The sequence below is a fragment of the Ranitomeya variabilis genome, chromosome 3 (genome assembly GCF_051348905.1).
Source record: "Ranitomeya variabilis isolate aRanVar5 chromosome 3, aRanVar5.hap1, whole genome shotgun sequence".
Lineage (NCBI taxonomy): Eukaryota > Metazoa > Chordata > Amphibia > Anura > Dendrobatidae > Ranitomeya > Ranitomeya variabilis.
The window spans coordinates 341874292-342003814 of NC_135234.1; the positions used below are offsets into that span (position 1 = coordinate 341874292).

Genomic DNA, 129523 nt, shown 5'->3' on the forward strand with positions numbered 1-129523 from the left:
ATACGGCAGCAGCAGCGGCTCAGTATTGGGGTATCAGAGGCAGTAATAGTGTCACATACGGCAGCAGCGGCTCAGTATTGGGGTATCAGGTGCAATAATAGGGTCACATACGGCAGCAGCGGCTCAGTATTGGGGTATCAGAGGCAGTAATAGGGTCACATACGGCAGCAGCGACTCAGTATTGGGGTATCAGAGGCAGTAATAGGGTCACATACGGCAGCAGCGGCTCAGTATTGGGGTATCGGGTGCAGTAATAGGGACACATACGGCAGCAGAGGCTCAGTATTGGGGTATCAGGTGCAGTAATAGGGTCACATACGGCAGCAGCAGCGGCTCAGTATTGGGGTATCAGAGGCAGTAATAGGGACACATACGGCAGCAGCGGCTCAGTATTGGGGTATCAGGTGCAGTAATAGGGGCACATACGGCAGCAGCGGCTCAGTATTGGGGTATCAGGTGCAGTAATAGGGACACATACAGCAGCAGCGGCTCAGTATTGGGGTATCAGGTGCAGTAATAGGGACACATACAGCAGCAGCGGCTCAGTATTGGGGTATCAGGTGCAGTAATAGGGACACATACAGCAGCAGCGGCTCAGTATTGGGGTATCAGGTGCAGTAATAGGGACACACAGTTGTCATGTCGGTCTGGGCCAGATGGAAAAGACGGGAAAAGTGAACAATTCCATCAGAGAGAACGTCAGCGGTAAGACATTATCTGTAACTGTGCTGTGATCTCTTGTATGCTCTGTAGGACTCGTCTCTACCACTGGATGGTCACAATATGGCAGTAATATCAGTGTTGGTCTTAGTTACAGGAGGCTCATCGGCTGAGGTTCTTATACCCACAATTACAGTGTGACACCGTAGTTGTAATCTGGGGTTCGGGGCCCACTCAGATGTCTCGCCCCCCTGAGCTGAGCCTCTAGCTACGCCTCTGGGTAATACATTACGCCTGAGTGTCCGTCTCCAGGTGACATGCCCGATAGTGATGCACGGCGGGGCGCAGGTTCGCTTTGTCGACGCCATTATAGTCGGTGGCCCGTCAGCACATACGCCTGTACCCCGTTTGGCGGCGTAGGGTTTTCGGTCGTCAGACCAGATGGGACCACAAACATGCTGAAAAGCGCAATGTGAAAGCAACCTAGGACCAGTTTACACTTCCATGCCCGCATTTGGGCTGATCCCAAAGCCACACACCAGTGACTGGGTCCGTGCACACACTGTGGCAGACGCCATCTGTGCGGCATTGGTGTCCTGTCTGAAATACGCAGTGTGAATTCAACCTAAAGAACAAGGAGACGTCCTGCTGTGGTATGGTGTGCAGACAGAACATGCGCAATGGGCCGATGAACGCGGCCAGCACCAGTCACGTGACCTGCAGTACTTCTATGTGCATGACAATACTAATCACAAGTGAGGAGGACTGCGCGTGACGTCACCGCCGCTCCACTCTCCGCGCTCCATTGCTTCAGCCTGCCAATATGGCTGCGCCCTTGTGAGCGCTGTCAGTGACCGCCGAGCCGAGATGTTTGCCTTTCGGACAGCCGTGATCCGGGGCATCAGGTCGGGGTCCTGCCTGGTGTCAGCCGGAAGGCTAGCTGCACGGTGTGAGACATGCCACGGAGGGACGGGGTCGCTGGCAGCAAGTATGTGGGTGCTCGGCAGTCCTCAGATCGCCTGCATGTGCCTGCTCGTCAGGCAGATACTAATGGATGGAGTATCACGGTGTCTCTCTTCTTTCAGGGGCTAGTCTTCTCCATGTACCCAGGGCTCATGCCACGGTGAGGACCGAAGGTATAGTAGTAGCTCCCTGTATATGGGGCTATTGGGGGACTGGGACATTCTAAGGGGCACTATTGGGGTATAGATATTGTAATATAATATTTTATGTCTGTAGCGCCAACATATTCCGCAGCGCTTTACAAATTATAGAGGGGACTTGTACAGACAATAGACATTACAGCGTAACAATAAACACGGATCAAAACGGAGTGAGGGCCCTGCTCGCAAGCTTCCCATCTCTGAGGGGTGGATGGTAAATATAATAAATCGGGTGTCCATGTAATGCTGCGTGAACCGGTCACCAACCAGTGTGTGTCCAGACACAGAGGGCTATTAAGAGCATTTAAGGTGTGTGCACAGATGCTAAGAGATAGTCCTGGGTAATGTATTCCAAATAACTGGCGCAATACACGAGAAGTCTTATATAAGCGATTAGGTGACTTTATTCTTTGGGTCGGTGCGATTACAGTGATACCAGATTTACATTGGGTTTTTCTGTTTGGCTTCTGTAACACACTAAAAGACACTTTTTATCACAAAAACTGCATCACCATATTTCGAGAGCTATAATTTTCCCATATTTTGGCCGACAGTCATGTTATTGCTTCTTTAATGGGACAAGCTGACGTTTTTATTGGTACCATTTTCTGGCACATTTGTATTCCGATTTTTGGGAGACAGAAGGAACAAAAACCAGCAATTCAGGAATTTATGTTTTATTTTTATACCATTCTGCATGTGGTAAAATTGTTAAGACTGCTTTATTCTTCGGGTCAGTCCAATTACAGTGATACCCAATTTGCATCTTTTTTTTATGTTTTGGGGGTTTAGACAATAAAAACTATTTTATAGAAAAAATAATTATTTTTGCATCCCTTTATTCTGAGGGCTATAACTTATATTTTTCTGCTGATGGAGCTGCATGGTGGCTTGTTTTTTGCAGGACAAGTTGATGTTTTCAGCGACACTATTTTTATTTGTGTTTTTGATTGCGTTTTATTGCACTTTTTGTTCAGCTGTATGATAAAAAACAAGGCTTTATTTATTTTTTACAGTGTTCCCTGAAGGGGTTAACTAGTGAGACAGTTTTATAGAGTTGGTCATTACGGACGCGGTGATACCAAATGTGTACCATATTTTTCGGTTTATAAGAAGCTCCAGATTATAAGACGCACCCCAAATTTAGAGGAGAAAAATGAAAAAATATTTTTAAATAAAATGGTGGTGCTTCTTATAATCTATGCGTCTTATTGCTTACCGGGGGTGGTGGCTGCGGTGAAGCGGGGTCCCAGGGTCACTGCTGGAGGAGGCAGGAGTGAGGTGATGCCGCAGGCTAGGATCAGGGTGCATGTCCGTTGCTGCTGCTGGATGCCCGGCGGTTGCTGGCTGATGCTGCATGGGTGTCCATATATCTTGGTCCCGAGATCACCATCTGCATATGTGCTGCCCCCGGCGGCAGCCATATTCCCAGAGTCCACCGCAAACGCACAGGGAACCATGGCATTACCAGGGTTCTGGTCTGTCGCAAAATGTCTGCAGTGGCAGACACCCACGCAGCACCGCTGGGCACTGGAGAGACCAGCAACCGCCGAACACCCCCCTCATCCCAGCCTGCGGCCTACACCCACGGTATCGGTAAGATATGTATTCTTTGTAAGATGCACCCCCCGTTTTTCCCCCTACTTTGGGGGAAAAAAGTGCGTCTTACAAAGCAAAAAATACGATACTTATTGTTTCTTTATTTACATAAATGTATTAATTGGAACAATGTGGGTTTTTTTCTACTTTATTTGGGGATTTTTTTTTTTTAAGAATATTTTTACACTTTTTAATGTTTGTTTTTTATTTTTTTTACATTGTCCCAGTATGGGCATTGCTATTTGGTCTCATAACAGAGGGCTATGTAGAGTATATGTTTTTATGCAGCAATTAAACCTGTAACATTTATGTTTTTATGGGTTCTACAAATGTTGTCTTTTGTCTCAGGAGGGCCGAGCCAACTGGATGACTTACCGCCAACAATGTTAAAGAAGGAGTATCTTGGAATAAAAAGCACAGAAGGGTAAATAAAAGTATCTCATAGCTTTTGTTCATACCGCGCAGTTTTTGATGCCATCTTTACTAGCTAAAACAGAGATGAATCTTAAAAATCAAAGGTAAAGCTTTTCCGTTTGCACCAACCTAATAAATAGGGTTGCGTATATTGGCTTTAATTGTTGGTTGCAGTATTTGGCACTTTTATAAATGTTACCGTATTTTTCAGACTATAAGACGCACCCGACCATAAGACACACCCCAAATTTTCAGAAGGAAAATAAGGGGAAAAAAAATGGGGGTCCTTCTTACAGTCCAAATTCAGCTTACTGGGGAGGGGTTTCGGCATAGGTGGAGGAGTGGAGGTGGAGGAGTGGTCACAGGGGTTGTTCGGTGGTCCAGGCTGGTGCGGTGGCCTCCGGGAAATCCCATCCCAGGCTGGCGCGGTGGTGCTGCTCTGGTGGGGCTCCGCTGGCATTTTGCGACAGGTGCGGTGGCGGTGTTCTGTGACGGGGGCGGCGGTGGTCTGTGGGGCAGCGGGCTCCGCTGGCATTTCGTGAATGCCTGAAGGCCCACGCAGATCCATTCCTGCGATGCGGTGGCCTTCGGGAAAATGGCCGCCGGAGGCGGCGCATGCTCAGATTCATAACTCGGCAACGAGATCTCGTCCCGAGATCTGAATCTGAGCATACGCCGCCACCGGTGGCTATTTTCTCAGAGGCCACCGCATCGCAGGAATGGATCTGCGTGGGCCTTCAGGCATTCACGAAATGCCGACGGAGCCCCACAGACTGCCGCCGGCCAACAGGCCACCGCCGCAACAGAGAGCCGCACCAGCCTGGGAAGGGATGCTGCAGCGTCGGACCGGGGCCACCACCACGGTATTTGAAAGTATATTACGACTATAAGACGCACCCCCATTTTCCCCCAGAATTTTTTTTGGGGAAAAAGTGCATCTAATAGTCCGAAAAGTACGGTATACTCTGTGATTCTGGAAACCATTCACCAGAAAACTGCGGCACTAGGCTGCAGAATGTGTAAGGCTATGTGCACACGTAGAATGGTCCTCTGCGGATTTTTCCGCAGCGGATTTGATAAATCTGTAGGGCAAAAACACTGCGTTTTTCCTGCGGATTTACCGCGGTTTTTGTGCAGATTCCACTGCGGTTTTACACCTGTGGTTTTCTGTTATGGAGCAGGTGTAAAACCGCTGCGGATTCCACACAAAGAATTATGGTAAAGAAAATGTTCAGCACAGCCTTGCCAGAGGGAGGTGCACAGGAATAGGTTCCCAAACCTTAATGTGAAGTATAAACTACTGGCACACTCCAAAACTGTGATGCAAAAGGGGTTTGTTTATTATACATACAGAACGTTTCGGTCTACAATTGACCTTCATCAGCGTGCTAGGAAATAGCAGGAGTGGTATGGATATAAACCCCAGTGAGTCTTAATTGGTATGCATCAAAATTGTTGTGGGTAGGAAGAAAGTATCTACATACATAAGTGTATATGTAGGCCCTTGCTACTTGCGGTGGACACCGCATAGTCCCTGTGCCTTCTCCTGCCTGTTTACCGGACCGTTTGCCATTTTATTTGGCCTACACATACACTTATGTAGATACTTTCTTCCTACCCACAACAATTTTGATGCATACCAATTAAGACTCACTGGGGTTTTATATCCATACCACTCCTGCTATTTCCTAGCACGCTGATGAAGGTCAATTGTAGACCTAAACGTTCTGTATGTATAATAAACAAACCCCTTTTGCATCCCAGTTTTGGAGTGTGCCAGTAGTTTATACTCCGCACAAATAATTGACATGCTGCAGAATGTAAACTGCTGCGTTTCCGCTCATTTTTTTTCCACAGCCTGGGCACAGCGTTTTCGGTTTCCCATAGGTTTACATTGTACTGTAAACTCATGGGAAACTGCTGCAGATCCGCAGCAAAATCCGCATCGTGTGCACATAGTCTAAAGACGAATTGCTGTTGCCTTCATTACAACCCCTGACAAAAATTATGGAATCACCGGCCTTGGAAGATGTTCAATAAGGCTACGTTCACACGATCCGTTTTTTGCTGCGGATCCGTAGCGGAATTGCAGCTACGGATCCGCAGCCGTTTTCCATGCAGGGTACAGTACAATGTTACCCTATGGAAAACAAAACCCGCTGTGCCGACGATCCTTTTTTTCGCTGGAAAATCCGCGCGGATTTGCCAACGGAAAAAAGAAGTACCATGTCAATTCTTTCAGCGGATTCCGCTGCGGGTTTCCAACAGCACCAATAGGAAACTGCAGTTGGAAACCCGCAGTGGAATCCGCAGAAGAAAAAGGACACAAATCCGCCGAGAGAAGCACCGCCGTTTTCCACTGCGGATTTCCCCGAAAAAGGACCGGAAAAATCCGCAGTGAAAAACGGATCGTGTGAACGTAGCCTTAGATGTTTAATTTTGTAGAAAAAAAGCAGATCACAGACATGGCACAAAACTAAAGTAATTTAAGGCCATGTTCACACGATCCTTTTTTTTGATCCTTTTTTTGATCCTTTTTTTTTCAGGTCCTGATTTGGAAAACGCGCAGTGCAAAACTGCACTGCTGATTTTCCTGCAGTTTCTTCTGCAGATTCCTCTGCAGGTTTTCAACAGCACTTTCCTATTGGTGCCTGTTGAAAACAGGAGCTGAATCCGCAGAAAGAAGTGACATGGTACTTCTTTTTTTCTGCAGGCAAATCCGCGCGGATTTGCCTGAGAAAAAAAGGATAGTGGGCACAGCGGTTTTTGTTTTCCATAGGGTAACATTGTACTATACCCTGCACAGCGGGTTTTCCAAATCAGGACCTGAAAAAAAAAGGATCAAAAAAAGGATCGTGTGAACATGGCCTCAATTGGCAACTTGAACTGCATCAGAAACTGCATCAGAAACTGCATCAGAAACTGCATCAGAAACTGCATCAGAAACTGCATCAGAAACTGCATCAGAAACTGCATCAGAAACTGCATCAGAAACTGCATCAGAAACTGCATCAGAAACTGCATCAGAAACTGCATCAGAAACTGCATCAGAAACTGCATCAGAAACTGCATCAGAAACTGCATAGTTTTTGTGCAGTTTTTGTGCAGTTTTTGTGCAGTTTTTGTGCAGTTTTTGTGCAGTTTTTGTGCAGTTTTTGTGCAGTTTTTGTGCAGTTTTTGTGCAGTTTTTGTGCAGTTTTTGTGCAGTTTTTGTGCAGTTTTTGTGCAGTTTTTGTGCAGTTTTTGTGCAGTTTTTGTGCAGTTTTTGTGCAGTTTTTGTGCAGTTTTTGTGCAGTTTTTGTGCAGTTTTTGTGCAGTTTTTGTGCAGTTTTTGTGCAGTTTTTGTGCAGTTTTTGTGCAGTTTTTGTGCAGTTTTTGTGCAGTTTTTGTGCAGTTTTTGTGCAGTTTTTGTGCAGTTTTTGTGCAGTTTTTGTGCAGTTTTTGTGCAGTTTTTGTGCAGTTTTTGTGCAGTTTTTGTGCAGTTTTTGTGCAGTTTTTGTGCAGTTACGATGCAGTTACGATGCAGTTACGATGCAGTTTTTGAAGCAGTTACGATGCAGTTTTTGAAGCAGTTACGATGCAGTTTTTGAAGCAGTTTTGGTGCAGTTTTTGGAAATCAATAAACGGAAAATGTGCATGATTTGAATGGAAACATGCATGAAAAACGGATTCGGAGGCCGGATTCATCATTTCACATCTCAGTTTCATACGTTTTTCGCCGGATCCGTCGCTGTGCGTTTTTTCGCCGGACGGAAAAACCATTCCTCTGTATGTGTTTTCTGTCCAGCGGAAACAGCTTTTTTGACAGATCCTGCAAAAAACGGATGAAACGTTTTGCCATCAGGCGCAATCCGGCGCTAATACAACTCTATGAGAAAAAAACGGATCCAGCAGAAAAAAACTGATTTTATTATTTTTTTTTTTTGGTTGAAAACTCCCCGGATTGTGCCTGACGGCAAAAACCTGATGTGTGAAATTAGCCAGATAGATATATGGATAGAAACATCTATATATCTATAGATAGATATATCCATGGCTAGGTCGATGTTGATTAATGAACATAAAGAAAAAAGCGGGAAAAAAAATGCCGTGGGCTCCCACGCAATTTTCTGCGCCAGAGGGGGAAAGACGACGGCCGGGGGCCAATATTTGTAGCCTGGGAAGGGGTTAATACCCATGGCCCCTCCCAGGCTATGAATATCAGCCCGCAGCTGTCTGCATAGCCTTTACTGGCCATTAAAATAGGGGGACCCCCCAAAAAAAATGACGTGGGGTCCCCCTATATTTTATAGCCAGAAAGGCTACGTAGACAGCTGTGGGCTGATATTCATAGCCTAGAGAGGGGCCACGGATATTGGCCCCCTCGGCTACAAATACCAGCCCGCAGCCGCCCCAGAAATGGCGCATCTGTAAGATGCGCCAATTCCGGCACTTAGCCCCTCTCTTCCCACTCCCGAGTAGTGGTGGGATGTGGGGTAATAAGGGGTTAATGTCACCTTGCTATTGTAAGGTGACGTTAAGCCGGGTTAAGAATGGAGAGGGGTCAATAAGACGCCTATCCGTTATTAATCCTAGAGTAGTGAAAGAGTTTTAAACAAAATAAAGACACACTTTTTTCTGGCTATCTTATTATTCTTAATTTAACCATACTTACCATACTTCAGCGCCTACAAAAAATGTAAAATAATAAACCGTATACTCCCTGTCCGACGCAGTCCAATTAATAACGAGTGTCCCACGACGATCTCCCCTATAGAACAGTGACATCGGGTGATGTCACTGCTCTATAGGACCTCCAGTAACACACCGACAGGAGACAATGGCTCCTGCAGTGCATCACTGAGAGGTTACTGTAGTTCACTGGTCTCACTTTATGGCAATTGCTGCGTGGGAACTTTCTCACACAGCAGTGCCAAAAGTGAGACTAGGGACTATTTTTTACAGTGGCGGAGGAATACAGTGCGGAAGGATACCTCCCTCCCTTCATTGTATTCCTGGAGCCCCTAGAGAGCGGTCGCATCAGCTGATGGGAGATCGTCGTGGGACACTCGTGGATTTCTGCAAGTCAGGGAGTATATTGTTTTTGTTATTTTAATATTTTTTACAGATGACACTGGCTTCGGGGATCAAAGTGACAAGTGATGGTGAGTATGTACTCTGTTATATGTACTGTATGTCTATATGTATGTTATGTATGTATGTAGTATGTTGTATATAGTATGCATGTAGAATGTTGTATGTAGTATGTTGTATGTAGTATGTGTGGATTTTTTTTTTTTTACATTCAACACATTAGCCGGATGATGGGACTACTACTGTCCCATCATTGGCTAATGTGTCAATCACTGTCATTGTAGCAGGCATAGCCCGATGGGACTTGTAGTCCCATCTGACGATACCTGCACACACACAAAGACCCCCGGCAGTCCGCACAGACCCCCGGCAGCCCCCACACACAGACACGCAGTCTCCGCCCACACTCCACTATAGTGCATCATGACATCATTTCAGCAGCCAATCACAGCCATGCCATTAGTTAACATGCCTAACAGGATGTGTCCACACTTTGTAGGATCCTCATTGGCTGAATAAAATCAAACTGGCTCATTGCATTATGGGAACTTCCAATTCTGGTATTCGATATTCTAAAATTATCGGAACTCAGTATCAGAACTCCGATACTGCGAATATTGGTCGATACCCGATATTTCAGTATGGGAATGCTCAACACTACTAGTGATGTGTTGGAGTGTTTTTTGTTTGTTTGTTTTTCGTGATTCCATAATTTTCGCCCCTGTGCTTGGTTAAAGTAACCATTACTGACTACCACATTTTTTGTTCTTGATTTCTTTTAGTGATTCTTAAAGCCAGAAAGTTGCCATTTGAAATTACTTTAGTTTTGTGCCATGTCTGTGATCTGCTTTTTTTTCTACAAAATTAAACAACTGAATGAACATCCTCCAAGGCCGGTGATTCCACAATTTTTGCCTGGGGTTGTGATATCAAGCCCGTGATTCCAGTGCACGGAGTCCTGAATGTTTTTCATGTGATTACGGAGTGTGCTAGTGGAAGATTCATATATTTCCATCCTCCTCCTGAAATGTGGTTAGTTGAGCATAAGGTACAAATGTATATTTTAGGTGTCATTGCCTCTTAAAGTGCTATCTGTCTTTCCTTCCAGGGTTAATGATGTTGTAAAACGAATATTGTCTCTGGATATGGCAAGTCGGGTCAGTATTTTTTTTTTCAATGACCTTTTTTTAGTTTAATATGCAATGAAAGACATGTTAATTCAATGTAGGAGCCTTATGCGCAACTGCAAAATCCAATCAATATATAAGATGGTGAAAATATATAAAATTATACCAAATGTGTAAGATAGTTTGTGCAATTTTCAGAACACATTCTCACATGATGTCAGTGGCTTATTTACTTTTTCAGAATTGTGTTCCCAAGTTTTGAAGTCATGGCTAAGTAAAAACTAAATATTAGCAAAAAGTTTTGCAAGACCCTGATTCAGAGTCCATGTTGGTACTGCATGAGAGTCAGACCGTTGTCCTGCCAGCTTCCTAGACTATCCAGGTTCCTGCCAGCTTCCTAGACTAGCCTTCAAATACTGGTATCCTGGGTGCATCGGGCATTCACAAGGCTCCCATGACATTATGCTGTTTTGCCGCAGTTTTGTTTGCGTTTTTTGCATGCATTTTTGTACAGCAATGAAGGCTTTTTTGAACTAAATAAATATATTAAAAAAAGAAAAAAAAGTTAGTGATTCCTTGGTTCAGCACCACCTTTTTCATTCTGATGCAGTAGCATCAGAGTAATGGGATTAGGGCTTGTTGTCAGCAGCTGTCATTGACACCAAGCCCTAGGCTAAGTAATGAAAAGGTGTGTTGGGGTTGGTGGATTGCACTAAATTAAATTAAACTATAAAGTGCAATCACAACCGGGGTCCACTGTGCAGAGATGAATAACTGCTGCTAATGTGAATGACGGATAGAAAAAACTAGCCAACGTTCCTACTAAAACACAATGAGTTAACTCAACACAGTGTGAATGGAACACAGAAAGCCAAACCCAGATAACACTCAGATACATGGGGAGAGGAGTACCAGCTCAGCTAACCACGAGGGGTACAGGGAAGGTAAGTACCAGCTCAGCTAAACAGCGAGGGGCACAGGGAAAATAGGAAGTGTACAATATTCCGCTTAAACCACTGCAAAAGAACACATGGCTTGAACTTGCTCTGTGGTGCAATACCCTGTTACCCCATAGGGAAGTATAGCATACACACGGGACGGGAACAGATAGCAAAAACTCACGGTCAGCAAGAACACGCAGCAAGCCTCCTCTCCAGAGGAGCCAGACTTGTAATGGCTTGATGCCAGCCCTGAACTCACACAGCTAATCTCCTCTCCGGAGGTGCCGAAATTCTAAAGGCACAGGACCAGCCCTGAACACATGCTCACACAGATCACTGATGTCCCGTTGGTAGCTGATACGGTGCTAAACACACAAAACGCACAGACAGAGCGATGGCGAATCCACCCACACATACACCAAACACAAGTGACGCTAGCACACCCACGTGCTTCGCTGAAAGCCCTTTTTATTCGGACTCCCATGACAGCACCACGAGAGAGGGGATCCGCCCCCTTTAGGAACAGGAAACCCACAGATACAAAAGGGCGGCACCTCTCCCACGCATCAGTTGGTTTCCTGTTCCTAACGGGACGGGATCCTACAGATTTTACAAAAGGATCCCAGGCCGGCCGGCCGACTCAGGTAGCGAGGGGGTCTCCTACCTCGGCCGGTGCGGAGTCCCTGGTAGATGTCGCAATGGTCCTGGCAGGGCTGCATATCGGCGACATTCCAGCAGGGAGCAGTCACCGGTGGTGTCCTGTCTCTAGACCAGCGCCGCGTGAGTATGTCCCCTGGGTCCCCTCCTTCTGGGGTGGCTGGGGTCTCAGGTATGCGGCGATGCTTGGCGCCATCCGGGAGTGATGCGGCTCTGTCCGGCGTCCTCGCCGCTCTGTGCGCTGATGGTGAAGCGCTGGGAGGCCGGGTGACGCCGGGGGAGGAGTCGGCAGTCACTTCCGGGTTTCCGGGGTCCTGCGCATGCGCAGTGAATACCAAGATGGCGGCGCCCACCGGTATAGCGTCGCCGGCGTTCTGAGCCCCGGGGGTTTACCACCTGCACCAGGGGGAGGCCGGAAGAAGTAATCAGGGGAGCGCTAGGCACAGCTGCTGACCGGAGGAGGGGTTATAAAAAGAACTCCGGATCGTGATCCCTTGCTTCTGGCCTCATATCTGGTGAAGATGGAGGACGAGCACGTGCAGCTTCTGGAAGAGGTATCCCAGAAGCCTAAAGGGAAGGATCGCGACAGAAGGAGTAGTGAATCTGGCCACAAGCACCTCCAGACAGGGGTCTGGAGCATCAGCCAGTAGAAATCCCCCTCGTATTCCGGTACTTTTTCTTTGGGCAGCGCTGGTAAGTGATCTTCGTGAAAGTTCACTCAGTGACATGATTCCCCTCATATGTTCCATTATAGGGGAAGAAATGTGCCGGGAAGGTGAAACACAGGGAATGTGGAATCTGCGGGGTTCCCCTACCTGATTCGTGCCCTAAAAAGTTATGTGGCCCCTGTATCCAGCAGACGGTGAGGTCTCAGGAAAGGGGAGAGGGGGAGAGCATTATATCTACAGGGATTAGATTGCTTTACTTACCCCCCTCAGGTGGCGGAGGAATCCCTTACTATGACCACCAGCTTAAAGGAGATGATCAGAATGGAGGTCAGACAATCCTTAAAGGGTCTTTCCCAAGGAGGAAGCTCTAAATCCAAAGCTCCGTTACTCTCCGATTCTTCAGTAGAAGAGGATAAGGGGGAAGTTTTCTCCGGTTCGGCTGCGTCGTCCTCTTCCTCGGATGAGGACACCGCCCGCTTCTGTCTACCCCTCGAACGAGTGGATAAGATGGTCAAGGCGGTCAGAGGAACGATGGGCATAACGGAACCGAGACCCCAACTTTCCAAGGAGGAAATTATGTTCAGTGGGTTGGAGCAGAAAAAACGTAGAGTCTTCCCGCTCAATGAAAAAATCCAGGGTCTTATCAATAAAGAGTGGAAAAAACCTGAGAGAAAGGGTTCCTTACCTCCAGCGCAGAAGCGCAGATATCCGTTTGATGATCCTGCAGTCACCAACTGGGAAAAAGCCCCTAAGTTGGATGCGGCAATAGCCAAGGTGGCAAAACGGGCCTCTCTCCCTTTTGAGGACATGGGGACCCTTAAGGACCCCCTTGATAGAAAAGCGGACACCTTTCTAAAAAGTACCTGGGAGATGGCGGCCGGTTCTTTAAGGCCTGCGGTGGCTTCAACCTGTACAGCCAGATCAATGATGGTCTGGTTGGAACAATTAGAGACTCAGTTAAAAGAAGGTGCATCAAGGGATTCTATTTTGACTGCCTTACCACTGATCCAAGAAGCAGCTGCTTTCTTATCAGATGCATCTATTGACTCTGTCAAAATGGCTGCTAGGGCAGCAGGTCTCTCGAATGCGGCCAGAAGGGCTCTTTGGCTGAAATGTTGGCCAGGCGATATACAATCAAAATCAAAACTCTGCATCATTCCATGTAAAGGGGAGTATCTATTCGGGCCCACCTTAGATGAACTCCTAGAGAAAGCGGGAGATGACAAAAAGAAGTTCCCCAACCTGCTGGGGTCCTACCGTCGTCCCTTTAATAAAAGAAGGTTCGGTCGTGGAGGGAAGCGTACCTTTTCACCTTCAAGGGATCGGTCTAGGTGGGACGACAGACGTAGACGAGGTACGGGATATATGTTCCGTCGTTCCTCAAAAGAAAGGAAGAAGGAGGACAAATGACTAGGAGCCCCTGTGGGGGGCAGACTTTTACTTTTTGGTTCAGAATGGTCAGAGATCACGAATAGTGTCTGGGTGCAAGATAATATTTCTCGAGGTCTTACTCTTGAGTTTTGCCATACCCCACGGGATAAATTTATGTTAATGCCCTTACGTTCTAATCCCCTAGAACAATCTGCTCTAGAAGAAGAGGTTTGGTCTCTCTGTTCTAAAAATGTTCTTATACAGGTTCCAGAGGCTGATAGAGGGAAAGGATTCTATTCTCCCTTGTTTCTTATTCAGAAACCTGATAACTCGTATAGAACCATTATAAATCTCAGACATCTTAATAGTTTTTTGGTTAAGCATACCTTTAAGATGGAGTCCATCAGCTCAACAATAAAGATACTGTTCAAAAACTGCTTTATGGTGGTAGTCGACTTAAAGGATGCCTATTACCACGTACCTATTCATGTGGATTTCCAGCAGTTCTTGAGGGTAGCAGTATTAATGGGAGGAGTTGTTTATCATTTTCAGTACAGAGCTCTTCCTTTCGGTATAACATCAGCCCCTAGAGTATTCACAAAAATAGTGGCGGAGGTGATGGCTCACTTGCGAGAATCTAATGTCCTTATTGTCCCATACCTTGACGATTTCCTCATAATAGGTAACTCGGTAGAACACTGTTTGTCCCAACTAGAACTAACTAGGATTAAGTTGGAACGCCTGGGCTGGATAATTAATTTTGAAAAATCTCGATTACAGCCTCAAAAAATTCAGAAGTTTCTGGGCTTATTACTAGATTCAACTACACAACAGTGTTATCTTCCGGAAAATAAACTATCTCAGATTCAGCATCAGGTACTAAAAGCAGTAAATACACCCTCTATGACCCTGCGGCAAGCTATGTCCCTGTTGGGGTCCCTCACATCGTGCATTCCAGCGGTAAGGTGGGCACACTTTCACACTAGATCCCTCCAGAAAGAGATTTTGGTTACGGATAGGATCTTGAGGGGTGTATTAGAGGAAAAAATAACGCTAGAACCAGCGACTCTCAAATCCCTAAGTTGGTGGCTGGATAGGGATAATTTGTCAGCAGGTGTTCCCTGGATGATAGACGTGTCCCGGGTTGTGACTACGGATGCCAGCTCCTCAGGTTGGGGGGCTCACATGAATGACATTGTAGTGCAAGGCCAATGGGAACCATACTCAACATCCTCTTCCAATCAGAGAGAATTATTAGCAATCGAATTGTCAGTTAAAAACCTCCTCATGTATCTGCAGGGCCACCACGTCAGGATCCTCTCAGACAACCGGGTGGCAGTCTTCTATATAAATCATCAAGGAGGGACACACTCCGAGGCTCTGATGCAGATCACAGATCGTCTCCTCCGGATGGCAGAAGAGAATTTACAATCCTTGACTGCTTTGCACATCACAGGAAAAGACAACATAAAAGCGGACTTTCTCAGCCGCAATGTTCTAAAGCAAGGAGAATGGTCTCTAAACGGAGACATCTTCAAACAGATTGTACGCTTGTGGGGTCAACCGGTAGTGGACCTATTTGCCACAAGAGAAAACAAAAAAGTAAAAAACTTTTGTTCCCTAAATCCCAGGGAAAATCCACTGACAGTGGACGCATTCCTCATAAAATGGGATTTTTCTCTGGCCTACGCCTTCCCGCCACTGAACCTACTACCTCTAGTGGTGAGGAAGGTCAGAGAAGATCGTGCGAGACTCATTCTGATTGCTCCCTTTTGGCCCAGGAGAACCTGGTTTTCATGGCTCAGGACGATGTCAGTGGGCGATCCCTGGGTACTTCCAGACATCCCAAATTTACTCTCCCAGGGGCCGATACTCCATCCACAAGTGAAGGGACTTCATTTGACGGCTTGGAGTTTGAGCGGTCATTGTTAGAAAATAAAGGCTTCTCTCCTAAATTAGTCGATACCCTTTTAAGAAGTAGAAAGCCAATAACAACAAGAATCTACTCCAGAACCTGGAGAAAGTTCTTAACTTCCTCAGAATTTAATATTAATGATGGTGTACCAATACGTCAAATATTGGAATTTTTGCAAAGAGGGTTAGAGTTAAAACTCTCCACAAGCACATTAAAAGTACAAGTTTCTGCACTTGGGGCCCTGTTCTCATGTAATATTGCGGGAAACTACAGGGTGTCGAGATTCATTAAGGCGGTCGGTAGAATTAGACCACTTTATAGAAACAAAATGGTACCATGGGATTTAAATCTTGTCCTTTCTTCTTTGACAAAGCCCCCTTTTGAGCCGTTGAATGAAGCCTCAGTCAGGATGTTGTCTCTCAAAACAGCTTTCCTAGTAGCTATAACATCAGCTCGCAGGATAGGAGACATCCAGGCACTCTCTAGACTTCCCCCATATATAGAATTTCTCCAGGATAGAGTTATCCTTAGACCGGACCCAGCCTACTTACCAAAAGTAGTATCCCAGTTTCACAGATCGCAGGAGATAGTTTTACCTTCGTTTATCCCTAATCCTTCTAACCCTAAAGAAAGGGAGCTCCATACCTTAGATGTCAGGAGATGCCTTCTTCAATATATCTCGGTCACTAATGATTGGAAGAAGGATAATGCACTATTCCTGTCCTTCCAAGGTCCAAGGAAAGGGGCTAGAGCATCAAAATACATACTTGCTAAATGGATTAGGGAGGCTATCTCTCTTGCTTACACGACAGGTGGGGGTCCAGCTCCGCAGAATCTGAGGGCACATTCCACCCGAGCCATGGCGTCATCCTGGGCAGAGAGGTCTGGAGTGTCGGTCGACCAGATATGTAAGGCGGCCACATGGTCATCCCCTTCCACCTTTTTCAAACACTATAGATTGGACTTGGGGTTCTCCTCAGATCTCACCTTCGGGTTAAGGGTGCTGCAGGCTGTGGTCCCTGTTGTGAATTTGCTTTTTGCTCCCTCTAGTGGTTACTAGTTTTTTGACTCTGGTTTTTCTGTCATTCCTTTTATCCGCACCTGGGTCGTTAGTTAGGGGTGTTGCTATATAAGCTCCCTGGACCTTCAGTTCAATGCCTGGCAACGTAGTTATCAGAGCTAGTCTGCTGTGCTCTTGTCTACTGATCCTGGTTCCAGTTATATCAGCTAAGTCTGCCTTTTGCTTTTTGCTATTTGTTTTGGTTTTGTATTTTTGTCCAGCTTGTTCCAAATCTACATCCTGACCTTTGCTGGAAGCTCTAGGGGGCTGGTGTTCTCCCCCCGGACCGTTAGACGGTTCGGGGGTTCTTGAATTTCCAGTGTGGATTTTGATAGGGTTTTTGTTGACCATATAAGTTACCTTTCTTTATTCTGCTATCAGTAAGCGGGCCTCTCTGTGCTAAACCTGGTTCATTTCTGTGTTTGTCATTTCCTCTTACCTCACCGTCATTATTTGTGGGGGGCTTCTATCCAGCTTTGGGGTCCCCTTCTCTGGAGGCAAGAAAGGTCTTTGTTTTCCTCTACTAGGGGTAGCTAGATTCTCCGGCTGGCGCGTGTCATCTAGAATCAACGTAGGAATGATCCCCGGCTACTTCTAGTGTTGGCGTTAGGAGTAGATATATGGTCAACCCAGTTACCACTGCCCTATGAGCTGGATTTTTGTATTCTGCAGACTTCCACGTTCCTCTGAGACCCTCGCCATTGGGGTCATAACAGGTCCCTCCCTAAAAAATGGCTTACATCTCTGTAAATCTCTCGTGGTGCTGTCATGGGAGTCCGAATAAAGCATTAAGCTACTTACGGGTAGCGGCATTTTTCGGAGGCCCATGACAGCACCCTTAGTTCCCTCCCTTTTTTCACATGGGGGTTGCACATCCTGGGTTTATCCTGTGTTATCTCATTTGTTACTTTATTAAAGTCATTTGTATTTAATTGTTTGCAATATTGTGTTTGCTTGTCATTAACTGCGGTAGTCCTCTCAGGCTCTGTAATCCAACTGATGCGTGGGAGAGGTGCCGCCCTTTTGTATCTGTGGGTTTCCTGTTCCTAAAGGGGGCGGATCCCCTCTCTCGTGGTGCTGTCATGGGCCTCCGAAAAATGCCGCTACCCGTAAGTAGCTTAATGCTTATGTGCCAGGCTCCACCACAAACACTCATGCCCAGTTGGACGGGGTGTCGCCCGTGGGCCAATCCAGAGCTGCCACATCACCAGAGCAGAAAGCATCCGAGCACCAATGATAAGGCGCCACATCACGGACATGCTCAGTGAGATGATTTCTATTTCTGGACTTAGGCTCCAGAGAGTGGGGCTGCCTCTGTATACCACTGGTTACCATAGACTTTAGCTGGAGAGCCAGCAGTAACCACACGTATTACAGGAGCCTGAGCAAGATGCCGGGACCAACGTTTGCGCTAAGCAGTAGACCCAGCGGCTGGACCTGAATGGGAGACCAGCGCAGCAAACAGTGCCTGCGATACATCCCACACGGCAGGGAAGTCCAGGCCTCTAACAAGGTGTCAGCCCGGCACCCTCATTACTAAGCTGGTAAGTAAACACACACACACACATTGTCACCAGCCTATGTAGGACAATGTGTGTGTGTGTGTGTGTGTTAATTTAAAGAAAAAAAAAATTGCATGGGCTCACTCATAAATTTCATAACCAGCAGAGGGAAAGCTGAGGGCTGAGGTTAATATTCTGGGAAGGAGCTAATAGCCATAAAGGTTCCCAGGCTATTAATATCAGCTCACAGCTGTTTGCCTAGCCTTTACTGGTTATTTTACAGGGGAACCCCAGAAACAAAATTGGCATAGTGTTCCCCTATAAAATCTAACCAGCAAAGGCTAGGCAGACAAACTTGTCAAGGCTCAACCTCTTCATGACATGGCTAATTTGTGTTTTTTGTTTTTGTTATTTCCTCCCTTTTTGCAAGAGCCATGACTGTTTTATTTTTCTGTCCACATAGCCATATCCCCGAGGGCTTGTACATTTGAATGACACTATATGGCAAAATTAGTGGTGTACTGGAAACGGGAAAAAAATTTCAAGTGCGGTAAAACTGCAAAAAAAAAAAAAAAAAAAAAAAAGCAACTCCAAAATAGTGTGTGTTTTTTTTTTTTTTTTTTTTTTGTGTTTAATTTACTATTTTACTATGGTAAAGTTGACATGGTGATATGATTCTCCAGGTCGGTACGCAGATATCAAACATTTTGATTCTTCGGCATATAGGGCTGTGTGAGGGCTCCCTGAGCTGATTCATTTTACTTTATTGCAATGTTGCAGCAGCCAAAAAAAACAGTTCTGGAGTTTGGATTTCTTCTTTTCTCTCTATGCCGTTTATTGATTGGATTAATTTATTTTATATTTAGCTCTGCCTTTTCTAACGCAACGATACCAAATATTTTTTTATTTTTTTATTTTTAATGGGTCAAAATGGGAGGCGATTTGAACTTTTATATATTCTTTTCGTAGTTTTTAAACTTTTTTTTTTTTTTTTTGTTCTTTACTATATTTGTCCCTTTAGGGGACTTGAAGCTGTGATCATCAGTACCTCTATGTGTAGCTAAAATCACGGTCTCCTATGAACTCTGCATATAACAGGAGAATTGTAATGACAGACATTGATTTTTCAGCAGATCCCCGGCTGTCATGGCACTCCATCGGTACCCCGTGATCATGTCACTGGCACGTTGATGGGTGTGTTGAATGATGCCCCCACCGATGCGTGGTAAATGCCGCTGTTAGAGATTGAGAGATCTGTTAGCGGCAGGTGTCTGCTGAATAAGGCAGCGACACAACATATGAGATATAAGTTTACGTAATGTCATGAAAAAGGTTAAGGGGTATTCCCATATTATGAAATTGGTATAGATAAACGTCTTTTCCTGTCTGCTGTCATTCTCTTGCAATGAGAGCTTTTATGTTACATTTCCAAGGAGATGGGTCACCAGCTCCTGAAGAATGTACTGATAGTTACAGTCCTGGCTGAGGAGTTAACTCGTGAGATACCAGTTGGATCTCTCCAGCCCATTATTTTCTATTCAGCAGTTAACTGCTCATCTTCCTAATGATCCATCAGCTCCTGATCTGTTATCAGTCCTGCAAAATCACAATCCCCAGGTCACCACAATGGGCAGTTTCTACAGCAGTTCTCTTATTAATTGCTCACTTGAACTGTTTGTTCAGAGGCTTTATTATCTCTGTATGCAAATATGAGAATAGAGTGGACTTCAGAAGAAGCACTGACATTCCCTTTGTGGGTCACCGCAGCAGAGGGACACAGCAATTGAAACAAAAGTGTCACTCAAGATGGAGTTTCCACCACCTCCATCCCCATTCACCACAGAACAACGTTGTACAGCAGTGTCCTGCTAAATACACAAGTGGAGAGTAACCTGTTAATTGCTGTACAACACATAACATTTGCATACAGTTTGCAGCACCAATAGATTTCCTATCTGTTTAGTAGTCTTTTACCTTAAGTGTATACCTTAATAAGTGTATGAACTCAAACTCACAAGAAGAAAATGGGTCCTATATGATGAAGGGTAATGCCCAATTGGCTTGGGGTTACATTGGCACACCGGCACCTGACTGTCTTCCAGCATGGGTAAGGAACTTCATCTGTAACACCGTCACCTTATACTTCTTTTCCCCTATATGGATTTTTGTCACCATGACAACCCTTGGGGTATGTACTATTTTACAGGCATTTAATGCTGCCTTATACTTATGCTAGGCAATTTAGTACTATATAATTTGTATCATTTATGATGTGGTGGATTAGTACCATGCTCTGGGTATATTTAGATACACTCATTGTGCCGGGGTTGCAGCGATTTCTAGACTAGGGTTTTTTGTCTTTTTTGTTAATTGTGTGTTATTATTATTTTTATGTAATCTTTGGTATTCTTAATAAAAATGTACAACTTTTTCAAAAATACTGTATGTATGGAACTCCATTTTTTTCTATGGTTAAATAAGTTACTTAATAAGTGTATATTGCAGCTCGTGCTATACTTTTATGTCGGATGCATTAGGTTACTAAATATAAAATGCCCATAGACTTTAACTTTTAATCAGAATGCGTCACATTGTAGTGGGAGAATAATAGTTTTGGAGGAATTGACATTTCTTGCGATTTACATTTGTAGTCTGATAAACTGAAAATTAAAATCCAGCAACTTGTGGAAAAAGTGAGGAGAAGTCCTGATGACAGTACGTCTACAGAAGTCTATGGTAAGTGTGACCGGTCTGATATGGGTGGTCAGCAGATACTTGTGTATCTTTTCATCGGCTACCACATTGGTCCGCTGCACTTCTATTGATTAGCCGGTCTTGCCTGGCGTCACGATGCGATGATGTCGCTCTAGGCCTAATCCAATGAGCTGTGTACGCCGTCAGGTAAGGTGTGACTCCCTCTCACGTCCATCAGCCTCCTGATGGAATGGGAATTGATTCGCACCAACTTCTGTGGTCAGATGTAAAATATGGTTGGAGTGCATAAGTTGTTGTGTATCTGCAAATATGCCGCAAACAGCCGCTTTTCAAATAGAAAAAATAACAATAAAATATTATTTTAAATATAAATGCTATGGTTTATGTAAAGAACCAGATCCTACTGCTTTCGTCGGATCCCCTACCCTCAGCTAAATGAGCTCATCCATGAAGCTTGTGAGACCTTTTGTCATTGATTGCTATTGTTCAGAAGTGTTTAAGCCATTGCATAGTGTGGGTCAAACATCTCTTCCTAAATGAAGTCTACGTAAGATTTCTAAGAAGCAGGAGCTCCATTGGACTGGCGATTGTGTATGTGCTTTGTGTCTTGTGCAATATTCTTACAGTAATGTTTGTCATTTCCCTTTGATGGTGTAAAATAACTGATTTCAACACATTTCCACTTCAGCAGAAGTCTAGACTTTCACAAGGAAGCCATATAAAAGTGTCAGGTGAACGATATCATCCAAATCGTGACCTCTCTAGGAAAAAAAAATGCATCAAATAAATTCTTTATTTCATCCTTAACTGTTTGTTTATATTTACAGTTGCAGCTTTAACGGCAAGAATCCAAAATTTTAAGGAGCATCTTCAAACTCATCCAAAGGCAAGTCATCTTAATGTCTACCCTTAAAAATCACCATGAAGCCTCCTTCACAGTTTTCTGCAGGGCTTTTTCAGCATCAGTAAAAAATTACCATATCCAAAGTATGCAGCATTTTGAAAACCTCATTTTTACCGTTTCAAAAGAAAAAAAAAACACCTTAAGATTAAAATCTTGTAAGTAGTGCATTTCATATTTCCCACTATAAAACAGCTGGTCGCACACACAAACACGCCATGAACAATATTGTGTTTACCGCCAAAGCTCCAAAATTCGTTGCAAAGCCATAACTATAAAACGTAATGCTTGACGTCACCACTAGAGGGAGCATGTGCGTTTATGCCACATATCATTCATCGAACTGTATGACAGTGGCTCTGACTTGTCAGCCAATTTTTTTTTTTTTTTTTTACTCTGAGACGCTGACATGATCTAAACATCATCTGGGGACTATGCCGATCTGGTGACTAGTCTAAGAGGCTGGTACCCGGCAGCTTCTCTGCTCCCCTTGAGCGACAGGTCTCTCCGCACACGTGTATAGGGAAAGATCTGTCACTAAAGTGGTGAGGGACAAAGAATAGCAGCTCTGGACCTGGTCACCCTAGCGGCCGGCTTTTAAATGAAAGTTTTCTCTCGACCACCACCGTGTCTCAGTAAAAAGAGATCAGAGTCAGACTCTGATTCATGCCGCCTGTGGTTTGGGCAGCATGAAACTGATAAGTGCCCTAACAGCTCCCATGCCCACTTTAGTGGTGTTTGTGAGTAATTAACATGCTATAATATCTTTTTAACTCTTTTAGAGAAAGTGACTCCTGCTTTTTTCCTTGTATCTGATTCCTAGTGTATTCTAATCTTCTGCTGCCCTATACTTTGTACTAGGATAAAGCGAACAAGAGGCGAATGTTAATGTCCATAGATCGGAGGAAGAAGTTACTGAAGTTTCTGCGTCGCACGCGCTATGAGTCATTTGAACATGTCTGCAGTCAGCTTGGCATTGAGTACACCTTCCCTCCAGAATACTACAGAAGGGCAACCAAGAGATGGATCGCAAAGAAAGCCTTCTGCTTGCAGGTCTGCATTTCCTTACATTTCTGATTGGCAGCTGCAATATACAAAGACTGCTACATATTAAGTATGTCATGTCGACAACACTGCAGCCAATCCGTGTGCTCAGCGGCCCTGCTTGAGTCGCTAGTACAGGCCACTCAGTTATTGGCTGCCGCATTGTCAGTGGGACATTAGAGCTAAAACAATATTGGACATTGGGAGCAGCAGCGGAGACTTAGCGCTGGACCCAAGGAGGGTGATTAAAGCAAGGTTTTTTTTCTTTAAACAAATTGCAGCCAAAGTACGGGTTTCCAAAACTAGAAGAGTTCTTATATTGTGTGTAATCATTGATACATACTGCTACATAGTAGCTGTAGACAAAAAAATGCTAGAATATTATTAATATTTTATCTGCCACCTTGCTTTTATTTCAGTATGTTTGATGCAGTGGAGTAATAAAAAATAAAATGGGTTACATTTTCATGCCTTTTACTATGTGAATAATGTCTTATAGTTACCCGTCATTGGCAATATCAATAATAGGTCTGTCTTACAAGCTGGTTCTTGGGATAGAAGGTAGCATCTGTCCCTGCACATTCATTGACTGCTGGAGAAGTAGAAGAATGTTTCTATTACTACTAGGAACGTTGATGTTGGAGAAAAGCTAAATCCTTATCTTGACCTTTTAATTCTCACAATTTGTGGGCTTTTCTTTACAGGTACATAAGGAAGCGAAGAAACTGAAGGAAAAGGAGCTCTCTGAGAAGAAGAAACGCGTTCCCAAGCCCCACCTCCCTCTGTACGTTTTCCCACAACCAACAAATTGAGTTTGGCATGTTATCCATATTAACACCAAGTCATGGCCGATAAGAAAGACATCTGCTAAATGTAAACGTTGAGCTTTACCTCCTGAACCGATTGTTGTATTGTTTGCAAAGTTCCAGAATAAATCTACATTTTGTTATTTACTGCTCCATTGTTTTTTGCATTACTTTTTACTGGACGTTATTATACTTTATTTTTTTTTGTCTTAAGAGTAAAGGTACCGTTACACTAAGCGACTTACCAACGATCACAACCAGCGATCGTGATCGTTGGTAAGTCGATGTGTGGTCGCTGGGGAGCTGTCACACAGACAGCTCTCTCCAGCGACCAACGATCAGGGGAAAGACTTCGGCATCGTTGAAACTGTCTTCAACGATGCCGAAGTCCCCCTGCAGCACCCGGGTAACCAGGGTAAACATCGGGTTACTAAGCGCGGCCCTGCGCTTAGTAACCCGATATTTACCCTGGTTACAAGTGAACACATCGCTGGATCGGCGTCACACACGCTGATCCAGCGATGACAGCGGGTAATCAGCGACCAAATAAAGGTCCTGATCATTCCCATCGACCAACGATCTCCCAGCAGGGGCCTGATCGTTGGTCGCTGTCACACTATAACGAGATCGTTAGCGGGATCGTTGCTACGTCACAAAAAGCGTGACGTTGCAACGATATCGTTAACGAAATCATTGTGTGAAGGTACCTTAAGTTTGTAGTCTATTGCTAAGGAGCAACAACGGTCAGTTTTAATTATCCATGTAAAAAAAAAATCACTAACTGTAACCGGACTTTTACTTGTTACAGTAGACCAGAAAACTCATTTGCCACCATCTTAATAGTACATACTAGGCTTATTTCATGCCTTTGTAATGTTGGGGTGTGTAAAAACCCAACTAATGTCACCATATGTATCTGCAAATTAGGAAATTCTTCTTATTTTGTGACACAAGGATGTGACCCCTAAAATGCGAAGCCATTATTGTACCCTGAAAACGGGTAAGACCGGGCTGGATCAGCACAAACCGGTGATAATTTGTGTTCAAGTAAGAATTAATATTATATATGGACACTCGGATTCATTCTCCATGGGCATCAGGCGTGTGTGATGGGGAGTAATTTCTGCACTACGGGTGTTTTCTCCCTGAGCGGCTTCAGCTACATAGAGACGACGGTTACTTCGTGGACCAATCGTGTCTATATACAAGCTATGTGTAACATGGCACAACTGCCACTAGCATGGTCATGTATGCAGAATCGCTGGTCTGATCTAGCACAGTGCCTTCCATTGGTCCGTGGGCCATTCATCGTGCTCACAGATGGAAACTCTGGAGGTTTTCTACCTGTGATCAGGACCCATTTCTAAATAAAGCCTTACACTTACAGTGTGAGTCAGAAAAGAAAGGCTAAACAGCCATAGAGTCCCATAAAATGTAAATATTTATTTAAACAACATTAAAAACCAACAGACAAGGTATATTAGTACAAAACAGGGAAATAGATGCACGCTACGGATGGCCATAGCAAACACGGGCCCAAGACACCAGCATCCAACCCAACACTTAGTGTGAGGCTATGTTCACACATTTGTCCCAAGAATTAATCTGCATAAAAAAGCTGCTTTTTTACAGTAACAGAAAAAGCTATGTTTCAAAAATCTCATGCATATGCTTCTTTATTTTTTCTTTAATTTTTTTTCCCTAACTGAATTGAAAAACTGCTGTTTAAATCTGCAGCATGTCACAGTTTTAGCGTTTTTCCGCTATATTGTGTCTTTATTACTTGGGTACATGGTCGCCATAGTGGTACCTCCACATCATCACTTTGTTCCCTTGTCTACAGCTATAACACATGTGCCCATAGTACTGTATATCTTTTTATTAGTAGTCAACTCTGACTACAACTATAGTGCACATGGCCATATGATGTCTTTATTAGTGATAAGGTGGCCATAGTGGTATCTCCACACTCCAGGCTTTTTGTCACCTATGACTAAAGCTATAATGCACATGGCCATATTAGGTCTTTATTAGTGAGTGACGTGGTCGCCATAGTGGTGTTTCCACATTTTTGGCATTACTTCACCACTTACTACAGCTTATAGCACACCTGCATTAGTTAGTATTCTGGTCGCCACATCATGGCTTTTTGTCAGTACTGACTACAGCTATAATGCACATGACTGTACTATGACTTTATTAGTTGGTAATATGATCACCATAGTGGTACCTCCACATCTGTGTTTTTTTTTTTGTCACTAGGGCTATAATTCACAAGGCCGTATTATATTTTTATTAGTAGGTAGCAGTGCTACCATAGTGGTATCTCCACATCCATGGCTTTCTATCACCTCTGAATACAGCTATAATACTTGTAAATAAAATGTATACTTTTTGGAGAATCTGTCCACAGTACTGTCTCTGCACATAGGACGTAACCTCTCTTCACTCTTATAGAAGTTAGAATCATAAGGGGTGTCCTGGAAGAATACCGAGGGTGTCATTTGTGACACCTCAGCCTATTAAAGCTTCAAAAAGTGGGCAGATGGTCATTGTAACCAGCAGAGGGAAAGCTGACGTCCGGGGGTAGATGTTTATAGCTTGGGAAGGGGGTAATACCCATGGAGCTTCCCAGGCTATTAATATCAGCTCACAGCTGTATAATTAGCCTTTATTGGCTATTAAAATGGGGGACTCTTAAGAAAAAAAAAAAAAAAGACAAAGGGTTCCCCTATAATTAATAGCCAGCAAAGGCTGCAGACAGCTGCGGGCTGATATTAATAGCCTAGGAAGGGGCCATGGATACTGCCCCCCCCCACCCCTCCCAGGCTTTAAACATCCGCTCTCAGCCGCCCTAGAAAAGGCGCATTTCTAAGATGTGCCAATTCTGGCACTTTGCCTCGCTCTTTCCACTTGCCCTGTAGCGGTGGCAAGTGGGGTAATAGTTGGGGTGGTTGATATCACTGTCAGATATCATCAAGCCCCGAAGTTAATAATGGAGGTGTCAATAAGACTCGCCCATTACTAACCCCATAGTCACGTTGTATAAAAACACAGACACAAAGAATAAAATCCTTTAATTGAAAAAATGACACAGACTCCTTTTCATATTCTTAATTAAATTATACTTATAAACTCGCCTAATTCCACCGAAGCGCTCGATCTCCTGTAGTAAAACTAAAATAAAAACCCAACAATATACAATACCTGTCCATTGTTGTGTCCCATGCTGTAATCCATGTATGGGGGAGAAATAGTTTTCAACCTGGACGGTGCCAAGATGCGACCGTCCAGGCTGAGAACCACTGGGGAATGAACAGTTGCGAGTGCAGCCTCAGTGACCGGTGGTGACGTCACTGAGGCTGCGTTCTTAGCCGGGCTGAACTGCGGTGACCTCGGTGAGATCCCCGCTAGCACCGTGAAAAAGTCGCACTTTTTTTTTATAGTAAAGCTTAAAACTTTAATACGTTTGATCCTTGTATGCTCTAAAGAATCAATATTTCAGAAAATGTTTGACCTTTTTTGATTGACAGTATAATATTTTGAGGACTCATCACCGTGTGTTGAGTGGTGGCAGCTAGTGATGCGCGAGTGTGCTCGTTACTTGAGATTTCCGAGCATGCTCTGGTGTTCTCTGAGTATCTTGGGCATGCTTGTAGATATTATGTTTGAGACCCCGTAGCTGCATGATTTGAGGTTGCTAGACAGCCTGAATACATGTGGGGATTCCCTAACAAACAGGCAGTCCGTGCATGTATTTATGCTGTCTAGCAGCCGCAAATCATGCAGCTGCGGTGACAAACAATCTAGGAGCACGCCCAAGATACTCAGAAAACACCCGAGCATTCTCGGAAAACTCAAGTAACGAGCACACTCGCTCATCACTAGTGCCACTGTGTTGTACCCACCTTATACTCACTTTGCAGCTTTTAGTAGAGGTTGAGTGAGCAGAGATAATTAGCCCTTACAGAAGCACCCCATGTCACATGCTGACAAATGTGTGTGTGACAATACTCGTTAGTGTATTATGTCTTCATTAGAACGACATGAATGTAGAGATACCACAATGGAGCCATATTGTCTACTGCCACCTCTGACTACAGCCATAATGCAATTGGCAATATTATGTTTTTATTAATGGTAATATAGTACATTTATTTTTTATTTATATAGTTCCATCACTATCGCTTTACAGTCATCACTGTCCCCATTAGAGCTCCCAATGGCAAACACAGGGAGAACATACAAACTTCTTACAGGTGTCCTTGGTGGGATTTGAGCCCTGAACCCCAGCGCTGCAAAGCAACAGTGCTTACCACTGAGGCACCTTGCTGCTTTTATGTCACCTATAAATACAGCTATAATGCACATGGTCGTATTATGTCTTTACTACTAGGTAACATGGTCGCCATAGTGGTATCTACACATCACAGCATTCTGTCATTTTATTATACAAACATTGGCATTATAGGGGTAGTCAGTCTTTATCAATAAGTAATATGGTCGCCATAGTGTTATCTTATGCCTTTGAAAACAAGGTCCTCTTCCCCTCTATTACTAGTTTGTCACTGTTGGCTTGTTCACTGTAATTAATATATGCATTATCTCACATGTAAAGCGCCATGGAATAAATGGCGCTATAATAATAAATAATATGTATGTAAACGCTCTTCACACGTACAGCACCATGGAATTACTGGTGCTTTTAAAGCTAATCAAAGGGGTAATCCCATATCCAAGATCCTATCCCAATATGTATCGGGTGTAATAATAATATTAGCAAATACCTCCAATCGGGGCTGGCTCCAGGTCTTCGTGGGCTCCGCGCGAAAGAGTCTCAGTGGGCCCCTTTAATACATACACATTCATGATGCACAGATACAGCAGAGAAATATAGGTATAGTACAATGCCAAAGATTTCACTTACATTACATGAGTGATATCTATTGTAAATTCTACAATACCATACAATAGGGGGGATTCAGGTGATAGATAGTCCACAGGTTTCAGTACCTGTAGTACTAGAGGTAATCGGGATATTGATAAATGTATCCCACCAGTAGAAACTGTCCTCAGCAGTGTACTGTTTAAAGTAAATTTTCTCTTATATAGTCTTCCATAGAGTATTATGGGCACCACATACTCATCCATAGAGTATTATGGGCACCACATACTCATCCATACAGTATTATGGGTCCCACATCGTCCTCCATACAGTATTATGGGCACCACATAGTGCTCCATACAGTATTACGGGCACCTCATAGTCCTCCATACAGTATTATGGGCAACCACATAGTCCTCCATACAGTATTATGGGCACGACATACTCATCCATAAAGTATTATGGGCACCACATACTCATCCATACAGTATTATGGGTCCCACATCGTCCTCCATACAGTATTATGGGCACCACATAGTGCTCCATACAGTATTACGGGCACCTCATAGTCCTCCATACAGTATTATGGGCAACCACATAGTCCTCCATACAGTATTATGGGCACCACATAGTCCTCCATACAGTATTATGAGCACCACATAGTCCTCCATACAGTATTATGAGCACCACATAGTCCTCCATACAGTATTATGAGCACCACATAGTCCTCCATACAGTATTATGGGCACCACATAGTCCTCCATACAGTATAATGTGCCTCATATAATGCTCCATACAATATATCTGTATAGCGGAATATGTTGGCACTATAGAAATAAAAATTGTTATATATATTTTATTTTAGTAGTGTTTTCTTGAATTGACGTGATGCTGCATTGAGTCAAATGTGAACAGAAATCTAGCGTGAAATATCACTCCAGTACATACTAAGGAGCAGGATAGTGCAGTAGGCAGCTTCACCCTGTTATTCATGTCATTGCCTAACTCCCAAGAACTAAGTAGGACCATTGGCTTCAATTAACCTGTCCCAAAAAATTAAGCTCAGTAATATAGAGATGCAGGAGTTTGTGGGGGGTGTAGAAACTCAATAGGATCATCAAAGCTTTTACACCAGAAAACTGATGTGAAATCTTTGAAAAGTCGCACTTTTTTCCACAAAAATTTTGACAGTTTTGCACCAATATGAATTGGCTCTGTCAAAATGGGCAGGGATGGGATGGGATGTGGCCATGCTCCCCATCAAATTAATCGAAAATGACGGTGCTTTGCATGCCGGAAATGTTATTTCAGTCCCTGACTGGAGTAGCATCTCTGGCACAGTACATGGAGGTGCATGCCACAGAGGAGATGCACCAAATTCATTAAGTAGTACGTGTTTATCTAATTTGGCACTGTATACTCTGTATACTAACCCCTTTCTCATGTACAGCACCATGGAATCAATGGTGCTATATAAATAAATAATAATAATAGTATACTCCAGCAAAACTGGTATAGTGCGAGCGTGTGCTAAGCCAGTCTTGATGAATCGGCCCCATTGTTTCTGCTATTTGTTACCTTTTCCCCTTGTGTTGCCAGTTTAGCACTCTAATAGGCTAAGGAAAAGTAAAAAAAAAAATAATTGCAAAGAAAGCCCCAGAAAAACTTGATTTCAAGGAATATGACCATCAAGAATTTTCGATGTAGAGGTAAAAGATGAATGCATCAAATTCTATGAAGCCCATTACAAGATGCTAATCCCATGAGAGAGCGGCACGCTACAGGCCCCACAGGACAAGCGCAACATCTGATTACAACTGTTTTCAGGTTGATGGATGTGTTGAAATGAAGTAAGAATTGGCCAAGAGCTGGCTTGTGGCACATTGAGCAAACACAAGTATTGCATCTGGACATTCGTTATCTCATCTTCTGTTGTAACCAAACTGACTTCTCCTTCTGGAGACTTGATATTCCTACCAGGAAATGCCACTTGGAGCTCCAAGCCTTGGAGAGAAGGTAAGTGCAACCTCCATCTTCTGCCCCATAAAGCTATTCTGGGAATAACAATTGCTGGTTTCCTGCAGATACCATGCCAGTGACCACCCAGCCGGGATATTACCCCCCAGAGTACATGTCTCCCACTGGAGAGTGGAGCACTAACCTCTGTGACTGCTGTGAGGACTGTGGCATCTGTAAGTATTCTGTATCAAAATTGTCTGTCTTCCTGCCAGGACATGTCTAGGGCCCATTTATCCAGCCAAGGCCAAAAAAGTGTTCTTTTGTCCAGTGTCAGAGTTGTAGGCGCCAATATAACTTTTTTTTCAAGGCTATAAAAATGCACAGCAGACACTTTCCTATGAGGAACACTTTTTTTTTTTTTTTACAAATTAATTGACAAAATGTGCAACTATTGGTTGTTGGCGATACACTGAGGAATCTTCACAATATATGCCTCCAGGATTGGAACGCTTAAATGGAATATGTCAGCACGTTTTGCTATACAATCTGAGATCAGCATGATATAGGGGCAGAGAGACTGATTCCAGTGATGTATCACTTACTGGATTGCTTGGTACAGTTTTGAATGCTTGTTTTTTCTGCTGTAGATGTAGAAATGGTCAGAATACTGTATAACTCTGCCCACTCCCCTGATTGTCAGCTTCCTGTGTACTCTGTGCATGGTCGGGAAGCTGCCAATCAGTAGTAGGGGGGAGTTACACAGATTAGCTGGACTAGTCCAGCAATGATAATCTCCTGCTGATAAAACACTGATTGTATTGAAACTACAGAAAGCTGCTGTGCAAGTGTCATATCATTGCAATCAGGACCTCTGTCCCTACAATGTGCTGCTCTTAGAATAAATAACAAAAACCTCCAGACATATTTCATTTAAAACTTTAGTATATTTGGCATTTACGTGTAGTGGGTACATGGATTGCAGTAGCACCCTGGCTGAGTTTCACGATACGCCACTGGTATAAAGCCTTGGCATTTAGCAATATTGGTGACATTGCTATATGATTTAGATGATTCAGTTCTATGGCACTGTTATTTTACTGTCCAAAATTTAAACACAGTTTTTCAACTGTATGGTACGTTCCCACCATGAACATTTGGTGAGACTTTGATGTTGCAGATTTTCTGCACCATTTCTGAACCCATTAAGTAAAATAGGTTACTTGTATTTTTTCAAAAATCTGCAGCATAAAAAACTCACCAAAAACTCAGTGTACAAAAAGTCCACTGCTTTTTACAGTTGCAATATTGTCCATAAGGTTTTCTTTTAAAATTTACAGCTTGTGAATTTATTGTCATGGGTTTACCATGACAGAGAGGAGCCAGAAGACCGCAGTGTCTGATTTATCATATTCCTCCTACACTGACTAGAAGCACTTCACCTGCATATTAAACTATGTACATTTCTTTTAGCAGTGCAGGGGTTAATTTGCACAGTTTAGAGCTCCTGGAGCTAAGGCTCAGCTGTGCACTGTTAGCCACTCCCATCTCCTATATAATCTGGACTGTGGCTAGCACTCATTGTCAGAGCGAGCGTATGCTGCATAGCAGGAGGTTGTTATTGGATATTAACATCAGTATCAACAGTCAGATAAATCCACCAAACACCTTCTCAGATAATCACCAACCTCCAGCCATGCAACATAATCTATCCTGACAATGAGTGCAAGCCAGGACCCAGATTATTTAGGATACTAGATGGAGGCCCGATGCAATCGCATCGGGAGGGTGGTGACATGCCGATGGGGGCATGCTGCAAAGCCTGCCGCCATCGACACACGTGGGCCTCCATCATAGTATACGGTATTTCCTCCTGTCCTCTCACCATCTCCGCCGTTCTCTGGTCCTTGCACCTCCGCACTCGGGAGCCCCGAGATCAGCAGTGCGGAGAGCAGCATCTCCGGGATCCATCTGCCATGCCTGCTCTCATCCATGTGAGCGGCGATCAGCACTCTGTCCTGTCAACATGGCCGCTGCCGCTAGGATTGTCGGCGGGAGGAGTTGAGGGGAGACGGGCTACGGAGAGGAGTGAGGTGAGACGGGGGAGCGACGGACAAAAGAGAGGGGAGACGGGGAGCGACGGACAGAAGAGAGGGGAGACAGGGAGCGACGGACAGAAGAGAGGGGAGACGGGGAGCGACGGACAGAAGAGAGGGGAGACTGGGAGCGACGGACAGAAGAGAGATGGGGAGCGACGGACAGAAGAGAGGAGACTGGGAGCAACGGAGAGGAACGAGGGGAGATGGGGGAGCGACGGACAGGGGAGCAACGGACAGAAGAGAGGGGAGACTGGGAGCGACGGACAGAAGAGAGGGGAGACGGGGAGCGACGGAGGGGAGACAGGGAGCGATGGAGAGGAGCGAGGGGAGATGGAGAGCGACGGAGGAGCGAGGGGAGACGGGGAGCGACGGACAGAAGAGAGGGGAGACGGGGAGCGACGAAGGGGAGACAGGGAGCGATGGAGAGGAGCGAGGGGAGATGGGGAGCGACGGAGAGGGGAGACGGGGAGCGACGGAGGAGCGAGGGGAGACGGGGAGCGACGGACAGGAGAGGGGAGACTGGGAGCAACGGACAGAAGAGAGGGGAGACGGGGAGCGATGGAGAGGAGCGAGGGGAGATGGGGAGCGACGGAGAAGGGAGACGGGGAGCGACGGACAGAAGAGAGGGGAGACTGGGAGCGACGGACAGAAGAGAGGGGAGACGGGGAGCGACGAAGGGGAGACAGGGAGCGATGGAGAGGAGCGAGGGGAGATGGGGAGCGACGGAGAGGGGAGACGGGGAGCGACGGAGGAGCGAGGGGAGACGGGGAGCGATGGACAGGAGAGGGGAGTGACGGACAAATTAGTACCACCAGCGGGTGCCATATTGGAATACCCATCACTTGGGTATTCCAATATGACGGTCGGCGTACTTCCTGTGCGGTGGATTGTGGGATTCGAGGACATCCAGACGGAAGTGGATGACAGACAATTTAAGGTAAGTATATATATATATAGATGGGAGTGGCTAACAGTGCACAGCTGAGAGCCACAGGAAAGCTTCCAGGAGCTCTCAACTAAACAGATTAACCCCTGCACTCCTAAAAGAAACCTGCACCATTTAATATGAAGGTGAAGTGCTTCTAATCACTGCAGGAGTAGGAGAAATTATACTTTGTGGTCTTCTGGCTCCTCTCTGTCACAGTAAACCAGTGACATTTATGCTGCAGAAGTTACTGCATTATTTTCAATATGAGATCGCAACAGTGTGATATTTAAAGAAGTTTGCAGCGGAAATACCCCAAAGAAACATTGCATTACATAGAGAACTGTGCACTACCGTTGTAGTTCATTTCTGAGATGTGACTGTCTTTGTGAAAGTGACAAAAACACAACTTTTTAGACCGCTATCTGTTCCTGCAATTACAGGTCTCTGTGGGCTATGCTTTCCAGCATGCTTTGGGTGCTATGTAGCTAACAAATATGGGGAAAACTGTCTATTGCCCTGTGTTCCAGGAGGAATGACTGCAATGCGCACACATATGCGACTGACTTATGGTATCAGAGTAAGTATTCAGACTGTTACTGTAGTGTGCGCGCACAATCTATACTACAAACACAAACAGTTGTGCTCATAAGTCTACACACCCCGGCAGAATTTTTGTTTTCTTGGCCTTTTTTCAGAGAATGAATGATAACACCAAAACTTTTTCTCCACTCATGGTTAGTGGTTGGGTGAAGCCAGTTACTGACAAACTACTGTGTTTTCTCTTTTTAAATCATAATGACAACCCAAAACATCTAAATGACCCTGCTGTGATTTTTTCCATATTGTCCTGTGGTCAATGCAGAAAATCGCTCATCTGCACTAGCACACAGGCTACAAATGCTAAACGACAACTGCATGGGCCAATAACTGGCTATAAGAAGCATTACTATTGCCTTTCAGGGTACGGTATGCAATGATAGCCTCTTGATGTGTTTCTGTGGATGGTGTGAGATGTGCAGAATGGCCCGGGAAGTTAAACGTTTGCAGAGTTGAGCTGCCAGGTAGGCGACAATCTCGGCTTTTTTATTGAATGTCTCTGTGCAAAGTGATCTTCTACCTAACAAATACGCCTCCAAAGGGTTCTAATCAGCAACCTCATAAGTGAGGGTGACTGTATGTATTTAGATAGAGCACGTGTTCCTTTATAAGAAATGCAGTTCACTTCGTTAAGAAAATAGAAGGTAAAACATGGATCCATTTCTTGACTTTTATGTTTTAGTATTGTGAAACTAGGTTTCCTAATTAGAAAATAGTGGTCATTAAATCACTGCAAATGTCACTCTCATCACTTGCCAGGACTACATACGGCCATATTGGAATATATCTTACCAATAAAATAATGGTTTCTGGGATATAAGGTTCCTACAATCTGCAGAAAGAAGCGACCTCGGCACTTGGTGGGCTTGGTGCTATGCTCCCTCTCCTGTACTTCTTGATACAGTACTGCACTCTTCCATGATGCTTGTAACTCCCGTGGCTGAGCCTTTGTTGATAAGCTTTGGATAACTTAATAATTTTACTTGTCAGATGAGCAAAAGTAGGAAATTAACAATAGTTCTATGGATAAAAGCTTTGTTGTACTTTATACAAAAGTAGATCCAACCCACAAAGAAAACAATTATGGATCTTTCAACGTATCAACTGAAAATGATCAAACTCACTCCATGCAAAGTGTATGGAAGCGAGTCTGCGCCCTTTGACCGGGAGTATGTATAACATAAAATGGAAAGACTCTTGGCTGGCTACAAAAAGCATTTACAAGCAATGATACTTTCAAAAGGGGGTGCTTCTAGGTACTAACCATGCAGGGTGCCCAAACTTTTATGTCAACCCATTTGCCTTTTTGTAATTTTTTAAAATGTAAAAGATAATATATACACTGCTCAAAAAAATAAAGGGAACACTAAAGTACCACATCCTAGATATCTCTGAATGAAATATTCCAGTTGTAAATCTTTATTCATTACATAGTGGAATGTCAGGAGAACAATAAAACCTAAAAATGAACAACGTAAATCACAACTAATATCCCACGGAGGTCTGGAGTTGGAATGATGCTCAAAATCAAAGTGGAAAATGAAGTTACAGGCTGATCCAACTTCAGTGGAAATGCCTCAAGGAAATGATGCTCAGTACTGTGTGTGGCCTCCACATGCCTGTATGATCTCCCTACAACACCTGGGCATGCTCCTGATGAGGCGGCGGATGGTCTACTGAGGGATCTCCTCCCAGACCTGGACTAAAGCATCCGCCAACTCCTGAACAGTCTGTGGTGCAACCTTGTGACGTTGGTGGATGGGGTGAGACATGATGTCCCAGATGTGTTCAATCGGATTCAGGTCTGGGGAACGGGCGGGCCAGTCCATAGCTTCACTACCTTCATCTTGCAGGAACTGCTGACACACTCCAGCCACATGAGGTCTGGCATTGTCCTGCATTAGGAAGCCTGGGCCAACCGCACCAGCATGTGGTCTCACAAGGGGTCTGAGGATCTCATCTCAATACCAAATGGCAGTCAGGCTACCTCTAGCGAGCAAATGGAGGGCTGTGCGGCCCTTCAAAGAAATGCCACCCTACACCATTACTGACTCACTGCCAAACCGGTCATGCTGAAGGATGTTGCAGGCAGATCGCTCTCCACGGCATCTCCAGACTCTGTTACATGTGCTCAGTGTGAACCTGCTTTCATCTGTGAAGAGCACAGGGCACCAGTGTTGTGAATTAGACTTTTTGGCTCCCTCTTGTGGTCACTAGTGGTATGACTCTGGGATTGTCTTTTTCCTGTTTGGCACTCACCTGGGTCGTTAGTCCAGGGGTGTCGCTATATTAACTTCCTGGATCTTTAGTCCAGTGCCTGGCATCGTTGTAATCAGATCCTTCTGTTGCTCCTGTCTGCTGGTCCTGGCTCTTGCAAAATTAAGCTAAGTCTTGCTTCTTTGTTTTTTGAGTTACTTGCTTTGCTACTATTTTTGTCCAGCTTGTACTAAATGTGATTTCTGACCTTGCTGGAAGCTCTAGGGGGCTGGTGTTCTCCCCCCGGCCGTTAGACGGTTCGGGGGTTCTTGAATATCCAGCGTGGATATTTTAATAGGGTTTTTGCTGACCATATAAGTCATCTTACTATATTCTGCTATTAGCTAGTGGGCCTCTCTTTGCTAAATACCTAGCTCATTCTTATGTTTGTCTTTTCCTCTTACCTCACCGTTATTATTTGTTGGGGGCTTGTATCCAACTTTTGGGGTCTTTTCTCTGGAGGCAAGAAAGGTCTTTCTTTTCCCTTCTAGGGTTAGTTAGTTCTCCGGCTGGCGCGAGACGTCTAGAACCAACGTAGGCACGTTCCCCGGCTACTTCTATTTGTGGTGCTAGGATTAGATATATGGTCAGCCCAGTTACCACTGCCCTATGAGCTGGTTTTTTGTGTTTGCAGACTTGGTATTTATTCCTGAGACCCTCTGCCATTGGGGTCATAACAGTATGCCAGGCCTACATTGAATGTTTAATGCATTGCAGAAGTGGGATATAAGAAAGGAAATTCTGAATTTTTTTTTTTTTCCTCTCTTCCTCCCCTTTACCTCTGAGTGGCTTGAGCTTGCTGCAGACATGAATGTCCAGACCTTGATTACAAGTGTGGACCAGCTTGCTGCTCGTGTGCAAAGCATACAAGATTTTGTTACCAGTAGTCCTATGTCTGAACCTAAAATACCTATTCCTGAACTGTTTTCTGGAGACCGATTTAAGTTTAGGAATTTCAGGGATAATTGTAAATTGTTTCTATCCCTGAGACCCCGTTCATCTGGAGACTCAGTTCAGCAAGTTAAAATTGTTATCTCTTTTTTACGGGGCGACCCTCAGGATTGGGCCTTCTCGCTAGCGCCAGGAGATCCGGCATTGGCAAATATTGATGCGTTTTTTCTGGCGCTCGGATTGCTTTACGAGGAACCCAATCTTGAGGTTCAGGCAGAAAAAGCCTTGCTGGCTATTTCTCAGGGCCAGGATGAAGCTGAAGTGTATTGCCAAAAATTTCGGAAATGGTCCGTGCTTACTCAGTGGAATGAGTGTGCTCTGGCCGCAAACTTCAGAAATGGCCTTTCTGAAGCCATTAAGAATGTGATGGTGGGTTTCTCCATTCCTACAAGTCTGAATGATTCCATGGCGCTGGCTATTCAAATTGACCGGCGTTTGCGGGAGCGCAAAACCGCTAATCCTCTGGTGGTGTTGTCTAAACAAACACCTGATTTGATGCAATGTGATAGAATTCAGACCAGAAATGAGCGGAAAAATCATAGACGTCAGAATGGGTTGTGTTTTTACTGTGGTGATTCTACACATGTTATATCAGCATGCTCTAAACGCCTAACAAGGGTTGTTAGTCCTGTCGCCATTGGTAATTTGCAACCTAAATTTATTTTGTCTGTGACTTTAATTTGCTCATTGTCCTCCTACCCTGTTATGGCGTTTGTGGATTCAGGTGCTGCCCTGAGTCTTATGGATCTGTCATTTGCCAAGCGCTGTGGTTTTGTTCTTGAGCCGTTGGTTAATCCTATCCCTCTGAGGGGTATTGATGCTACGCCATTGGTGGAAAATAAAGTTTTGGACACAGGTAACCATGTGCATGACTCCTGAACATCGGGAGGTGATTCGTTTTCTTGTTCTGCATAAAATGCATGATTTGGTCGTTTTGGGGTTGCCATGGTTACAGACTCATAATCCAGTCTTGGATTGGAAGGCAATGTCTGTGTCAAGTTGGGGCTGTCAGGGTATTCATGGTGATTCCCCGCCGGTGTCTATTGCTTCCTCTACTCCTTCGGAAGTTCCTGAGTATTTGTCTGATTATCAGGATGTGTTCAGCGAGTCCAGGTCCAGTGTTCTGCCTCCTCATAGGGACTGTGACTGTGCCATAGATTTGATTCCAGGTAGCAAATTTCCTAAGGGAAGACTATTTAATCTGTCTGTACCTGAGCATACCGCAATGCGTTCGTATATCAAGGAATCTCTGGAGAAGGGGCATATCCATCCTTCCTCTTCCCCTCTTGGTGCGGGATTCTTTTTTGTGGCCAAGAAGGACGGATCTTTGCGACCTTGTATTGACTATCGGCTTTTGAATAAAATCACTGTTAAATTTCAGTATCCTTTGCCTCTGTTGTCAGACTTGTTTGCCCGAATTAAAGGTGCCAAGTGGTTCACCAAGATAGATCTTCGTGGTGCGTACAACCTTGTGCGCATTAAGCGAGGAGATGAATGGAAAACCGCGTTTAATACGCCCGAAGGTCATTTTGAGTACTTGGTGATGCCTTTTGGGCTCTCTAATGCTCCTTCAGTGTTTCAGTCCTTTATGCATGATATTTTCCGGAAGTATCTGGATAAATTTATGATCGTTTATCTGGATGATATTCTGGTTTTTTCTGATGACTGGGACTCGCATGTAGAGCAGGTCAGGATGGTGTTTCAGGTTTTGCGTGAGAATGCTTTGTTTGTTAAGGGCTCAAAGTGTCTCTTTGGAGTACAGAAGGTTCCCTTTTTGGGGTTTATTTTTTCCCCTTCTGCAGTGGAGATGGACCCAGTCAAGGTCCGTGCTATTCATGATTGGACTCAACCCACGTCAGTTAAGAGTCTTCAGAAGTTCTTGGGTTTTGCTAACTTCTACCGTCGTTTTATTGCTAATTTTTCTAGCATTGCTAAACCTTTGACGGATATGACCAAGAAAGGTTCTGATGTTGCTAACTGGGCTCCTGCAGCCATGGAGGCTTTCCAGGAGTTGAAGCGCCGGTTTACTTCGGCGCCTGTTTTGTGCCAGCCTGGTGTCTCACTTCCCTTTCAGGTTGAAGTGGATGCTTCTGAGATTGGGGCAGGGGCCGTTTTGTCGCAGAGAGGCCCTGGTTGCTCTGTGATGAGACCTTGTGCCTTTTTCTCGAGGAAGTTTTCGCCTGCTGAGCGGAATTATGATGTTGGCAATCGGGAGTTGTTGGCCATGAAGTGGTCATTTGAGGAGTGGCGTCATTGGCTCGAGGGTGCTAAGCATCGTGTGGTGGTCTTGACTGATCACAAAAATTTGATGTATCTCGAGTCTGCTAAACGCCTGAATCCTAGACAGGCCCGCTGGTCATTGTTTTTCTCCCGTTTTGACTTTGTGGTCTCATATTTACCAGGTTCAAAGAATGTGAAGGCTGATGCTTTTTCAAGGAGCTTTGTGCCTGACTCTCCGGGAGTCGCAGAACCAGTTGGTATTCTTAAAGAGGGAGTTATCTTGTCAGCCATTTCTCCGGATTTGTGACGTGTGTTGCAGAGATTTCAGGCTGGTAGACCTGACTCTTGTCCACCTGACAGACTGTTTGTTCCTGATAAGTGGACCAGCAGAGTCATTTCTGAGGTTCATTCCTCGGTGTTGGCAGGGCATCCGGGAATTTTTGGCACCAGAGATCTGGTGGCTAGGTCCTTTTGGTGGCCTTCCTTGTCACGGGATGTGCGGTCGTTTGTGCAGTCCTGTGGGACTTGTGCTCGAGCTAAGCCTTGCTGTTCGCGTGCCAGCGGGTTGCTCTTGCCCTTGCCTGTCCCGAAGAGGCCTTGGACACACATTTCCATGGATTTCATTTCAGATCTCCCGGTGTCTCAGGGCATGGCTGTCATCTGGGTGGTATGTGATCGCTTTTCTAAGATGGTCCATTTGGTTCCTTTGCCTAAGCTGCCTTCCTCTTCCGATCTGGTTCCTGTGTTCTTTCAGAATGTGGTTCGTTTACACGGCATTCCTGAGAATATTGTGTCTGACAGAGGATCCCAGTTTGTTTCCAGGTTCTGGCGATCCTTTTGTGCTAGGATGGGCATTGAGTTGTCGTTTTCGTCTGCCTTTCATCCTCAGACTAATGGACCAACGGAGCGAACTAATCAGACTCTGGAGGCTTATTTGAGGTGTTTTGTTTCTGCGGATCAGGATGATTGGGTGACCTTCTTGCCGTTGGCTGAGTTTGCCCTTAATAATCGGGCTAGTTCCGCTACATTGGTTTCGCCATTTTTCTGCAACTCTGGTTTCCTTCCTCGTTTTTCCTCGGGACATGTGGAGCCTTCTGACTGTCCTGGGGTAGATTCTGTGGTGGATAGGTTGCAGCAGATCTGGAATCATGTGGTGGACAACTTAAAGTTGTCACAAGAGAAGGCTCAGCGTTTTGCCAACCGCCGCCGCGGTGTGGGTCCCCGACTTCGTGTTGGGGATTTGGTATGGCTGTCTTCTCGATTTGTTCCTATGATGGTCTCCTCTCCTAAATTTAAGCCTCGCTTCATCGGTCCTTACAAGATATTGGAAATCCTTAATCCTGTGTCCTTTCGCTTGGATCTTCCTGTGTCGTTTGCCATTCACAACGTGTTCCATAGGTCTTTGTTGCGGCGGTACGTTGTACCTGTGGTTCCTTCTGTTGAGCCTCCTGCTCCGGTGTTGGTTGAGGGCGAGTTGGAGTACGTGGTGGAGAAGATCTTGGATTCTCGTCTCTCCAGGCGGAGGCTTCAGTATCTGGTCAAGTGGAAGGGCTATGGTCAGGAAGATAATTCCTGGGTGGTTGCCTCTGATGTGCATGCGGCTGATTTAGTTCGTGCCTTTCACGCTGCTCATCCTGATCGCCCTGGTGGTCTTGGTGAGGGTTCGGTGACCCCTCCTTAAGGGGGGGGTACTGTTGTGAATTAGACTTTTTGGCTCCCTCTTGTGGTCACTAGTGGTATGACTCTGGGATTGTCTTTTTTCTGTTTGGCACTCACCTGGGTCGTTAGTCCAGGGGTGTCGCTATATTAACTTCCTGGATCCTTAGTCCAGTGCCTGGCATCGTTGTAATCAGATCCTTCTGTTGCTCCTGTCTGCTGGTCCTGGCTCTTGCAAAATTAAGCTAAGTCTTGCTTCTTTGTTTTTTGAGTTACTTGCTTTGCTACTATTTTTGTCCAGCTTGTACTAAATGTGATTTCTGACCTTGCTGGAAGCTCTAGGGGGCTGGTGTTCTCCCCCCGGCCGTTAGACGGTTCGGGGGTTCTTGAATATCCAGCGTGGATATTTTAATAGGGTTTTTGCTGACCATATAAGTCATCTTACTATATTCTGCTATTAGCTAGTGGGCCTCTCTTTGCTAAATACCTAGCTCATTCTTATGTTTGTCTTTTCCTCTTACCTCACCGTTATTATTTGTTGGGGGCTTGTATCCAACTTTTGGGGTCTTTTCTCTGGAGGCAAGAAAGGTCTTTCTTTTCCCTTCTAGGGTTAGTTAGTTCTCCGGCTGGCGCGAGACGTCTAGAACCAACGTAGGCACGTTCCCCGGCTACTTCTATTTGTGGTGCTAGGATTAGATATATGGTCAGACCAGTTACCACTGCCCTATGAGCTGTTTTTTTGTGTTTGCAGACTTGGTATTTATTCCTGAGACCCTCTGCCATTGGGGTCATAACAACCAGTGGCTTATTTGCCAATCCTGGTGTTCTGTGGCAAATGCCAAGCCTCCTGTATGGTGTTGGGCTGTGAGCGCAATCCCCAACTGTGGACGTCGAGCACTCAGACCATCCTCATGGAGTCGGTTTATAACCATTTGTGCAAGACACATGCACATTTGTGGCCTGCTGGAGGTCATTTTGCAGGGCTCTGGCAGTGCTCCTTCTGTTCCTCCTTGCACAAAGGCTGAGGTAGCGGTCCTGCTGCTGGGTTGTTGCCCTCCTACGGCCCCCTCCATGTCTCTTGGTGTACTGGCCTGTTTCCTGGTGGCGCCTCCAGCCTCAGGACACTACGCTAACAGACACAGCAAACCTTGCCACAGCTCGCATTGATGTGCCATCCTGGATGAGCTGCACTACCTGAGCCACTTGTGTGGGTTGTAGAATCCGTCTCATGCTACCACGAGTATGAAAGCACAACCAACATTTAAAAGTGACCTTAGCCAGAAAGCATTGGTACTGAGATGTGGTCTGTGTTCCCCACCTGCAGAACCACTCCTTTATTAAGTGTGTCTTGATAATAACCACCAATAATTTCCATCTGTTGTCTATTCCATTTGCACAACAGCATGTGAAATTGATTGTCAGTGTTGCTTCCTAAGTGGACAGTTTGATTTCACAGAAGTTTGAATTACTTGCAGTTATATTCTGTTGTTTAAGTGTTCCCTTTATTTTTTTGAGCAGTGTATATATTTTTGCCTAAAATACAAAGAAAATGTGTCATTTTTAACTTTAGGCCTTTTAGAAATCATTTCATCTTCAACTTACTTTTCACAATAACAGTCATTTTGACCAGGGGTGCCCAAACTTTTACATATTACTGTATACTGCGACTGCAACTATCACATTTATTCCGTGGACGGCCAAGGAAAATATTTTCAATTACACTCTCTTGGACCAAGATTGTGCTATATGAAATTAGATGTTAATGTAATTTTAATATGGATATTATTTTGTGTATTTTTTATTCAAAGATTCTTTTTGTGTTATTTTACTGCATACTAGATACGACAAGTATATTTGTAAACAAAAAAACAAACCCCCTCCATGAACTAAAGTTATTTACTTTTTATTAGATTGTGATATACAAATAAATACGTTTAGTAACCATAATTCAACTTTATTCATTAAGTGCCTGTAACAGCCAGGGGTGGATCCGAGATCCACCTGTGGCTGTTAACCAGTTAAATGCGGCCATCAATCACTGACAGCAGCATTTAACACGCACGTACAGAAAGTGCATCATTGATCCCGCTCATCGGCACCCGTCACGTGATTGCGGGGAGCAGATGGGTTGTCATTACAGCCATTGGTCTGCAGAAGACCCCCGTGCTTGTCATCACAATGCTCCTGTCTGTTCATAGGAGATCGTGATTTTTGCTATACATAGCAGGGCTGAAGTACCGCTTTGTATAGCACAGGCATTCATAAAATTGCAGCTTCACGTTTTCTATGGGGACGATTAAATACATTAAAACATAAAAAAAATTAAAAATAGAAAAAAAAAGTTAATCACTCTTTTGCCCCATTAAAAATAAAATAATTCAAAAATACAAATATTTGGTTTTGCTGTGATCAGAAATGTCTGATCTATCCAATATAAAATAATCTGGTAAATGGTATAATGAGAAAAACAAAATCAAAACCTAGAATAATTAAACGTTATGGGTCTCGGAAAATGGAGACAAAAAGGAAGATTTTCTTTACAAATTTCGGAGTGTTTCTGTTCACTATTTAAAAAAAAAAAAACTCTACATGTTTGGTATCTGCATACTCTTACTGACCTGGGGAATCATATTGCCAGGTCAGTTTTACAATATATTTAACATGGTAAATAAAAACAAAAAACAATTGTGGAATTGCACTTTTTTTTTGCTATTTTTTTCCTGTTCTCCAGTACACTATGTGGCAGAATGAATGGTGGTGTTCAAAAGTACAACTCATCCTGCAAAAAAGCAAGCCCTCATAGGGGTATATGGCTGGAGAAATAAAAAGGGGAGGAAAAAACGAAAATGGAAAATCACTGGTGGGTGAAGGGGTTAAACGATCCTAAAATGTCCTATACCGTTATGTACAGGCATAAACAATTATGGACGCTCCTCTGACTTACCTGGTTCCCACAGATTAGGAGACAGTAACGTGGCTAATCATGTGGTCGCCTTCCTGCGTTCACTCCACATATGCTGGTTTCCAAACCTGACGGCCAGGGAAGTAATCATTACCCACGTGACTGCTGCCACCGGACGCCCTGGTGGGGTTACCACCACCACTAATCCAGGGGTCTAGAAATGTAGAGCAGGGTATACATAATAGCTATTGTCTGCAGAATGTCACGCTGCCCTTCTTACTTTTCTGCATTTTTCATAGGTTGCTGCTATATAAGATGACATCAGAGAGAGGATCCTGCCAAGTCTCCACCAACATGTAAAATGTCATCACTGAGAGCTGTGCTGTTGTTAAGGACGTCATTTATTTGTATCATATACAAAGTGATCACTATATAACACTATGCCAATTACCATTACTGAGAACAATAGAAGACTGAAAAAACCACCGGATCCGAAGATCTACCGCAGTGATGTTATGTGCATCATTGTAATAAAGAAGGTGATGAATAACAGATTTCCAATACAATAATGAATAACAATGCGACGAGATACAGGGGGCGGAATAAAGGGCCGGAATGGGACATGAACAGACCGCGCAGGCGGCCTATGGGTGACGTGTGTCTAGTAGTGCTGAGCGGGCTCGGATAAAGCGCTTTGGGAGCCGAGTGCCGTCTGCGTGCTCTAATAATATGTCCGAGTCCCCGCGGCTGCAGGTCTCAGCTGTCCGACCGTCACGCCACATAGTGGTAGTATAGTGTTTGAGCACCCTCCGATAACACCTTATCTGAGCACGCTCACTCATCGCTAGAAGGCAAATGTGCAGTGCATGCTGAGGGCGGCAGTTCTGGAGCCCATGCTGAGCGCAGTGATGTTCCGGCACCTGTTATTACCCCGTCACTCGTACAGCGTGCTCCGGGTTATTCCCACTTTCTACATAGATGACCCTCCATAGTTCCCGTCACGGCGCCCTGTGTGGTAACATCCACTGGAGCACTTTCCCTGCCTGGTGCTGTTGTGTTTCCGTAGCTCATACATACCCGCACATGAGCGTATGGCGCAGCATCCTCTCCGGTATGGCGCCCGCTGTTATACCTCATGCATTACACAGGGCCCATACCGCCTCCGATATGAATGACTGGGGCGGATAAAGGCCGAGCGGAGGGGCTTTTAGGCCGCCATTGCCCCACACCCACCGACATGTACAGTGGATCACTAAAATCTCGCATGCAGCTTATGTTTCCCATGCACAGTTTAACCCTCACATCTCCAGCAGGTCAGCGCTTTCAGTGTTTTCAAATGAGTTAGGCCCCTTTCACACATCAGTTTTTGGCCGTCAGTCACAATCCGTTGGATCGACGGATCCGTCGCAGATTGTGAAAAATTGATGTGACTGATTTCATTTTTCCACAGATCCGACTAGCGGACCTGGCTAATTGGATCGGAGCATGCTCAGTTAAAAAAATAGAATCCGTCACCCATAGGCTTCCATTTTAACAAACGATGGCTCTGTTGCTGTCTGTTTTTTCGATGGACACAAAAAAAGTTACTTTGTCCGTTGTCTCCGGCTGCCGGACAATTTTCGACGGATGAAACGTGAGACGATCCATCGCTAATACAAGTCTATGAGAAAAAAAAAACAGATCTTGCGGCATCAGTTGCCGGATGTTTTTTTTTTCAAAATGCAACGGATTGCGACTGACAGCAAAAAACTGATGTGTGAAAGGGCCAAAGAGACACCTCACAGTACACAGCGGTTTTGCTGCAAATACTGAACGTGCGCACAGCCCAATGTCCGAGGGGTGATGGAATGTGCGCCCCCTCCCCAGCACAGCCCGTACAGGCCCAGTCCTGACCCGGGCGCCTGGCACGGGGACAGGCACACTATGCTGGCACGGGGACAGGCACACTATGCTGGTACGGGGACAGGCACACTATGCTGGCACGGGGACAGGCACACTATGCTGGCATGGGGACAGGCACACTATGCTGGCACGGGGACAGGCACACTATGCTGGCACGGGGACAGGCACACTATGCTGGCACGGGGACAGGCACACTATGCTGGCACGGGGACAGGCACACTATGCTGGCACGGGGACAGGCACACTATGCTGGCACGGGGACAGGCGCACTATGCTGGCACGGGGACAGGCACGCTATGCTGGCACGGGGACAGGCACGCTATGCTGGGATGGGGACAGGCACACTATGCTGGCACGGGGACAGGCACACTATGCTGGCACGGGGACAGGCACACTATGCTGGCACGGGGACAGGCGCACTATGCTGGGATGGGGACAGGCGCACTATGCTGGCACGGGGACAGGCGCACTATGCTGGCACGGGGACAGGCACACTATGCTGGTACGGGGACAGGCACGCTATGCTGGCACGGGGACAGGCGCGCTATGCTGGCACGGGGACAGGCGCGCTATGCTGGCACGGGGACAGGCACGTTATGCTGGTACGGGGACAGGCACGCTATGCTGGGATGGGGACAGGCGCACTATGCTGGCACGGGGACAGGCGCACTATGCTGGCACGGGGACAGGCGCACTATGCTGGTACGGGGACAGGCACGCTATGCTGGCACGGGGACAGGCGCGCTATGCTGGCACGGGGACAGGCGCACTATGCTGGCACGGGGACAGGCACACTATGCTGGCACGGGGACAGGCACGTTATGCTGGCACGGGGACAGGCGCACTATGCTGGCACGGGGACAGGCGCACTATGCTGGCACGGGGACAGGCACGCTATGCAGGCACGGGGACAGGCGCACTATGCTGGCACGGGGACAGGCGCACTATGCTGGCACGGGGACAGGCACGTTATGCTGGTACGGGGACAGGCACGCTATGTGCAGGCACGGGGACAGGCGCACTATGCTGGCACGGGGACAGGCGCACTATGCAGGCACGGGGACAGGCGCGCTATGCTGGTACGGGGACAGGCACACTATGCTGGCACGGGGACAGGCACACTATGCTGGCACGGGGACAGGCACACTATGCTGGTACGGGGACAGGCACGCTATGCTGGCACGGGGACAGGCGCGCTATGCTGGCACGGGGACAGGCGCACTATGCTGGCACGGGGACAGGCGCACTATGCTGGCACGGGGACAGGCACACTATGCAGGCACGGGGACAGGCGCACTATGCTGGTACGGGGACAGGCGCACTATGCTGGCACGGGGACAGGCACACTATGCTGGCACGGGGACAGGCACACTATGCTGGTACGGGGACAGGCACACTATGCTGGCACGGGGACAGGCACACTATGCTGGCACGGGGACAGGCACACTATGCTGGTACGGGGACAGGCACGCTATGCTGGCACGGGGACAGGCGCGCTATGCTGGCACGGGGACAGGCGCACTATGCTGGCACGGGGACAGGCGCACTATGCTGGCACGGGGACAGGCACACTATGCAGGCACGGGGACAGGCGCGCTATGCTGGTACGGGGACAGGCGCACTATGCTGGCACGGGGACAGGCGCACTATGCTGGCACGGGGACAGGCACACTATGCTGGTACGGGGACAGGCACGCTATGCTGGCACGGGGACAGGCGCGCTATGCTGGCACGGGGACAGGCGCACTATGCTGGCACGGGGACAGGCGCACTATGCTGGCACGGGGACAGGCACACTATGCAGGCACGGGGACAGGCGCACTATGCTGGCACGGGGACAGGCACACTATGCAGGCACGGGGACAGGCGCACTATGCTGGCACGGGGACAGGCGCACTATGCTGGCACGGGGACAGGCACGCTATGCTGGCACGGGGACAGGCGCCCTATGCTGGTACGGGGACAGGCACACTATGCAGGCACGGGGACAGGCGCACTATGCTGGCACGGGGACAGGCGCACTATGCTGGCACGGGGACAGGCACGCTATGCTGGCACGGGGACAGGCACACTATGCTGGTACGGGGACAGGCGCACTATGCAGGCACGGGGACAGGCGCACTATGCTGGCACGGGGACAGGCGCACTATGCAGGCACGGGGACAGGCGCGCTATGCTGGTACGGGGACAGGCACGCTATGCTGGCACGGGGACAGGCGCACTATGCTGGCACGGGGACAGGCACACTATGCTGGTACGGGGACAGGCGCACTATGCTGGTACGGGGACAGGCGCACTATGCAGGCACGGGGACAGGCGCACTATGCTGGCACGGGGACAGGCACACTATGCTGGTACGGGGACAGGCACACTATGCTGGCACGGGGACAGGCGCACTATGCTGGCACGGGGACAGGCGCACTATGCTGGCACGGGGACAGGCACACTATGCTGGTACGGGGACAGGCGCACTATGCTGGCACGGGGACAGGCGCACTATGCTGGCACGGGGACAGGCACACTATGCTGGTACGGGGACAGGCACACTATGCTGGCACGGGGACAGGCGCACTATGCTGGCACGGGGACAGGCACACTATGCAGGCACGGGGACAGGCACGCTATGCTGGCACGGGGACAGGCGCACTATGCTGGCACGGGGACAGGCACACTATGCTGGTACGGGGACAGGCGCACTATGCTGGCACGGGGACAGGCGCACTATGCTGGCACGGGGACAGGCACACTATGCTGGTACGGGGACAGGCACACTATGCTGGCACGGGGACAGGCGCACTATGCTGGCACGGGGACAGGCACACTATACAGGCACGGGGACAGGCACGCTATGCTGGCACGGGGACAGGCGCACTATGCTGGCACGGGGACAGGCGCACTATGCTGGCACGGGGACAGGCACACTATGCTGGTACGGGGACAGGCACACTATGCTGGCACGGGGACAGGCACACTATGCTGGTACGGGGACAGGCGCACTATGCTGGCACGGGGACAGGCGCACTATGCTGGCACGGGGACAGGCACACTATACAGGCACGGGGACAGGCACGCTATGCTGGCACGGGGACAGGCGCACTATGCAGGCACGGGGACAGGCACGCTATGCTGGCACGGGGACAGGCACACTATGCAGGCACGGGGACAGGCACACTATGCAGGCACGGGGACAGGCACACTATGCTGGCAAGGGGACAGGCACGCTATGCTGGCACAGGGACAGGCACGCTATGCTGGCACGGGGACAGGCACACTATGCTGGCACGGGGACAGGCACACTATGCTGGCACGGGGACAGGCACACTATGCTGGCACGGGGACAGGCACACTATGCTGCACACACACCGCCATTGCTATAGTTTACATCGGCGAAGGGAAGCAAACCCCTTTAAGAGTCGCAGATATAGCAAGGTGCCCTGTGATTGGCTGAGCCGGAAACCTAGCAACCGAGTGTCGGCGTCTGAGGCCTGAGCTGCTCCCGGGAGATCGGAGCGCGGAGGGGAGCGGGACTGTAGGGCCTGTTCTCCCCGTGTGTGAGCCCCGTGCCCGGGAGGCCAGCCCCGCCATGTCTCTCCGCACACTGCCGCTGCTCTTCATCAACCTCGGCGGGGAGATGCTGTACATCCTGGACCAGCGGCTCCGGGCCCAGAACATCCCTCCAGATAAGGCCAAGAAGGGTGAGTGCCGGCCGGGTGACTGATGTGGGGGCGTCGCCCCCATTGTGTGCCCTCACAGCCGCTATTCCGGACGGGGCCTGTAGGGGGCGCTATCCGGCTGCGGGGTAAGGTCGTGTTCACATTGCCACCATGGCGGACGGCTTTGGGCGCTGCTTTCTCTCTATTGTATTCCTTTTTCCCTGCTCCTCCGTGTGTGTTCCCTTCACCTGAAATAGAGTATTATTCATGTTTGTCATTATTTCTTCTTCCGTGCCCGATATATAGGATAGACAGACGGGTCTGGGTGGGGGTTGGAGTGTGTTATATGTAGTTATGTAGTACTTTACAGACTGTCCTGTCCAAAAGCTTATGAATAAATATATCATTTACAAACTATTATACGAGGGACAAGGAACTTAGATTAGTAGCGCTGAAATAAAGCGGCTGGCCTGGTGCTTCGGGTTACCGCCAGGCAGGTCTGTGGCGCTGAACATGGCCATAGTGTGGGCCCGAGGCAGCGGTACCAGTAGAATAAGCCGATTCTTTGTATACGGAGCGTGTCCCCTAATCTGTCATTAGGGCTTGGCAATGTTCGATTTTAAACATGTGCCCAAAGCGAGAAGTGAAGGGAGCCGGACAGAGATACTGTTCTGCCAGGGGGCATCAACAGGTCTGTGCACAACCCTGTCATGTAAGGGTTAATATAGATGATTGGAAGGTCAAAAACGTGTCATAAATGGTAATACACTGGGTACAACTGTCCCTGAAAAAGAGGTGTATGGGTGGTGGCAAACGCCACTGTAGTGGTCAGAGTCAGGCAGCTGCTGCCAAGGCAAGAAAATAATGGGATGCGTAAGAAGAGGCAGAGATGCTCATGAGGAGCTTTGCCTCTACAGTCACTAGTGCGGCCACACTTACATACTGTGTGCGAGTCTGCTCTCCAGAATATAAGAAGGACATAGCTGGAACTAGAAGGGGTGCAAGGTTATTATATAAGTGCCCTTCTAATTGGAAGCGTATCAGTGGTGGTCCAGCCACTGAGACCCGCACTGATCTCTAAAACTCCCCACCACCCCCCTTCTGGAGGGGTCCGCAGCTCCTGGCTGAGCTCTCACACAGAGTGTAGTATGGTGGTCTTAGGCTTTCTCCTGAGCCCGTACTACACGCTTTTATTGCCGCAGCCCCTGATGACGCCAGGTAAGCTGGTGAAACATGTTGGGGAGGCTTACGGCAATCTTTTATTAGCACTAGTCAGTGAATCTATGATGTGGTATGTAGGTAGCGGCTGCATCGGATCCATACGCCTGAATGAAATTGAACAAAGGATTCGAGCTATAAGCACTTTATAGGACACGAGTCTAATTAATAGTACACCAGTGTCCACTATGATAAACTGACCAGTGTGAGTTTTCAGATTTCCTTTAGTAAAATTATTAAAAGTTACATTTTATGGTCTTCAGTTAGGGACTATTTGCCATTTTGCAATTTGTGATTCATATTTGTTACCCTTCTCTGACTTTGGAGAGCAATTTGTGTGTTAATATTCAGAAGCACGCACACCTCTCACATATCAGACACAGGCAGCACACACACCGGTCACATATCAGACACAGGCAGCACACACACCGCTCACATATCGGGCAGCAGGCACACCACTCACATATCAGGCACAGGCAGCACGCACACCGGTCACATATCAGACACAGGCAGCACACGCACCACTCACATATCAGACACAGGCAGCACGCACACCACTCACATATCAGACAGGCAGCACACACACCACTCACATATCAGACACAGGCAGCACACACACCGCTCACATATCAGACACAGGCAGCACACACACCGCTCACATATCGGGCAGCAGGCACACCACTCACATATCAGGCACAGGCAGCACACACACCACTCACATATCAGACACAGGCAGCACACGCACCACTCACATATCAGACACAGGCAGCACGCACACCACTCACATATCAGACAGGCAGCACACACACCGCTCACATATCAGACACAGGCAGCACACACACCGCTCACATATCGGGCAGCAGGCACACCACTCACATATCAGGCACAGGCAGCACGCACACCGGTCACATATCAGACACAGGCAGCACACGCACCACTCACATATCAGACACAGGCAGCACGCACACCACTCACATATCAGACAGGCAGCACACACACCACTCACATATCAGACACAGGCAGCACACACACCGCTCACATATCAGACACAGGCAGCACACACACCGCTCACATATCAGACACAGGCAGCACACACACCACTCACATATCAGACACAGGCAGCACACACACCGCTCACATATCAGACACAGGCAGCACACACACCGCTCACATATCAGACACAGGCAGCACACACACCGCTCACATATCAGACACAGGCAGCACACACACCGCTCACATATCAGACAAAGGCAGCACACACACCGTTCACATATCAGGCACAGGCAGCACACGCACCACTCACATATCAGACAAAGGCAGCACACACACCGTTCACATATCAGGCACAGGCAGCACACGCACCGCTCACATATCAGACACAGGCAGCACGCACACCACTCACATATCAGACAAAGGCAGCACGCACACCACTCACATATCAGACAAAGGCAGCACACGCACCGCTCACATATCAGGCACAGGCAGCAGGCACACCGTTCACATATCAGACACAGGCAGTACGCACATCGTTCACATATCAGACACAGGCAGCACACACACCGTTCACATATCAGACACAGGCAGCACACACACCGTTCACATATCAGACACAGGCAGCACACACTCCGCTCACATATCAGACACAGGCAGCACACACACCGTTCACATATCAGACACAGGCAGCACACACACCGTTTACATATCAGACACAGGCAGCACACACTCCGCTCACATATCAGACACAGGCAGCACACACACCGCTCACATATCAGACAGGCAGCACACACACCGTTCCCATATCAGACACAGGCAACACGCACACCACTCACATATTAGACACAGGCAGCACACACACCGTTCACATATCAGACACAGGCAATACGCACACTGCACACATATCAGACATAGGCAACACGCACCCACTCACTAGGGACATGCAGCACACGCACACCACTCACATATCAGACACAGGCAGCACACGCACACCACTCATATATTAGACACAGGCAGCACACGCACACCACTCATATATTAGACACAGGCAGCACACGCACACCACTCATATATTAGACACAGGCAGCACACGCACACCACTCACATATCAGACACAGGCAGCACACGCACACCACTCACATATCAGACACAGGCAATACACACACCGTTCACATATCAGACACAGGCAATACTAACACCGCTCACATATCAGACACAGGCAACACGCACACCGCTCACATATCAGACACAGGCAGAGCACGCACACCGCTCACATATCAGACACAGGCAGCACACACACCGCTCACACACTAGGGACATGCAGCACACGCACACCACTCACATATCAGACACAGGCAACACGCACAACCCTCACATATCAGACGCAGGCAGCACGCACACCATTCACATATCAGCTACATGCAGCACACACACACACCACTCACATATAAGGGACATGCAGCACACACACACCACTCACATATCAGATGCAGGCAACACACACACTGCTCGCATATCAGGGACATGTAGCACACACTCACTGCTCACATATAAGGGACATGCAGCACACACACACCGCTCACATATAAGGGACATGCAGCACACACCCACCACTCACATATCGGACAGGCAGCACACACACACCGCTCACATATGCATAGGGGTATGTCATATAGCAGGTCTCCTTTCCCATCAGATGATGGCTTTATTATTCAGCCATCATCTGCCCCTAACAGCTGTGGGTGGGGCAAGGCTGCACCCTTATCTGTTAGCCTGTTAAGTGTCAGAGATTGCTATAACCACCCATTATCACACTTGCAACCTAATCAATGGGTTTTAATGACAGCAGGGGGTCTGCTGGTGTTCTCCATGCATATTATAAAGCGTGGTCCTAATAAAGCCAGCTCATGACTGGCATGTATTGAGGAACATGATTTTTGCTATACACTCCCTGACAGAAGTTATGTCGCTTATCCATGTTATGTAAACAAAAGCTTATAACCTGACGTTAAATTCATCCATTGGTTGTATAAATTATTCTTTTGAAAGCTGAAACTCTCCAAAATGTAGTTTAGGTTAAGAAAATAAATTGGCATCAATGCAGAAATATTGATCAGTTAATGGACGCAGAATGGTCAGATTTTGGCAAGACAAAAGTTTTGTCGCCTGGTCATATAATGCACCCAATCCTAGTTTACATCGTCACCTGTGCTCAGTAAATGATCGGTCAATTAGTGTGTGTGTATAAAAAGAAACCCAGCACCCCAGACCTTCACTTGAACTGCAACTTGAGCTCTGACAAGATGCCAAAAAACCACCCTGCGACTAAAGCCTGGATTATCAAGAGGTTGAAGACCAGATCCACTGCAGAGGTGACTGGCACCTTTAATGTGTCTCAGCGTCAAGTACAAAGAATTAAAAAAAGATTTGAAGAGACTGGAGATGTGTTTGACAAGCCCAGGTCCGGCAGACCACGCAAGACAACTGCTCAGGAGGAACGTTTGTTGGTTAGAAAATCCAAAGCAAGCCCCTCTTCCACTGCAGCAGAGCTCCAACAGGCCTGGTCACCACAAGTCCCTGTGTCAACTAGAACAGTTTGTAGGATTCTGTCTCGAAATGGCCTCCATGGTCGAATCAGTGCCCAGAAGCCAGCACTAAACAAAAGGCAAATAAAAAAACGTGTGGCATTTGCAAAGTCCCACAGCCTGCTAAACAGATGGACACTGGTGAAGTGGCAGAAGGTGGATTTCTCTGATGAATCTTCAGTAGAATTACACCACAGCCGCCGCAAATACTGCAGGAGACCTACTGGAGCCCATATGGATCCAAAATACACCCAGAAAACAGTTAAATTTGGTGTTGGAAAGATCATGGTCTCGGGTTACATTCAGCATGGGGTGTGCGAAACATTTGCAAGGTGGAAGGCAATATCCATAGCCTAAAATATCAAGAAGTATTAGCTGCCTCTTATATTCCAAATCATAAAAGGGGTCAAATTCTGCAGCAGGATGGTGCTCCATCTCATACATCCATCTCTACAACAAAGTTCCTCCAGGCAAAAAAGATCAAGGTGCTCAAGAACTGGCCAGTCCAGTCACCAGACATGAACATCATTGAGCATGTTTGGGGTATGTAACAAAACACTCCGGGATCGCCTTTGCTGGGGTCAAAGGTCACGTGGTTTGTGCATTAAACTCTGAGGCGACAGCAGGTTTCCAGGTAGACTGACCTCAGGTCAGGTTTATTAAAGTGAAAGCAAATACAGAAAACAAAGCATAAAAATAAATCCTTGCCTGTCCGGCACTTACTAAACAAACACGTTCCTATCTAACAACTGGGGGGGCTACTCCCACCCAGCAAACATAACACAGGTCATGAGCACAGCTCTTACTCACATTTGTCTCACACAGACAGGCATTCTGTGTGCCCCAGGCTGACACCTGAAACCTCCAGCTGGTCAGCCTTTATTCCTGCACTTATTAACCCCTCGGTATCCTGAAGATACTGAGCGGCCTAATTCACATAGGACAAATACCTGGGCGAGATATACCTGCCCCCGACTACCAGACCGACATGACTCTTACATATCCTCCCCCCCTGCTCAGACCACTCAGGTCGAGCAAGAATACTCTCGAAACCGTGTACTCGGGACAGGGCATCAGCGTTCCCCATCTGCACCCCGGGGCGGTGCTCCACCGTGAACGAGTAAGCCTGCAGAGCAAGGAACCACCGGGTTACCCGACTATTACGGTCCTTGTGGAGATGCATCCACTTGAGAGGGGCATGGTCCGTGACCAGCCTAAACTTCCTACCTGCCAGGTAATATTTGAGGGAGTCGAGAGCCCATTTGATGGCTAGGCACTCTTTTTCTATCACGGCATACCTCTGCTCATGTACATTCAGTTTCCGACTGAGGTAGAGGACCGGGTGTTCGACTCCGTCCCTTACCTGGGAAAGTACAGCTCCGATACCAGTATCAGAAGCATCCGTTTGCACCACAAACTCGCTGCTGAAATCAGGAGTCACTAGTACGGGCTGAGAGCACAAAGCCCGTTTCAGACTGTGGAAGGCCTCTTCGGCCGCTGAAGTCCACTTTACCATGACGGAATCCTTCCCTTTGGTAAGATCCGTCAAGGGGGTAGCCATGGCCGCAAAGTTGGGTATGAACCGGCGATAATAGCCGGCAATGCCCAGGAAAGCTTGAACTTGTTTCTTGTTCACTGGTTGCGGCCAGCCCTGAATTGCCTGTATTTTGTCGATCTGGGGTTTAACCACTCCTCTGCCAATCACGTAGCCCAAGTATCGGGCTTCTTCAAGGCCGATGTGACATTTCTTAGGATTCGCCGTTAAGCCTGCGTCTCTCAGGTCATCAATCACCGCCTGTACCTTCCGGAGGTGAGCTTCCCAGTCCACGCTGTAAATTATGATGTCGTCTAGGTAGGCAGAGGCGTACTGCCTGTGGGGCCTCAAGACTCGATCCATCAATCTCTGGAACGTTGCTGGGGCTCCGTGAAGTCCAAACGGCATGTAGATATACTGGAACAGCCCTTCCGGTGTAGCAAATGCCGTCTTCTCTCTGGCCGCCTCGGCCAGAGGGATCTGCCAGTACCCCTTTGTTAGATCCAGGGTCGTAATATATCAGGCTTTACCCAGCCGATCGATCAACTCATCGACCCGGGGCATAGGGTAGGCATCAAATTTAGAAACCGCATTCAGTTTCCGAAAGTGATTGCAAAACCGTATAGAGCCATCCGGCTTAGGTATCAACACGATTGGACTGGCCCAGGCGCTGTGCGACTCTTCAATGACTCCTAAGTCCAACATTGCCTTCACCTCCCGGGAGACGGCTTCACGGCGTGCTTCCGGAATCCGGTATGGCTTCACATGAACTGTAACACCAGGCTCTGTGACAATCTCATGTTTCACTAGCCTAGTCTGGCCAGGTTTTTCCGAGAAAAACTGTTGGTTCTGTAACAAAAACTGCTTAACCTCAGATTTTTGTCGTTCAGAGAGAGTCTCGGCAATCTGTACCTCCGGTATGGTAGGTGAGCAAACCGGACGGGGCAGATCCGCTGTTAGGGCAGCGCGGTCTTTCCAGGGTTTTATCAGATTCACATGATAAATCTGTTCTGGTTTTCTCTTACCAGGCTGGTGCACTTTATAGTTCACTTCTCCAACTCGTTCCATGACCTCAAAGGGGCCCTGCCATTTTGCCAGAAATTTACTATCCACCGTAGGGATTAGGATCAACACCCTATCCCCGGGTGCAAACGTACGGACCTTGGCGCCTCTATCATAACTTTGCCTCTGGGCTCCCTGGGCCTGTAACATATGTTCCCTAACAAGGGGCATGACAGCAGCAATCCGGTCCTGCATTTGCGTTACATGGTCTATCACCGTTTTAAAGGGAGTGACTTGACCTTCCCAGGTTTCTTTTGCGACGTCCAACAGTCCACGGGGACGACGGGCATATAATAGCTCGAAAGGCGAGAATCCTGTGGAAGACTGGGGAACTTCCCTAATGGCAAACAGCAAATAGGGTAACAAGTAATCCCAGTTCTTCCCATCTTTGTCTATCGCCTTCCGGAGCATCTGTTTTAAGGTTTTATTGAACCGCTCAACCAGGCCATCTGTTTGAGGGTGATAGACAGACGTACGCAACTGGTCTATTTGTAAGAGCCTGCAGAGCTCCTTCATCACCCTTGACATAAAGGGAGTCCCCTGGTCGGTGAGTATCTGTTTTGGAATTCCCACCCGACTAAACACTTGTACCAACTCTTTGGCGATCGTTTTGGTAGCAGTGTTACGCAAAGGGATGGCTTCGGGATAACGAGTGGCATAGTCCATGATGACGAGGATATGTTGATGCCCACGTGCGGACCGGGGAAGGGGCCCAACCAAATCCATCCCAATTCTCTCAAACGGGACCCCAATAATAGGGAGGGGTACCAAAGGGCTACGGAACCGAGGTTTAGGTGCCGAGATTTGGCACTCTGGACAGGACTCACAATAGTTACGCACATCATTGTGTATTCCGGGTCACACAAAACAATGCAATATCCTTTCTATGGTTTTTTGTACCCCCAGATGTCCCCCCATTATATGTCCGTGGGCCAGGTCCAGTACCTTCCGCCGATAAGGTTTGGGTACCACTAACTGTTGCACAGTGTCTTCCCCTTTTTTCTCTACCTGGTAGAGTAAATCATTCTCAAGAACCATGTACGGGTACGCTAGCCTAGTGTCAGGTTCCACGGGTACGCTATCTATCACTTTTACATTTTTCCTAGCCTGAGTCAGGGTAGGATCTTTCATTTGTTCGCTGTGGAAGTCATCCAACTGAACTCCCAAATCGGGTAGGCAGGGTGCTGGATGGCTGTCTGCCTCCGCCTCTCGCTGAGTTTCCTCAGTTTCCTCAGTTTCCCCCGCCATAACTGAGAAGGGGAACTGAAGGTTAGATTCAATAACCTCCCCAGCAACATCTTCCTGTGGGGTCTCGTCTAGGAATTCGGGACCTCCAGATGGCATGGGGGAAGATTCACGGTTACAGCTACCGTGAAGGAGCAACTGATTCTCCCACAACTGCCAGAAATGAGGAAACTCCCTGCCCAGGATTATATCATGTAACAATGTGGGAACGAGTCCCACTTTGTGTTGCACAGACCCATAGGGAGTGGAGATACATATGACCGCTGTAGGATATGAGCAGGTGTCACCATGCACACACGTTACAGAGAATTTATCAGACGGACCAGATGGAAGTGCCACCAGACTGGCTTTCACCAGAGTCACCACACTTCCAGAGTCTAGCAATGCCACAACATTTTTCCCATCTACAGACAATTCACGCAGGTGTTTCGCTGTATCATTTTGACCCGCATTCACACTTACTAGCCGTGTAACCGAAGACATGCGTTTCTTAGAGTCCGTAACGTCGCACTGCATGGGTTCAGTGGTAACAGGACAGTTCGCATAAACATGGCCCTTCTCATGGCAACGGAAACACCTAACAGGCCCCCTATTGAAACCAGAGTCCGACACCCTTGATCTCGGGGTGCGAGCAGTCCAGTGTTCCTCCCCCACAGTTTTGGGCAATTTTCCTTCCCCCGCCATCCCTGGAACAGTCTTACCGGTTCCACGAGGAGGAGGCACAGTTCGGGTAGTAGCGGTATCATCAGGTAGTCCTTCCGCCACGGAATAACGCTCCACCAAGTCCACCAATTGATCCGCTGTCGCGGGATTTCCTTGGCTCACCCACTTTTTCAGCGCCGGTGGTAGTACTCTCAGGTACTTGTCCAGAACGATCCGCTGGATTATCTCCGGAGATGTCAGTACCTCGGGTTGCAGCCATTTCTTTATCAAGTAGATCAGGTCGAACATCTGCGACCGCGGCGGTTTATCTGGCTGATAGGTCCACTGATGTACCCTCTGTGCACGGACAGCCGTCGTCACACCCAGCCGGGCCAGGACCTCAGCTTTCAGCCTCTCAAAGTCCTGAGCGACTTCCGGGTCCAAGTCATGGTAAGCTTTTTGGGCCTCACCGGAGAGAAACGGAGCAATTAGATCGGCCCATCGTTCCTTCGGCCACTTCTCTCTCAACGCTGTCCGCTCAAACGTTGTCAGGTACGCCTCGACGTCATCTTCTGCGGTCAGCTTTTGCCAGTACCGACTCACATGGATTCTCCTGGACTCTGCTTCCGGGTTAGCCTCAGGCATGCTCACCAAGCGCTGCGCCACCTGTTGGAGAAGCTGGCGGTCTGCAGTCGTCACGTCCACCAACTCCTTCAGCTGTGCGGCCATCAAGCGGTTAGCTTCCTGCTGTACGGCAGCGGACTGTACTAGGGCTTTCACCACGTCTTCCATACTGTCGCCTGTGCCACGGAGTGCCCGCATTCTCCACCACAATGTAACAAAACGCTCCGGGATCGCCTTTGCTGGGGTCAAAGGTCACGTGGTTTGTGCATTAAACTCTGAGGCGACAGCAGGTTTCCAGGTAGACTGACCTCAGGTCAGGTTTATTAAAGTGAAAGCAAATACAGAAAACAAAGCATAAAAATAAATCCTTGCCTGTCCGGCACTTACTAAACAAACACGTTCCTATCTAACAACTGGGGGGGCTACTCCCACCCAGCAAACATAACACAGGTCATGAGCACAGCTCTTACTCACATTTGTCTCACACAGACAGGCATTCTGTGTGCCCCAGGCTGACACCTGAAACCTCCAGCTGGTCAGCCTTTATTCCTGCACTTATTAACCCCTCGGTATCCTGAAGATACTGAGCGGCCTAATTCACATAGGACAAATACCTGGGCGAGATATACCTGCCCCCGACTACCAGACCGACATGACTCTAAGGGTATGTTTCCACGTTCAGTTTTGCTTCAGGCTTTGGTCAGGATTTTATGCAGGTAAAATCCTGACCAAAACTGCACCTGAGGTCACTGGCAGGTCACCTGCGGTGTACCTGCGTGTTTTGCTCATAGTAGCAACATGCTGCGTTTCGAAAAAACGCACCACGCATGCGTTTTCGCGGCAAAAACGTATGCGTTTTTTAACGCATAGTGGAGTCTGGATTTCATGAAATCCCATCCACTATGCTGTAACATCTGGACGCTGCGTTTTTGACGCTGCGGAAAAACGCAGCGTCAAAAACGCAGCGTTTCCTGAACGTGGAAACATACCCTTACAGGTAGGATGAAAGAGGAAGCTTGGAAGACCAAACTAAAGAATCTAGATGAACTCTGGGAGGCATGTAAGACTGCATTCTTTGCTATTCCTGATGACTTCATTAATAAATTGAATGAATCATTGTTGAACCACATGGATGCAGTCCTTCAAGCTCATAGAAGTCACACAAAATATTAAATATGACTAATAGCACCACAACTTCATTCACCAATGTTGTGCAACATATATTTGTATTTTAAGTTAATTATTTGTTTGAATATCATATTACTTTTGCCTTGCTAAAATCTGACCATTCTGTGTCCATTAAGTGATCAATATTTCTGCATTGATGCCAATTTATTTTCTTAACCTAAACCACATTTTGGAGGGTTTCAGCTTTCAAAAGAATAATTTATACAATGAATGGATGAATTTAACGTCAGGTTATAAGCTTTTATTTACATAACATGGATAAGCGACATAACTTCTGTCAGGGAGTGTACACAGCAATAATTCAGTATTGTTTTGTACAGTACAAACAATCGGCCTATGGAAAGTCAAAGTCCCCTAAAAGGACTACAAAATACAGTGAAAAGTTAAAAAAAAAATGTTTTTAAAAACATTATAAAAATAAAAAGTTCAAATCAAACCTTTTTCCCTTATTAACCCTTTCTTGACATATGATGCACAGTTACATCATATGTCGGGTCCCTGACTTTGATGTGGGCTCACAAGCCAAGCTTGCATCTTCCCCGGCAGATGATGGCTGAATTATTCCGACATCATCTGGCTCCAACAGCTGTGGGTGGAGCGGAGCCCGCAGCTGTTGGCCTGTTAAATGACGCTGTCAATCTCTCAAAGGATGCATGTCTTTCTATGCCCCCATCAGCACGCCCGTGATGTGATCGTAGAGTGCCAATGTTTTGCCATGACAAACGGGGTCTGCTGAAGATTCCTGTGCCTGTCATTACTTTACTCCTGTGAAAGCCAGTCTGTAGGTGGCGTTCATAGAAGACCATGATTTTCGCTATATATCGCAAATATCATTGCTGTGTATAGTACAAGCAATCGCAGCTTCAAGTCCCCTAAGAGGACTAACAAATACAATAGAAAGTGAAAAAAAAGCACGTTAAAAAGAAAAATCTAAAAGTTCAAATTACCACCCTTTTGCTCCTTTAAAAATAAATAGTGATGAGCGAGTATATTCGTTGCTCGGGTTTTCCTAAGCATGCTCGGGGATTTAGTTTGTCGACACAGCTGCACGATTTACGGCTGTTAGACAGGCTGAATACATGTGAGGAATGCCTGGTTGCTAGGGAATCCCCACATGTATTCAGGCTCTCTAGCAGCCGTAAATCATGCAGCTGTGTCGACAAACTAAATCCCCCGAGCAGTCACAAATACTCTGAGACCACCCAAGCATGGTCAGGAAAACCCGAGCAACGAGTACACTCGCTCATCACTAAAAAATAAAGCCATTAAAAAAAATACACAAATGTCTGATATCAAAATATATAAAGTAAATTAATGCAATCTGTAAATTACATAACGAGAAAAAAAATAGAAACACCGGAATTATGTTTTTTGGTCACCACATGATGAGACAAGGAAAAATTAAAAATTTTCTTTTTTCCCAAATTTCCAAATTTTTTTTCTCCATTTAAATAATAAATGTTTGGTATCAGCAAAATCGGAATATCAAAAACAAAAAATTGCTATGTCGGGAAGGGGTTAAACAGGCCAATAAATAAAAGCTGATTGGCAATGGATTAACAGCCGCAGTTGCCAGTATGAATGGGCCCCCAGTCACGGTGTCATAGCTGTCTTCTCTTGCAGGTTAATCACGTACATATTACCTTCTGGTCCGCACAGGATCATTAAGCCCCACCATGGTTAATTTCCACCCGCCACCTGCTAATCTCTGCCCCCGTACACAGGCTGGGAGTAGGGGCAAAAAAGAAACACTTTCATTGTGCTTAAAATGAAGATGAACAGCACATTACACAAGTTGAGGAAGAATATTGTCCCTCAATAACACAGCATCAGAGCCTTCCTGCAGTGGACAGGCCTACAGTACCCTTACCACACAGTGCAGGGATGTGACTGTGATAGGCGCCTCTCAGTAACCAATCAGCGCTTTGTGTTACTCTCATTGGTTAATGCAGATTCCCGTCACAAAGTCTGTGCCACTGATGGGAGCTGGAGTAGCCAATGAGTGCTCTCCTCTGCAGTGAAGGAAAGTGCTGATTGGTTTCTGAGCAGCACAGTAGCTGCCGGACCCCAGTGTTCTTCAGACACTGCCCATTGCAGTCCACTGATTCTGGTCAGCACTGCGCAGGTCACAACTAGGGGCAGTACAGGCCACATGTGGGCCGCGGGTTGTGCACCCCTGCTTTAAAGGGAATCTGTCAGCAGGATTTCACCCCCAAACTATTCATATGTGTCTGAAACTCTTGCAAAGACAAGTCCAGGAGTACCTTTACAAGACCTGTCCATTCCTCAATTACTGAGATAACAGTGATGTCAGCCTATGGGCGATGGATGCAGAACACAATGTGAGAAGACCCTCAGATGTGTTGTGGTAGAGTTTTAACCGGGTCTGTGGGGTCGGTAAGGCAAGACTCCGACTCCTCAATTTCCATGACACCGACTCCACCAAACTGAGCTCCGACTCCACAGCCCTAACAGGGTAAGCCAAACCTCCCACTCCTCAATTTCCATGACTCCGACTCCACCAAAATGGACTCCGACTCCACGACTCTTACTCCACAGCCCTGGTTTTAACCTATTGCCCTTTTTGGCAAAGAAATGCCAAAAATTCTGATTTCACCTAGCCAATTGATACGAGCATCAACCCTCTTAGACGGAAACTTGATTGGTCTTCTACTGACAAGTTTGATAACCTATGTGTCTTTATTCACAGATGAGTATAGATTTGTAAAGCCTACTGTCTCCATGTTTTGATCTGCCATTTTCTTTTCTCTGACCTACCTCCACATAGACGATTGGACAGATGAGGAAAGACAACGAGGTATGGGGTGCTGTAGACAAGATGGCTCTTCTATTGCCCGCCATTGCCCTATCGCTTCTGCCTGTTGCACCTTGTTGTGTTTTGCCTTCGGTCGCTTGCAATTTGTCTTCCAATAAAGATTAGCGTTTGTACTAGTAAGTATTGTACAATTAGATGTGCCCCCTTTCTGGGCCTGTGGATACCGCGCAGTGTTAGAGCTTTGAAGGGTTTCCTATCATTGATCTCATATCTTTTGCATGTGCCACTTATTTCTGATCAGTGGGGATTTGGGGCTAGGAAGGCTGAATAGTGTTGTGACTCCACATCGGCTGAGCAAGCTTTGCCCCTTACAGGGGAATTAAGCCTTTCTCTAATCTGTCTTCAATGTGAACTTTTCTTACTCAAATGGCACCATGTCCAAAACTAAAGGGATGGCATTGACCCTCTGTTGGCATTTGGTAGCAGTTTATGGTAAATACACACTGTGTATTTGGTGCAGATTTTTTGTGCGGATTTGCATGCGGAAAAAACAGTGTAATATAATACCAGCTAAGTAAAATTACCAGAACATAAACTGACCCTCCTTGCGGACATTAGAAAGTAAATTCTTTGTGAGATGCATTGCCGTCTCCAATCTTGCACTGTCTCGGGTGAAATCCTCAAAATAATCAGCATGTAACTCATTCGGATTCTAATGCGGAAATGCTGCAAATACACTATGGATAAATAACAATGTGTGCAGCCGGCCCTAGGCAGTGAAAGGGTGGCGAGATTAAGTTTGTGATAAAAACTGGTGTGTGTATTGTGTAAAGGTGTTCTCCAGGAATCTGACCATGTAAGGAAAGAAAATGTCATAATGAATAAATTCCTAAATATGTTTAATTGGCAAATCACATTTATTTTGTTTAGGGAACTAATAACCATGGTACATCATAATGGCTGTTGCTTTGTTACACTGACAGAAACCTGTCCTAGAGTGTTAATAGTACTGGTACCTGTGAGCATGTGTAGTAGAAGCTTTGTTCCCTCCTTTTTGTGAATGTGTTCCCAGTGGATATTCTGATCTAATGCTGGAGATATCAGGGATGCTGAGGTAAGAAGAGGCCCCTCACACTGCTGTCCATCTTGTCTATTTGATCTAATGCTGGAGAATCCAAGAGTGCTGAGGTAAAAAGAGACTGCTCACTCTGCTGTCCACCCTGTCTTTCTGATATACTGGAGAAACAAGGAGTGCTAAGGTAAGAAGAGGCTGCTAACACTGCTGTCCACCCTGTCTTTCTGACATACTGGAGAAACAAGGAGTGCCGAGGTAAGAAGAGGCTGCTAGCACTGCTGTCCACCCTGTCTTTCTGATATACTAGAGAAACAAGGAGTGGTGAGGTGAGGTAAGAAGAGGCTGCTAACACTGCTGTCCACAATGTCTATCTGACATAAAGAGATACTAGGAGTGCTGAGGTAAGAAGAGGCTGCTCACTCTGCTGTCCAGTCTGTCTTTCTGGCATAATACTGGAGATACCAGGAGTGACGAGGTAAGAAGAGGCTGCTCATACTTCTGTTTACCATGTAATTCTGATTTAATACCGGCATCGCAAGTTCAACTGTATCGGCTAGATGCCAATATAGTTGACCACAGTGGTGTGAGTGGGAACGACAAGCACCCTCTCCCATCATCCCCCCCCTGTCAGCGTCTGACATCCCTGATGCAGACACTGACAGGGGTCGCGATGATGTCACCACTCAGCGCCGGCGGTCCGGAGATGTGCGGGCACTCAGAGCAGAGGATGAACGAGGAGGAGAGGTGAGTATTTATTGATTGTTTTTATGGGGTGCATTATATCATAGAGTCTACCTATGGGGGGTGCATTATACTATAGAGTCTGCCTATGGGTGGGTGCATTATACTATAGAGTCTGCCTATGGGTGGGTGCATTATACTATAGCATCTGCCTATGGAGGGGTGCATTATACTATAGCGTCTGCCTACGGGGGGCTGCATTAAACTATAGAGTCTGCCTATAGGGGCTGCATTATACTATAGAGTCTGCCTGTGGGCAGGTTCATTATACTATAGAGTCTGCCTTTGGGGGGTGCATTATACTATAGAGTCTGCCTATAGGGGCTGCATTATACAATATTGAGTCTGCCTATGGGGAGTTCAGTACACTATAGAGTCTGCCTATGGGGGTGCATTATACTATAGAGTCTGCATATGGGGGGATGCATTATACTATTGCATCTACATATGGGGGGATGCATTAAACTATAGAGTCTGCCTATGAGGGAGTGCAGTATACTATAGAGTCTGCCTATGGAGTGCTTCAGTATACTATAGCGTCTGCCTACGGATGGGTGCATTATACTATAGAGTCTGCCTATCGGGGGGTGCATTATACAATATAGAGTGTACCTATGGAGATGCATTATACAGTGTAGAGTCTGCCTATGGGGAATGCATTATACTATATAGACTCTGTCAATGGGGGGTGTATTATACAATATAGAGTCTGCCTTTGGGGGTACATTATACAATATTGAGTATGCCCATGGGGAGAGCATTATACTATAGAGGCCTATGAGGAGTTCATTATACTGTATGGAGGCCTATGGGGAGCGCATTATACTGTAGTGAGAACTATCTGGTGCGTTATACTATATGGAGGCTATCTATGGCGCCATCATACACTGTGGAGATTACAGTGAGGGGGCCATCATACAGTGTTGGAGCCATTAAACGGTTTGGGCACTAATCGGTCAGTATACTGTGTGGGTGGTACTATACAGCGAGGGGGCATTATACTGTGTATAGGGGAGCTGTATAGGGGGAGACTTGGCATATTATTAAATGTAAAGTGGACTCTTATTGTTATAGGGGAATTCGGGTTACTGTGACGGTCAAAAGGGCCACACAGGGCATTATTAATTTCTAGTTGGCAAAATGTGGTCACTTTTTTCTAGGGCACTTGCACACGGCACTAGTATATTCTAGAGGCTTGTTTTACCATCTAGATAGCACACAGTAACATGCAGTAGGTACAGTAATAAGGACACATGGCAGCAGCGGGTCAGCATTAGAGTATCAGCAGGATAAGGAGTTTGTGCAGGTTGGGATTAGATGGTGATGGGGCTGGAAATATGAGACGTGAAATGTGTCTTTGATGTAATCTCTGCAGCCGAGTCCTGGCTGTAGAAGTTGTCATGTCGGTCTGGGCCAGATGGAAAAGACGGGAAAAGTGAATGATTCCACCACAAAGAAGGTACTCTGTAAGTCACCATCTATAACTGTGCTGTAATCTCTTATATGTTCCATAGGACTGGTATCTACTACTGACCATATGGCGGTAATATCAATGTTGGTCTTTGTATAGAAAATATTTTCAGTAACAGCGCGGTCATCTGCTGAGGTTCTCCTACATCCACTATTAGGGGGCGTCACCCAGTTGTAACCAAGGTTACCTGGTTATGGGTCCTCTTAGAAGTTTCATCCCTCCTGAACCAAAAAACCCTAACTATGCCCCTGCTAGGAGTGCAGAGGTAAGAAGAGGCTGCTCACACTGCTTGTCCCCACTGTCATTCTGATATAATACTGGTGATATCAGGAGTGCAGAGATAAGAAGAAGCCACTCATGCATTGCTGTCAACACTCCCTTTCTGATTTAACACTGGCAATACAGCAGGAGTGTTTAGGTAAGAAGAAGCTGCTCACGCTGCTGTCCACCCTGTCTTTCTTATCTAATATCGGAGATACCAGGGATTCTTAGATAAGAAAGAGGCTATTCTAACTGCTGTCCACCCTGCCTTTCTGATCTAATATTGGAGATACCAGGGATTCTTAGATAAGAAAGAGGCCATTCATAGTTCCGTCCATTCTGTCATTCTGATGTAATATTGGAGCTACCAGGAGTGCTGAGGTGAGAAGAGGCTGCTAACTCTGCTGTCCACCCTTGTCTTTCTGATCTAATTCTGGAGATACAGTGGTGCTGAGATAAGAGGCCATTCAATCTGGTGTCCTTCCTGTCTTTCTGATCTTATACTGGAGATATTTGGAGTGCTGAGGTAAGAAGAAGCTGCTCACAATAATATCTACCCTGTCTTTCTGAATGCTGAGCTGCTAATGTGGCCTCAAAATAACCTATATGAATTACTGTGAAGGTATCTCCAGGCTACAGCAGTGGAGCAGCCTAATGGAGATGCTCACAGGTACCTATTCTACTAACAGTCAGTGTCTGTAGATTTCTGTCAATGTAACTAGACAACAGCATTTTACTTTCTATAGGCATTATTTGCCTATACAAAATGAATGGGATTCACTAATTAAAGGGCAGCAGAAATCAGAGTCTGACTGCTCCATTTCAGCCAGGTACACTCCGGTGTTTAAAGGGAACCTGTCACCCCGTTTTTTCGGTATGAGATAAAAATACTGTTAAATAGGGCCTGAGCTGAGCATTACAATAGTGTAGTTTGTGTACCCCGATTCCCCACCTATGCTGCCGAAATACGTTACCGAAGTAGTCGTTTTCGCCTGTCAATCAGGCTGGTCAGGTCAAAAGGGTGTGGTGTCCTCCCCCAGATCTTGCGTAGTTTTCCGTTGGTGGCGTAGTGGTGTGCGCATGTCCAAGGTCCAGAATCCTCTGCCAGGGGATTTCAAAGAGCGCGGTGTCCGTTATTGCATTGGTGATCGGTGGGCGCGGCCATCTTCCTTTGGCCGCGCGTGCGCAGAAGCGGCGCTGTGCTGGCCGCGACGCTCTGCTGGCCGCGGCTTCAGGAAAATGGCCGCCGCGATATCCATCTGCGCACGCGCGGCATCCCGCGGCCATTTTCCTGAAGCCGCGGCCAGCAGAGCGTCGCGGCCAGCACAGCGCCGCTTCTGCGCACGCGCGGCCAAAGGAAGATGGCCGCGCCCACCGATCACCAATGCAATAACGGACACCGCGCTCTTTGAAATCCCCTGGCAGAGAATTCTGGACCTTGGACATGCGCACACCACTACGCCACCAACGGAAAACTACGCAAGATCTGGGGGAGGACACCACACCCTTTTGACCTGACCAGCCTGATTGACAGGCGAAAACGACTACTTCGGTAACGTATTTCGGCAGCATAGGTGGGGAATCGGGGTACACAAACTACACTATTGTAATGCTCAGCTCAGGCCCTATTTAACAGTATTTTTATCTCATACCGAAAAAACGGGGTGACAGGTTCCCTTTAAGAGAAAATATAGTCTGAAGATCCTGCCGGGGACCACATCCACAGATGTGACTATTCCAGCACCGCTAGCTTCTGGTGTCATTGTACTTGACTGACAGGTCTCTCCCCTTTTAATCTGGTATATTAAACAAAAGTCTTTGGGAACCAGCTGGCATCTGCAGTATCGGCTATCTAAAGGTGCCCCCTACTGCCCCATCTCTCCCTCCCTCTCTTTGCACAATTTTTGATTCCTTTAGAAGCAGGGTGGATTGATTTAAATCACGCCGATTTAAATCATGATTTAAATCACGATTTAAATCAAAAGATTTTTTTCTATTTAAATCGGATCGATTTAAATCATGATTTTAATCATGATTTAAATCACTGATTTAAATCAAAAGGTTTTTTTTAATATAAATCACGATTAAAATGAGAAGTGAGAGCAGTGCGCATGTGCGCCCATAGTTACACGGACGAAACTAGGGGCAACGATCTAACGCCAGGGTGAGGGGGGGACCCCAAAGTAAGTAAAAATCTTTTTTGTTTTACTATATGGCAATAGGTAGGTGTTTAAAAGCAGCATGTCTTAATTGTATAAACTATTAATAGCCTCCACATTTTGTTCATACTGCCCCTTTAATTCCACACTTCTAGCTTGGTTTCACTTTTGGTTTAGTTTCTTTTTCCATTCAGTTGACATGCCCAAACTTGTTGGATAGTCAGCATCCTACAGAAACCTCTGGAAGAGCATGGCATTGTGAATGTTACACATATACAGCCTTTATTCTACTGAGTTAAACAACTCCGCTTTATCTCATGATGGAAGAACCTTTGGATGGTAAAATATTTTCCTCAAAAAGCAGTTTATTGAAAAAAATCCGATTTAAATCAAAAAAATCCGATTTAAATAGAAAAAATCCGATTTTTTTGATTTTTTTTAAAAAACATTGATTTTTATCCACCCTGTTTAGAAGATAAGGCAGTGCCATAGCACAGTATATTAATACCCTTTGACCTGCTTACTCCATGTGTATGGTGTATAAGTCAGAAGGATTAGCTATTGGCAGAAAGCTGTCTATGGTGTAATAGCAGCCAAAAGGGAACCTGTCATCATTTTCACTCGGACCAATCCATGGGCGGCATGACATTTTGGCAAGGTTCCACGTCAATGATAGCTATTGGTTAAAATGCTGCTGTGTTCAACAGAAAATGAGTTGTGTATGGAGAGAAGTAAGAGGAAAATCAGCCGCACTCAAATGGTTGAAACTTTTGCAAACTGTGTAGTTTCTTTATTCATATATACAAAAATATCACCAGGTGCTTATTTGGAAAATTATAGGTGGCGGGCCATTCAAGTCAGGTTAACGTTTCGACCAACATAGGTCTTTGTCAAAACCTCACTTCTGTCAAAGAGGTAAAGGAGAGAAGAGAGTGCCAATTCCCATAGGGCCAGATGAGTCAAGTTGGAGAGTAGCAAGATCAAAAAATTATTCATAGGGTGTTTATTCATGAGGTCTAGTAGGTGCCACCAGCCAGGGACCCGACCACACCCGACGCACGTTTCGCTAAGGAAAGCTTCGTCCGACGCACGTTTCGCTAAGGAAAGCTTCGTCCAGGGGTCGAAGCTTTCCTTAGCGAAACGTGCGTCGGGTGTGGTCGGGTCCCTGGCTGGTGGCACCTACTAGACCTCATGAATAAACACCCTATGAATAATTTTTTGATCTTGCTACTCTCCAACTTGACTCATCTGGCCCTATGGGAATTGGCACTCTCTTCTCTCCTTTACCTCTTTGACAGAAGTGAGGTTTTGACAAAGACCTATGTTGGTCGAAACGTTAACCTGACTTGAATGGCCCGCCACCTATAATTTTCCAAATAAGCACCTGGTGATATTTTTGTATATATGAATAAAGAAACTACACAGTTTGCAAAAGTTTCAACCATTTGAGTGCGGCTGATTTTCCTCTTACTTGGACTGTTAGTTCATGCCTGCACCAACTTAGTAACAGAGTGCACATCTTTTTTTCTGGACTATGGAGAGAAGTAGGCTCTGGGTGGCTTCCTTTCAGCTTTTTCTCGACCAGCTCCCATTCCTTGGTAAACCACATTACCAGGGGTTATGGTGGATTCTGTAAGCTGTCGATCAGATTGTGCAGTACTGATGGAAGTGAAGATGCAGTGGAGCTGTGATTGCCAGATGGCACTTGGATCAGGGAGGACCAGCACAGCAGGATATGCATGACGCAGATGGACAAGCGGAGCTGGTAGCACTGGATACAGCTGAGCCTGACGTGTGGATAGTACAAGAACAACAGAGATTTATAGTTAACTGCTGTAGGAGTGCAGTAAACACAAGAATAGTAGAGATGTATAGGCAAACCGGTATCTTGCTAGCAGCAGTGCTGGTTACACACAAGAACTGCAGAGTTGTAAGTGTGCAATGGCTCCAGGATAGCAGAATTGAAATAATTATCAGGTACATAGGTAGTAGAGACAAGTTTGTAAACATGGAACTTGACACAGCAGAGTTAAGAGGGCAATGGAGTCTGAAGTAGCTGGACTGAGCATAATAGAAGTAGCTGTTTGCTGGATTTCAGTCAGGAGAACCTGAGAAGAGTTGATATGTCCAGTGTTCACGGGGATGTCACGGAAGTGACCCAGTCCGTGGCCCTGGGCGCCCTTGTAAAAAGGGGAAAGTCTTTAAAGGGATTTGGTAAATAGAGTTTGTTCGTGATGCCACCTGTGGTGTTCGGTCAGTGGGGACCGACGCTGCTTTAAGGGGTCCTCTGGGGTTATGGCAGCTAGATGGTATAACTTCCCACAGGTGAAGTATATCCCCTGGGCTCCTGGTGTGTAGAGGGAAGATGGTGAATGGCGCAGTAAAGAACGAGGACACAGGTTTGCAGTCTCTTTACCTGGTTTACTGAAGACTTCAGGCAGCCACAGTCCAGGGCACCAGATCACAGGGCAGGCAGGGTCCGGCCGGCTTGGAAGCGAATCCAGAATTCCCCTTTACCAGGTGGAGTTAAAAGCATTCCTCTAGCACGGTGGTGTTGTAGTCCCTTACTGCCTATGGCTTCTGATAAGGTCCTCACAGTTCTTCTCTGTCCCTCATATAGCATAGGACACAAACCCGTATGACAGGTGACTCGAACCTTTTTACAGGATCTCTATCATGACCTGGGTCCTATGCATCACTGTGTCTCCTGGGTATTGAGGAGGATAGGTAACTTGCAGTTCAGCGGTCCTGCTGGTTATCTGTGCTTCAGAGGAAGGTAGCTTGTTCGCAGCTGGTCTCCCCTGATATCACGCTCCTGTGCTTCGCTCTCCTTCACGCTCACTGAACGATGTTCTTTCCTTCTGTATCTTTCTCCAGGGGCTGTAGTACTTCAGACTACAGGGCCCCTTCTGACACTCTATGTCGGTTTGCTCTCTTCTCTGTAACTCACTTTCTGAACCTTTGCCCTCCAAATCAGAATTTATATAGGGGAGTTCACCTTAAACCAGGCTTAGAGCTCTCCCTTCTGGCCTGGAGTGTGAACATGTTGCATGCATTGTGATTACCTGATAAAGAGATATTGTAATAATTATAGGGGATAACTCAGGAGACTCTTTGCATGGAACAAGACAACTACAGGACACAGTTTTATAAGTGGTAAAGTCTATATTATCACACGGTGATTCAAACAGGTGCAGAGAGAAACTCAAGTCCACAACACTTGGAGTAAATATTAAATGCAGCTTAGCAGTCTATAAACTTCAGAGGAAAATGCAGTCACACAGAAAGTCTATGAAGCACAATTATTCTTGAGGATACTTGACACGAATAAGTCTTTGCTTAGTCCAAAACACAGATAGCTATGCTTATGAGACAGTTCAAATAATATCTTAGCTCAACCAGGGAGGCCTGGGTAATAGTCTCAGGTTCTTGCAGAGCAGAAACAGCTTACATGTCCAGCAAATGCAGATGGAAGTAACACGAGCAGCAGATGAAGGAGGATTACTGGAACTGGTGTATGCAGCAGGAACTCAGAGCAGAGTAGCAGGATAACCCCACAGGTTCACAGGAGCAGGTGTATAGCCAGGGAGTTACCAGAGGTCAGGAGCTGGATGCAAGGCAGAATACTCTAGCACAGACTGAAGGCTGGGGTGGAGTTTTATAGCAGGAAGACACAGTGCACATGAGACCAAAGACGCCATCTTGGAAAAGGGCAGTAATGCACCAAAGGTAATAAAAAATGTTCAGAGTCCTGACAGATATCCTTCATCGCTTCCAAGCGTAACATCACTCTCCCCTTGAGGAAAGCAATGTCACTGTGACGACCAGGACCCTGGGGCATCACATTGATAATCTGCTATGAAGAAAGCTGAGATGAGGAGTTTGTTAACAAATAATTTGACCCAGCAGAGCTGAGAGTGCTGTAGCACCAGGATTACGAGGACTAAGAAAGAAGTAGTAGCAGGATTACAGTCAGGAGTAGCTGGGAAGACATTTAGGCCCCTGAGTGGAATATGAACTACCTCCTGATTACACAGGCAGCAGTCACTGCCTGAGGAGCTGCCCAGCTGATACTTTTACCTGTGCCTGCATTCCTTTCTCTGTGGCTTTTTTAACCTGTTATTTTTTTAAATTGCTACAGCATTTGACAGTTGAACAATGCAATTTACAAAGCGGGACTGTGTCAGGAGTACTCCACTTGACTACAACATGAACTGGATACATGATGTAATAGTGGCTGCTGAGCTGAATAAAACATTCTTTTTTGCTATTTCGCCTCTCCGTAACCAGAAATATTGTCATTCAAAGTATTGGGCAACCAATGAGTTAACCTTTCTTAAAGGGAACCTGTCACTCTCCCCCCCAGGCGTTTGAAACTAAAAGAGCCACCTTGTGCAGCAGTAATGCTGCCTTCTGACCAGGGCTCTGGAGTCGGTAAGCCACAGTTTCGACTCCGACTCCTGGATTTTATCAGGTTCCGACTCCGGCTCCGACTCCTTCATAAATGGCCAATTCGTAACACTACATTTAGTGTTGTAAAATATTAACATCGTGCTTATTCAGTTTCTCACCATCATATAAGTAATCAGACCACTTAGAGCAAAAACTATATTTATTAGAATACAATTAGAATATAGCAAATAACTTTTATAAACTTTTCTAAACTCTTGTAAGTAAATATGCAATAAACACTGTTATGCAGTTAATAAGAAGAAATCTATAAATTTGTCTTCAGAAAAAGTATTGCCTCTGTCAGATCCTCCTTCATGGATGCCCTCAAATCTGATCTAATTATTTTGAGAGCAGAGAACAAACTCTCTACACTAACTTGGGTTGGTGGCAAAGCAGTAACCACTCGGGCAACATCTCTGACAATGTCAGGATACAGAGGAATCGCTTGTTGCACTGTTATTTTTGATGAACAGTCAAATTTCTCAATTTCTTTTAGTGCACATGAAAAATTCTGCTGAAATGTACTGACTGTGTTCTTTGATGGGGATGACTCTTCTTCTATGCGGGAACGCTTTGCACGGTCCTTGTGATCCAAATATTTTTCGAAATTAAATTCTTCATCAGTTGATGAGGGTGAAGATGTGGCAGGACGACCAAATTCTTCTTGTTCCTCCTGACTGTTCTGCAACCCTTTTATCCTTACTGCTATTTCAAACAGAGCTTCTTTTCCTTTAGTTAGCTGTTGATCATCTAGAAGAATCCGATGCATTGGGTCTACATAAACAGCTACCAAAAGAATGTTATTTTGTAATAGTAGCTCCTCTCTCCGTTTCATTGATGTAGCAATGCCACTTGCAATTAACCCTCCTCTTTGGGACAGGCGAAACATCAGGTTCTTCCACTCCTTTAAGAAAATACCTGGAGTTAAGTCCTCTGCTTGTAATTTTTTAGTCACTGTAAATGGGTGCTCTAGCGATTTTTCCAGCTCAGTCACCTGAATCCACTGACCTTCATTTAGCGTCAGTTGAGGGTAAGCCATGTCTACAAGAAAGGTTTTCAGTTCAACCAAGCGCTGAATCATTAAGTAAGTACTGCCCCATCGTGTGGCTTGATCAATAATTGCCCCTTTTCCAGCACGTCTCTACAACATTGAGTCAACTTTAGGGGTTCTGGCAACAGTAGCCAATTTTCTCACCTTGCCAATCAGTGCAGCAGCATGTCCTTCTTGCAGACTGTCTCTTATAGCCAGCTGTAGCATATGCACAACACAGCGCATGTGATGAATGAAAGAACGTATTGACATAGTTTCAACAAGATCATCTAAACTATCATGTTGCTGTTCATCTGAAGCAACTTCAGTTTGCTCCTCAGTTACAATACTGTGTTCCTCTATTTCAAACATTTCTGTGTCTGTGGACCCAGAATGTTCTTCTAGCTTGCTGGTCACCATTATTACTCTCTTTCATTAGCTTAATAGTACTTATCATATTTGAAGCATTGTCAGTTACGACAGAAAGAACTTGCTCTTTTTTAAGTTCATAGTCTTGCAGAACCTTTTCCACCAAGACCTGGAGAAACTCACTGGTGTGATGAGCTTTGGTGTCTTTTACTGCCAATGTCTTGGTAGCTATTTCATTTTGTCACAAACAAATCGGACATTGATGGCAAAATAGTTCATTCTGTGACGTGTGCAGGCATCCATTTTAAGAAACAGAAAGCGTCCCTTGAGAGTTTTTTTAAGTTCTTCCTTTTGTTTAAAAGCTTCTTCGATTACTAATTTTCTAATACTCTCTCTGGAGAGATCCAGAGAAACACCAAGCTTGCGGGCCATTTCCCCATTCAGACACATAAAAGCTGGTCGTGAAAATAATGAAATAGGCACACTATCCTTTACAACAAGCTCTATGATCTGTTTTTTAAATGTATCTACTGTCATTGTCACAGTAACTTTGTCACTGACAAAATATCTTGCAACTGATGGCTGCAAAGTTCTCTGCTCCTTTGTTTGGCTGAAAGAGCTGGGCACTGGTTCATTGGTTTGGATGCAGTCTTTCTCATCCACTGCTTTCAGTACTTCTGGATGAAAGCGCTGTAAATGTCTCTTTAGATTAGAAGCTCTGGTAGGAGCATTTTTATCTTTGCCTGAATATGCATTGATCTTGGCTTCACAGGATTTGTTTTCGTCTGGATCATTTGTCATTCACTGACAGACATAATATTTTCTATCTTGAGTGATGGTGAAATGTTCAAATACAGCTGATTTAATGTGACGCTTCTTTGACATTCTCAGGTTTTTAATTCTGCATTCACAATCCAAATGACAATTGTTTTTCCTAAAAACAATTGTACAAAATTATTGCCAGGTCGTACAACTGATATAGTGGTCAGTGATACTGTTATTCCTCATGTACTCAGTTAACTGATGCAAAGTTTGTTGAAAGGATAATACTTCTTAGGGTATGTGTCCATGTTCAGGAAACGCTGCGTTTTTGACGCAGCACTGAGCCGCAGCGTCAAAAACGCAGCGTCCAGATGTTACAGCATAGTGGAGGGGATTTAATGAAATCCCGTCTCCACTGTGCATTAAAAAACGCATGCGTTTTTACCACAAAAACGCACATGCGGTGCGTTTTTTCAGAACGCAGCATGTTGCTACAATGAGCAAAACACGCAGGAACACCGCAGGTGACCTGCCAGTGACCTCAGGTGCATTTTTGGTCAGGATTTTACCTGCATAAAATCCTGACCAAAGCCTGAAGCAAACCTGAACGTGGACACATACCCTTACAGTCTTCTTCTTCTGAGTAGCAGCTGTGAGATGCTTGGAAGACGCACACCTAGTAAACATCTAGTCTAGAGGAGGAGCTTTACTACTAAGAATGTGCAACACATTTTCACTTTCAGTTTCATACATTGTAAGTAGGGGGGTTGGGGCAGCATGAGGTTAACCAAGTATAAGATTAGATAAGGGCAGTGGAGAACAGTGACACACAAGAAGTAAGAAATGTCTCTATCTCCAGCAGAACTGCTTATCACTGTTGTTAATAGTTTGATAGAACATATATATTTGAGTAACATTTATAAAATTCATATGAAAGTTCAATTATGAACTATTAATACACTTTTTTAAAAGCTGGAGTCGGAGTCGGTACATTTCTACCGACTCCGACTCCAACCAAAACTAACTCCGACTCCGACTTCACAGCCCTGATTCTGACAAGGTGGCTCTTTTAGTTATTGGTGCTGTAACTGCAGAAATAATCCGTTTTGTAATTTGTCCCAAATACCTTTCTTCAGTCAAGGAGGCAGGCCTTTCCCCCCTGCTGCAGACGCCACACAGCCGTCACTCAAATCCTCTTGGCGCCGGGCGCCGCCTCCTCACCGCTGTTTTGAAATGAGCCGGCGCCTGCGCTCTTTTCTCCTGCCTTGGGCAGGCGCAGTGAGCGCTGCCCGTCCTCTGTGCTCATATGCAGTCTAGCTGACTGCGCCTGTGCGGCCACCCTGCCTGTGAATCCCCGCCCCGCAGTGTCTTCTGATTTATTCTCACTGCGGGGCTGGGATTCACAGGCAGGGTGGCGGCACAGGCGCAGTCAGCTAGACTGCATATGAGCAAAGAGGACGGGCAGCTACAGCACCAATAACTAAAAGCCACCTTGTCAGAATGCAGCATTACTGCTGCACAAGGTGGCTCTTTTAGTTTCAAACACCTGGGGGGGTGAGAGGTTCCCTTTAACAAGTGGACCTTATCAGATAGCAAAGCAAACCAGTAATAGAACACTGCCACAGTGAAAACACCCACTTGGATTTAACCAATGTTAACTCATTAGGTGGCAAATATTTTAACTGATAATATCTCCTTAGCGGAGAGGTGAAATAAAAAAAAAAGCAAAACATATTTTATTCTTCTATGCAGCCACTAAAAATTTCGTGAAAGGGCCTCTTTAAATAATTACAGGCAGTAAATCTGTGCTTATTATATGCAGCAACTTTCTCTATGGACAAGATAAGTGTAAGGGTACTGTCACACTATACGATTTACCAACGATCACGACCAGCGATACGACCTGGCCGTGATCGTTGGTAAGTGGTTGTGTGGTCGCTGGGGAGCTGTCACACAGTCAGCTCTCCAGCGACCAACGATGCCGAAGGCCCCGGGTAACCAGGGTAAACATCGGGTTACTAAGCGCAGGGCCGCGCTTAGTAACCCGATGTTTACCGTGGTTACCAGCGTAAAAGTTAAAAAAAACAAACCGTACATACTTACATTCCGGCGTCTGTCCCCCGGCGTTCTGCTTCTCTCCACTGTGTCTGCGCCAGCTGGAAAGCACAGCGGTGACGTCACCGCTGTGCTCGCTTTCCGGCCGGCCGGCGCTCACAGTGCAGAGAAGCAGACACCGGAATGTAAGTATGTACGTTTTTTTTTTTTTTACTTTGACGCTGGTAACCACGGTAAACATCGGGTTACTAAGCGCGGCCCTGCGCTTAGTAACCCGATGTTTACCCTGGTTACAAGCGAACGCATCGCTGGATCGCTGTCACACACAACGATCCAGCGATGACAGCGGGAGATCCAGCGACGAAAGAAAGTTCCAAACGATCTGATTCTCAGCAGGGTCCCTGATCGTACCGTCGTAGCGACAAAAGTGCCACTGTGTGACAGTACCCTTAATCGCATGTATTCTGCTGATTCCATCTCTAGCATAGACCATTTATGTATGGACAAGACACCTGTACAGTGGCTTGCAAAAGTATTCACCCCCTTTGGCATTTTCCACGTTTTGCTACCTCACAACCTGGAATCTTACTGCTTTTTTGAAGGTTTTCATCAGTTTTTATTGTGAAGCAAACAACAAATAGGACAAAATATCTGAAAACTTCAGTGTGCAAACCTTTTCACCCCCCTAAAGTCAGTACTTTGTAGAGCCTCCTTCTGCAGCAATTACACCTGCAAGTCGCTTTGGATAAGTCTCTATGAGCTTTCCACGTCTTGCCACTGGGAATTTTGCCCATTCTTCAATGTAAAACTGCTCCAGCTCCTTCAAGTTAGGCCCCGTTCACAAAACAGTACTGGTGAGATCTGTATCTGTGTGTACATCTGTGACGTCCGTTTTCTGTCTGTGTTCGGTCAGCGTGCTGTCCATGTGACACTTCACGGCACCTCGGAAAAGCAGTACAGTTAGGGCTGTTCGCAGGTGCTGAATCCGACTTTCAGCATTGTAGGCTGGGCTCCCTGAGTCAGCACCATGCGTAGTAAATAAATAGCTTAAAAAAAAAAAAGACTTTGTGGGGCCCTCCTGTAATATTCAAAACCAGATGAGGTTTGAGGGTTTTTTTAGTCTGGGAGTGGCCAATATCCATGGCCCCTTCCTAGGCTATTAATATCAGCCCACAGCTGTCTGCATAGGCTTTTCTGGTTAGTAAATATATGGGGGACCCCACGTCATTTTTTTTTTTTTGGGGGGGGGGAGTGTTTCCCCTATATTAAACAGTAAAGGCTAAGCAAACAGCTGTGAGCTGATATTAATATCCTGGAATATTTTCTTTCTATTGGCCCCAAGCAGTTTTTTTTTTTAAATATACTTATTTACTATGCACGCTACCATGCTAATTCCAACTCTCAGCATTGTCGCCTGGTCGTGCTGATCTCAGGGAGACCAGGCGACAATGATGAGAGTTGGATTCAGCAACCAGCACATGGGAACAACAATACCTACTGCTTTTCCCAGCAACTGGTACGTGTCACACTGATGACACACGGATGTCATCCATGTGTCAGTGTGCAGTATGCATTTTGTCCGTGCTGCGTTTAAAAAATGTCCATTGTTTTTTCACACAGACACATGGTTCGTGTTAAAAACCTGACGTGCGCACCACCATTGAATACAATATATCGATATTTGCGGTCCTTAAAAAATGCATGTGTGAAGAAGGCCTTAAATGGTTTCCCCTGGTGAACAGCAATCTTCAAGTCTGACCACAGATTCTCAGTTGGATTAAGGTCTGGGTTTTGACTTTGTCACTCCAAAACATTTACTCATTTCCCATTAAACCACTTGAGTGTTGCTTTAGTAGTATGCTTTGGGCTAATATCTTGTTGGAAGGTGAACCTCTGTCCCACTCTCAAATCACTGACAGCTGACAATCAGGTTTTGCTCAAGAATATCACTGTATTTCACTTCATCCATCTTTCCCATGACTCAGACCATTTTCGCTGTCCATGCTACCAAAAAACATTCCCACAGCATGATGCCGCCACCACCACCATGTTTTACTGTGGGAATGGGGTTCTTAGGGTGATGAGCTGTGTTGGTTTGGTGACAGACCTAGTGTTTACCTTCATGGCCAAAAAGTTCAATTTTGGTCTCATCTGATCACAGTACTTTCTTCCATACATTTGGGGAGTTTCCCAAATGTCTTTTGACAAACTCAAAACAAGCCTTACAATTTTTGTGTGTGTAAGTTCAGGCTTTTTTCTGCCCACTGTTCCATAAAGGCAACTTCTACTGAGTCTATTGCTTATTGTGGTTGTATGGACAGATACTCCAGTCTCTGCTTGGGAACTCTACAGCTCCTTCAGGGTTACCTTTTGGATTAAGTGCTGTCTCTCTGATTAATGCCCTCCTTGTCCGGGCTGAGAGTTTTGGTGGGTGGGCTTCTTTTGGCAGGTTTGTTGTGGTACCATGTTCTTTCTATTTAATGGTAATGAATTTTTTGGGGCCCTGGGGCATCATCAGAGATTAGGATATTTTTTATAACCCAACCCTGACTTGTACTTCTCAACAACTTTGTCCCTGACTTGTCTGGATATCTCCTTGGTCTTCATGGTAGTGTTTGGTTAGTGGAGCCTCTTGCTTAATGGTGTTGCAGCCTCTGTGGCCTTTCAGAAAAGGCATGTATATAATGACAGACCATGTGACACTTATTTTGCACACAAGTGAACTTCTTTTCACTAAGCATGTGACGTATGAAGGTAACTGCTTGCATCGGAAATTTTTAGGGGCTTCATAGCAAAAGTGTGAATACATATGCACATGCCAATTTTTAATTATTTGATCCCATAAATTTAATTTATGCCTATATTTTTCTCACTTCACCAACTTAGACTATGTAGTGCTGATACATCACACACAGTTTGGATTATAATATTTATACACAGGTTGTAATGTAGCACAAAAGTAAAAAGGAGGTGGGAGGGTGAATATTTTTGCAAGCCACTGTAAATAAGCTCTGGGAAATGACCATGTGCTTGACCATTTACAGAGGGACATTATTAGTCGGGCTTTTTAAGGGTGTATACTTAGGCTAGTTGTCTTCTGCCATCATCAATGCTACTTCTGTTTGTGATCTAGCTATTCTTCGTCAATGTGCGAACAGGCAATAGAAGCTGGTAATGGGACCTGTGGTCTTTCCATTGGCTATGGCTTTTTTACATTGAACTAGTCCGCAAGATTTAGGCCCCCAAACCATCACCAAACTGTTATTCAGATCTTCTATTTTTCGTCTGGCAGTAAAATGTCATAGGGGCGGACTTCTTTTCCTGAACAGTCAGGCTGGCCAGTTTCCCTCCTAGGTTGACTGATATACAGGTCACCTCCTGTGAATGCACACTGCGTATGCGCAGGATGGATACTACTGATTGTGGCTTGTAATGACATACTTGCTATGGGGCCAGTAACTTGACTCTTCCACACAGTGGCTTCACCCTGTGACATCTTATTGCCCTTTGAGAAAAAGCATCACATTGTTTTTTTCTGTTATGCCGAATCTGTCAGAAGATCATTGTGGTGAATCTTTCACTGTCATGGAAAACAGATTGATGGCCACTCGGCGGCCTAGATGATGCTGACAGGTTCCTGTTAAATTGTTAAAACTGCTAATGAATCCAAATTGTGTGCATGTATAGTAACTATGAGGATATTTGTGTACTTTTTTGCCAATTGTTTACTGGTTTGTATGTTTCTCAGAAACGTGTTTTCTATAATATGGATAGAAATCGCAGCAGTATTAGCACATTTTATTGGAAACACATTATTCTTATTGTTTGTATTACAGTTATGAACGATATCATCACCACCATGTTTAACAAGAAGTTTATGGAAGAGCTGTTTAAGCCTCAAGAGCTGTACTCCAAAAAGGCTCTCAGGACAGTATTCGACCGTCTCGCCCATGCCTCCATCATGAGGCTGAACCAAGCAAGTATGGACAAGGTAGGCAGAGAGGAGATCTGGGGGTGGGAGTCCTAATTCTGTGAGCTATGTGGAACATTCAGCTAACCTTCCCTAAACAGGGACTGTAATGTCTGCCTGTACAGTGAGCAGAAAATGTTCTGATCATGTGTTGTACAAGCCTGATCTGCTGTCTTCTGCTTTTATTCACGCAGCTTTATGATCTGATGACTATGGCCTTCAAGTACCAAGTCCTCTTGTGCCCTCGCCCCAAAGATATCTTGTTAGTTACTTTTAACCACATGGATGCTATCAAAGACTTCATCCGGGATTCTCCAAGCATTTTGAACCAAGTTGATGAGACTTTCCGGCAGCTTATTGACGTAAGATGGTATATCACAAGGGGTGCGTAGGCTTAAAGTTGGGTACACGTTGGATAGCCCATATTTACATTGTAAGATGTTTCCCCACATCACTAGGACCCTTGCTGTGCATGGAACACCAACAGAGTGCCATCACTTATGGTGGGAAAACCACTGTAGAGCTTAATTAAAATGTGCTAGTATTTCCAGCATAGGCTTTGTTCACATTTCATTGTCCCTGTAAGTATGTATGCACTTGGGAAAGCTCCTGATATATGCCCTGAATAAAAAGGCCACACCTAGTACATTATATGCCTTACAGTATCATATTTTTTTACATTGGCCCAATGAATAAGAAATGCAGCAGATTGTACTGTGATTTGTAATAAAAAACATAAATAAAAAATTGTAAAAAAAAGCATACTGACAGCAGAGACAATCTCTTGACCTCCATGGGGTAAATGAGGGCCTTTGCATGACTTTGGCCTATGCACTGGGAGTCCTCCTGGACCATACAACATACACAAAGATAAAAAGAAACCTGAGAATATATTTGTGCTGCTCTCTACACGTGCGGCTCATCCACTCGTCAGTTTCTCACGTATGAGTGCTATCTCATGAGTATTTTTCACAGGTACCACTCATACTTATGGTGCGGTTCACATCTGCGATAGTGGATCGAGTGGTCTAATCGCTGAGACATGTCCCACATTTATATGAGTGTCAGATTAATCTCGACAATGAAAGTCAAATGGATTGGAGAACAAAAATCAGAGAAGACGCCATCCAAGTGCTGTCTCTATTTCATGGACTGATAGCAGTAGGTGGAGACTTTTTTTTAATTAGAGAAAATAAATAATGAAACACTGAGCAAACTCTAATGAAAATCTGATCAAAAACTGTGACGCAAAACTGTCTGGAACCGGAGTTGGACTGGTCATCTGAAACACAGTCCCCCTTCAGAGGAAAATGGACATAGCTGCAAGTGACCTGGCCAGATGACAACAGGTTTCCTTAAAACATGTGAACAGACTCGCTTCTCAATAAAAATGGAACATATCATATGGATATATAGTTAAAGTACCTACTGCTCTCCTTTGTAGTCTCTGCTACATTTATCTACAATGGCTGCCATCTTTTCAGTCTACTCTATGCACAGAGTGCTTTGGCGGTCTGAGCCAATTCTTGCTCTCAAATTCTCCCGTTCTGCCAGTGTCGATAAATGCAGAAGGCACTGGAAAGCTGCAACTCAAAACATAAGAACACCAGTTAATTTATCAATAATGTTTTTTTCCCTGCTTTCTTTCCCCTCCCCCATCCCTTCTTCCAAGAGTGAAAACTTTTTCAATTTTTCTTCCACATAGCACGAGGGCTTGTTCTTAGCAGGTCAAGTTGTACAATCACGTTATCATATAATATACTGAAAAATGGAAAGAAAAATTCAAAGTGACTTGATTCGATTAAGAAAATGCAGTTCCACCAAAGTGACCTTGCAACCTGGTCGTTGTGATTACGGCAATACCAAATTTATAGAGATTTTTTCCCCCATATTTTACTGCTTTACAAAATATCAGAACTTTTCTTTATGTTTACATTTATCTTTAATGGAGATAGAAAAGAGAAGAGGTAATACAGTCACAAGGCAGTAACCGTGCCGAGGTAGAAAAAGAATCGTAAAGAAAGCAGTAAGAATAAAATTATTATCTTATTACTGGGACCCTAAAAGCAGTACAAGGTAATGACATGAAACTGTACGTTGGGAAATAGGATGTGAAATTCCATAACCGTAATCGCACAGACTGAGTGGGGAGTTAAACAGTTAAACAGTGAAAGGAGTAAACTGAGAAGAAGGAGAAGGAAAAAGGAGAGAAGAGATGGGGAAGGGTGTTCAAAGATAAATAAGAACATAAAATAAAACCAGAAACGTTCCTAGGAATTATTGACCATAGAGGTGAGTTCCTCCATTAACCTCACCTCCTTGATTTTAGGAAACCAGACGGAGATTGTCTGAGAGCTCTTTTCCGGAGCAGAAGGAAGCACGCTCCTGCTGTCACGATCAAGTGTTTCATTATTGAATGTCTGTATATTTTTAAGAAGATGTCACAGTGATGAGAAGGAGGAGAGCCAGATTTAGATCAGAAACGAGATCTGTGATTTTACGTTCACTAGTTGTACTTTTTCCCCAAAAGTGGAGAGAAGCCTGCAGGACCAAAAAATATGTAACAGATCGCCCTTCTCCTCCCCACATCTCCAACATATGGGGCTGGCTTCTGGGAAGATAGAGTGGAGGCGAGTCAGGACCTTATATCGCCGAGAGAGCAATTTATAGCCGGCCTCATGAAAGCAAGAGCAGATGAGTGATTTATGCGCTAAGGTGAAGATACGCCTCCACTTATCCTAGACCTAAATCGCCCTCCCATTGGGTTTGAAAATAAGTATTCGGTTTATCAGGAGGTTCGATCCGCAAGGAGTAAAGTCAGAACTTTTGAAAAAAAATTTGGTATGTGAGGTCTCTATTTTTGAAGACTTTTGCAGTATGAGGTCTTGTTTTCTTGCATGGTGACTTGTAGTTTTTCTTGGAACATTTTGGGGTGTACATACAACACTTTGCCTTTTTTTTTTCTCTTTGGGAACAAGTGAGATGACCTCCCCCCCAAAAAAAAAAATTCTCCCTTTTTTTCTTTTCTCTGTATGGCATTTACCATACGGGTTTAATAGTTTTATGCTTTAAAGATCTTACTTTTACAGACGTGTAGAAGCAAATATGCCAACACTTTAGTATTGCAGCATATTGTCAGGATTTTATAGTACTCATACAGAGGTCCATAGATCGCTGTCCAATCATGGACTACAGTGCCTCATAGAAATATACAAAGCTGTCATGCTCTGGTTGGGAGACCCGCGGCCAGTCCGTGCATTGCGGTCTGTGATTGGATCAAGATCCATGGAGATCTGCAGGAGTCCTTCGGAATGCAAATATGGAAAATGGCCATAGAAACAACAGCAGCACCCTGGTATCTAGTTAATGCTTAAGTTAAGATCAAACTAATTCTTATTGTTAAGATCGAACATCAGTGCTGCAGACAATGATTGACAGCACCATCTAAGAGGGTAAACGGCACTGAATGAATTTATTTATTTATTTTACTCACTAATATAGCGCCATTAATTCCACAGACATTATTGCAAGTGTCTGCATTGGGTCTTACAATCTAGATTTCCACTAATCGCTGCTGTTAGAGGCATATACCTTCAGTTTGCATTCCTACTCCATAAACATGCAACTCCATGATATATATGGTGGACGTTAGGAAAAGATTAGCATAAATTAACTCCTGCATGTAAGGCATCATCTTATGGTGATATTTTGTAGGTCCCATAGTTTTACATTACTTACTCTGGTAATGTTATTTTCTGTCCAGATTTATAACTGCCTTCCTGCTGGTGAGTTTCAGCTGATTCGGCAAACCTTGCTGATCTTCTTCCAGGACATGCATATCAGGGTAAGGATACATGTTGGGCCTTTGATGTCAGCTTTACTTTACTTTAATTTCTACTGTCGATTAGTCATAGGCACAAAAATAAAATTCTAGATTTGATTTTACTGTATAAGTCTCTGTTCACATCAGCACCTCCAGTCCCAGTGTTCTGCTCAGTTACAGGAACAGGACAACAAAATTAACAGAAGTGCCAGATCCATCTCCTAACTGATAACAATGCATAGAATGGGCTGTAACGGGGTCTGTTGAGTTTTCACTATGTCATTTTACCAGAGAAAATAGCACAGCTTCCTTTGCTGTTTTTTCTATTAGTTTGGACAGATCTGTTACAGAGACCTTTTTCACTGATAAGCCATATCTATTGGTTACCATCATGACATGTCACACAAAAGTTACAGATTTGTTTTTATACAATTGCCTAGATCAAAAGGTAATTTTGTATGTTGTGATTTGTGTATTTTACCATTTTTTTTATATTTCATTGCGATTTATTTTTTAGGTTTCTATTTTCTTAAAAGACAAAGTCCAAAACTCTAATGGACGTTTTGTCCTTCCAACATCTGGTCCTGTTCCTTGGGGCACTGAGGTACCTGGACTCATCAGGTGAACACTAACTCATATGTTCCATTGTTTAGTTTTTTTTGATTGGTTATTATTGCCCCAAGATAAGTTGCGTCCGCCAGTTTCCCTGTCCCTGTAGTGGCCCCGAATGTATGGTTGACTACAATATCAGTGAACGGGGCTTTTTCTCGAGATCAAGAGTGGAGGACCAACCCACTACCATGTCCATATAGTTTAGATGGGCTGAAGTATAGAGGATTTTGTTGAGACATAGCATATATGAAAAGTTGAACAATAAAATAATTGTCCAGTGATCATCGAGGGACCGTTGGGAACCTGACTGAGCCTAACAACAGAGGTCCCGTGTGACCACTTCTGCATTCAGTCTGTGGGACCTGTCGTGACACATGCATTGCTGCTTCCATAGAAATGAATTGAGTAATTGTCACACATACTGATTAGTTTCATTCACATAGGAACTTGGGACTCCTGCTCTTCTGATGTACGGAGGTCCCCAGCATTACTTCCATCTTTCATTTATCTGTTGTTTTGCCAACTGTAGGATATTCAGCTTAAAAGGTGAGGAGTTGAAGAGAGCGGAGTTTCAGAATGGTGGAAATTATGTCAGTCCACTGCGGGAAGGGTCTTATGATCTTTTCGGTGACCGAGTTCTCAAGCTAGGAACAAATATGTGAGTATCTGCTTGCACAGCTGCTGTAATTTTAGTGTAATTGGTTGAAAATAAGAAACAATAATGTGAAAGAAACCATTAAATACAAGTTGTGTAAAATCAAGTTTAATCTTGTATGTTTTGACAGGTACAGTGTAAGCCGCTCTGTGGAGACTCACATGTCGGGAACCTTAAAAAGCTCGGCATCCCACACCAAGGTAAAATCTTGTAGTGAAGCTTCAACACAACATGACCGATTTGATCAATATACAGTATATGCCCTAAATCAGGGTTGCACAACCTTTTTGGTTTGAGGGCCACATTGTCAGGTAGAACCAACCCCATGGGATGGAGTATTATCAAAGGATTTCCTTCTGAGACATTTACTGCATATTAAAAGTATGTGCCATAAATATATAATAAGTGCTGGTTCCACTCCCACATATCAGGTACTCTTCTCTACATTGTAGCCAGATGCTGAAACTGTTGATTAGTTTCCCTTCTCCCATAAGCTACAATGAATATAGCAGAAAATCGTAATGATCCTTTGACAATTTAGTCATATAGCGATCATGAAGTGTTTAAACATCATTATTGATAAAAAACAATACTTTATTGACAATACATATTAAAACCATACATGACCATTGTGAAAACGTGCCTCAAACCAAAGCAAAAAGGAAGAAGCAAGGAGAAACGTGTGTTGGGGTGAGGGAAAGGCAGCATGGATTCACTCCTTTACTTAACCAGCACCTTTGCATGAACAGGTAAAATGTTCACACCAAATTAATTTTGCGTTCTGGCTGGTCCCTTATACAATACATGATACAGTTGTGCTCAGAAGTTTACATACCTCAGCAGAATTTTTGCTTTCTTGGCCTTTTTCAGAGAATATGAATGATAACACCAAAACTTTTTCTCCACTCATGGTTAGTGGTTGGGTGAAGCCATTTATTGTCAAACTACTGTGTTTTCTCTTTTTCAATCATAATGACAACCCAAAATATCCAAATGGCTCTGATCAAAAGTTTACATTCCCTGATGATTTTGGCCTGATAACATGCACAGAAGTTGACACAAATGAGTTTGAATGGCTACTAAAGGTAACATCCTCACCTGTGACCTGTTTGCTTGTAATCAGTTTGTGTGCATAAAAGCTGAGTGAGTTTCTGGGATCCAGACAGACTCTTGCATCTTTTATCAAGCCACTGACATTTCTGGATTGTGAGTCATGGGGAAAGCAAAAGAATTGTCAACAGATCTATGGAAAAGGTAGTTGAACTGTATAAAACAGGACAGGGATACAAAACGATATCCAAGGAATTGATAATGCCAGTCAGCGGCGTTCAAACTGTGATTAACAAATGGAAAATCAGGGACTCTGTAAAAACAAAACCACAGTCAGGTAGACCAAAAAAAAATGTCATCCATAAATGCCAGGAAAATTGTTCGGGATGCAAAGAAAAACCCACAAATAACATCAGCTGAAATACAGGACTCTCTGAAAACTACTGGTGTGGCTGTTTCAAGATGCACAATAAGGAGGCACTTGAAGAAAAATGGGCTGCATGGTCGAGTCGCCAGAAGAAAGCCATTACTGCACAAATGCCACAAAGTATCTCTCCTACAATACGCAAAACAGCACAGAGACAAGCCTCAACACTTCTGGAACAAGGTAATTTGGAGTGATGAGACCAAAATTTTACTTTTTGTCCACAACCATAAATGTCACATTTGGAGAGAGGTCAACAAGGCCAATGATGAAAGGAACACCTTTCCTACGGTAAAGGACACAGGTGGATCGCTGATGTTTTGGGGATGTGTGAGCTTTTACCATCTGAGAAAATAAAGAACCTCATCCACAACTAGCACAAAAGACTTCAAACTGTCATTGTTGATAGAGGGGGCAATACACGGTATTAAGAAATAGGGTATATGAACTTTTGATCAGGGTCATTTAGATGTTTTGGGTTGTCATTATGATTTAAAAAGAGAAAACACAATAGTTTGATAGCAAATGGCTTCACCCTACCACTGACCATGAGTGGAAAAAAAGTTTTGGTTTTATCATTCATATTCTCTGAGAAAAGGCCAAGAAAGCAAAAATTCTGCCGGGGTATGTAAACTTTTGAGCACAACTGTACTATGCAGATGGTTAAGAGCCACAAAGAAGGGTACCACGGGCTGCAGGTTGTGCACCCCTGTCCTAAATCATACAAAACTAAATAGTCATTTTACTCTTTATAAGAGGAAAAACAAAATAATCTCAGAAGCTACGAAAAACAGCAATGTTATATCTCTGCTTGTAAGTAAATATCTTAATTTGGTCTCCATTAGGAGAATGTAGTACCAAATCCTCTGGCTAAAGAAGAACTCAATCTCCTTGCCCAGCTCCTAGGTGGTTTGGAGCTAAAGAAGCCCCCTAGTTCGGACCACAGCTTTCGACTTAACCTATTCATGAATGACGAGGAAGAAGAGTAAGTGGCATTGCCAACCTTTTCCTTGATTGTACTGCAGTAATGTTGGGAAAGTGGCAGTCAATATTTGTACTCCATCGCCATGAATTATACAATATAAGGCCGGGATCACACATACGCGAGATACGGCCGAGTCTCGCTGGTGAAAACCCAGCTCTGGCGCCGGCACTCCGGAGCGGAGCGTGCAGCCGCACAGCAACACATGGAGCATGTATGTATGATCCCGGCCTAAGTAGGTCAGATGTTGATACGGAAGATGGTGTTTGACTAGAGCCGGTCTGCATATTTAGCTACACAGATAATATGTATACAGTCTTTCTCTAGTCAAACCCCATGACAGGTCTATCTTAGCTGCCATCCTGGCAAGGATCAGTATACAGAACTATCATCATCGTTGCTCCTACATGCACACCATCTTAGTGTTCACATCTTGACTTTTTGTTAGTTACTAGATTTTTAAGTTTTCTGGGTATATTAGATTTTTTAAGTAGACAGTTGTATACAACAAAAACTTTTCAACCCATGACAGTATGTTAAAGGGGTTGTTTCATTCTTCCGGAGCACACTGTTTCCCAGCCTTTCCACTTCCTGATCACTGAGGTGTGGACATGCCTGATTGATATCTAAGGCCAGCAGCATTGTCACACTGCTGACCTCACCTGTACACATGCTCTGATGTGATGTTTTGCAGCATCAGAAGCTGGGCCGGATCACAAGCGTTCACCAGCAATCTCGGCCAGCCTCAGAATAGTGCTTACGAGCTCAGCACCAAAAAGCTTGTAAGCACTGCGCATGTTTGGCCACTGCTACTGGACAGCAGGGGTGGCCAGTCCCCACTGACAACCAGCACTAAACAAAATAAAAAATTAAAGATATCTGGAGAACTGGGCAGGAGATGAGTACTAGAAGTCTAGTAATCCTGTTCCCATTTAGTCCTTCATATTCATGAGCGCTGTATAACCCCACCCACACCACTGACTGGTAGATTTCTGCCTATGCACAGTGTACCCAGAAAGCTGCCAATCAGTGGTGTGGGTGAGGTTATACAGAGCTCCGCATTAGAGAACTGCAGTAAATAAACGGGGATTTTATCAAAACCGCTGCCCAGTAAGTGACACGTCGCTGGATCCAGGGTCTTTATCTCTACATCATGCTGGTCTCAAAAACTTGGTGACAGGTTCCCTGTAAGAATAAAACATCAGCAAACCAAGCTAGGACACATTCAATTTGTACATAGTTATGAAATTTTATGCTTAGACTGTATCATTGCCAATACATATTACATTTTTTTTCCTTAGACATGCGGCGCTTACAAGGCCAGAAGAGCTTTCTTATAAAGTTATCAACATTCAAGCCAGTGAAGTAAGTAAAGTGTTAATTTCCCATCATGCACTCCAAAGAACCAGGTGCAGACCCCCACATGGCATAATAATAATCTTTATTTTTATATAGCGCTAACATATTCCGCAGCGCTTTACAGTTTGCACACATTATCATCACTGTCCCCAATGGGGCTCACAATCTAAATTCCCTATCAGTATGTCTTTGGAATGTGGGAGGAAACCAGAGAACCCGGAGGAAACCCACGCAAAGATGGGGAGAACATACAAACTCCTTGCAGATGTTGTCCAAGGTGGGCTGCTGTGCTAACCACTGAGCCACCGTGCTGCCCTGCTTTTTGCTACATAGCGAGCGGCATTGCCCGCAGCAGCCGCATTTTGTATATCCCAAATATTTACAGACAATATTTTCATTATTACAGCATTCAAATATCAGAAAGGCCATAAAGTGAAAATCTGATAGACATCAATGTAATAATCAGAGAATATGGAAACCGCTAAAGGAAGGTTGGTAAGACATAACGTGCAGTGCTAAGGATACCGTGGGAATTCAGGGGAACTGATCGTGTTGCCATATAAACCTGTATCTTTTACTTTCCAAAAAGGCCACCAGAGTTAAAGGGCTACAAACTGTGCTTGCGTGGCATTAAGGTTGTGGTCTCCAGGGTCCAATAGTCTGCTTATAGGAAGCACATAGTGTAGCAAATGGGGCTAGTTAGCTTCCCATCATCAGCAGGACAATATGCAGCCCAATACTGTTTTATTACTGGCGGCAGCGCCTCCCTGTTTCCACAAGGGGTAACAGAAATGCCCACTTTTCTTTTGATCAGCAGAAATGTTTACAGGAGGCAATGATCAACAAGGGATGGTCACTCAGGACAGTCACCACTTGTGTAAATGGCTGCTCTAAGGTGATATTGACATTTCACCCCCTGTGATATAAGAATGTGGAGGGACAAAGAAGAAATGTAAGCCTAATGTATGTAATGTATGCTACAGTATGCAGCTAAGCAAGTAGCTCATCTTAAAGGGAATATGTCATTTGTATTTTTCAATCAGTACAACCAGATACTGATACATATTCCTTTTATTTTAACCCATTTGTACGTTCTAGATTTTCTTGTGATTTTTTTTTATTCTATTTTATGTATGTGAATATAAAGCAGCCATCTTGCCTGAGCTGCTTTTAGTTATATACTTTGCTGCAGTAACATGGACCTAGAAGACAGTTGTCTAGAAATGTTTATTGACTGCTGTAGATGTTTTTTAGGCATGCTATGTGACCTGTGCAAGGTCATTGTGAGGTGGAAGGAGGGTTGTGTACGTCACCTATTTGTGATGATGAATCCTATGTTATGTATCACTCACTGGCCACTTTATTAGGTACACCTGTCCAACTTCTTGTTAACACTTAATTTCTAATCAGCCAATCACATGGCGGCAACTCAGTGCATTTAGGCATGTAGACATGGTCAAGACAATCTCCTGCAGTTCAAACCGAGCATCAGTATGGGGAAGAAAGGTGATTTGAGTGCCTTTGAACGTGGCATGGTTGTTGGTGCCAGAAGGGCTGGTCTGAGTATTTCAGAAACTGCTGATCTACTGGGATTTTCACGCACAACCATCTCTAGGGTTTACAGAGAATGGTCCGAAAAAGAAAAAAAATCCAGTGAGCGGCAGTTCTGTGGGCGGAAATGCCTTGTTGATGCCAGAGGTCAGAGGAGAATGGGCAGACTGGTTCGAGCTGATAGAAAGGCAACAGTGACTCAAATCGCCACCCGTTACAACCAAGGTAGGCCTAAGAGCATCTCTGAACGCACAGTGCGTCGAACTTTGAGGCAGATGGGCTACAGCAGCAGAAGACCACACCGGGTACCACTCCTTTCAGCTAAGAACAGGAAACTGAGGCTACAATTTGTACAAGCTCATCGAAATTGGACAGTAGAAGATTGGAAAAACGTTGCTTGGTCTGATGAGTCTCGATTTCTGCTGCGACATTCGGATGGTAGGGTCAGAATTTGGCGTAAACAACATGAAAGCATGGATCCATCCTGCCTTGTATGGAGCATCTTTGGGATGTGCAGCCGACAAATCTGCGGCAACTGTGTGATGCCATCATGTCAATATGGACCAAAATCTCTGAGGAATGCTTCCAGCACCTTGTTGAATCTATGCCACGAAGAATTGAGGCAGTTCTGAAGGCAAAAGGGGGTCCAACCCGTTACTAGCATGGTGTACCTAATAAAGTGGCCGGTGAGTGTACATTCATGGCCAAAATTGTTGGCACCCTTGAAATTGATCGGGGATGAAGTATTTCTCTCAGAAAATTATCGCAATTACACGTTTTGCTATTGGACATCATTTCACACACAACCCCAAAAATTGGCTTGACAAAATTGTTGGCACTTTTACAAAATTGTGGCTAAACAAATTTGTTTCAACCATGTGATGCCCATTCAAACTCGCCTGTGGCAAGTAACAGGTGTGGGCAATATTACCTATTTATTAACCAGAATCCCATCATCTCTGGTGACTATTTCATCCTTCTTCTGTGCTCGATTTCTAAAACTTAACATGAATAAAACAGAACTTGTTACCTTTTCTTCACCTCACTCAACCCCCCCCCCCCCCCCCAAACAGAGCTATCCATCAAAGTCAATGGCTGCTCACTCTCCCCAGTCAGCTCGCTGCCTCAGGGTAACCCTTGACTCTGATCTCTCCTTCAAACCCCATATCCAAGCCCTTTCCACTTCCTGCTGACTCAAACTCTAAAATATTTCCCACATCTGTACATTCCTTAACCAAGAAGCTGCAAAGACACTAGTAGATCCCCTCATAATTTCCCTCTTTGACTACTGGAACCACCGGCTCTGTGCCCTCCCTTTTAACAGTATCACACCCCTCCAATCTATTCAAACTCTGCTGCCTGACTAATCCACCTGTCTCCCTGCTATTCCCCGGCCTCTCCCCTCTGTCAATCCCATCACTGGCTCCCTATTGCCCAGAGACTCCACTTCAAATCCCTAACCATAGCATACAAAGCCATCCACACCCTGTCTCCTCCATACATCTGTGACCTCGTCTCCCGATACTTACCTGCATACAACCTCCGATCCTCACAAGATCTCCTTCTCTACTCCCCTCTTATCTCCTCTTCGCACAATCGCATACAAGATTTCTCCCGCGCATCCCCCCAACTCTGGAACTCTCTACCACAACATATCAGACTCTTGCCTATCGTGGAAACCTTCAAAAGGAACCTGAAGACCTACCTTTTTCGACAAGCCTACAACTTGCAGTAACCCTTACTTCACTAAACCACTGCACAACCAGCTCTCCCATCATCTACTGTGTCCTCACCCATTCCTCGTAGACTGTGAGCCCTCACAGGCAGGGTCCTCTCTCCCCCTGTACCAGTCGGTGACTTCTATTGTTCATGATCATTGTACTTGTTTTTTATTATGTTTACCCCTTTTCACATGTAAAGCACCATAATAATAAATAATATAAAAATCATACCTGAAACCAGATAAAAGGGGAGACGTTGACTCAATCTCTGCAATGTCTCTGCATGAAAAACACAAAGAGGAGAAGAAAACTGTCTGTGGATTAGAGAACCAAAATTGTTGAACAATAGCAACAACCTCAAGGATGCAAGTCCATCTCTGGATATCTTGATGTTCCTTTGTTCACTGTGTGCAACATAATCAAGAAGTTTACAACCCATGACACTGTAGCTAATCTCCCTGGATGTGGACAGCAGAGAAAAATTGATGAAAGGTTGCAACGCAGGATAGTCCGGATGGTTGATAAGCAGCCCCAATCAAGTTCCAAAGAAATTCAAGCTGTCCTGCAGGCTCAGGGTGCATCAGTGTTAGGGCTGTCCCACACGTCCAGATAATTACGGTACCGGAATAAATCGGTACCGGAGTTATCCGTGTCCGTGTGCCTGGGAACTCACGTAGGCCATACGTGCGGCACACGTGTGCCGCCCGTATGGCGAGTGGGTACCACACGGAGCGTGTGGTACCCACGCGTGTGGTACCCTGCATCGTGCTGAAGCCGCGATTCATATGTTCCCTGCAGCAGCGTTTGCTGCAGAGAAAATATGAACAACAGTGTTTAAAATAAAGATCTATGTGTCCGCCGCCCTCCCACCCCCTGTGCGCCCCCCCGCTGTTCTGAAAATACTTACCCGCCTCCCTCGCTGCTTCCTGGTCTGGCCGCGGCTTCTAGTGTATGCGGTCACGTGGGGCCGATCATTTACAGTCATGAATATGTGGCTCCACCTCCCATAGGGGCGGAGCCGACTATTCATGATTGTAAATGAGCGGCCCCACGTGACCGCATACAGTAGGAGGCGCGGGGCAGAGAGGAAGGAGTGACAGCCAACGTGGGAGCGGGTGAGTATTTTCAGGACAGCGGGGGGGCGCACAGGGGGTGGGGGGGCGGCGGACACATAGATCTTTATTTTAAACACTATTATTCATATTTTCTCTGCAGCAAACGCTGCTGCAGGGAACATATGAATCGCGGCTTCAGCACCATGTGGGGGGGACAGCGCTTACTGTAGCGCTGTCTCCTGCACGCACACGGACCCCAGACGGAGAACGTCCGTGTGAGGTCCGTGTTTTACACGGACCCATTGACTCTATTGGGTCCGTGTAATACGTGCGCTCCCACGAACACTGACATGTCTCCGTGTTTGGCACACGGAGACACGGTCCACAAAAAATCAATGACATCTGAACAGATGCATTGATTTTTATGGGTCTACGTGTGTCAGTGTCTCCGGTACGTGAGGAAACTGTCACCTCACGTACCGGAGCCACTGACGTGTGAAACCGGCCTTAGCGCAAGCTATCCGTCAACATCTGAATAAAATGAAACGCTATGGCAGGAGACCAAGGTGGACACCACTTTTGACACAAAGACTTAACCCCTACATGACCCAGCCTATTTTGACCTTAATGACCTGGCCATTTTTTGCAATTCTGACCAGTGTCCCTTTATGAGGTAATAACTCAGGAACGCTTCAACGGATCCTAGCGATTCTGAGGTTGTTTTTTCGTGACATATTGGGCTTCATGTTAGTGGTAAATTTAGGTCGATAATTTCTAAGTTTATTTGTGAAAAAACGGAAATTTGGCGAAAGTTTTGAAAATTTCGCAATTTTCACATTTTGAATTTTTATTCTGTTAAACCAGAGAGTTATGTGACACAAAATAGTTAATAAATAACATTTCCCACATGTCTACTTTACATCAGCACAATTTTGGAAACACATTTTTTTTTTGCTAGGAAGTTATAAGGGTTAAAATTTGACCAGTGATTTCTCATTTTTACAACAAAATTTACAAAACCATTTATTTTAGGGACCACCTCACATTTGAAGTCATTTTGAGGGTTCTATATGGCTGAAAATACCCAAAAGTGACACCATTCTAAAAACTGCATCCCTCAAGGTGCTCAAAACCACATTCAAGAAGTTTATTAACCCTTCAGGTGTTTCACAGCAGCAGAAGCAACATGGAAGGAAAAAATTAACATTTAACTTTTTAGTCACAAAAATGATCTTTTAGCAACAATTTTTTTATTTTCCCAAGGGTAAAAGGAGAAACTGGACCACGAACTTTGTTGTCCAATTTGTCCTGAGTACGCTGATACCTCATATGTGGGGGTAAACCACTGTTTGGGCGCACGGCAGGGCTCGGAAGGGAAGGAGCGCCATTTGACTTTTTGAATGAAAAATTGGCTCCAATCTTTAGCGGACACCATGTCGCATTTGGAGAGCCCCTGTGTGCCTAAACATTGGAGCTCCCCCACAAGTGACCCCATTTTGGAAACTAGACCCCCAAAGGAACTTATCTAGAAGCATAGTGAGCACTTTAAACCCCCAGGTGCTTCACAAATTAATCCGTAAAAATGAAAAAGTACTTTTTTTTTCGCAAAAAAATTATTTTAGCCTCAATTTTTTCATTTTCACATGGGCAACAGGATAAAATGGATCCTAAGATTTGTTGGGCAATTTCTCCTGAGTACGCCGATACCTCATATGTGGGGGTAAACCACTGTTTGGGTGCACGGCAAGGCTCGGAAGGGGAGGCGCGCCATTTGACTTTTTGAATGGAAAATTAGCTCCAATCGTTAGCGGACACCATGTCGCGTTTGGAGAGCCCCTGTGTGCCTAAACATTGAAGCTCCCCTACAAGTGACCCCATTTTGGAAACTAGACCCCCCAAGGAACTTATCTAGATGCATAGTGAGCACTTAAAACCCCCAGGTGCTTCACAGAAGTTTATAACGCAGAGCTATGAAAATAAAAAAATATTTTTCTTTCCTCAAAAATGATTTTTAGCCCAGAATTTTTTATTTTCCCAAGGGTAATAGGAGAAATTGGACCCCAAACGTTGTTGTCCAGTTTGTCCTGAGTACGATGATACCCCATATGTGGGGGTAAACCACTGTTTGGGCTCGGAAGGGAAGGCACGCCATTTGGCTTTTTGAATGGAAAATTAGCTTCAATCATTAGCGTACACCATGTCGCGTTTGGAGAGCCCATGTGTGCCTAAACATTGGAGCTCCCCCACAAGTGACCTCATTTTGTAAACTAGACCTCCCAAGGAACTAATCTAGATGTGTGGTGAGCACTTTGAACCCCCAAGTGCTTCACAGAAGTTTATAACGCAGAGCCATGAAAATAAAAAATAATTTTTCTTTTCTCAAAAATGATTTTTTAGCCCACAATTTTTTATTTTCCCAAGGGTAACAGGAGAAATTGGACCCCAAAAGTTGTTGTCCAGTTTCTCGTGAGTACGCTGATACCCCATATGTGGGGGTAAACCACTGTTTTGGCACACGTCGGGGTTCAGAAGGGAAGTAGTGACGTTTTGAAATGCAGACTTTGATGGAATGCTCTGCGGGCGTCACGTTGCGTTTGCAGAGCCCCTGATGTGCCTAAACAGTAGGAACTCCCCACAAGTGACCCCACTTTGGAAACTAGACCCCCAAGGGAACTTATCTAGATGTGTGGTGAGCACTTTGAACCCCCAAGTGCTTCACAGAAGTTTATAACGCAGAGCCGTGAAAATAATAAATGTGTTTTCTTTCCTCAAAAATATTTTTTTAGCCCAGAATTTTTTAATTTTCCCAAGGGTAACAGGAGAAATTTGACCCCAAAAGTTGTTGTCCAGTTTCTCCTGAGTACGCTGATACCCCATATGTGGGGGTAAACCACTGTTTGGGCACATGCCGGGGCTCGGAAGGGAAGTAGTGACGATTTAGAATGCAGACTTTGATGGAATGGTCTGCGGGCATCATGTTACGTTTGCAGAGCCCCTGATGTGCCTATAGAGTAGAAACCCCCCACAAGTGACCCCATTTTGGAAACTAGACCCCCCCAAGGAACTTATCTAGATGTGTGGTGAGCACGTTCAACCCCCAAGTGCTTCACAGAAGTTTACAACGCAGAGCCGTGAAAATAAAAAATCTTTTTTTTTCCTCAAAAAAGATGTTTTAGCAAGCAATTTTTTTATTTTTACAAGGGTAACAGGAGAAATTGGACCCCAATAGTTGTTGCCCAGTTTGTCCTGAGTACGCTGGTACCCCATATGTGGGGGTAAACCACTGTTTGGGCGCACGTCGGGGCTTGGAAGGGAGGGAGCACCATTTGACTTTTTGAACGCAAGATTGGCTGGAATCAATGGTGGCGCCATGTTGCGCTTGGAGACCCCTGATGTGCCTAAACAGTGGAAACCCCTCAATTTTAACTTCAACACTAACCCCAACACACCCCTAACCCTAATCCCAACTGTAGCCATAACCCTAATCACAACCCTAACCCCAACACACCCCTAACCACAACCCTAACCCCAACACACCCGTAACCCTATTCCCAACCCTAATCCCAACCCTAATCCTAACCACAACTGTAACCCCAACACACCCCTAACCCTATCCGTAACCCTAACCACAAGCCTAATCTTAACCCTATTTCCAACCCTAGCCCTAATTCCAACCCTAACTCTAATTCCAACCCTAACCCTAAGGCTATATGCCCACGTTGCGGATTCGTGTGAGATTTTTCCGCGCCATTTTTGAAAAATCCGCAGGTAAAAGGCACTGTGTTTTACCTGCGGATTTACAGCAGATTTCCAGTGTTTTTTTTGCGGATTTCACCTGCGGATTCCTATTGAGCAACAGGTGTAAAATGCTGCAGAATCCGCACAAAATTGACATGCTGCGGAAAATACAACACAGCGTTTCCGCATGGTATTTGCCGCACCATGGGCACAGCGGATTTGGTTTTCCATAGGTGTACATGGTACTGTAAACCTGATGGAAAACTGCTACGAATTCGCAGCGGCCAATCCGTTGCAGATCCGCGGCCAATCCGCTGCGGATCCGCAGCCAAATCCCCACTGTGTGCACATGCCCTAACCCTACCCCTAACCCTAACCCTACCCCTAACCCTAACCCTAGTTCTAACCCTAACCCTAGTGGAAAAAGAAAAAAAAATATTTTCTTTTTTTTTATTATTGTCCCTACCTATGGGGGTGATAAAGGGGGGGGGGGTCATTTACTATTTTTTGTTTTGATCACTGTGATAGGTTATATCGCAGTGATCAAAATATACCTGGGACGATTTTGGAAGATGGCGGCGCCCATGGAGAAGACGGACGGACGCCCGGAGGCTCGGTAAGTATGAGGGGGGGGTGATCTGAGCACGGGGGGGGGGGGTGATCTGAGCACGGGGGGGGGGGGGGGTGATCTGAGCACGGGGGGGGGGGGGATCTGAGCACGGGGGGGGTGGCATCAGAGCACGGGGGGAGCGGACAGGACGACGGGGGAGCGGGCAGGACGACCTAGGGGGGCGGACCACATAACGGAGGACTGGGGAGGAGATCGGTGGGTGTGGGGGGGGACAGATTAGGTTTTCCAGCCATGGCCGATGATATTGCAGCATCGGCCATGGCTGGATTGTAATATTTCACCAGTTTTCATAGTGAAATATTACAAATCGCTCTGATTGGCTGTTTCACTTTCATCAGCCAATCAGAGCGATCGTAGCCACGGGGGGGTGAAGCCACCCCCCCTGGGCTGAAGTACCACTCCCCCTGTCCCTGCAGATCAGGTGAAATTGGAGTTAACCCTTTCACCCGTTCTGCAGGGACGCGATCATTCCATGACGCCACATAGGCGTCACAGGTCGGATTGGCACCGACTTTCATGACTCCTACGTGGCGTCAAAGGTCGGGAAGGGGTTAAAAAGCTGGAGTGCATTTTGTCAAAATGCACGTGAGTAAGCCAAAATCCTTCTGGGGAAAGCATCTTGTGGACAGATGAGACCAAGATGGAGCTTTTTGGTAAAGCACATCATTCTACTGTTTACCGAAAGCGGAATGAGGTCTACAAAGAAAAGAACACAGTACCGACAGTCAAATATGGGGGTTGAAAGATGCTTTGCTGCCTCTTGCACTGGGTGCCTTGACTGTGTGCAAAGCATCATGAAATCTGAAGATTACCAAAGGATTTTGGGTCATGCCCAGTTTCAGAAAGCTAGGTTTGTTTCTGTCATGTCGGACGCTGTTCACACTAGGGCGTCCGACAGACAGCGGTAATTCCTCATTCGTCCACTATGCGCTCAGTGGCGCCGGCTAGATTGATCCAGATTGTCCGGGGTTAATCTGGCTGGTACTCGGGTTGGATGCTTAGTCACGCCCATTGCCTTTAAATAGTTTTGCTGGGCTTTGGGCGTCGCCGATTATAGCTTGTGTCTTGTGCCTGGTGATCTGGAGTGGTGGTCTAGGAGAGGAAATATCGTATCTGGTGGTGTATTATCCTTCGTCTTATTTCTCCTTCCTATATTTGTATTTGTTTTGCCCTGTGCACATTATAGTGTTTTCCTGTGTGTCTGCGGTGTGGTGCGTTTTTAGTTTTCCCTGTCTGTGCTTTCTGTAGGGGTTGGTGTGAGGTTTTATCACTGGGTGGCAGGTGGAGGTTTCAGCTTAGTACTGAAACAGGAGTCAGGGTCAGGCCTGGCGGCCCAGACATGCTCACCTTCAGGGTAAACTCTGGGAGAGGGACAGAGAGGGTTTCCCTAGTCTGAGGGATATTGCAGGGGCCCGGGTAATCAGCTGTAGTCTACCCAGTACCCCGTGACAGTTTCCTAGGTCATGAGTCTTCCAGCAGTATAATGACCCCAAACATACTTCAAGAAACACTCAGAAATGGATGGAAACAAAGCGTTGGAGAGTTCTGCAGTGGCCAGCAATGAGTCCAGATCTAAATTCCAGTGAACACCTGAGGAGAGATCTTAAAATTGCTGTTGGTAGAAGGCATCCTTCAAATATGAGAGACGTGGAGCAACTTGCAAAAGAAGACTGGTCCAAAGTTCAGTTGAGAGGTGTGAGAAGCTTGTTGATGTTTATAGGAAGTGATTGATTGCAGTTATTTATTTCAAAGGGTGTGCAACCAAATATTAAATTAAGGGTGCCACCATATGTGTCCTGCCCATATGTGTCCTGCCCATTTTGGGGGTTTTGTGTGAAATTATGTTCAACTTGCTTTTTTCCTGTTTTTTGTGTTGTTCCAGTACACAAATAAATGTGTATATCAAAACACGTGTAATTGCAATTATTTGTCTGGGATAAATACTTCATTTTCTGGATCAATTTCAAGGGTGAAAACACTTTTGGCCATGGCTGTATACGTGTTAATGCTGTCTGGGATGACAATGAGAGAAATGCTGTGTAGTGATCTCTACAGAACAGGAAATGTCAGTTGATTATTAAGTTTAGTAGTGAGTGTGAAAATTGCAACATTTTTGGATATTTTTAAAACTGATCTTGGCATAAATTATGAATTTTCTTTCAAGAACTTGATGAGTTTGGTGTACTTGCTATAAAACTCTATGTACAAATGGCTCCATAATCCTGATATTAAAATACAAAAGCCCAGCTAAACAGTGAGAAAGTTCATGAGTCCAAGTGTATTCAATCTCTTCCCATCCAGCCTGAATGACAACTGCAGCTTGTAGTGAGCAATGTGGAATTTAGGAATTTGGAGGGGCACTGATGAGCTGTCATTGAGGCGTGATGAGTGGAGATTTGAGTTTCAAAGTAAGTACACCAATCTGATCAGGTCTAACGATTTAATTATGTATACAGTTTATTACTGTTTAACTCATTAATGACTGCCAATACGTCTTCTTACTGACCTGAGATGTAAGAGACTAGCCTCCCCATACAGGTGACAATCCAGCAGCTTTTGGCTGTACACTATAGCTGCATACTATATACTTGCTGCATCAGCCACGATCAGTGTTGTCACCGTCCATATCTGTTTAACCCCTTAGATGCTGCTGTCACTAGTGACTACATAATATGAATGGTTAATAGAGTGTGCGGGCTTCTTCTTTATCCCTGTCTGCACCCTGAGATCATGATTGTGTGGTCCTGATGTTTGCCATGGCAATTCATGACCAAATAACGGCCTTAGAGTCTGTCGGCTACAGCTGCCTGTTCAGAAGTCAGTGACATTTAGATGGTAAAAATACAGTTTTTCATTCCTGTCATGTCACTTTGCATGTATTCCTGAACAGCACCTGAAGGGTTATTAATCTACCTGACAGCAATTTTCAGTATGTCAGGAGATATTGTTTTAAAAATGGTATCAGTTTTGGAGGTTTCCCAATATATAGAACCCCCAAAGTCACTTCAAACCTGGATAGGTCCCTCAGAAATATAAATTTTGTAAATTTCCTTGAAAAAAATAAAAATTGCTGCTACAATTTTAAACCTTCTAAAATGCTAACAAAATAAAATAATATTTTACAAATGGCGCTGATGTAAAGCAGACATGAGGGAAATGTTATTTATTAATGTTTTTCTGTGGTGTGACTATCTGGACTAAAGGGATAATCATTCAAAATTTGAAAATTGCCAATTTGTTTTTACATTTCTCTCAAATTTCTGATATTTTTTTACGAATAAACACAAAACATATCGACCTAAATTTACCATTATCATAAAGTATAATGCGTCACAAAAAAACAATCTCAAAATCATTGGAATTTGTTGAAGCGTTCCAGAGTTATTACCAATAAAGGGACACTAATCGGATTTCAACAATTTGACCTGGTCGCTAAAGGGTTAAAAAATAAATTGGCAATTCATGCATAAATTCTGTTGTACGTAGGTAAAAGTTGCATCCCGGTTTTCGGACGGTGATTGATGTAGCTACTGAACAACTGTAGTGATAAACTAGATAAACTATAAAAAGTTTTATTTTTTATTTCTGATCTATTTTTTAGGACCAAGATAGAAATAAGGAACTTTCTCGAATAATGGGCGAGTTTCAATCAGAAGAGACCCATGTGCAGAGTACTAGCAAAGGGGAGGATCTCCTGGCGCTAATGGATGGGCTGTGACAATACATGGCATCTCTGTAGATGTGCACAGTCGGGGGCTGAGATGGTGGCTTGCCTGCTCGTACCGACTGACACGTGTAACTTGTGCTGAACCCGGCGAGCTGCTTGGACAAGCGGCCGGTCACTTATAGCCCAGATCTGTAATATAGTCTGTCTAGATGCAGGATGCTTGTCCTTTCTTACGATTCACCATTGCGAGATCTGTACAGATGTCTTTACATGTTCTTGAGTCATATGTATATAGTTAGTCATATGTGTAATATGTTCAATATTTCCAAGGAAGAAATCTTGAAACCTGCATACATGCCAGACTATGCCCTCCATGCTTTATATTGGATTTTCTTTATGGTTTTGTAATGTTACTGGTTTTCAGTAAAATAGGAATAAGGAGGTTAAAGCCTATAATGTGGAGTGATATTTGTTGTATGTGTTCTGTTAAGACTACAAAAGCCAGGAGGAGTTTTCAACCAAAGAAAAGTAACACTATGATCTCGATATTTCTTTCGGTCTACTGTTAAGGAATTTATATAAGTAGCTTTCATCCAGTTTTGACCTTCAATGTTCTTTGGGACATGGCTGTTCATTAAGCAGGCCCCTCTTGTGTCTGGCTGATCATGAGGGTTGTTCTTGCTTCTCCTTCCCACTGATCAGCTGTTAAAACCATTGGGTAGCACTTAGGAAAGGAAAAAGGGAAGCATACCCTAGCATTCCTTGCAGTCATTTGGAGGTCTGTGAAAAGCCTGCTCCCTGCACTGGCTAATTGGGAGGTTATGGATAATGAGAACCCCCTGGCTATTACCTTCATAAGTCCCAGTGAGGGGGTTGGACCTTTTAAGGAGCTGTAGAAAGTGAGACTGCTGGAATTTGCTGATAAATACTCAATATTCCTGTTTTTTAGTCTGATGGCAGCTTGTCACTGAATGTTTTATGGCATAGATGAATAAATATTAATCTAAATACTGTATATGGGAGACTAGAGGATCTGTTTTCTGTATATCAGATATGGCACAATAGTGTTTAATCAAGTTTATTGTGAGCAATGGGAATCCCAAATCAGAGGATGATCACAATAGACGGTATCTGGTTACTGAAAGAGGACCATCACAAACATTTCACTGATTTTTTTTGTTAATATAAACAGGTTACCTTCTGCAATTGGTGCTGCTCCACTGATTATGGAACAGTTTTTCTTTATTTTTATTTTGTGCCTCTCTGTTCCAAAATTATGCTTCCCCCAGTAATAAGAGCGCCAAAATATGAAAACTTTCCCTTCAACCTTTTGGGCATATACCACAGAACTTCTTTGTCCACGTTTGCTTTTTATCCTCTGACACTAGCCAGTCAAAACATGGCCACATCATAGGGGGGGAAAACTGTGGCTTGTCTGTGTTCCAATAGCAGGAAGGGATGTGGGAGCTGTGAAGATCTCAGAGTGGTCATGTGAAACAAATTTGGTGAAAACGTTGATCCCGGCTGCAATTGTCACCTGTTCTGTGGGTGATTGCTTTTTCCCCTCTATTACATGGCCATGTATGATGTAGACGTCTTTTAATTGGCCAGGGTCATAGAGGGGAGAAAAAAAGCAAACGCCCACAGAGAAATTCGGAGGTATATGCCCAGTTAGTTAAAAAGAAAATGTGCATATTGGGGGCTCTTTATTTCCATGGGGCATAACTTTGGAAAGAAGAGGCACAGAAAAGAATACAAAACTGTTCCAGAATCAGTGGTTCAGCACCAATTAAAGGAGGTGCTCAGTCTTTAAATTGAAAACTCCAATGAAAGTTCATCTTTAAAGGAACTTTGTGATGGTCCCAGACCCTCATTTATGTCATTGGTATGTATATAATTTAAAGGGTTGATAGCATAAAAAAGTGGGATATCTTCAAACAGTGTTGTCCAGATAAACTAGGATAGACTGAAGAAATTGGGAATATATGAAAATACTGTACATGAATTTAATGTTTTACTAAATTGATACACAATAAATACCCAAATGGTTTGTTCCTTAAAATACACTGTATGGGTTTTAAAAAATATTAAAATCCATCTGAAATGCTAGTTTTAGTGGTGGTCTCTGAATATTCTACCTTGAGGGAGCACGGTGTTTTACAGAAGAGATGTATGTAATGGTATGATGTTCTCAGTGTGTGACTGCCTTACCTCATCCTTCTGTAATTAATCGTTACAGCTTTCTCCTACGTATATAATGGAAAATGTGCGGTTAGACATTGACGGCTACATTTACACAAACAACCCCAGGAAGCAACTTCTGGGACTCCCATTGCTGTATTGTGGCCTTCAGAGAGATTTATGCAATTAGTAGTAATACCTCAGAGGCATTCCGGTCTAATAATGTCATAGCATATCAGGTGGAATGGGCAGCAACATTACGAGCTGTAGGGGTCTGACTTTTGAAACCCAAATCAACAACTTGCTTTTCATGCATTAAACTGTGATTCTGATGAAAGGCATTCACTTACTTTGGTGAGAAACCTCCTCAAATGATTATTTTTGGTTGAAGATGCAAATCTACAAAGAACTGAAACGTGGCATGTACCTTTTAGGTTTCCCATTTGCTTGTTTTAAGGATGCGTTAATTGAAGGGAACCTGTCTCGTCCAGAAATGCAATTTACCTGCAGCTATATGGGAAATTTGCAGGTAAATAGCTTATAAACCCAGTAGCCAGAGCAGCGGCAACAGGGAGAAAATGAAATGATATCTTCCCTGTAGCCACTGTAATAATTATAGGGGATAACTCAGGAGACTCTTTGCGTGGAACAAGACAACTACAGGACACAGTTTTGTAAGTTGTAAAGTCTATATTATAACACGGTGATTCAAACAGGTGCAGAGAGAAACTCAAGTCCACAACACTTGGTGTAAATATTAAACGCAGCTTAGCAGTCTATAGGAAACTTCAGAGGAAAATGCAATCACGCAGAAAGTCTATGAAGCACAATTATTCTTGAGGATACTTGACACGAATAAGTCCTTGTTTTAGTCCAAACACAGATAGATATGCTTATAAGGCAGTTCAAATAATATCTTAGCTCAACCAGGGAGGCCTGGATAATAGTCTCAGGTTCTTGCAGAGCAGCAACAGCTTACATGTCCAGCAAATGCAGATGGAAGTAAACACGAGCAGCAGATGAAGGAGGATTACTGGAAACTGGTATATGCAGCAGGAACTCAGAGCAGAGTAGCAGGATCACCACACAGGTTCACAGGAGCAGGTATATAGCCAGGGAGTCATCAGAGTCAGGAGCTGGATGCAAGGCAGAATACTCTAGCACAGACTGAAGGCTGGGGTGGAGTTTTATAGCAGGAAGACACAGTGCGCATGAGCCCAAAGACGCCATCTTGGAAAAGGGCAGTAATGCACAAAAGGTAATAAAAAATGTTCAGAGTCCTGACATTACTCCCTCCTTAGAAGCGGCCTCAGGACGATCCTGGACCTGGTTTCTCAGGGAATCTCTGATGAAAACAAGAAATCTTCCTTTGGGCATTGATGTTTTCCACAGGTTCCCAAGAGTCTTCCTCAGGGGGATATCCCTGCCATCTTATCAGATATTGGAGCCGATTCCTGCGAATCCTGGAATCAACAATTTCCTCCACCACAAATTGTTCTTGCCCATCAATCACCACAGGCTGCGGAGGTGGCACAACACGTCCCTGGAAGGTATTAGGAGATACAGGCTTTAGTAAAGATACATGAAAAACTGGATGTACCTTCATAGTCCTAGGCAGCTTCAGCCGGCAGGCCACAGAGCTCACAATACCGTTGATCTTGAAAGGGCCAATGAATTTCTGTCCCAAGTTTTTGTGAAGGAACGTTTAACTTCAGATTCTTAGTTGCTAACCACACGAATCTCCTACCTTGAACATGGGTGCAGGTTTACGGAATCTATCAGCCGATCTCTTATAACGTTCTTGAGCTGTGGTCAGGGATTCCTTCAGAACCTCCAGATTTTGCCTCATCGCAGTCAGCCTTTCCTCCACTGCCGGAACTGGAGAATTAATTGGAGACCTAGGTAAGATACACGGATGATAACCCAGATTGGCAAAGAAAGGTGTAAATTTAGTGGAGGCGCTCTGAGAATTGTTATATGAAAATTCGGCTAACGGCAGCAACTCCAACCAATCATCCTAGAGATGGCTGACATAGCATCTTAGATATTGTTCCAGCGTCTGGTTGGTATGCTCAGTCTGACCATTTGTCTGGGGATGGTAAGCGGAAGAGAGACAGACATTAATATTGAGTGCAGAGCAAAACCCCTTCCAGAATCTTGAAGTGAACTGTACTCCACGGTCAGAGATGATCTCATCCGGAACCCCATGTAACCGAAAGACATTCTGTATAACCAAGTGCACTGTATCTTTAGCTGAGGGGAGGCCGGTGCACGGAACAAAATGAGCAGCTTTAGTCAGGCGATCAACCACCATGATTGTATTCATGCCCCCGATGTAGGCAGCTCCACAATAAAGTCCATTGATATAGACCCCCAAGGGCGGAACGGAACAGGTAATGGTTGTAGAAGACCCGTAGGTGCCACATGAGGAGTCTTGTAACGAGTACATACCTCGCAAGAGAGAACATAGTCCTTGGTATCCTTCAGGCAAGTTGGCCACCAGAAGAATCGGCTCAGGAACTCTTGTGTCTTCTGTACCCCCCGTGACCAGCCAACTTGGAGTCATGTACCAACTTGAGGATCTGCAGACGGACGACCACATGCCACCCTTAAAGACAAGATTAATATCCACAGGTGGGTTGGCCAGAAATACATCACCGTCATAGGCCTCCTTGCACTCCTTCCACAAGTCCTGATCATGGATAACTCCGATGAAATTGGCATCAGATAGAATGGTCTTGGACGAGGCTCCAGGTACGGAATCCGCAGCATGGATTCGGGATAAAGCATCAGCCTTCCCATTACGAGAACCTGGACGGTACGAGATAACAAAGTTAAATTGATTTAAAAATAAGTTCCAACAAGCCTGACAAGGAGAAAGAAATCTTATGGATCTAAGGAACTCTAAATTGCGATGGTCAGTTAGCACTATGATCTGTTGTGCAGCTCCTTGCAGATGATGCCTCCATTCTTTGAAAGCCGCAATAATAGCCAGCAATTCCTTGTCTCCCATGTCGTAATTCTTCTCTGCTGAGGTTAGTCTACGGGAAAAGAAAGCACAAGGATGTAGCAGACCCTTCTCTCCGGTTCTTTGGGAGAGAATAGCCCCCAAAGCATTATCAGAAGCGTCCACCTCCACAATGAAAGAAAGTGTTGGATCTGGGTGTATCAACAGCGGTGCTGATGTGAAACAGATCTTAAGCCGATCAAAAGCTTCTTGAGCCTGTGATGACCACTTAAAGGGCTTTTCCTTCTTTGTCAAGGAAGTAATGGGACGGATAATATCAGAAAAATTTCGAATGAAGCGTCTGTAGAAATTTGCAAAACCAATAAAACATTGGACCTCCTTAACGTTCTTGGGTACCGGCCAGTCAAGGATAGCCTGAATCTTACCAGATTCCATGTTCAGCCCCTGGGGAAAGATGATATAACCTAAGAACTGTATCTCAGAACGATGGAACTTGCATTTCTCCGGCTTAATATACAGATGGTTCTCTTTCAGACGGCTTAAAACAGTTTTGACATGTTCATGTTCCTGTAAAGAGTCAGAAAAGATTAGTATATCGCCCAAATAGATCACCATAAACTGGTCCAACAAATCTCTGAAAATGTCATTAGCAAGGTGTTGAAAAGTTGCAGAGGCGTTACAAAGCCCAAAGGGCATCACAAGATATTCAAAGTGTCCATACCGGCATCTGAATGCTGTTTTCCACTCATCCCCTGGACGAATACGCACCAAATTATAAGCCCCACGAAGATCCAGTTTAGAGAACACCTTAGCATGGCGGACTCTATCCAGTAATTCGGGAATCAGAGGCAAAGGGTAATGGTTTTGTACGGTTACCTTCTTGAGTTCCTGATAGTCAACTCAGGGTCCCATCCTTCTTTTTTACAAAAAATATAGGTGCCCCTGCTGGTGAGGAAGAAGGACGTATGAAGCCTTTGGCCAGATTTTCATCAATATACTCCTTTAAGGCTTGAAGCTCAGGTGCCGCCAAAGGGTATACGTTACCAAAAGGAATAGCTGTCCCAGGAAGCAGCTCAATGTGACAATCATAATGCCTGTGTGGAGGAAGCTGATCTGCATTCTTCTTGTCACAGATGTCAGAGAACTCTTTATATGCTGGAGGTAAAGAAAATACCTGTACATGTGGTTCCGTAGCCGTGGACTCAGGGACAGCTTCTGTTAACGCTGAGTTGCTCCTTGTTGGAAAGATAATCTCCTTGGTCTCCCAGTTGATAATTGGGTTCTGAGAACGCAACTAAGGAATGCCTAAAATCACAGGAAAATGAGGAGAAGAAATTAGCAAGAAAGAAAGTTGCTCCTGATGATTAGGCTCCAACACAATTTCAAGGGGTACGGTCTCCTGATCCACAGGCCCAGAAATTAAAGGTGACCCATCCACTGTTTCCATGGTAATTGGAGAGGCTCTTTGCTGAATTTCAATACCATGTTCCTTGGCAAATGCGATATCCATGAAATTGCCACCCGCACCAGAGTCAATCATAGCTACACTGGAAATCCACTGTCCTGAACACAGGATCTTAATAGGGAGAGAACAGTGAGAGTTCTTTTCCTTCAGCTCCTTGGGGGGTGAAGTCATAGAAAGTGAATGGAATACAGAGTTTAAAGGCAGGCTACATTCAGAGATGTCAGATTCATCATCACAGTTGTCATACTCCCCTACTGCTGCTAGCACCTTGTTAGGCCGTCTAGGACACTTAGGACAATTGATCAAGAAGTGGTCAGACTGGCCGCAGTAGAAACATAGACTTTCACGAAGGCGATGCTCCCGGCGCTCATTGATCTCGCGCCTCTGAACGGAATCAATTTGCATGGGCACCGCCTCCTCCTCCCGAGATGTTTTACCTGCAGGCTCTTTGGAAGGAAGGGAAAAGTTAGAAATCCGGTTATATGCAGCAAACGTTTCCTGCCTACGCTCAGTAAGGCGAATGTCTATGCGCACACAATGCTGTATAAATGTCTCTAGCTCTTGTGGTGACTCAGAGCGAGCTAGTTCATCTTTTACAATACTAGACAGACCCCTTTTAAAAATAGGCAATTGTGCATAACTGCCCCAATTGGTATCTACCGCTAATCTCCTGAATTCAGTAGCATACTCAATAACAGAACGTTTAGCCTGGCGTAAAGACAATAAAGCAGATTCAGCGGTTGCACGGCGATTAGGGTCATCAGACATTAAAGCCATAGCGGCCAAGAAATCATCCAAGTTATTTAACCGTGGGTCACGAGACTCAATCATCGGATTCGCCCAGGTGAGCGCTCGTGCGGTCAGCAGCATTATTACACACAATACTTTGGATATATCATTAGGAAAACGGTCAGCATGCACATCAAAATATGGCATACATTGATTCACAAAGCCACGAAATTTGTCGCGATCACCATTAAATCTGAATGGGGGCAACTTAGGTGGGCTAGCTGGTGGCGGTTGCCCAGAGGGTAAAGTCGCTTGTGCAGCTATTTGCGTGCTTATGTCCTGAAAAGCCCGTCCATACTCGGACTATGCCAGCAAGTTTGTTTTCCTGGGCTGCCATGCGGGTGCTTAAGTCCTGCAAAGTCTGTCCAAACACTTGTTGATTGTGTTCAAAGCTTCCAAACTTTTTTTGCAGACCTTCCACATCTTTCTGCAGTGATCTAATTATGGAAACACCTCTAATCTGCTCTCTGCAGTCATTGTTCCAGCAGTGTCCTATTTTGTGGCTAGAGTATCCTGTAATAATTATAGGGGATAACTCAGGAGACTCTTTGCGTGGAACAAGACAACTACAGGACACAGTTTTATAAGTGGTAAAGTCTATATTATAACACGGTGATTCAAACAGGTGCACAGAGAAACTCAAGTCCACAACACTTGGTGTAAATATTAAACGCAGCTTAGCAGTCTATAGGAAACTTCAGAGGAAAATGCTATCACACAGAAAGTCTATGAAGCACAATTATTCTTGAGGATACTTTACACAAATAAGTCCTTGTTTTAGTCCAAACACAGATAGATATGCTTATAAGGCAGTTCAAATAATATCTTAGCTCAACCAGGGAGGCCTGGGTGATAATCCTAGGTTTTTTGCAGAGCAGCAACAGCTTACATGTCCAGCAAATGCAGATGGAAGTAAACACGAGCTGCAGATGAAGGAGGATTACTGGAAACTGGTATATGCAGCAGGAACTCAGTGCAGAGTAGCAGGATCACCACACAGGTGCACAGGAGCAGGTATATAGCCAGGGAGTCACCAGAGGTCAGGAGCTGGATGCAAGGCTGAATACTTTAGCACAGACTGAAGGCTGGGGTGGAGTTTTATAGCAGGAAGACACAAGTGCACATGAGACCAAAGACGCCATCTTGGAAAAGGGCAGTAATGCACAAAAGGTAATAAAAAATGTTCTGAGTCCTGACAGCCGCTCACTTCCAGTCATCAGGGCGGTTTTTCCTATAAAGCAGCCAAATATTTTTAAAACGGTTTGAACTTGCAGAATCCCTTTACAACGGCAGGTAAAAAGCGTTTCTGGATGTGACAAGTTCGTGTTAAGCTTCACGAGGTTACCGTGTAATTGATAATTGCAATGGTTGATTCTTGTGGACATTCATTAATTGCTTGAAAAAAAAAAACACATTATTCCCGACCTGAGCTACTTGAGGTCTATACTGTAAAGGTACCGTCACACTAGGCGATATCGCCAGCAATCCGTGACGTTGCAGCGACCTGGATGGCGATATCGCTGTATTTGACACGCAGCAGCGATCTGGATCCCGCTGTGAAATTGCTGGTCGCTGCTAGAAGGTCTGCACATTATTTGGTCGCTAGGTCGCCGTGTATCGCCGTGTTTGACAGCAAAAGCGACGATACCAGCGATATTTTACACTGGTAACCAGGGTAAACATCGGGTTACTAAGCGCAGGGCCGCGCTTAGTAACCCGATGTTTACCCTGGTTACCAGCGTAAAAGTTAAAAAAACAAACAGCACATACTCACCTGCGCGTCCCCCAGCCTCTGCTTCCTGACACTAAAGCGCCGGCCCTAAACTGAAAGTGAAAGCAACAGCGGTGACGTCACCGCTCTGCTGTTAGGGCCGGAGCTCAGTCAGCGTCAGGATGCAGAGGCTGGGGGACGCGCAGGTGAGCATGTACTGTTTGTTTTTTTAACTTTTACGCTGGTAACCAGGGTAAACATCGGGTTACTAAGCGCGGCCCTGCGCTTAGCAACCCGATGTTTACCCTGGTTACCCGGGGACCTCGGCATCGCTGGTCGCTGGAGAGCGGTCTGTGTGACAGCTCTCCAGCGACCACACAGCGACGCTGCAGCGATCGGCATTGCTGTCGCTATCGCTGCAGCGTCGCTTAGTGTGACGGTACCTTAACCAGAGCTCGCCCCCGGGATATCATTGTGTCCCTGGAAAAGAGCCAGCCTAATAGGGAGGGAGGAGACTGGCCAGGACCTCTCACCACGGCAGGTCCTGCACCCATAGTGTGAGGGGTTGTCATGTGAGTGGGGGTATGTGTGGACAGGACCTGCAGAGCATCGCACCTCTATGTGGAGGGCTGCTGCACTCCTCACTGCACACAGGGACATGCATGGTGACAGCCTGCAGAGCATTGCTTCTCTACCTGTGCGTGTATCTGCAGAGTATCACTTCCCTACCTGTGCGTGTATCTGCAGAGCATCGCTTCCCTACCTGTGCATGTATCTGCAGAGCATCGCTTCCCTACCTGTGCGTGTATCTGCAGAGCATCGCTTCCCTACCTGTGCGTGTATCTGCAGAGCATCGCTTCCCTACCTGTGCGTGTATCTGTAGAGCATCACTTCCCTACCTGTACATGTATCTGCAGAGCATCACTTCCCTACCTGTGCGTGTATCTGCAGAGCATCACTTCCCTACCTGTGCGTGTATCTGCAGAGCATCACTTCCCTACCTGTGCGTGTATCTGCAGAGCACCACTTCCCTACCTGTGCGTGTATCTGCAGAGCATCACTTCCCTACCTGTGCGTGTAACTGCAGAGCATCACTTCCCTACCTGTGCGTGTATCTGCAGAGCATCGCTTCCCTCCTGACTGGGGCTGGGAGGAGGAGACTAAACAGTGTACAAGTAGGGAATGATTGGCAAGACTTGTTGTGACTGGGCTCCTCCCAAATTAACTCATACATTACTGTGATTGGCTGCTCAGTGTAGTTAGTGCACACATGATCTGTGATAGATCAAAATGTGCAGTCACAGACACTGGACAGTGGTGGATGTCCGGCAGCTGCAGGACGAGCAGAGGTACTGAGGTGAGGAAGATTTCTACCTCATTAACTCCTGTAGTTCCTGCTGCTCTACAGCGGGAAAGTAATAATAAAAATCTGAGGCAGACAAAACCTGTGCACAGATCCAGGTATATATAAAATAACAGTATAATAAGTCAGCAGGACTGACACATATGGCCTCTATAACCCCTTAGGTGTGCAATCATGGAATGCTACTTTTTTTTTTTTTTTTGCTCTTTCATTTTTCCTTCCTCTTTTTCTAAGGCTATGTGCACACGTTGCGGTTTTTCCCGCGGATCCGCGGCGTTCTTGACGCTGCGGATCTGCAGCAGTTTCCCATGCGGTTTACAGTACTATGAAAACCTATGGAAAACCCAATCCGCTGTGCAAATGCTGCGGAAAAAAAACGCACAGGAAACGCAGCGTTTTTTTCCGCAGCATGTCAATTCTTTGTGCGGATCTGCAGCGTTTCTGTACCCATTGACTTGCACTGAGTCGGGCATATCAGCAGCAAAACCGCAGATGTAAAAAAGATCTGCAGTTTAGCTGCGGATGAAACGCTGCAGACGGGAGGAGGGAGTGTGTGGGCCGAGTGTGGGTGGTGACTGTGTGCATGTATGTGTGTGCGGGCGGCATCTGCGGGCTGTCAGTGGGTCTGCCGGGGGTCTGTGCAGGGCCGCTCGGGGTCTGTGCGGGCTGTCGGGGCTCTGTGTGGGGCTGCTGGGGGTCTGTGCGGGGCTGTCAGGTCTACCGGGGCTGTGCGGGGATCTTTGGGTGTGTGTGTGCGTGCAGGCATCGTCCGATGGGACTACAAGTCCCATCGGGCTATGCCTGCTACAGTGACAGTGATTGACACATTAGCCAATGATGGGACAGTAGTAGTCCCATTATCCGACTAATGTGTTGAATGTAAAATAAAAAACCACATACAAACATACAGTACATACAACATATAACAAGTACATACAACATATGAAATACAGAACATACAACTGTACATACAACAAACAACAGAACATACATTACATACAACATTACATACAACATATGACATACAGTACATACAACATATGACATAGCACATAAAACAGTACATACAACATATGACATACAGTATAACATACAACAGAACATACAACATATGACATACAGTACATACAACAGAACATACAACATATAGCACATACAACAGTACAAACAACATATGACATACAGTACATACAACAGACCATACAACTTATAGCACATACAAAAGTACATACAATATATGACATACAGTACATACAACATATGACATACAGTACATATGACATACAGTACATGCAACAGTACATACAACATATGACATACAGTACATACAACAGAACATACATACAACAGTACATACAACATATGACATACAACAGTACATACAACATAAGACATACAGTACATACATACAGTACATACAACATATACATATAGACATACAGTACATACAACATACATACAGTACATACATATAGACATACAACATATATATAGACATACAGTACATGCAACATAGAGTACATACTAACCATCACCTTGATCCCCGAAGCCATTGATCACCTGCAAAAAATATTAAAATAATAAAAAATATGCTCCCTGATCTGCAGATATCCAATTAATACGAGTGTCCCACGACGATCTCCCGTGGAGAGCAGCCACATCAGCTGATGCGACCACTCTCCAGGGGCTCCGACGATACAATGACGGAAGGTATCCTTCCGCACTGTATCCCTCCGCCTCTGTGAGAAATAGTCCCTATTCTCACTTGTGGCACGGCTGTGTGGGAAAATTCCCACGCAGCTTTGCCATTAAGTGAGACCCTGAACTCAGGTAACCTCTTCAGTGATGCACTGCAGGAGCCATCGTCTCCTGTCAGTGTGTCACTGGAGGCCTATAGAGCAGTGACATATATATATATATATATATATATATATATATATATATATATATATATATATATATATATATAATCTGCTGTGTGTATCCTAGAAGTGTGTCCTAGAAGTGTGAAGATTAATGTAGAATTAAAACCTGAAGGGAACTGGACACAGTCACTGTAAACAATGTTTCTGTTTATTTTCACTTTCACCCCTATAATCGTTCACTTTCTGCTAACTCCCCTAATCCCTACACCTAGTAAGGAACTGTTCATCTCTTCTTCAGTCCTCCCCATCTATCTCACCTCGTCCTCAGAACTGTTCCTCAACATACAATCCTCTATCTCCAAGCACAGACAGCCACTCCATGCCCTCTCCTGCTCCCACCTGCTAACACTTTCTCTGCTCGTTCTCACTGCTAGTGATATCTCTCCAAATCCTGGTCCTCCTCACCACATCCCCACAGTCAGTTCTACCTCCCATCCACGCTGCATCACAAATTTCCATAACCTCTCTAACCTTATACCCATTCGCCCAGCCCCCGCTTCCCCAGTCCCACTAACAGGAGCTCTGTGGAACGCTCGCTCTGTCCGCAACAAGCTTTCCTACATCCACGATCTTTTTGTTACTACCAAACTTTCCTTCCTCGCCATCACCGAAACCTGGCTCACCCCCTCTGACACAGCCTCTCCTGCTGCACTTTCGTATGGTGGCTTCCCCTTTTCTCACACACCCCGCCCCAGCAGCAAGCATGGCGGAGGAGTTGGTTTTCTCCTGTCAGATAACTGCTCCTTCACCCCAATCCCATTGCCACCCTCTGTTACTCTCCCTTCCCTTGAGGTGCACTCTCTGCGCATCTACTCCCCCTCCAACCTCTAACTGCCTGTCATTTACTGCCCCCCAGGGCCAGCTACCACCTTCTTTGACCACTTTACCACCTGGCTATTTCATTTCCTTTCTACAGACATCCCCACCATCATCATGGGCGACTTCAACATCCCCATTGACACTTCCCTCTCAGCTGCCACTAAACTTCTCTCTCTCAATTCCTCCTTCGGCCTCACTCAGTGGTCTTCTGCAGCCACTCACAAAGATGGTCACACACTGGACCTCATTTTCACCCACCTCTGCTCCCTATCTAACCTTTCTAACTCACCTCTTCCTCTTTCTGACCACAATCTACTTACATTATCTTCCCTCTCCACTCCTTGTTTATAATCCCCACCCCACAAACTTGCATACCCTTGATCTACTGTACACTCACTCTCTGAATCCCTCCCTCCCTCTCACAGACATAAGTTCCCTACACAATGCGAATGACGCTGCCGCACTATATAACACCACAATAGCTGTAGCTTTGGAATCTCTTGCCACTCTCACACATACCAAAGCTCGCAAAATCAACAGACAGCCCTGGCACACTAGCCTGACCAAAGAACTGAGGCGAGCTTCCAGGGCTTCTGAGAGGAGATGGAAAAGATCCCCCTCCAATGAGTACTTCATCACATTCAAACAGTCCCTCACTACTTTCAAGACCACACTCGCCACAGTGAAACAAACCTACTTCTCATCTCTCATATCCTCCCTGTCTCACAACCCTAAGGCTAAGTGCACACGTTGCAGAATTGCCGCGGAAATTTCCGCAATTCTGCAGCTCCTGCCGCGGGTATATCGCGTGCGGAATTGGCATGCATATTCCCGCAGAAAACTAGCGTTTTGCAAGCATAATTAGCTTGCAGAATGCTAGAGTTTTCCAAGCGATCTGTAGCATCGCTTGGAAAACTGATTGGCAGGTTGGTCACACTTGCCAAACATAGTGTTTGACAAGTGTGACCAACTTTTTACTATTGATGCTGCCTATGCAGCATCAATAGTAAAAGATAGAATGTTAAAAAAATAAAAAATAAAACAAATTGGTTATACTCACCTTCCGCAAACAGCCGATCTCCTCAGCGGCTTCCGTTCCTATAGATGGTGTGTGTGCAGGACCTTCGATGACGTCGCGGTCACGTGACCGCAACGTCATCGCGGTCATGTGACCGTGACGTCATCGCAGGTCCTTCACACACACCATCTATAGGGACGGAAGTGGCCACGTGCAGCGCTGAGAGGCGGGAAGGCTCCGGGGCCATCAGAGGGTGAGTATATCAAGATTTTTTATTTTCATTCTTTTTTTTTTAACAATTATATGGTGCCCAGTCCGCGGAGGAGAGTCTCCTCTCCTCCACCCTGGGTACCAACCACACATGATCTGCTTACTTTCCGCATGGTGGGCATTGCCCCATGCGGGAAGTAAGAAGATCAATGCATTCCTATGTGTGCGGAATCCCCGCGATTCCGCAAATTTAATGAACATGCTGCATTTTTTTCTGGAATGCGATTCCGCTCAGGAAAAAAATGCAGCATGTGCACAAAAAATGCGGATTGCATTCTATTAAATAGCATGCTTAATGTGAGCGTTTTTTTCGCGGTTTTATAGCGTTTTATAGCGAAAAACCGTGAAAAAACTCGAAAAATCTGCTACGTGTGCACATAGCCTAAAGAGTTATTCAACACCTTCTATTCTCTCCTCCGTCCCCCAGCATCTCCTCCCTCCCCACTTATCTCAGCTGAAGACTTTGCCTCATTTTTCAAGCAGAAGATTGATAACATCAGAGACAGTTTTAGTCAACAACCCCCAGAGCCCTTCCTCCTAACTGCCCTGCCCTCCACCTCCAAAACCAACTTCCCCACCATTACAGAAGATCGACTCTCCACTCTACTCTCAAGATCGCATCTCACCACATGTGCACTTGACCGGATCCCATTCCACTTTATCCCAAACCTCGCCACAGTCTTCATCCCAATAATAACCTGCAAGCGACACTACTCTGTCCTCCTCCTCCTGGACCTGTCCTCTGCCTTTGACACAGTGGACAATTCCCTATTACTACAGACCCTCTCATCCCTTGGCATCACAGACTTGGCCCTATCCTGGATCTCGTCATACCTAACAAACCGGACATTCAGTGTCTCCCACTCACACACCACCTCCTCACCTCGCCCACTATCTATCGGAGTCCCGCAAGGTTCAGTTCTAGGGCGAAGGAATATAAACCAGCTCACCCGTGATGCAAGAACCAAACCTCGGGAGCACGGACCCGCTGTGTCCAGGCGTATAAAGTCCAAAAAAGAAAAGAATGCCCAGCTTCACCGAGCATGTATCCTCCATGTTTAAAGTTTGTGAATAAAGAAAATTATTTTTTACGGACTTGGTGAAGCTGGACATTCTTTTCTTTTTCAGTTCTAGGGCCCCTGTTCTTTATACCTTTGGCCTGGGAACAGAATTCATTGTCTTTCCCCCATGTCACGCGACCCCCCCCCAACAAACCTATCCATTACAGTAAACGGCTGCCCACTCTCCCCAGTCCCACAAGCTTGCTGCCTCGGGGTAATCCTTGACACTGCTCTTCAAACTGCATATCCAAGCCCTTTCCACTTCCTGCCGCCTTCAACTCAAAAATATTTCACGGATCCGTACATTTCTAAACCAACAATCTGCAAAAACCCTAGTCCATGCCCTCATATCCCGCCTCGACTACTTTAACCTCCTGCTCTGTTGCCTCCCCTTTAACACTCTCGCACCCCTCCAATCTATTCTAAACTCTGCTGCCCGACTAATCCACCTGTCCCCCACTATTCCCCGGCCTCTCCCCTCTGTCAATCCCTTCACTGGCTCCCCATTACCCAGAGACTCCAGTACAAAACCCTAACCATGACATACAAAGCCATCCACAACCTGTCTCCTCCATACATCTGTGACCTCGTCTTCCGGTACTTTTCTGCACGCAACCTCCGATCCTCACAAGATCTCCTTCTCTACTCCCCTCTTATCTCCTCTTCCCACAATCGCATACAAGATTTCTCTCGCGTATCACCCCTATTCTGGAACCCTCTACCACAACACATCAGACTCTCGCCTACCATCGAAATCTTCAAAAAGAACCTGAAGACCCACCTCTTCCGACAAGCCTACAACCTGCAGTATCCACCGATCAACCAAACCGCTGCATGACCAGCTCTATCCTCACCTACTGTATTCTCACCCATCCCTTGTAGATTGTGAGCCTTCGCAGGCAGGGTCCTCACTCCTCCTGTACCAGTTATGACTTGAATTGTTTAAGATAATTGTACTTGTTTTTATTATGTATACCCCTCCTCACATGTAAAGCGCCATGGAATAAATGGCGCTATAACAATAAATAATAATAATAACAATAATAATACAACTCTATGAGAAAAAAACAGATGCGGCGGAAAAAAAATGGATCCGTTTTTTTCAAAACTCGCCGGATTGTGCCCGACGGCAAAAACCTGATCTGTGAAAGTAGCCAGACAGATAGATTATTATTTATTATTATAGCGCCATTTATTCCATGGCGCTTTACATGTGAGGAGGGGTATACATAATAAAAGCAAGTACAATAATCTTAAACAATACAGGTCATGACTGGTACAGGAGGAGAGAGGACCCTGCCCGCGAGGGCTCACAATCTACAAGGGATGGGTGAGGATACAGTAGCCGAGGGTAGAGCTGGTCGTGCAGTGGTTTGGTCGATCGGTGGTTACTGCAGGTTGTAGGCTTGTCGGAAGAGGTGGGTCTTAAGGTTCTTTTTGAAGGTTTCAATGGTAGACGAGAGTCTAATATGTTGAGGTAGAGAGTTCCAGAGCATGGGGGATGCGCTGGAGTGGGATCTTTTCCATCTGCGCTCAGCAGCCCTGGAAGCTCGCCTCAGTTCTTTGGTCAGGCTGGTGTGCCAGGGCTGTCTGTTGATTTTGCGAGCTTTGGTATGTGTAAGTGGGGCAGCAGATTCCAAAGCTACAGCTATTGTGGTGTTATATAGAGCGGCAGCGTCATCCGCATTGTGTATGGAACTTATGTCTGTGAGAGGGAGGAGGGATTCAGAGAATGAATGTAGGTCAAGATGTTTAAGATTTCTGCGAGGGTGTGAAAGTTTGTGGGGTGGGGATTGTAGACATGGAGTGGAGAGATGAGAATGTGAGAAGGATGTGGTCAGAGAGAGGAAGAGGTGAGTTAGAGAGGTTAGATAGGGAGCAGAGGCGGGTAAAGATGAGGTCCAGTGTGTGACCATCTTTGTGAGTGGCTGCAGAAGACCATTGAGTGAGGCCGAAGGAGGAAGTGAGAGATAGAAGTTTAGTGGCAGCTGAGAGGGAAGTGTCAATGGGGATGTTGAAATCGCCCATGATGATAGTGGGGATGTCCGCAGAAAGGAAATGAAGTAGCCAGGTGGTGAAGTGGTCAAAGAAGGTGGTGGCTGGCCCTGGGGGGCGGTAAATGACAGCCAGTTGGAGGTTGGTGGGGGCATAGATGCGCACAGAGTGTGCCTCAAAGGAAGGGAGAGTAACAGAGGGTGGCAGTGGGATTGGGGTGAAGGAGCAGTTATCTGACAGGAGAAAACCAACTCCTCCGCCATGCTTGCTGCTGGGGCGGGGTGTGTGAGAAAGGTGGAAGCCACCGTAAGAGAGTGCAGCAGGGGAGGCTGTGTCAGAAGGGGTGAGCCAGGTTTCGGTGATGGCGAGGAAGGAAAGTTTGGTAGTAACAAAAAGATCATGGATGTAGGGAAGCTTGTTACAGACAGAGCGAGCGTTCCACAGAGCTGTTAGTGGGACTGGGGAAGTGGGGGCTGGGCGAATGGGTATAAGGTTAGAGAGGTTACGGAAGTTTGTGATGGAGTGTGGGTGGGAGGTAGAAATGACTGTGGGAATATGGTGAGGAGGACCAGGATTTGGAGAGATATCACCAGCAGTGAGAAGGAGCAGAGATAGTGTTAGCAGGTGGGAGCAGGAGAGGGCGTGAGGGGGCTGCCTGTGCTTTGAGACAGAGGATTGTATGTTAAGGAACAGTTCTGAGGAGGAGGTGAGATGGATGGGGAGGATTGAAGAGGAGATGAACAGTTCCTTACTTGGTGTGGGGATTGGGGGAGGTAGCAGAAAGTGAAAGATTATAGGGGTGAAAGTGACAACAAACTGAAACATTGTTTGCAGTGACTGGCCAGTTTCCTTCAGTTCCCTTCAGGTTTAATTCAGGTTTTAATTCTAATGTAATACACACTTTTAGAACACACTTCTAGAAATCACACTGCAGACGGCCAGATTGTGCCTGAAGGACACACATTTCATCCGTTTTTTGCCAGATCCGTCAAAAAAAGCTGTTTCCGGTGGACGGAGAAAATGTACAGAGGAACGTTTTTCTGTCTAGCGAAAAAACGCCCAGCGACTGATCCGGCGAAAAACGTATGATGTGAAATGATGAATCCGGCCTCTGAATCCAGTTTTTCATGCATTTTTCCATTCAAACCATGCACATTTTCCGTTCTCTCTCTCTAAAAAAAACGGATCAGTTGCATCAGTTTTTCACGGGTTGCAATGGATCCGTTTTTTCAAAAATTCACTGGATCCTGCCTGACAGTAAAAAACTGATGTATGAAAGTAGCCTAACTATCCATATATCTATCTACATCTATCCATACATATATCTATAGATAGATACATAGATCTATCTATTCTTATATCTATAGATTTATCTATCTATCTATCTATCTATCTATCTATCTATCTATCTATCTATGTGTGTAATGGAGTGTGGGTTGGACAAATGTAAAAGAGGAAGTTGGACAAGAAATTACATCACAATTTTGCTCAATAATACATCTTTATTTAGCTTTCAAAAATGAATACAAAAACGCATTAAAAAACGCACCAAAACCGCGCAAAAAATGCATCAAAAACGCACCTGCGTTTTCTGCCAAGAGCTGCGGATTTAGTGCAGAAAAATCCGCAGGCAAATCTGCAACGTGTAAACATACCCTTAGGCCGGTTTCCCACGTCCATTTATTTCTTGTACCAGAAAAACGGTACTGGAGATATCCATGTCCATGTATGTAATACTTGGGGCACACGTGTGGCAACCCTGTGCTGCATCAGTACCACACAGACAGCCGGCAGGGAAGAAGTACTACAGTAAACGCTGTTCCCTGGTGCCAGGTGCAGAGCACAGCTCTCATCATTCTATGCTACATGTATTTCTATGCAGCTGAACGCTCCGGTCCCGAGTGCCAGTGGCAGTGCTGGGTATTGATGCAAGTTTCTCGCATTGAACTCGCAAGTGTGACCCTGGCCTTATATTCAAGTCAGAACAATGACAGCAGGTGGGGTCTTTTTACTTAGTTTTCGGTGGAATTAGGCCGGCCTCACACTAGCGAGTTTTACGGACGTATGAGCGCATAAACTACGTCCGTAAAATACGCATTACACACAGCCCAATGATTCTCTATGGCCCAGCTCCTATCTGCCGTATATTACGCATCCGTAATATACGGTCTTGTACGGCCGTAGAAAATCGCAGCTTGCTGCGTTTGTCACCGTATTGCGCAAAAAAAACGCCAATGAAAGTCTATGGGGGCGAGAAAAATTCCACATGGACCAGCAGTGTTAGTGATCTGTAGTTACCTTGAGTTGCGGTGAGGCGCCCTCTGCTGGATGTCCTCATGAACTGGAGCCTTGGAAAAGTTCCCACGCTCGAGTTCATAAGGACATCCAGCAGGGGGTGCATCACCGCAACTCAAGGTAACTACAGATCACCCAGCTTTCCATTCAGTACCCGGGGTTTACAGGCATGAGCGAGTGCATTAGCACAGCTCCTGGCTGTAAAATGATTTAACCCCTTCAGATAGATTTACTTCGTGGGACATAACAACGGAAGGTATGGAATATTGTTGTTTGTTTTTTTAACTTTGTTTCAGGACGATGGTCTTCAGATGGATTAAGAGTCTAATAAAATATTACAACAACATTTGTCTTTATTTCATTAAAATACTTTCTAATCATGTGTGTGTGTTTTATTAACCATTTAGTACTATTGGATTAATAATGGATAGGTGTCATAATTGACGCCTCTCCATTATTAATCTGGCTTAATGTCACCTTACAATAGCAAGGTGACATTAACCCTTCATTACCCCATATCCCACCGCTACATGGGAGTGGGAAGAGAGCGGCCAAGTGCCAGAATAGGCGCATCTTCCAGATGTGCCTTTTCTGGGGTGGCTGGGGGCAGATGTTTGTAGCCAGGGGGGGCCAATAACCGTGGACCCTCTCCTGGCTATTAATATCTGCCCTCAGTCACTGGCTTTACCACTCTGGTGGAGAAAATTGCGCGGGAGCCCACGCCAATTTTTTCCGCCATTTAACCCTTTATTTTAGCAGCTACAGTGCTGAAATTTTCCACATACACAGTACTAACATTAGTAGTGTGGAATATGCAAAAAAAAGGGATATGAGATGGTTTACTGTATGTAAACCATGTCTCATCCTGTCGGGTTTGGGAAGGAGAAATGAAAAGCCGGCAATTGAATTACCGGCTTTTCACATATATCGCGCTGAATTAAATATAAATACAGAATATATATGTGTGTCTCAATGACATATATATATATATATATATATACTGTATATATGTTTTAACAAACATTTGAGCACATAAATCCATTAGATGTTTTTGCAAGCCTGCGAGAAAATATCGCAGTACGGATGCCATACGGATTACATACGGAGGATGCCATGCGCAAAATACGCTGACACACCCTGACTACGGAGGACATACGGATCACTATTTTGGGGACTTTTCTGCGTATTACGGCCGTAAAAAACAGACCGTATTTACATACGCTGAGTGTGAGGCCGGCATTAGGCGAGTATAACTGTGTTTGTTATTTTTAAATAAAAAAGTAAAACTGTGTTTTGTTTTATTTCTAATAAAGGACTTTATTCTGGCTGTGGCTTTATTTACCATACAACTTACTGTAAGGCCATGTTCACACGTTGCGGTTTTTACCGTGGGTCCGCTGCAGTTTCCATTGCGTTTACATTTACATGTAAACCTATGGAAACCGCAAACCGCTGTGCACATGCTGCAGAAAAAAACGCGCAGAAACGCAGCGGATTATATTCCGCAGCATGTCACTTCTTTCTGCGGAACTGCAGCGGTTCTGCACCCATAGACCTCCATTGTGAGGGTCAAACCCGCAGTAAAACCCGCAGATGAAAAAATATCTGCGGGTTTTCTGTGGTTTTGGGTGTAGAAACCGCTGCAGCAGGAAGTACGGGGAAGCGGGAGGAAGTGCGTGGGCGGAGTGTGACCGTCAGCATGGAGGCATGTATGTGTGTGTGTATGTATGTGAAGTCTGTGTGTGTGCGTCTGTCTGTGTGTGTGTCCCCATGTGACGATAGTGCCACCCAATTGTGCTAAGTCGCCGTATGGGACTACTACTCCCATCCGATATTAGGATGGGAGAGTTGTCCCTGTGTCCGGCGACTTAGCACAATTGTCAGTAAAACACAAACACATACACATACAATACACATACAATAAACGTAACATACATGACAGACATTACATACACCATATAACATAGAGTATATACTCACCATACAGCACGCTGGTACGCGAAGCCCTCGGTCCCCTAGGGAAAAAGTCCAAAAAAAATAAACCAAATCCATACTCCCTGTCCGCAGAATCCAATACCGAGTGTCCCACGCCGATCGCTTGCTCTCCGGCGATACACTGCTAGGAGCTTCGTTCCTGGTAGTGTATCGCGTCCTTTACCGGAGTTCAGCGGCTCCGGCGCCTCTACTGACGGCAGTAGAGCTCGTGTGAACTTTCCCACGCAGCACTGCCGTAAAGCGAGAGTACTGGGGTCAATGAACGCCGGTAAACTCTCGCGCATGTGCAGTTACACACCGCCATAGCTCCTGTCAGTGTGTTGCTGCAGCCGTGGAGAGCAGACACATCTCCGGATGTGTCTGTTCTTCATGGCAGATCGTCGTGGGACCCTTGTTGGATTTCTGCGGACAGGGCCAGGGAGTATGAATTTGGTTTGTTTTATTATTTCTTTTTCAGATCGAGGGTCTTCAGGTGGATTGAGCGTATAATAAAGGGTTTGTCAAAAAGTGGGTGTCTTTATTTCATTTAAATATTTTTTTTCTAGTGTCTGTGTTTTTTTTAACCTTTTAATAGGATTAATAATGGATAGGCGTCTTATTAACGCCTCTCCATTATTATTCTAGCTTAATGCCACCTTACAATAGCAAGGTGACATTAACCCCTTATTACCCCATATCCCACCGCTACACGGGAGTGGGAAGAGAGGGGCTAAGTGCCGGAATCGGTGCATCTTTTAGATGCGCCTTTTCTGGGGCGGCTGCGGGCTTCTATTTGTAGCCGGGGGGGGGGGGGGGGGGGCAAATATCCATGGCCCCTTTCTAAGGCTATGAATATAAGCCCACAGCTGTCTGTGTAGCCTTTCTGGCCTAAAAATATAGGGGGACCCCAACACTTTTTGGGGGGGCTCTCCCTATATTTGAGAGCCAGAAAGGCTACACAGACAGCTGTGGGATTAATATTCATGGCCTGGGAACAGCCAGGGGTATTTTAACCCCTTCCCAGGCCAAAAATATTGGCCCACAGCTGTCTGCCTAGCCTTTCTGGCCTAAAAATATAGCGGGACCCTACGCAATTTTTTTTTCGCCCCCCCCCCCCCTGTAGTTTAGAGCCATAAAGGCTACGCAGACAGCTGTGGGATTAATATTCATGGCCTGGGAATAGCCAGGGGTATTTTAACCCCTTCCCAGGCCAAAAATATTGGCCCACAGCTGTCTGCCTAGCCTTTCTGGCCTAAAAATATAGGGGGACCCTACGCAATTTTTTTTGGGGGCCCCCCTGTAGTTTAGAGCCATAAAGGCTACGCAGACAGCTGTGGGCTAATATTCCTAGCCTGGGAACAGCCATGGGTATTTTAACCCCTTCCCAGGCCACAAATATTGGCCCACAGCTGTCTGCCTAACCTTTCTGGCCTAAAGATACAGGGGGACCCTATGTCATTTTTTTTTGGGTCCCCCTATATATTTTTTTAACCTTTTAATAGGATTAATAATGGATAGGTGTCTTATTGACGCCTCTCCATTATTAACCGGGCTTAATGCCACCAAAGGCTTCGTTCACATTAGCGTTGTGCAGCGCAGCCGCGGCGACGCATGTGTCATGCGCCCCTATATTTAACATGGGGGGCGCATGGACATGCATTGTCTTGCGTTTTGTGACGCATGCGTCATTTTGGCGCAACTGTCAGGGCGCAGAGGACGCTGCATGATGCAGTTTTTTCTGCGCCAAAAATCATGCAAAAAATGAACGCATGCGTCACAAAACGCTGCGTTGTGCATGCGTTTTGTGTGCGTTGCGTCGCCGACGCTGCGCCGCACAACGCAAATGTGAACGTAGCCTTACAATAGCAAGGAATTGGCGCATCTCATTTTGATGTTTTCACAGGGTTGGACAAGAAAATGACATCATGTGTTGTTTTTTTTTTTCCCACTGCAGTTCAAACTTTATTTGTGTCAAAAACACAGACAATCTGCAGGGAAAAACGCATAAAAAACCGCACTAAAAACCGCATCAAAAAACGCACCAAAAACCGCACCTGCGTTTTCTGCCAAGATCTGCGGTTTTTAGTGCAGAAATATCCGCAGGAAAATCTGCAACGTGTGCACATAGCCTAATGCTTCTTCCCCGATGCGTGTCACGCGGATGACATCAATGTGTGTACTCCATGTGCACATATATGGGACGTTTTGCCATCTGTGCTTATTAGGGTTGAACAAATAATATAATGTTCAATTCTCTAGTTGCCTACTCCTGGCCTAATGGATATTGATCATGTGCACTAAAGAAATACACCAGACACAGTCAGCTGTAACTCTCCTTGATCAATGTATGGCACAGCTCCAAGAAGGGCTTTTATTAGTGAAAACACAATGTTATATATCTCCAGTAAGGGGGCTCGGTTAGCTCTAAAATGGGAGTGATCGGATGTATTCCATTGGTTAGTGGGTTGGGCATGAGCAAGTCCATGGGCGGATCCATGAGGTCATCAAGGTGGGTTGGTCCGTGAGGTCATCAGAGTGGGCGTCGCTGTGGGTGGATCCATGAGGTCATCTGGGTGGGCGTCATCTTGGATACCAGACCGCATGGTCTGCTAAAACAGGAAATGGCAGCCATCTTCAGTGTCTTCATTGTTCATCTTGGATACCAGAGCACACGGCTCTGGTAGAGGAGATGGCAGCCATCTTAAGTGTCTTACTTTGTCTGAGGAAAACTTATGTAAGGTTAAACAATACATGTTATGGGTTACTTCTCTCAATTACCTTATGTGTTGAGGTTAATTAAGTATTTGATCTTATGGCTCTCCTCAACATGCTGACAGTAAAAAAATGAAATTTGTAAAGTAATGGCGTGCATACTGAATAAAGGAAAGAGCCAGGTGCAGGCTGAACTTGGAATAAATCCAATTAAATCATAAATTCAGGGAAAAACAGCCGCACTCAAAATTTGGATTTTCAAATGCATATCATGAGCAGACGTTTATTAGGGGTCACCACAGTAAAACAAAGGTATCGAGGTAACGTTTCAACCCTAAGACGGGTCTTTTTCAAACCTCGCTGGAAAAGATAATAGAGATACAAAAAATTAGACATTATGCAGGGAAAAAAACCTTATACTACAAGAACATCCCAGTGCAAATATACACAGTGTCAGGTATAAACCAAAATCAATTCTATACAATGACATACAATCAGTCCAGTATGTACACAGGTGGAAATATATACAGAATTATGCTAAAATATATACAAACGTACAAAAAATGTCCATGCAAATAAAGTTTATAACTGAGGCCCAGGCTTTAGGCTGTGGGCTCATGTTCATGTTTTTTCGCGTTTTTATTTTGCTAAAAACGCATACATTAAGCATCCTATTAGAATGCATTCCACATTTTTGTGCACATGCTGCGTTTTTTTCCGCGGCGGAATCGTATTCCGGAAAAAAACGCAGCATGTTCATCCCTTGTGTGGAATCGCGGGGATTCCACACACATAGGAATGCGTTGATCCGATTACTTTCCACATGGGGCTGTGCCCACGTTGCGGGAAGTAAGCGGATCATGTGTGGTCGGTACCCAGGGTGGAGGAGGGGAGACTCTCCTCCAGGCCCTGGGAACCATATACTTGTAAAAAAAAAAAATAAATAATAATAAATCGTGATATTCTCTCCTTCCGGCGTCCCTCGCAGCGTTCCCGCTCCTCGCAATGCTTCCGTTTCCAGTGATGCTTTGCGGCAATGACCTGTGATGACGTGGGTCTCGCGAGACCGCTACGTCATCTGGGGTCATTGCCACTAGGCATTATTGGGAACGGGAGGAGTGGGAAGGCTGCAGGGCCGCCGGAAGGTGAGAATATCACGATTTATTATTTTTAACATTCTTTTACTATTGATGCTGCATAGGCAGCATCTATAGTAAAAAGTTGGTCACGCTTGTCAAACACTATGACAAGTGTGACCAACCGTCAGTTTTCCAAGCGATGCTACAGATCGCTTGGAAAACGCTAGTGTTTAGCGGGTATATGCATACCAATTCCGTATGCGTTTTACCCGCGGCAGGGAGTTCTGGAATAGCAGCAAAAATTTCTGCGGCAATTAAGGGACTGAAGTGGGAAAAGTGGCACTATGTGCAAGAAGAGACGTTTTTTGAGCCATGTGGGTATGTGCACACGTAGGTGGGATGTTTGCGGATTTTTCCGCACTGCTTTTGTAAATCCGCAGGTAAACCGCACTGCGGATTACCTGAGGATTTACCACGGTTTTTGTGCGGATTCCTATTGTGGAGCAGGTGTAAACCGCAGCGGAATCTGCACAAAGAATTGACATGCTGCGGAATGTAATCCGCTACGTTTCCGCACGGTATTTTCCGCAGCATGTGCACTGCAGATTTGGTTTTCCATAGGATTACATGGTACTGTAAACTCATGGAAAACAGCTGCTAATCCGCAGCAAAATCCTCACCGTGTGCACAGACCCTAAAGGCCCCGTCTCTCTTAGCGACGCTAAAGCGATCCCGACAACGATACGACCTGTCAGGGATCGTTGCTGCGTCGCTATGTGGTCGCTGGTGAGATGTCA

General features: G+C 45.4%; 2 protein-coding genes and 1 long non-coding RNA gene across 7 annotated transcripts; all 3 read left to right on the forward strand.

Annotated features, from left to right (window-relative positions):
• The first annotated feature begins 1416 nt into the window (after positions 1 to 1416).
• MRPS15 (mitochondrial ribosomal protein S15) lies at positions 1417 to 23759 on the forward strand. The gene is made up of 8 exons (XM_077295858.1): positions 1417 to 1648; positions 1746 to 1796; positions 3771 to 3846; positions 10018 to 10066; positions 20802 to 20886; positions 21693 to 21751; positions 22628 to 22819; positions 23515 to 23759. Exons 1-8 carry the CDS (start codon positions 1528 to 1530, stop codon positions 23620 to 23622), a joined length of 741 nt encoding a protein of 246 aa, XP_077151973.1. The 5' UTR covers positions 1417 to 1527; the 3' UTR covers positions 23623 to 23759.
• A 6623-nt stretch (positions 23760 to 30382) lies between these two features.
• On the forward strand, positions 30383 to 44602 carry LOC143818219 (uncharacterized). 2 transcript variants are annotated; one of them, XR_013224390.1, is made up of 5 exons: positions 30383 to 30517; positions 30586 to 30693; positions 33925 to 34061; positions 34445 to 34545; positions 44366 to 44602. It is a non-coding gene; the product is annotated as an uncharacterized LOC143818219 (long non-coding RNA). The 2 variants fall into 2 exon arrangements; XR_013224389.1 differs by lacking the exon at positions 30383 to 30517 and having other exon boundaries at positions 30524 to 30693.
• A 4814-nt stretch (positions 44603 to 49416) lies between these two features.
• Positions 49417 to 105209, forward strand: OSCP1 (organic solute carrier partner 1). Of its 4 annotated transcripts, XR_013223859.1 has the most exons (12): positions 49417 to 49663; positions 63501 to 63530; positions 81700 to 81854; positions 82028 to 82195; positions 85597 to 85677; positions 86174 to 86277; positions 86798 to 86926; positions 87054 to 87123; positions 89243 to 89382; positions 90681 to 90744; positions 91145 to 91229; positions 103036 to 103169. XR_013223859.1 is itself a non-coding variant. In XM_077295861.1 (11 exons), the coding sequence occupies exons 1-11, from the start codon at positions 49552 to 49554 to the stop codon at positions 103150 to 103152; spliced, it is 1170 nt and encodes a 389-aa protein (XP_077151976.1). In that variant the 5' UTR covers positions 49417 to 49551; the 3' UTR covers positions 103153 to 105209. The 4 variants fall into 4 exon arrangements, 3 of the variants coding, with proteins under 3 accessions (XP_077151976.1, XP_077151977.1, XP_077151978.1); XM_077295861.1 differs by lacking the exon at positions 91145 to 91229 and having other exon boundaries at positions 103036 to 105209; XM_077295863.1 differs by lacking the exon at positions 91145 to 91229 and having other exon boundaries at positions 49456 to 49663; positions 63423 to 63530; positions 103036 to 105209.
• The last annotated feature ends 24314 nt before the right edge of the window (positions 105210 to 129523 follow it).

Coding starts and splice junctions, on each gene's coding strand:
- MRPS15 (XM_077295858.1), top strand. CDS start 1,528: ATGTTTGCCTTTCGGACAGCCGTGATCCGGGGCATCAGGTCGGGGTCC. Junction 1,797..3,770: donor TGCCACGGTGAGGACCGAAG/GTATAGTAGTAG, acceptor CTTTTGTCTCAG/GAGGGCCGAGCCAACTGGAT. Junction 3,847..10,017: donor GGAATAAAAAGCACAGAAGG/GTAAATAAAAGT, acceptor CTTTCCTTCCAG/GGTTAATGATGTTGTAAAAC.
- OSCP1 (XM_077295861.1), top strand. CDS start 49,552: ATGTCTCTCCGCACACTGCCGCTGCTCTTCATCAACCTCGGCGGGGAG. Junction 49,664..63,500: donor TCCAGATAAGGCCAAGAAGG/GTGAGTGCCGGC, acceptor ACCTCCACATAG/ACGATTGGACAGATGAGGAA. Junction 63,531..81,699: donor AGATGAGGAAAGACAACGAG/GTATGGGGTGCT, acceptor TTTGTATTACAG/TTATGAACGATATCATCACC.